At 43.4% G+C, this 144,179-nt stretch overlaps 1 protein-coding gene across 1 annotated transcript; it reads right to left on the reverse strand.

The window, feature by feature from the left end:
- Positions 1-6,200: 6,200 nt before the first annotated feature.
- Positions 6,201-71,445, reverse strand: LOC106567256 (whirlin). Its single transcript, XM_014136347.3, has 10 exons — positions 71,428-71,445; positions 70,806-71,080; positions 69,767-69,797; positions 50,352-50,564; positions 49,577-49,798; positions 22,153-22,227; positions 20,762-21,305; positions 20,405-20,562; positions 19,746-19,868; positions 6,201-6,383 (listed from the first exon to the last, which is right to left on the reverse strand). Exons 1-10 carry the CDS (start codon positions 71,443-71,445, stop codon positions 6,201-6,203), a joined length of 1,842 nt encoding a protein of 613 aa, XP_013991822.3.
- Between the last annotated feature and the right edge of the window lie 72,734 nt (positions 71,446-144,179).

Genomic DNA, 144,179 nt, shown 5'->3' on the forward strand with positions numbered 1-144,179 from the left:
GTAATATTATCCCCTCTTCATGAGCATGGTCAGACCTACACATTTCCCATTTTAATAGCAATAAGGCACCTCAGGGGTTTGTGGTATACCAATATACCACGACTAAGGGCTGTATACTCAGCGTTGCGTTGTGCATAAGAACAGCCCTTAGACGTGGTATATTGGCCATATACCACACCCCCTCCGTCTTTATTGCTTAAATAACTCTGATGATGGAGCTAAACGTGGAATAATGACGTGGAATAATGACGTGGAATAATGGGAACTGTGTAGGTCTAACTATGCTCTTCAAGAGGTGTTGATATTACAACCAAATAGTTATCAAATGTATTCAACAATCCCTTGAAAACAGCACGCAGTTGTCAATGGTTTAAGGGGAGCTGGGGGTCTCCTTGCCCCCCAGCAGCCAAATTGAACGCTATTGTGACGTTTTATTGATAACAATCTGTAAGTAGCACAGGTTCATGTGTTTACTACATGGCCAAAAGTATGTGGACATCCCTTAAAATTAGTGTATTCGGCTAAAATTGAGCACACAGCCATACATTGTCCATAAACAAACATTGGCAGTAGAATGGCCCGTACTGAAGAGCTCAGTGAGATTGAACGTGGAACCGCCATAGGACGCCACCTTTTCAACAAGTCAGTTCGTCAAATTTCTGCCATGCTAGAGCTGCCTGGTCAACTGTAAGTGCTGTTATTGTGATGTGGAAACATCTAGGAGCAACAACGGCTCAGCCGCGAAGTGGTAGGCCACACAAGCTCACAAACCGGGACCGCCAAGTGCTGAAGCGTGTAGCAAGTAAAAATATTCTGTCCTCAGTTGCAACACTCACTACCGAGTTCCAAACTGCCTTTGGACACAACGTCAGCACAAGAACTATTCGTCGGGAGCTTCATGAAATGAGTTTCCATGGCCAAGCAGCCGCACACAAGTCTAAGATCACCATGCGCAATGAGCTGGAGTGGTGTAAAGCTCGCTGTTCTCTGGAGTGATAAATCACACTTCACCATCTGGCAGTCTGATGGACGAATCTGGGTTTTGCGGATGCTAGGTGAACGCTACCTGCCCGAATGTATAGTGCCAACTGTAAAGTTTGGTGGAGGAGGAATAATGGTCTGGGGCTGTTTTTCGTGGTTCGGGTTAGGCCCCTTAGTTCCAGTGAAGGGAAAACCTTAACGCTGCAGCATACAATGACATTCTAAACAATTCTGTGCTTCCAACTTTGTGACAACAGTTTGGGGAAGGCCCTTTCCTGTTTCAGCATGACAATGCCCCATGCACAAAGCAAAGTCCATAGAGAAATGGTTTGTTGAGATTGGTGTGGAAGAACTTGACTGCTATACACAGAACCCTGACCTCAACTCCATCGAACACCTTTGGGATGAATTGGAACGCTGACTGCAGGCCAGGCCTAATCGCCCAACATCAGGGCTTGACCTCACTAATGCTCTTGTGGCTGAAAGGAACCAAGTCCCCGCAGCAATGTTCCAACATCTAGTGGAAAGCCTTCCCAGAAGAGAGGAGGCTGTTATAGCAGCAGACGGGGGACCAATTTCATATTAACCCAATGATTTTGGAATGAGATGTTCATCAAGTAGGTGTCCACATACTTTTGGCCATGTAGTGAATGAGCAGAGGGGAGAGATACATCAGAATGACCAGTCTACGGTTGCATCCAAAATGACAACCTATTCCCTACACAGTGCATTCGGAAAGTATTTAGATCCCTTCCCCTTTTCTACATTTTGTTACGTTACATTCTTATTCTAAAATGGATTAAATACAGTTTTTTCCTCATCCATCTACACACAATACCCCATAATGACAAAGGGAAAACAGGTTTTAAGAAATGTGTGAAAATTTATAAAACCTAAATAACAGAAATACCTTATTTACATAAGTATTCAGACCCTTTGCTATGAGACTCGAAATTCAGCTCAGGTGCATCCGGTTTCCATTGGTCATCCTTGAGATGTTTCTACAACTTGATTGGAGTCCACCTGTGGTAAATTCAATAACATGATTTGGAAAGGCACACACCTGTCCATATAAGGTCCCACAGTGAATATCAGAGCAAAACCAAGTCATGAGATCAAAGGAATTGTCCGTAGAGCTCCGAGACAGGATTGTGTCGAGGAACAGGATCTCTGTGGAGATGGGAGAACCTTCCAGAAGGACAACCATCTCTGCAGCACTCCACCAATCAGGACTTCATGATGGAGTGGACAGATGGAAGTCACTCCTCAGTAAAATGCACATGACAGCCCGCTTGGCGTTTGCCAAAAGGCACCTAAAGGATGGACACTCAGACCATGAGAAACAAGATTCTCTGGTCTGATTGAAACCAATATTGAAGTGTCACGTCTGGAGGAAACCTGGCACCATCCCTACGGTGAGGCATGGTGTTGGCAGCATCATGCTGCATGGATGTATTTCAGCGGCAGAGACTGGGAGACTAGTCCGGATCGAGGGAAAGATGAAAGGAGCAAAGTACAGAGAGATCCTTGATGAAAACCTGCTCCAGAGCGCTCAGGACCTCAGACTTGGGCGAAGGTTCACCTTCCAACAGGACAACGACCCTAAGCACACAGCCAAGACAACGCAGGAGTGGCTTCGGGACAAGTCTCTGAATGTCTTTGTTGACCCAGTCAGAGCCAGGACTAGAACCAGATCGAACATCTCTGGAAAGACCTGAAAATAGCTTGCAGCGACGCTCCTCATCCAACCTGACAGAGCTTGAGAGGATCTGCAGAGAAGAATGGGAGAAACTCCCTAAATACAGGTGTGCCAAGCTTGTAGCATCATACCCAAGAAGACTCAAGGCTGTAATCGCTGCCAAAGGTGCTTCAACAAAGTATTGAGTAAAGGGTCTGAATACTTATATAAATGTAATATTTCCAATTTGCAAAAATGTCTAAAAACCTGTTTTTGTTTTGTCATTATGGGCAATTGTGTGTAGATTGATGAGAGGAAAAAACCATTTAATCAATTTTAGAATAAGGCTGTAGCGTAACAAAATGTGGAAAAAGTCAAGGGGTCTGAATACTTTCCGAATGCGCTGTATATAGTGCACTGATTTTGACCAGCACCTTACAGGCCCTGGTCAGAAGTAGTGCACTATATAGTGAGCAGGGTGCCATTTGGGACAGAGCCCACATCTGTGTTGTTGCCAAGTCCATGCCACAAGACAGGACACCTGCCTCTCCATCATATTACCTGATTAATCACCCTGTCATTGGATTGGACTGATTCCGTTCATCATCTCTTCCCCTCTGAATTACTCTGTAATATGGGTTAAAGAGAAAGCCAGACTGTTATTAACATCAGATCCAGGGTCAGTAATAATAAGAAATCCCAATACTGCCTGATATGACGTGGGGAGACAATTACGTTGGATGCTTGGGCATGGTTGACTATATGTCTATAATATAATCACATTTATGTGGTGTAGTTAATGTGTTACTAAGATTGTTTGGGACATTTCAAGACATGATTATGGGTGTTTGAATGAGTCCCTGTGTGTGGAGTCATGCCTGAGTCAGTGTGTGAAAAAAGAAAGGGCACTGAAGACATTACGTAATGTCTCAGAGCATGTTAGAAGCAGAACGTGGATTGACCAGTGTGTGAGTATTTCTTTTTGTGTAATGTGTGTGTGTGTGTGTGTGTGTGTGTGTGTGCCTTTCCCTCCCTCCTGCATCAGGTCAACCTGTGTAATGTGTGTGTGTGTGTGTGTGTGTGTGTGTGTGTGTGTGTGTGTGTGTGTGTGTGTGTGTGTGTGTGTGTGTGTGTGTGTGTGTGTGTGTGTGTGTGTATGCCTTTCCCTCCCTCCTGCATCAGGTCAACCTGTGTAATGTGTGTGTGTGTGTGTGTGTGTGTGTGTGTGTATGCCTTTCCCTCCCTCCTGCATCAGGTCAACCTCTTTCGCTCTCTGATCCTTGCTCTGCATTCTCTGCCCATCTCCAGTGCAACAACGTAGAAACAACGTTAGACACAGTACACCTTCCTCTCATCCCTCTCTCTGAAGGGCTGTCTGTGTCATATGCACAGTGTAAAGACACGGCTCAGAGAACAAAGCCACCATTTCTGAAACTATGCAATTCCTCCCAGATAGCAGTGTTTACTAATGACTGCCTTGTGGATAGGAGTAGGACACACTCACACACTCCCACACACACGCTGAATGTTAAGCATTTGAGGTGGCATTGGCAGGGAATAGGGCAGTCTTCTCATGATTGTGTCTCATACCCTAAGTATGCATACAGAATATCAATGCATCCCAAATGGCACCCTATTCTCTACACAGTGCACTTCATTTTACCAGAGCCCTATCGGTCCTGGTCAAAAGTAGTGCACTATAGGAAAAGAGTGTCATTTGGGATGCTGCATAAATATACAATGATTGAAATTATGGAAAATCTCTATTATATGAATGGGGTGAACAAAGCACTTGTATGTAAATGGGCATCAAGAGAAACCTGACTTAAACTTGATGGTTATTGTTGCTACATCAATAACTTTTATCCGTCCCTCTCTCTGTCTGTCGTTCTCTCTATCTTTCCCTCTCTCTATCTGTCCCTCTCTCTCTGTCCGCTATAATGCTAAAACTCCCCTGAATGGCATATGTACCGCTTCACTCTCGCTCTCTCTCCTCTCTCCCCCTCCCTAACTCAACCCCTCTCTCCCCCTCCCTCGCACACCCCCTCTCCCTCCCAGAGAGGAAACAAATAATCCTCCACAACAGCTACTGCACTTCTCAGTTCTTTCATTGGTCTCTCTCTCTCTCTCTCTCTCTCTCTCTCTCTCTCTCTCTCTCTCTCTCTCTCTCTCTCTCTCTCTCTCTGTCTGTCTCTCTCTGTCTCTCTCTCTCTCTGTCTGACTCTCTCTGTCTCTCTCTCTCTCTCTCTCTGTCTCTCTCTGTTTCTCTTTTCCTCTTCCTGATTGCCATGACTTGCTTCTCATACCTGTTCAATTATTGGATAAAGTGCTTCTTCAAGTTCTTAGCATCAGCTCTCCATCAATCCGCAGTGACTTCTGCCTGTTTGTGTGCTTGTGTGTTTGTGTGGTAAGATGGCATGCCTGTGTGTGTGTGCTGGGCCACGTGTGTGTTCTGGGAGTGTGTATCGGAGAGAGCTTCTGCTGCAGTTTCTTTTTCCAAATGCCTCATTACTACCTCTTAGACATAGTAATTACTATGTGACACAGGCTCCTGCAAGCCCCTTGTGTAAACACAAATAGCACGGCTGACTAGCACTGCCAGAGAGGGCAATTAAAACACAATCATCTCCATTACTCTTCACTTGGGGACACATTTGCAGAAAAGTGGAGCAATTAAGGGACTTAACAGTACACTTTGAAGAATTCTACTTTTTAAGCATGTAAGATAGTAGGTTTCTATAATTCATAGATTATCTGTATGTATATATTGTATAGTATCTACATTTGTACATTTACAAAAACAAACTCATTGGAAAATGGTGTTTCCTCCTGCCTCTTCCATCTGCTGGATGGAAGGCTGGCTTGCGTCCCACCGTATTCCCTATTTAGTGCACAGCTTTTGACCAGGGCCCTTGGGGTTCTGGTCAAAGGTAGTGTGCTATATTGGAATAGGGTGCTATTTGCGACACAGTCTGTGTCTCTTGCGTGTGCTGTTAGTCTCTCAGACTGACGCAAGTTAGTAGACACTGACCGCTAACTGACCGCTAACTGACCGCTTCAGGAGCATATCTTCTGCCAGAGCTCTAGTGCTGATGGCGTCATTGTCCAAGAATCCATTTGATATCCACAGGATGAAGCCACTAGCCAACACAGATAGAGTGACAGTACATGACATTGCCATAAACATATACAATAAGGTGTCCAGAGAGGTGACTGCTGCAGGGAGTATCCTAAAAACCAAGGTCACAAGGATGGTGGAAGTCCATGAAAATCAGAAATCTCCTGGCAACTTCTCAACTTAGAGTGCAACTGTGTCTGTGTCTTGTTTTGGGGCTAAAGCTGGAGGATGTTGAGGATGGTGAGGCAGAGTGACCAGATAAAGGTTGGTAGATGAACCCATGTACAGAACAGTGTGTAGGACTATGCCGCTTTGCCCCAACAGCTACCCCCTATCCTCTCCAGCTCTGCAGCCCCTGTCCCTCCTCCCTCCTTCCTCCATGATAAGAGTCTCTCTCTCCTTCTCTTCTTCCTTTACTTCCTCCTACAGTGCCACGTTGAACTCTGTGACCAGGAAGTCTACGTGGTCTCTCTCTTTGGTCTTGAAAGCCTCAGCGATGAGGCGCGCTGCGTCCCTGTGCTCCCGGCCACTCAGGGAAACCCCGTTTACCTCCAGGATTACCTGACCCACCTGCAGTTGCCCGCAGTTGTGCGCCGAACCACCCCTCTGAGAGAGAGAGAGAGAGAGAGAGAGAGAGAGAGAGAGAGAGCGAGCAAGACCTAGAACATTTATTTGTGATAAAGAGAGCACAAACAGACAACAAACACTCGTTGGCGCATCGTCACCGTTACAATTACTAATAAACCAGGAAGCAAAAGGACCTTTGTGATCTCATCTCTCACCACTGTTCCAGTCCCTCAGATCAAATCAAATCACATTTTATTTGTCACATGCTTTGTAAACAACAGGTGTAGACTAACAGTGAAATGCTTACTTACGGGTCCTTCCCAACAATGCAGAGAGAAAAATAGAAGAAAAAAACTAGAACAATTATAACACGATGAATAAATACAAAATGAGCAACAATAACTTGGCTATATACATGGTGTATCAGTACTGTGTTGATGTGCAGGGGTACGAAGAAATGGAGGTAAATATACTGCTCAAAAAAATAAAGGGAACACTTAAACAACACATCCTAGATCTGAATGAAAGAAATAATCTTATTAAATACTTTTTTCTTTACATAGTTGAATGTGCTGACAACAAAATCACACAAAAATAATCAATGGAAATCCAATTTATCAACCCATGTAGGTCTGGAATTGGAGTCACACTCAAAATTAAAGTGGAAAACCACACTACAGGCTGATCCAACTTTGATGTAATGTCCTTAAAACAAGTCAAAATGAGGCTCAGTAGTGTGTGTGGCCTCCATGTGCCTGTATGACCTCCCTACAACGCCTGGGCATGCTCCTGATGAGGTGGCGGATGGTCTCCTGAGGGATCTCCTCCCAGACCTGGACTAAAGCACCCGCCAACTCCTGGACAGTCTGTGGTGCAACGTGACGTTTGTGGATGGAGCGAGACATGATGTCCCAGATGTGCTCAATTGGATTCAGGTCTGGGGAACGGGCGGGCCAGTCCATAGCATCAATACCTTCCTCTTGCAGGAACTGCTGACACACTCCAGCCACATGAGGTCTAGCATTGTCTTGCATTAGTAGGAACCCAGGGCCAACCGCACCAGCATATGGTCTCACAAGGGGTCTGAGGATCTCATCTCGGTACCTAATGGCAGTCAGGCTACCTCTGGCGAGCACATGGAGGGCTGTGCGGCCCCCCAAAGAAATGCCACCCCACACCATGACTGACCCACCGCCAAACCGGTCATGCTGGAGGATGTTGCAGGCAGCAGAACGTTCTCCACGGCGTCTCCAGACTCTGTCACGTCTGTCACATGTGCTCAGTGTGAACCTGCTTTCATCTGTGAAGAGCACAGGGCGCCAGTGGCGAATTTGCCAATCTTGGTTTTCTCTGGCAAATGCCAAACGTCCTGCATGGTGTTGGGCTGTAAGCACAACCACCACCTGTGGACGTCGAGCCCTCATACCACCCTCATGGAGTCTGTTTCTGACCGTTTGAGCAGACACATGCACATTTGTGGCCTGCTGGAGGTCATTTTGCAGGGCTCTGGCAGTGCTCCTCCTGCTCCTCCTTGCACAAAGGCGGAGGTAGCGGTCCTGCTGCTGGGTTGTTGCCCTCCTACGGCCTCCTCCACGTCTCCTGATGTACTGACCTGTCTCCTGGTAGCGCCTCCATGCTCTGGACACTACGCTGACAGACACAGCAAACCTTCTTGCCACAGCTCGCATTGATGTGCCATCCTGAATGAGCTGCACTACCTGAGCCACTTGTGTGGGTTGTAGACGCCGTCTCATGCTACCACTAGAGTGAAAGCACTGCCAGCATTCAAAAGTGAACAAAACATCAGCCAGGAAGCATAGGAACTGAGAAGTGGTCTGTGGTCCCAACCTGCAGAACCACTCCTTTATTGGGGGTGTCTTGCTAATTGCCTATAATTTCTACCTGTTGTCTATTCCATTTGCACAACAGCATGTGAAATTTATTGACAATCAGTGTTGCTTCCTAAGTGGACAGTTTGATTTCACAGAAGTGTGATTGACTTGGAGTTACATTGTGTTGTTTAAGTGTTCCCTTTATTTTTTTGAGCAGTGTATATACATATAGGTAGCGGTAAAGGCAACAGGATAGATAATAAACAGTAGCAGAAGCGTATGTGATGAGTCAAAAAGGGTCAACACAGATATTCCAGGTAGCTATTTGGTTAACTATTTAGCAGTTTATGGCTTAGGGGTAGAAGCTGTTCAGGGTCCTGTTGGTTTCAGACTTGGTGCATCGGTACCACTTTCTGTGCGGTAGCAGAGAGAACAGTCTATGACTTGGGTGGTAATTTTTAGGGTCTTCCTCTGATACCACCTGGTATCGAGGTCCTGGATAGCAGGGAGCTTGGCGCCAGTGATGTACTGGGCCGTATGCAGTTGCCATACCAAGCGGTGATGCAGCCAGTTAAGATGCTTTCTATGGAGCGGCTGTAGAACTTTTTGACGATCTGAGGGCCCATGTCAAATCTTTTCAGCCTCCTGAGGGGGAAGAGGTAATGTCATACCTTCTTCACAACTGTTAATTCCACAGAGGAACTTGAAGCTCTCGACCCGCTCCACTACAGCCCTGTCCTGTAGTCCACAATCAGCTCCTTTTTATTGCTGACATTAAGGGAGAGGTTGTTGTCCTGGCACAACACTGACTTCCTTATCTGCAGTTAGAGGGGTTTCAAATGCCACTCAGCCTGCAGTGGAGCACAGCATTACTAGCATAATTATCACTATCAGTTTTTTTTATTTAGTGCATCATCAGTTCTCTAATTTACTGAGCTGGCCACAATTACCCTCAGCCACTGGAGAGACATGGAGATGGCTGTGATCATAGCAGGGAAGTAGGGCTGCTGATGGTGCTGTAGCACTCCCTGAAAAACCTAAATAAATAAATATATATTAACTTAAAAAAATATATATATATATTTTTCCCCAAAAGTAGTGTACTGGGCCTTTACTAGTCCTGTATTAGCGGACCAATATAGCCACCTGTAGCACGGGCAAAAAAAACATTTTTCACCCCCACACATCTTCCCATGGCTATGGCTGTGTTAGGGACAGCAGCAGCAGCTCAGGGAGTGTGATAGGGAGTGATGGTGATAGTGGCCACAGTGGTGCCTTCACTCTAGAGGGCCACTCATTTGGAACGTTCACATGGACTGTGATGACCTGAGAGACTAAAGATACTACAAGAGTCAAACCAAAGATACTGGTAACTATCTCAAGATATATCACCAGCATCGTTTCCAATGGGAGCAAATTAAGCATAGTGGGCAAAACAAGCGAGCAGGTGGGCAAAGCCAAGCACGAGCTAGCAAGATCCTATTGCCTTATTTTAGCATGTATTTGCATATTTCAGTTAGGGAACGCCTTCTCTGTGAAGGCCTTCTCCTTCTTAACAACACCATTTTTTTGCGATTTTGGCAAAGGGTCAAGTCTACAAAAGTTTGACTCTGTTCGTAACAGACTGTAGTTTTGGGAACAGAAAACTGTATTGCGATCGAATGTTTCATCGATGAGAAAATTTGCAGAATGTCAGCCAAGTTTCATCTAGCTCCATCTTCTCCCACTTTAGTTTATTTATTTTTATACCAAAAGTCAAAAGGCCTCCTGCGGGGACGGGGGCTGGGATTAATTTGAATTTTTTACAAAATATATATAAATATAAGACAAAACACACATCACGACAAGAGAGACAATAAAACACTACATAAAGAGAGACCTAAGACAGCAACATAGCAAGGCAGCAACACATGACAACACAGCATGGTAGCAACACAACATAACAACAACATGGTAGCAACACAACATGATAGCAGCACAAAACATGGTACAGACATTATTGGGCACAGACAACAGCACAAAGGGCAAGAAGGTAGAGCCAACAATACATCAGGCAAAGCAGCCACAACTGTCAGTAAGAGTGTCCATGATTGAGTCTTTGAATGAAGAGATTGCGATAAAACTGTCCAGTTTGAGCATTTGTTGCAGCTCATTCCAGTCTCTAGCTGCAGCGAACTGAAAAGAGGAGAGACCCAGGGATGTGTGTGCTTTGGGGACCTTTAACAGAATGTGACTGGCAGAACGGGTGTTGTATGTGGAGGATGAGGGCTGCAGTAGATATCTCAGATAGGGGGGAGTGAGGCCAAAGAGGGTATTTATAAATAAGCATCAACCAGTGGGTCTTGCGAATCAACTCCAATTCCAATGTTAGTCCGTTAGAGTTTGTTAAATAGCTTACTGAAACGTAATAACAAAATGTAGACCTGTCTTTGCTAAATTTGTCGACCCATTTGCAGTCCACATTGTTCTAACTAATTGTATGGCTTTAATAGCATTCACACTGATACAGGGGCAAGGCCTAATGTAAATTGTATTATGGCTAAGCATGGACATGGCAAATATTGTAAATAAGCAAGAATAAATGAATTATTGATAAGGTGTAAAAATAGAACAAATAATTCTAATAAAATACTAAACAAAACTAAACAACTTGTTTTAAATAGGCTATGTCACACTTACTGGGACCATCATATAATATTAAAACAATGTAGACAACGGCGGGTTTTACACACATCCAAACTTTTCACAGTAGCTGGATAAAGATTCACTATAAAGAGAAAGAGAGAATGTCCACTCACTGTTATACCGCTCCCAAATAGGCCTGTGTTTTCTGAACATAATTGGAACCATTTTACAGATCAGATCGTATTCACACATCTCCAGAAGTTGTATTGCAAGCGCACCACAGACGTTGTCACGATAAAACCAGGAAGGTGAATCCTTCTATGTTTGGTTATAATACAATTAAACAAAAAATAAGCAATCTGTTGAACCTGTTAGGGCTAGGGGGCAGTATTGACACGGCCGGATAAAAAACGTACCCGATTTAATCTGGTTACTACTCCTGCCCAGTAACTAGAATATGCATATAATTATTGGCTTTGGATAGAAAACACCCTAAAGTTTCTAAAACTGTTTGAATGGTGTCTGTGAGTATAACAGAACTCAAATGGCAGGCCAAAACCTGAGAAGATTCCATGCAGGAAGTGGCCTGTCTGACAAGTTGTGTTTCATCTTGGCTCTTTTTATTGAAGACTGAGGATCTTTGCTCTAACGTGACACTTCCTACGGCTCCCATAGGCTCTCAGAGCCCGGGAAAAAGCTGAACGATATCGAGGCAGCCTCTGGCTGAAACACATTATCGCTTTTGGCAAGTGGCCGATCAGAGTACTATGGGCTTAGGCGCGTGCCCGAGTCGACCCCATGCTTTATTTTCTTTCGTCTGTTTACCTAAACGCAGATTCCCGGTCGGAATATTATCGCTTTTTCATGAGAAAAATGGCATAAAAATTGATTTTAAACAGCGGTTGACATGCTTCGAAGTACGGTAATGGAATATTTACAATTTTTTTGTCACGAATTGCGCCATGCTCGTCACCCTTATTTACCCTTTCGGATAGTGTCTTGAACGCACGAACAAAACGCCGCTGTTTGGATATAACTATGGATTATTTTGAACCAAACCAACATTTGTTATTGAAGTAGAAGTCCTGGGAGTGCATTCTGACGAAGACAGCAAAGGTAATAACATTTTTCTTATAGTAAATCTGACTTTGGTGAGTGCTAAACTTGCTGGGTGTCTAAATAGCTAGCCCTGTGATGCCGGGCTATCTACTGAGAATATTGCAAAATGTGCTTTCACCGAAAAGCTATTTTAAAATCGGACATATCGCGTGCATAGAGGAGTTCTGTATCTATAATTCTTAAAATAATTGTTATGCTTTTTGTGAACGTTTATCGTGAGTAATTTAGTAAATTCACCGGCAGTGTTCGGTGGGAATGCTAGTCACATGCTAGTCACATGCTAATGTAAAAAGCTGTTTTTTGATATAAATATGAACTTGATTGAACAAAACATGCATGTATTGTATAACATAATGTCCTAGGGTTGTCATCTGATGAAGATCATCAAAGGTTAGTGCTGCATTTAGCTGTGGTTTGTGTTTATGTGACATTATATGCTAGCTTGAAAAATGGGTGTCTGATTATTTCTGGCTGGGTACTCTGCTGACATAATCTAATGTTTTGCTTTCGTTGTAAAGCCTTTTTGAAATCGGACAGTGTGGTTAGATTAACGAGAGTCTTGTCTTTAAAATGGTGTAAAATAGTCATATGTTTGAAAAATTGAAGTTTTAGCATTTTTGAGGTTTTTGAATAACGCGCCACGGGATTACACTGGCTGTTACGTAGGTGGGACGATTTGGTGCCACCTACCCTAGAGAGGTTAAAAAACAACAATAAATAAATGTAAAATGTAATGAATGATATCATAAAATCGGCAAGATAATAAAGACACACATTGCTGTTGAACCAACCTTCATTATAGTAGGCCTAAGGGAAGGCTAAGGTTTTCAACATATGAAACGGAAAACTAGCGAAAACTAGATAAGTTTTAATTACGAGGTTCACCAGTATCTCTCATTTTATGATGGGCATGGACATGTAGCCTACATCATGGCCGGGGTTTAACGTACATCAAAAACGGGACCTGTATGGCTAAAATAATGTGGGCCTGCCTACAATGAATAGTTAAAAAGAGAATGTCAGCTCACTGTGTTACTCCTCTCAAACCTGATATTTTAATAAAGCTTTGGTGATGATATTTTAATAAAGCTTTGGTGATGATATTTTAATAAAGCTTTGGTGATGATATTTTATTAAAGCTTTGGTGATGATATTTTATTAAAGCTTTGGTGATGATATTTTAATAAAGCTTTGGTGATGATATTTTAATAAAGCTTTGGTGATTATGTTTTAATACAGCTTTGGTGATGATATTTTAATAAAGCTTTGGTGATGATATTTTAATAAAGCTTTGGTGATTATATTTTAATAAAGCTTTGGTGATGATATTTTATTAAAGCTTTGGTGATGATATTTTATTAAAGCTTTGGCGATGATATTTTATTAAAGCTTTGGTGATGATATTTTATTAAAGCTTTGGTGATTATATTTTAATAAAGCTTTGGTGATGATATTTGAAAGAATCTTTGGTGATGATATTTTAATACAGCTTTGATGATGATATTTTAATAAAGCTTTGGTGATGATATTTGAAAAAATATTTGGTGATGATATTTTAATACAGCTTTGGTGATGATATTTTAATAAAGCTTTGGTGATTATATTTTAATACAGCTTTGGTGATGATATTTGAAATAAGCTTTGGTGATGATATTTTAATACAGCTTTGAAGATGATATTTTAATAAAGCTTTGGTGAGGATATTTTAATAAAGCTTTGGCGATTATATTTTAATAAAGCTTTGGTGATTATATTTTAATAAAGCTTTGGCGAGGATATTTTATTAAAGCTTTGGTGAGGATATTTTATTAAAGCTTTGGTGATGATATTTTAATAAAGCTTTGGTGATTATGTTTTAATAAAGCTTTGGTGATTATATTTTAATAAAGCTTTGGTGATGATATTTTATTAAAGCTTTGGTGATGATATTTTATTAAAACTTTGGTGATGATATTTTATTAAAGCTTTGGTGATTATATTTTAATAAAGCTTTGGTGATTATGTTTCAATACAGCTTTGAGATGATATTTTAATAAGCTTTGGTGATGATATTTTAATAAAGCTTTGGTGATTATATTTTAATAAAGCTTTGGTGAGGATATTTTATTAAAGCTTTGGTAAGGATATTTTAATAAAGCTTTGGTGATGATATTTGAATAAAGCTTTGGTGATTATATTTTAATAAAGCTTTGGCGAGGATATTTTATTAAAGCTTTGGTGAGGATATTTTATTAAAGCTTTGGTGATGATATTTTAATAAAGCTTTGGTGATTATGTTTTAATAAAGCTTTGGTGATTATATTTTAATAAAGCTTTGGTGATTATATTTTATTAAAGCTTTGGTGATGATATTTTATTAAAACTTTGGTGATGATATTTTATTAAAGCTTTGGTGATTATATTTTAATAAAGCTTTGGTGATTATGTTTCAATACAGCTTTGAGATGATATTTTAATAAAGCTTTGGTGATGATATTTTAATAAAGCTTTGGTGATTATATTTTAATAAAGCTTTGGTGAGGATATTTTATTAAAGCTTTGGTAAGGATATTTTAATAAAGCTTTGGTGATGATATTTTAATAAATCTTTGGTGATGATATTTTAATACAGCTTTGGTGATGATATTTTAATAAAGCTTTGGTGATGATATTTGAAAAAATCTTTGGTGATGATATTTTAATACAGCTTTGGTGATTATATTTGAAATAAGCTTTGGTGATGATATTTTAATACAGCTTTGGTGATGATATTTGAAATAAGCTTTGGTGATGATATTTTAATACAGCTTTGATTATGATATTTTAATAAAGCTTTGGTGAGGATATTTTAATAAAGCTTTGGCGATTATATTTTACTAAAGCTTTGGTGATGATATTTGAAAGAATCTTTGGTGATGATATTTTAATACAGCTTTGGTGATGATATTTTAATAAAGCTTTGGTGATGATATTTGAAAAAGTCTTTGGTGATGATATTTTATTACAGCTTTGGTGATTATATTTGAAATAAGCTTTGGTGATGATATTTTAATACAGCTTTGATGATGATATTTGAAATAAGCTTTGGTGATGATATTTTAATACAGCTTTGCAGATGATATTTTAATAAAGCTTTGGTGAGGATATTTTAATAAAGCTTTGGCGATTATATTTTAATAAAGCTTTGGTGATTATATTTTAATAAAGCTTTGGTGAGGATATTTTATTAAAGCTTTGGTGAGGATATTTTAATAAAGCTTTGGTGATGATATTTTAATAACGCTTTGGTGATTATGTTTTAATAAAGCTTTGGTGATGATATTTGAAAGAATCTTTGGTGATGATATTTTAATACAGCTTTGGTGATGATATTTTAATAAAGCTTTGGTGATTATTTTTTAATAAAGCTTTGGTGATGATATTTTAATAAAGCTTTGGTGATGATATTTTAATAAAGCTTTGGTGATGATATTTATAAACGCTTTGGTGATTATATTTTAATAAAGCTTTGGTGAGGATATTTTAATAAAGCTTTGGTGAGGATATTTTAATAAAGCTTTGGTGAGGATATTTTAATAAAGCTTAGGCGATTAAGATTTACTTCCAAGCGGTCTCAGGAGGCAAACCCTTTATCGACAGTCTTGACTACTTCGCGATTGCATTGGGCATCAAAAGCCTTCCTCTCATGCCTGTCTGTCACTCGCTCGATTGCCTCCCTCTCTCTCTCTTCCTCTCCTACCTCCCCTTTTCTGCAAACTTTCTCAGTCTGAATCCCCTTTATTATTAACACAATGTACCATCTTCTCTTCCATCTCTCTGTATATCTCTCTACCCTCCCTAGCTCCCTGTCTCCCTCCCTCCGTTGCTCTCTTTGATTTTGAATATGCTGATTTCCCGGTCAAAGCCTTTGTCGCTCCCCTCGCAATCAGCGGCTCTTTTATTTTTCATTAGCCTCCCACCAAAGCATCTTTTGAGCGGGAGGGCTTTCAGTGGTTCTCTGAACTCCACAGAACAGCACAGCTCCCTCCCCAGTCCTCCTCTCTCCTCACTCTAGGTTAATCAAAAGAGACACAGACAGACCTGAACAGAGCAGAGCTACAGCCAGGTACGGTGGTATTACCCTCAGTTCTTACTTAGATGTGGCCTTCAGCCAACTCTTTTATTTCACATAACAGTCACTGCTCTCAGTAGATGTACTCTTTCAGGTAAAGGGAGAGAACAGGATCAACTCTTATCCTCTTGATTAAACAAATGAAAGGTGCTTGGAACCCAAAAAACACATTTAATGTACTCTTACAGTTAGACATTCATGTAAAGCACCTGGCAAGGGTAAAGGGCAATATTTACCTGAGCTGGACATGAACTAGCCACACCCACGGACATCTAACATTAGTCACTACATCACAGGATTGAACTTTGACCCTGTTGCTATGGCTACTGTAATATTTAAATGTAAATCCCTACCTCTTTGCAGGGGTTTTCGCAAACATACCATTAAAACACGGAACATGCCGCATATATAATGGCGCCGGAGGAGATGGCTTCCGTTTTATGGGCTCCTAACCAACTGTGCTACTGTGTGTTTTTTTGCATTATTTGTAAATTATTTTGTACATAATGTTGCTGCCACTGTCTCTTTTGACAGAAAAGAGCCTCTGGATATCAGAACAGCGATTGCTCACCTCATACTGGACAAAGATTTTTTATTTAACAAGTCGGACGCGATGTCATTCGCATGAAGAAGAGACGGCGATATAGGGGATCAGTGTGCCTTGTAAGAATCCGACGGTGAGTGGGTAATCCATCTCTAACATCCATCCTATTAGCCAATGTGCAATCATTGGATAATAAAATGGATGAGCTCCGATCAAGACTAATCTACCAATGGGACATTAAAAACTGTAATATCTTACGTTTCACTGAGTCCTGGCTGAACGACGACATGGATAACATACAGCTGGCTGGGTTTTTCGTGCTTCGGCAAGATAGAACGGCTGCCTCCGGTAAGTCTGTGTCTATTTGTTAATAACAGCTGGTGCACGAAATCTAATATTAAGTAAGTCTCAAGGTTTTGTTCGCCTGAGTATGTCATGATAAGCTGTAGACCACATTATTACCAAGAGAGGTTTCATCTATATTTTTCATAGCTGTCTATTTACCACCACAAACTGATGCTGGCATTAAGACAGCACTCAACGAGCTGTATAAAGCCATAAGCAAACAAGAAAATGCTCATCCAGAGGTGGCGCTCCTAGTGGCCGCGGACTTTAATACAAGGAAACTTAAATCTGTTTTACCTCATTTCTACCAGCATGTGCAACCAGAGGAAAAAAAACTCTAGACCACCTTTACTTCATACACAGACACGAGTACAAAGTTCTCCCTCGCTGTCACGCTCTGACCTAGGAGAGCTGTGTTTTTCTGTTTATTTAGGTCAGGGTGTGATATGGGTGGGCAGTCTATGTTTTTTGTTTCTATGTTTTGTTCTTGTTTTAATAGTTCTAGGTTGAGTTTTGATGATCTCCAATTAGAGGCAGCTGGTTCGTGTTGTCTCTAATTGGAGATCATATTTAAGTTGGGGTTTGTCTTTGGGGTTTTGTAGTAGTAGTTGTTTTCCGTTTTGTAAGTATTACCTGACGGAATGTTGGCTGTAGTTTTTGTTGTTTTCTGTTTAGTGTCTTCATTAAAGTAAATATGAGCACTCTACACGCCGCGCCTTGGTCCCCTTTATACGACCCATGTTACACTCGCACTCCATTTGGCAAATCTGAACATAATTATATCCTCCTGATTCCTGCTTACAAGCAAAACTAAAGCAGGAAGTACCAGTGACTCGTTCATTACAGAAGTGGTCAGATGACGCAGATGCTAAGCTACAAGACTGTTTTGCTAGCACAGACTGGAATATGTTCAGGGATTCTTCTGATGGCATTGAGGAGTACACCACATCAGTCACTGGTTTCATCAAAAAGTGCATCGATGATGTCGTCCCCATAGTGACCGTACATACACACCTCAACCAGAAGCCATGGATTACAGGCAACATCCGCACAGAGCTAAATGGTAGAGCTGCCACTTTCAAGGAGCGGGACTCTAATCTGGACGGTTATAAGAAATCCCGCTATGCCCTCAGACGAACCATCAAACAGGCAAAGCATCAATACAGGACTAAGATTGAATCCTACGTTCGCCGGATGTGTCAGGGCTTGCAAACTATTACAGACTACAAAGGGAAGCACAGCCGCGAGCTGCCCAGTGACACAAACCTACCAGATGACCTAAATTACTTCTATGCACACTGCGAGGCAAGCAACACTGAAGCATGCATGAGAGCACCAGCTGTTCAGGATGACTGTGTGATCACGCTCTCCGTAGACAATGTGAGTAAGACCTTTAAACAGGTCAACATTCACAAGGCTGCAGGGCCAGACGGATTACCAGGACATGTTCTCTGGGCATGCGCTGACCAACTGGCAAGTGTCTTCACTGACATTTTCAACATGTCCCTGACCGAGTCTGTAATACCAACATGTTTCAAGCAGGCCACCATAGTCCCTGTGCCCAAGAACACCAAGGTAACCTGCCTAAATGACTACCGACCCGTAGCACTCACGTCTGTAGCCATGAAGTGGTTTGAAAGGCTGGTCATGGCTCACATCAACACCATTATCCCAGAAACCCTAGACTCACTCCAATTTGCTTACCGCCCCAACAGATCCACAGATGACGCAATCTCTATTGCACTCCACACTGCCCTTTTCCACATGGACAAAAGGAACACCTATATGAGAATGCTATTCATTGACTACAGCTCAGCATTCAACACCATAGTGCCCTCAAAGCTCATCACTAAGCTAAGGACCCTGGGACTAAACACCTCCCTCTGCAACTGGATCCTGGACTTCCTGACGGGCCACCCCTGGTGGTAAGGGTAGGTAACAACACATCTGCCACACCGATCCTCAACACGGGGGCCCCTCAGGGGTGCATGCTCAATCCCCTCCTGTACTCCCTGTTCACCCAGGACTGCATTGCCATGCATGACTCCAACACCTTCCTTAAGTTTGCCGACGACACAACAGTGGTGGTCCTGATCACCGGCAATGATGACACAGCCTATAGGGAGGAGGTCAGAGACCTGGCAGTGTGGTGCCAGGCTAACAACCTCTCCCTCAACGTGATCAAGACAAAGGAGATGATTGTGGACTACATCGACGGGGCTGTAGTGGAGCATGTTGAGAGCTTCAAGTTCATTGGTGTCCACATCACCAATTAACTATCATGGTCCAAACACATCAAGACAGTCATGAAGAGGGCACGACAACGCCTATTCCCCCTCAGGAGACTGAAAAGATTTGACACAGCTGCACCATTGAGAGCATCTTAACTGGTTGCATCACCACCTAGTATGGCGCATGTATTCGGCGCATGTGACAAATAAAATGTATAATTGCCTAGCATTGTGTCATTGTCTCAGGCCCTCTGAGCGTCAGAGCCCTGTGATGGAGTCTATTCTAAAGGTTATAATCATCCCTAGAAAATCTGCCAGTCCTCTGGAGTGGAGGAACAATGGCATGGCAGCCAGGGCTCTCAGTTTGAGTTCTCTTCCAGTGTGAAACCACAGACTTATCTGACAGAGGCTGTGTTGTGTAGCCATGTGTGGAAGAGGAGGCGGCACGGGCCAATGACAGCGCAGAGTTGCAGAACACAGAGTACCGTGGCTAGATCAATTCTGACAGGTGCAGGAGATTGTCTGGCAAGCTGTCATTTCGGAGATTACTTGAAAAGGGAGAGGTGAGAGGGGTGATGGGCATGAGGGGTTTATTCTAGGCTGTTTGAGACCCACCTGTATGGTGACGATGCGTGGCAGGGGCTGGCGAGTGTTGGCACCCCCTTCGATGGCGATGCCTAGAGTGCTGGCACTCTTTGCCACCCTCACCAGTGTGGAGGTGGGCTCCAAGAGACCCGGCTGCAGAGAGAGAGAGAGAGAGAGAGAGAGAAGAGAGGGGCATAATATAACTCAACTTTTTACTCAAATATTCACCCTGGAGACCCATGAACACTTTTCTTTTGCACCTTTGTTACACATTGGTCCACCCATAAAGATTGGAACCAATCAACAATTTTCCCACCACCTAACCACTAATCAGCAATAAGCATAAAGGGACAGGCAGAGGAAACAAGAGACCTCTAGCGCAGTATGAGATGAGATGGACAAGTGATTGACTAGATGAGAAATCATTGAAAGGACAAAAATGTATCAATGAGCAAAGAAAGAAAAACTGTGCATAAAGAAAGAATAAAACAGAAAGAAGTTAGGACAGTTAGGATTGAGAACAAGCTTCAAGATAGCGTGAGCAGTGACAGAGGACAACCCAGCTCTGTTGGTCTGTTTCACTTCTTGTCATCCCTCACTTTCAGCTCCATCCATCCATTCATCCACCCATACATCTCCCTCTTTCTCTTTCTGTGTCGTCTTTCTCCCAGCTGGTGTGTCCTCCTCACCGGTTTGGCGGTGCTGTCCCCTCCTGCCCCCTGGGGGTCTCGTGGGGGGCGTGTGTGGGGACTGCTTTCCCTGCTGAGTCGTCCCGACTCGCTAATGTCCACCCCGCTGTCCTCGCTCAGTGTCTGTCCACTGTCTGACAGCTGGGACAGGGTGGCACCTTGGAGGGGATGGGTGCAGAAGGTTAGAGACCGGCACAGGGACACACTCAGGCAGAAATACATACACCCATGATTACACATAAACATGCACTTCCTCTTATTTGTGTAACCAATCCTTTGCTTCCAAATCTGGTCTCATGGTTTTCGGGGTGTCCAACTCTAGCCTTTCCTCCAACCTACTCCCTCCATGCCTCTTACCTCGTGACTGGGGCAGGGACCGCACCTTGTTGACGTCAGACTCTGCATTGGGCCTGTGGACCTCCACCATGACAAAGTGCTGTTTGTTGGAGCCAGAGGAGGCCTTGTCCGGGCTGTGTGGAAGGGGAGGGGGTGTGGATGGGGCAGGGAGTGGAGGGGGAGGGGGTAGATATGGGGAGGGAGCGGCAGGTTTGGTGGTCTTAGTAGGGGACTGGACTCTAGGGAAGGGGCCTATGGCGTGCTTGTTGACCATGGAAAACTTGGCATTTGCCATCTCCTTCTTATGGGGGACGGAGGGGTCCCTCTTATGGGGGACAGAGAAATCCTTTTGGGGGGGGACCTTGGGTGAGGAGGGGGACCCTTGGTCCCCTCTCTGGTCCTTGGGTGGGTTATGGGCAGGGGCGGTGAAGTAGAGTCCAGAATAGGAGGACTCGGAGGAAGGGCGTTTTTTGACCTGGTCTCGTCTGCTGGGATGCCTCTGCAGCCCTGGAGGGGGTGGGGGTTTGAAGGTGGGGGGAGATTCGGATGTGGAATGCACCTCATCCTAAGGTAAGAGGAGAACAAACAGATCACATTCCTTTCATCCCACAAAACACTCATATACTACAGCACATCTCTGGAATCTCATCATTCCACACACACACACACACTACCAATTGTCACGCCTCAGAATTCAACACAACTCAATCAGTTAGGCCATGATTCAGTTGAGCCCCACAGCTAAACATGGTCTTTGTGTAACCTCAGGTTACACCTTCCCAGTCCGCTGTGTCCCCGGCAACAAGCTCTCCCCTCCAACCAAAACCAACTGAGAAATGAACAATGAAAACAGCAACATGAGCGGGGAGAGAATGAATGAAGTGATTCATTGCTTTAAAAAAAGAGAAAGCAATCAAAACCAACACAAATATGTTCTGACTGAATGGAGTTGAGGTGTTTTTAAGACTCTTCAGGTCTTTGCTTTCTGTGTCCCACATTACATCGCCTTGGAACCAACACAACCTCCTGTCGACATCGGTTACTGTTGCTCTGGTAACTGTGGTAGGTATTCTTGTTTGTGTTTGTGTGTTTCTGATTATAGCTTTTACCTCAGGTGTCAGACAGAGAGCAAGTTCCTCCTTAGTAAGGAGGGAGGAGGAGGAAGAGGAAGTGGAGGAAAAAGGTATGCACTAATATCCTCTAACTCTAAACAGACTCCTCCACAGGAAATAAATAAATAAGGGATGAAGGCTATAAGAGTTCAAACTGCATATCCGTTGTTTCCTCTTCTTGTCGCTCTTTCATTTCCAGCCTTGTTGTTTTTTCCCTCTCCCTCCATCCCTCCCTCCCTCCAACCTCTGCTCTGTCCATCTTTATGAGCTTAGGCTTCTGGGTCTGACTGCGGGGCTCACCAGAGAGACGTCAGGCAGTGCATCATCCAGACTCTCTTGAGGCTCCTCCCCATTACTCTCCACCATACTGTCATTCTGAGAGAGAGAGAGAGAGAGAGAGAGAGAGAGAGAGAGAGAGAGAGAGAGAGAGAGAGAGAGAGAGAGAGAGAGAGAGAGAGAGAGAGAGAGAGAGAGAGAGAGAGAGAGAGAGAGAGAGAGAGAGAGAGAGAGAGAGAGAGAGAGGAGGGGGGAAAATAGGGGGGACACGAGGGTAGAAAGAGAAGAGAGAGAGAGGAGGGAGAGAGAAAGAGACAGCGAGAGAGAGGGAGGTTACGTGAACAGCTGCTTATTTATCCTAAAGCAAATGTTGAGTCCAAATTGCATTTCGTAGGAGTTGTTTCATCTCTGAGGGAGGAAAAATAACTCAATATTGTTCTAAATATACTGATCATTCTAAATAAATGTAAATCTACATTCTAATCTCAACGTTTGGAATGCAATACTGCAGGTGGGTACTCGTCACACACACACACACAAGCGCACACGCACCCACACACACTCACAAATATTGCAGTATTCGCATTGTCTCTACGCACACTCACACACACTTTCAATCTCACTCCAACACACACACACAAGCACTCACTCCATAATTTTCTCACCACTCACACATAATATGCACATACATTTATAGTGACTCTACACACCCGCACACCCACTCACATGCAAGCTGCTGTTCTCTGTATTGGAACTGACTTTTTAAATATTTCCTGCATATAGTATGCTTACTTACTTACTTACTTACTTACTTTATTGTGTATTTAATATTTCTTATTCTTATTTCTTGTGAGTTTTTTCTAGTAATACATTGTTATTGATTATTGCATTGCTGCGTTTCGAGTTTGCAAGAAAGGCATTTCACTGTACTTGTGCATTTGACATCAAAGCTTAAAACCTGAAACTTGAACACACACCTCTAGATCTCTATATTACACCTTTCAATCTCAAAGTTTGGAATGCAATACCACACAAGGCACACATCCAAGAGCACAAACACACAGACAGAAACCCAAGATATCTGCATGGTGCAGGATGAACTGTTGTTCACTGTTGATTGTTTAGTGAGTTCAGAGCAGCAATACCCTTCATTAAACTCTGCCTGTACCAAAACAAAAGCCCCATAATTTCAGTCTAATTAAACGCTCACTGCCGGCACCGGGAGTACTTACCGGCTATTAATTTACTGCAATACAGGGGCACAACTTTCACTGGGGACAAGGGGGGACATGACCCCCCATATTCTAAAATTGAATTTTTTATCATTGCACTGGCATACTAAAAGTGGCATCGTGTGCTTTAGGACCATGCGGACGCCTCAGAGCGGTCGGGTAGGCTATTTGGCAATTTCAGCCACCTGGATTTAGGACCGCGTGGATACCACAGAGCGTGCAGACAGGCTGTGTGAAGGCAAAGCTTCTGAAAGGCACAGTGCTGCTGTCTCTGTGTGTGTTGTGCTTTTTCTCAGAGAAGTAAAAACAAGCAGAGCAGAAACTGGACACTCTTTATTTGACTGATGTAGCTGGCAAGGTAACTGCTGTTTTAAATATTTATTCCCAGTGTTGAGCTAGTAGTGTAACTGACATGTAACGTTAGCTACAGTAATAATTCATCCCCCCTCTTCTGTCTGAAGAGAATGAACTAGCTAGCTAGTAGCTACCACAGCCAGTTCAGCTCTAGTCTCTAGCTATCTAACAGCTGTTGTGTGTATGAAATGTTTTATAGACTTTTTGTCCCGTTTCAACAGAAGTAAATTAACTTGGCTAGTTTTCATCAGTTGATGTACCATTACTATTAGAGATTGCCAAAAGTTGGTTAATGTTAGTTAACTCAATAACTTTAGCTATTATTTTGCCTCAATCTGTCACGACTTCCACCGAAGGTGGCTCCTCTCCCTGCTCGGGTGGTGGTCGTCGTCGCCGGTCTACTTGCTGCCACTGATCCTTTTTTCTTTTTCGTTTAGTCTTGTCTGTTTTGGTTGTGCACCTGTTCCTTGTTTGGGTTGATTAGTATGGGTATTTATTTTCTCTCTACCCGCTTTGTGTCACGCGCGTTTATTTTCGTTTCCCTGTTTTATGTTGGGTGACGTTATTTTGTTCATCATTTTTTCATTCAGGTTATGTCCTTTGGATTTCGTTCTTTTGGTTATTTTTGGACTGTGTAATTTTGGTCCGGTGCCTGTGTGTTTTTTGATGGACTTTATTAAACTCTTGTTTTTGGAATTATCTCTCCTGCGCCTGACTCCTACACCCATCTCTCGTAGAGAGACGTTACACAAACACACTAGACCTGAATCAAACGAAGACACCAGCGGCCAAATGATTAAAGTCCGATATTCTGAAGTTTTTTGACAGCACAATGTCAGTCAGTTTAGCAATGTAAGGTTATTGATCTGCCAGTGTCTCTAGCTAATTCTCTACTTTTCACACTGACATGGTAATAAAAGTTAGAACAATACTATGCTCATCATGTCTTAGCAGGATCAGATGGTGACAGGTTCAGACAGCCAAGGAAGACCAGTCTGTGATGGTGCTGAGGTGAACTTTTAAAGATGCAAAACTTTATTCTCTCTGAGCAACAAACACTGGACAAGCTAGAAGCTTCAAAGATTGAAACTATTTTAAGACAGTCTGACATACCTCAAATGGATTTCCAAACGGTATCAAAGGTGGATAAATTGAATCCCAGTAAAATTCCCTGTCTAAGGTCAGTTAGGATCACCACTTTATTTTAAGAATGTGAAATGTCAGAATAATAGTAGAGATAATGATTTATTTCAGCATTTATTTCTTTCATCACATTTCCAGTGGGCCACAAGTTTACATACACTCAATTAGTATTTGGTAGCATTGCCTTTAAATTGTTTAACTTGGGTCAAATGTTTCGGGTAGCCTTCCACAAGCTTCCCACAATTCCTCCTGACAGAGCTGGTGTAACTGAGTCAAGTTTGTAGGCATCCTTGCTCGCACACACTTTTTCAGTTCTGCCCACAACTGTTCTATAGGATTGAGGTCAGGGCTTTGTGATGGCTACTCCAATACCTTGACTTTGTTGTCCTTAAGCCATTTTGCCACAACTTTGGAAGTATTCTTGGGGTCATTGTCCATTTGGAAGACCCATTTGCAACCAAGCTTTACCTTCCTGACTGATGTCTTGAGATGTTGCTTCAATATATCCACATCATTTTCCTCCCTCATCTATTTTGGGAAGTGCACCAGTCCCTCATGCAGCAAAGCATCCTCACAACATGATGCTGCCACCCCTGTGCTTCACGGTTGGGATGGTGTTCTTCGGCTGGTAAGCCTCACCCTATTTCCTCCAAACATAATGATGGTAAATATGGCCAAACAGTTCTATTTTTGTTTCATCAGACCAGAGGACATTTCTCCAATTTGTACGATCTTTGTCCACATGTGCAGTTGCAAACCGTAGTCTGGCTTTTTTATGGCGGTTTTGGAGCAGTGGCTTCAACCTTGCTGAGCGGCCTTTTAGGTTATGTCGATATAGGACTCGTTTTACTGTGGATATAGATACTTTTGTACCTGTGTCCTCCAGCATCTTCACAAGGTCCTTTGCTGTTGTTCTGGGATTGATTTGCAGTTTTTGCACCAAAGTACGTTCATCTCTAGGAGACAGAGCGCGTCCCCTTCCTGAGCGGAATGACGGCTGCGTGGTCCCATGGTGTTTATACTTGCGTACTATCGTTTGTACAGATGAACGTGGTACCTTCAGGCATTTGGAAATTGCTCCCCAGGATGTACCAGACTTGTGGAGGTCTACAATGTTTTTTCTGAGTTGTTGGCAGATTTCTTTTGATTTCCCCATGATTTCAAGCAAAGAGGTACTGAGTTTGAAGGTAGGCCTTGAAATACATCCACAGGTAGGCCTCCAATTGACTCAAATTATGTCTATCAGAAGCTTCTAAAGCCATGACATCATTTTCTGGAATTTTCCAAGCTGTTTAAAGGCACAGTCAACTTATTGTATGTAAACTTCTGACCCACTGGAAATGTGATTCTGTGAATTATAAGTGAAATAATCTGTCTGTAAACAATTGTTGGAAAACGTACTTGTGTCATGCACAAAGTAGATGTCCTAACCGATTTGCCAAAACTATAGTTTGTTAACAAGAAATGTGTGGAGTGGTTGAAAAACAAATTTGAATGACTCCAACCTAAGTGCATGTAAACTTCCGACTTCAACTGTATTTGCATGTTATGATCTTGTGAAGGCTGGCTGAATTCTGTCAGAGTGTGTTATTTTATCTCAGCATGTCTACAGATTCTCTCTTCTCCTTGTTTTTGTTTGCTTGGAAATGTTGATACTGGAGAGCGTTTTCAGAAGAAACTGTGTAACTTAGCAGCTAAGAAATGCATTGCCATTAATTATCCTCCCTCAATGTCTCAATGGATGACAGAAATATCAAGTTATGTATCACTAGATTTTATTTATTTCGAGATTAAAGGTATACTGTGCAACTTTCATGAGGTCTGGGTGCCTTATATGGAATACTGTATGACTAAAGGGGTCTGTATTGAAAACGTTACATTTTTTTTAGTCTTGCAGCCGCAAATATATGGGTTTTTTTCACGGCACACGAGACACCTGTCTGATTTATGCCTGTCTCAGTGGACTAATCCAATAAGGAGGCCGCAGGGATGACATGGTCTAAGAATATGGGGATTGTTGCTCAGATGCACAAGACATGTCTCTCTCCAGAATGTGTTCTCTCCCTCCATTTCCTGGGTATTCATTGTTTCTTTATTGTGTGCATTGTTTTCTATGTCTATTAATTCCCCATTACATACAGTACCAGTTTGGACACACCTACTCATTCAAGGGTTTTTCTTTGTTTTTACTATTTTCTACATTGTAGAATAATAGTGAAGACATCAACACTATGAAATAACACATATGGAATCATGTAGTAACCAAAAAAGTGTTAAACAAATCAAAATATATTGTATATTTGAGATTCTTCAATGTTGCAACCCTTTGCTTTGATGACAGCTTTGCACACTCTTGGCATTCTCTCAAACAGTCTTGAAGGAGTTCCCACATATGCTGAGCACTTGTTGGCTGCTTTTCCTTCACTCTGCGGTCCAACTCATCCCAAACCATCTCAATTGGGTTGAGGTCGGGTGATTGTGGAGGCCAAGTCATCTGATGCAGCACTCCATCACTCTCCTTCTTGGTCAAATAGCCCTTACACAGCCTGGAGGTGTGTTGGGTCATTGTCCTGTTGAAAAATGAATTATAGTCCCACTAAGCACAAACCAGATGGGATGCCGTATCGCTGCAGGATGCTGTGGTAGCCATGCTGGTTAAGTGTGCCTTGAGTTCTAAATAAATCACAGATAATCACGAGTAGTAGCCTAAATTTAACCTGTTGGGGCTAGGGGGTAGTATTTGCACAGCCGGATAAAAAACGTACCTGATTTAATCTGGTTACTACTCCTGCCCAGAAACTATAATATGCATATGATTATTGGCTTTGGATAGAAAACACCCTAAAGTTTCTAAAACTGTTTGAATGGTGTCTGTGAGTATAACAGAACTCATTTGGCAGGCCAAAACCTGAGAAGATTCCTTACAGGAAGTGGCCTGTCTGACCATTTCTTGCCCTCCTTGATCATCTCTAACAAATACAGGGGATCTCTGGCATGACGTGACATTTCCTACGGCTCCCATGGGCTCTCAGAAGGCGGGAAAAAGCTGAACGATGTAATTCCATCCCCAGGCTGAAACACATTAGCATGTTTGGCAAGTGCTCTATCAGAGGGCCATTAGACTGAGGCTCGTGCATGAGGGGATAGCATGCTTTTACTTTACATTTACATTTACATTTAAGTCATTTAGCAGACGCTCTTATCCAGAGCGACTTACAAATTGGTGCATTCACCTTATAATATCCAGTGGAACAACCACTTTACAATAGTGCATCTAAATCTTTTAAGGGGGGGGTTAGAAGGATTACTTTATCCTATCCCAGGTATTCCTTGAAGAGGTGGGGTTTCAGGTGTCTCCGGAAGGTGGTGATTACTTTCACTCTCTTTGTAATAAAAAACGATTTCCCGGTCGGAATATTATCGCTTTTTTACGATAAAAATTGCATAAAAATTGATTTTAAACAGCGGTTGACATGCTTCGAAGTACGGTAATGGAATATTTAGAATTTTTTGTCACGAAATGCGCCGTGCTCGTAACCCTTCTTTACCCTTTCGGATAGTGTCTTGAACGCACGAACAAAACGCCGCTGTTTGGATATAACAATGGATTATTTGGGACCAAACCAACATTTGTTATTGAAGTAGAAGTCATGGGAGTGCATTCTGACGAAGACAGCAAAGGTAATAACATTTTTCTTATAGTAAATCTGACTTTGGTGAATGCTAAACTTGCTGGGTGTCTAAATAGCTAGCCCTGTGATGCCGGGCTATCTACTGAGAATATTGCAAAATGTGCTTTCACCGAAAAGCTATTATAAAATCGGACATAGCGAGTGCATAGAGGAGTTCTGTATCTATAATTCTTAAAATAATTGTTATGTTTTTTGTGAACGTTTATCGTGAGTAATTTAGTAAATTCACCGGCAGTGTTCGGTGGGAATGCTAGTCACATGCTAGTCACATGCTAATGTAAAAAGCTGGTTTTTGATATAAATATGAACTTGATTGAACAAAACATGCATGTATTGTATAACATAATGTCATAGGGTTGTCATCTGATGAAGATCATCAAAGGTTAGTGCTGCATTTAGCTGCAAGCGTCCCACCTAGCCCATAGAGGTTAACATAAACTCACATGATTTCTCATCTGAAATGTTTGTTACTGTAGGTTACGGTATTTTCTGTTAATGCATTCAATATATTATTACAGTTATTTACCATTCTCATTGTCGAATTGGACATCTGTTTAGCAGAACTCACAATCTATGCTACACTTTTGAGAAAGAAGCTTTTGTTTATTTCATTCTATTTATGAGTTTTGTCAATTTATTGGTCGTCTTTTGTTTGAAATGCTCCTGTCAATGTTGAGTAAGGATCCACACCTGATTACGCATTTAGTAGTAGAACTAGTCTACCTGCCCTGCACGCAAATGTAGGCCTATAAATGTGCCCATTTTGGGATGTCTGATAGTATTTCTGATTGTCTTAACTCAAAATCAAATCAAATCAAATTTATTTGTCACATACACATGGTTAGCAGGTGTTAATGCAAGTGTAGCGAAATGCTTGGGCTTCAAGTTCTGACCATGCAGTAATATCTAACAATTAATCTACCAATTCCACAACAACTACCTTGTACACACAAGTGTAAAGGAATGAATACGAATATGTACATAAAAATATATAAATGAGTGATGGCCGAACGGCGTAGGCAAGATGTAATAGATGGTATGGAGTACAGTATATACATATGAGATGAGTATTGTAGGGTATGAAAACATATAAAGCGGCATTGTTTAAGGTGGCTAGTGATACATTACATCAGGATGGCATAGAGTACAGTATATACATATGAGATGAGTAATGTAGGTTATGAAAACATTATATAAAGTGGCATTGTTTAAAGTGGCTAGTGATACATCTAATACATCAAGATGGTAAGATGTAGTAGATGGTATAGCGTGCAGTATATACATATGAGATGAATAATGTAGGTTATGTAAACATTATCTAATATAAATAATATAAAGTGGCAAGTGATAAATTGATTACATCAATTTTCCCATTATTAAAGTGGCTTAAGTTGAGTCATGTATGTTGGCAGCAGCCACTCAATGTTAGTGATGGCTGTTTAACAGTCTGATGGCCTTGAGATAGAAGCTGTTTTTCAGTCTCTCGGTTCCAGCTTTGATGCACCTGTACTGACCTCGCCTTCTGGATGTTAACGGGGTGAACAGGCAGTGGCTCGGGTGGTTGCTGTCCTTGATGATCTTTTTGGCCTTCCTGTGACATCGGGTGGTGTAGGTGTCCTGGAGGGCAGGTAGTTTGCACCCGGTGATGCGTTGTGCAGACCTCACTACCCTCTGGAGAGCTTTCCGGTTGTGGGCGGAGCAGCTGCCGTACCAGGCGGTGATACAACCCGACAGGATGCTCTCGATTGTGCATCTGTAAAAGTTTTTGTGTTTTTGGTGACAAGCCGAATTTCTTCAGCCTCCTGAGGTTGAAGAGGCGCTGCTGCGCCTTCTTCACCATGCTGTCTGTGTGGGTGGACCATTTCAGTTTGTCCGTGTTGTGTACGCCGAGGAACTTAAAACTCTCCACCCTTTCCACTACTGTCCCGTCAATGTAGATAGGGGGTTGCTCCCTCTGCTGTTTCCTGAAGTCCACGATCATCTCTTTTGTTTTGATGACATTGAGTGCGAGGTTATTTTCCTGACACCACACTCCGAGGGCCCTCACCTCCTCCCTGTAGGCCGTCTCGTCGTTGTTGGTAATCAAGCCTACCACTGTAGTGTCGTCTGCAAACTTGATGATTGAGTTGGATAAGTGCATGGCCACGCAGTCGTGGGTGAACAGGGAGTACAGGAGAGGGCTGAGAACGCACCCTTATGGGGACCCAGTGTTGAGGATCAGCGGGGCGGAGATGTTGTTACCTACCCTCAGCACCTGGGGGCGGCCTGTCAGGAAGTCCAGGACCCAGTTGCACAGGGCAGGGTCGAGACCCAGGGTCTCGAGCTTAATGACGAGTTTGGAGGGTACTATGGCGTTAAATGCTGAGCTGTAATCGATGAACAGCATTCTTACATAGGTATTCCTCTTGTCCAGATGGGTTAGGGCAGTGTGCAGTGTGATGGTGATTGCGTCGTCTGTGGACCTATTGGGTCGGTAAGCAAATTGGAGTGGGTCTAGGGTGTCAGGTAGGGTGGTGATATGACCCTTAACTAGTCTCTTAAAGCACTTCATGATGACGGAAGTGAGTGCTACAGGGCGGTAGTCATTTAGCTCAGTTACCTTAGCTTTCTTGGGAACAGGAACAATGGTGGCCCTCTTGAAGCATGTGGGGACAACAGACTGGGATAAGGATTGATTGAATATGTCTGTAAACACACCAGCCAGCTGGTCTGCGCATGCCCTGAGGACGCGGCGGGGGATGCCGTCTGGGCCTGCAGCCTTGCGAGGGTTAACACGTTTAAATGTTTTACTCACGTTGGCTGCAGTGAAGGAGAGCCCGCAGGTTTTGGTAGCGGCCGTGTTAGTGGCACTGTATTGTCCTCAAAGCAAGCAAAAAAGTTGTTTAGTCTGTCTGGGAGCAAGGCATTGTGATCCGCGACAGGGCTGATTTTTCTTTTGTAGTCCGTGATTGACTGTAGACCCTGCCACATACCTCTCGTGTCTGAGCTGTTAAATTGCGACTCCACTTTGTCTCTGTACTGACACTTAGCTTGTTTGATTGCCTTGCGGAGGGAATAGCTACACTGTTTGTATTCGGTCATGTTTCCGGTCACTTTGCCCTGATTAAAAGCAGTGGTTCGCGAGTTCAGTTTTGCGCGAATGGTACCATCAATCCATGGTTTCTGGTTGGGGAATGTTTTAATAGACGCTGTTGGTACGACATCACCGATGCACTTGTTAATGAACTCACACACCGAGTCAGCGTATTCGTCAATGTTGTTGTTCGCAGCAATGCGGAACATATCCCAGTCCACGTGATTGAAGCAATCTTGAAGCGTGGAATCCGATTGGTCGGACCAGCGTTGAACAGCCCTGAGGGCGGGAGCTTCCTGTTTTAGTTTCTGTCTATAGGCTGGGTGCAACAAAATGGAGTCGTGATCAGCTTTTCCAAAGGGAGGGCGGGGGAGGGCCTTATATGCATCGCAGAAGTTAGAATAATAGTGGTCTAGGGTTTTGCCCGCCCTGGTAGCACAACCGATATGCTGATAGAATTTGGGGAGCCTTGTTTTCAGATTAGCCTTGTTAAAATCCCCGGCTACAATAAATGCAGCCTCAGGATATGTGGTTTCCAGTTTACATAGAGTCCAATGAAGTTCTTTCAGGGCCGTCGATGTGTCTGCTTGGCGGGGGATATACACGACTGTGATTATAATTGAAGATAATTGAATATAATTGAAGATAATGCGGTCGGCATTTGATTGTGAGGAATCCTAAGTCAGGTGAACAAAATGACTTGAGTTCCTGTATGTTGTTATGATCACACCACGTCTTGTTAATCATAAAGCATACACCCCCACCCTTCTTCTTACCAGAGAGATGCTTGTTTCTGTCGGCGCGATGCGTGAAGAAACCAGGTGGCTGTACCGACTCAGATAGCGTGTCTCGAGTGAGCTATGTTTCCGTGAAACAAAGAACGTTACAGTCTCGGATGTCTCTCTGGAATGCTACTCTTGCTCGGATTTCATCTACCTTGTTGTCAAGAGACTAGACATTGGCGAGTAGTATGCTCGGGAGTGGTGCGCGATGTGCCAGTCTACGGAGCCTGTCCAGAAGACCGCTCCGTCTGCCCCTTTTTCTATGGCGTCGTTGTTTTTGGTCGCCTGCTGGGATCCGATCCATTGTCCTGGGTGGTGGGCCAAACAGAGGATCCACTTCGGGAAAGTCGTATTTCTGGTCGTAATGTTGGTGAGCTGACGTTGCTCTTATATCCAATAGTTCCTCCCGACTGTATGTAGTAAAACCTAAGATTACCTGGGGTAACAATGTAAGAAATAACACATAAAAAAGCAAAATACTGCATAGTTTCCTAGGAACGCAAAGCGAGGCGGCCATCTTTGTCGGTGCCGGAAGTACCCTTTTTCCACCACTAATGAGCTGTGGAGCTTCTCAAAGTATTTTTTCTTCACCACAAACAACAAGTAAACAAGGTATGCTTTTAGAATCAATTGAGAATGACAATAGTTTCTCAAAGTATTAGTACAATATTTCCAGCTCTCTCCTTTTTGATAACCACTTGGCTTGAAAGGGAAAAATGTAATGCTCTGATCCAATGGAAACGTCATAAAATACCTGATTACTTCTCATCCCTTGTACAAATAGCCTACAGCTGTGTCTGTCCTGAGCTCACTGGTGCGCAAAACTCTGAGGATGCAGAATATTTTATATATTGTTTCAAGTTTGCTAGCCCACGTTCGGGCAACCCAGTTGATAGTTGATACAATGTTTCAAGTTCATTGCAGACAGGCCATGTGATTTATAGAATATTTTCTACCTGCAGACTACAATAAAAGTTACTTTTAGATAGAATGTAGATTAACCACAGACAATGATTTTGAGATACAAAAATGAAACTGTTCCACAAAAATGTGCATATGAAAATCATAACTGGCTAGCAGATTGTTAGAAATGGTAAGATAACTTGGCACTCCAAATAAAAAAGATTGCAGATTACCGGCAACTTCAGGAGCGTAAAGGCAGAATCTGCAAAGGCCAGCAGCAGCATCAGGAACAGGTATTTTTCTTCTGGTCAGGCTATCTTGCTCTCCTCCTCCCTCTTGAGTAATTTGTGTGTCTTGATTATTTAATAAAACAGCATGCTCACAGCATCAGACAAGTTCAGTACATTTACTCAAGATGATTTGATCAAAACACATAGGGTGTGTCTATATATAGAAAACTACAAGTTTTCAAATTTCGACCGATTGATTGTTCGAAAGAAAAGACTACTCTTGGTCGACTAAGATGCAGGAAATTATCTTTAAATGGCCCAAAAAATTCTGAGGGACCCCCAGACCCACCACCAGATTATGTCCCCCCCAGTTCTGAAACCAAAGTTGCGCCCCTGCTGCAATAGTTGTTACTTTGTACGTATGTGTACTGAGAAGAAGCTGTTTATTTGTGTGTGTGTGTGTGTGTGTGTGTGTGTGTGTGTGTGTGTGTGTGTGTGTGTGTGTGTGTGTGTGTGTGTGTGTGTGTGTGTGTGTGTGTGTGCATGGGTGACAGAGAGAGATGTAGAGAGTGAGTGTTTGTGTGTGCATGTGTGACAGAGGTAGAGAGAGCGTGTTTGTGTGTGCCTGTGTGACAGAGAGAGAGAGGTAGAGAGAGTGTTTGTTTGTGCACACATGTAATCAGCTGTAAGTGTGTCTGTGTTTGCATGTGTTTGGGTATGTGACTGTACACCATACTGTGTCTAGTTGATAAATCCACATTTTCTGATCCCCCACTAAAACCATTCCACCTCGCTAATCTCCAAAACAGTGGCATTCAACTGTGACTCCCAAACAACAACAACTATAAGCCCAGAACACACACACACACACACACACACACACACACACACACACACACACACACACACACACGCACACACACGCACACACACACACGCACACACACACACACACACACACACACACACACACACACACACCTGGTCATACCCTCCAGGGGCCATGCTGAGACAGAGAGGTGACTTGTGAGTGTGTGAAGGTCTGGCATGGTCCATCGTGTACTATGGTAAGCCTGCTGCAGCTTTTCTCAACTGTCAGCTTGTTCTCTGAGTCCAGAGAGTATTGAATGTGTGTGTGCATGTGTTTACGTGTGCCTCTGAGTGTGTGTGTTACGTGAACATAAGTGTATGTAAGTCTCCTCCTCCAGGAGGAGGAGAAAACTGCGCCAGTTCCTTTAAGTTGGATGGGTTCTGCTGGTGTACAGCAATCTTTAAGTCATACCACAGATTCTCAATTGGATTGAGGTCTGGGCTTTGACTAGGCCATTCCAAGACATTTATATGTTTCCCCTTAAACCACACGAGTGTTGCTTTAGCAGTATGCTTATGGTCATTGTCCTGCTGGAAGGTGAACCTCCGTTCCAGTCTCAAATCTCTGGAAGATTGAAACAGGTTTCCCTCATGAATTTCCCTGTATTTAGCGCCATCCATCTATCCTTTAATTCTGACCAGTTTCCCAGTCCCAGCCGATGAAAAACATCCCCACAGAATGATGCTGCCACCACCATGCTTCACTGTGGGGATGGTATTCTTGGGGTGATGAGAGGTGTTGGGTTTTCACCAGACATAGTGTTTTCCTTGATGGCCAAAAAGCTAAATTTTTGTCTCATCTGACCAGAGAACTTTCTTCCATATGTTTGGGGAGTCTCCCACATGCCTTTTGTTAAACACCAATCGTGTTTGCTTATTTTTTTCTTTAAGCAATGGCTTTTTTTCTGGACACTCTTCTGTAAAGTCCAGCTCTGTGGAGTGTACGGCTTAAAGTGGTCCTATGGACAGATACTCCCTCAGGGTTATCTTTGGTCTCTTTGTTGCCTCTCAGATTAATGCCCTCCTTGCCTGGTCTGTGAGTTTGGGTGGGTGGCCCTCTCTTGGCAGGTTTGTTGTGGTGCCATATTCTTTCAATTTTTTAATAATGGATTTAATGGTGCTCGTGGGATGTCCAAAAGTTTCAGATATTTTTTTATAACCCAATCCTGATCTGTACTTCTCCAAACTTTGTCCCTGGCCGCTTCCTTGGTGGTGCCCCTTGCTTAGTGGTGTTGCAGACTCTGGGGCCTTTCAGAACAGGTGTATATATACTGAGCTCATGTGACAGATTGCACACAGGTGGACTATATTTAACTAATTATGTGACTTCTGAAGGTAATTGGTTGCACCAGATCTTATTTAGGGGCTTCATAGCAAAGGGGGTGAATACATATGCACGCACAACTTTTCCATTTAAATGTTTTGTTTTTGTTGAAAGAAGTAATTTTTTTCATTTCACTTCACCAATTTGGACAATTTTGTGTATGTCCATTACATGAAATCCAAATAAAAATCCATTAAATTACAGGTTGTAATGCAACAAAATAGGAAAAACGCCAAGGGGGATGAATATTTTTCCAAGACACTGTACCTGAAGGGCGGGCGGGTTTAGTGTCATGATATATTGTGTGGATGAAGGGCGGGTGGGTGGGTGGCTTAACATTCTTGTCCAATTTATAGGCTACGTTGAGGCTTTCCTTTCATTATTTTTAAGCTATCTGGCATTATTAATGCGGAAAATAGTCTACACGCCAATAGCCAAAGGGTTTAGGGAATGGGCAGAAACAATAAGGACAATCTCTTTTTAATTCAATAAGAGAAAAGCTGCAAAATGGAGAGTTGAAAATAAAGAGAAGGTAAGGCCAGAGAAGTAATGTTTGGGAAAGATTTAGTGAAGTGGTAAAAGAAGGTGATGGCAGTGCTGGCTATGTTATTTGTGATTAGGGTAACCACATTTAAAATACCCAATTGTGGGACAACAGGATGATTTTGCATAACATTTGTGGGACAGTGTAGCCTACATGAATAAAATCATTTGGCATAACATTTGGTTATGTTATGTAGAATACTATTTAATCATTATGTGATCTTCCAAGACATTGACTCAGCTTTGATCTAACTTTAGCCTACTAAAGGAGCACCATTGTGAGATGTGGAGGAGCGACTCTCAAAGCGCTCCGGACTTCTGCTGTTTGCTGCACCGAATTGAATCGCATTCAGCATACTCTTTTTGCCTCACACAAAAGTTGGTGATGCAGAAACGAGAGACTTGTGACCGTTTTGTGAAAATCTGGGAATATTCTGTGTGGCCTCAGGGAATGTAAAAACAGCTAGGAAGGGAGACTTTTCAAACGGGATTGAGTGAAGTAGCAGCAAATATGTTAAATGAGCAACTGATGAACATGGAGAGCCCCACAAGTTTGACGAAATTACCTTTAAGTCTGATAAGGCTATTTACTTACTTTTCTAGCTCTTCATCAGAAGCACATTTTTAATTTTTACCCCTTTTTTCACCCCAATTTTGTGATATCCAATTGGAAGCTACAGTCTTGTCCCATCACTGCAACTCCCGTACGGACTTGGGAGAGGCGAAGGTCGAGAGCCATGCGTCCTCCGAAACATGACCCTGCCAAGCCGCACTGCTTTTTGACACACTGCTCGCTTAACCCAAAAGCCAGCTGCACCAATGTGTCGGAAGAAACACCGTACAACTGCTGACCGAAGTCAGCGTGCATGAGTCGCTAGAGCGAGATGGGACATGGACATCCTGCGACTCAGCCTGGGATTGAACCCGGGTCTGTAGTGACGCCACTAGTACTGCGATGCTGTGCCTTAGACTGCTCCGCCACTCGGGGCCACTGTTTGGCCACTGTTAGTACTGCAATGCTGTGCCTTAGACTGCTCCGCCACTCGGGGCCACTGTTTGGCCTACTGTCCTCTTCTAATGTAGCTGGAATTCAGGCCGAAAGTAGCAGGAGACAGAATGACCATAGGGGAAGTAGCAGGTGAGGTAAATGAGATTTGAGGGTGAGTGGGAGGGGGGGCTAGTCTTTCAGTTTTTGCCATGACACTCCAGTACTGCACGTGTCTGAGTGATTGAAGCGGGGAGAACAGGACATGGTTTGGGTGGCTAGGGTCCCTGAGGATCTTCTTGGCCTTCCTGCCACACCCGGCAGACAGTGTGCAACCAATGGTGTGTTCGGCTGCACATATCACACTCTGAAGAGCCTTGCGGTCCGCGGCAGTGGAATTGCCGTACCAGGCTGTGATGCAGCCCGACAATATGCTCTCAATGGTGAGCCTGTAGAACACTGTGAGGGCCCTTGGGGACAGGACGCATTTCTTCAGCCTCCTGAGGTTGAAGAGTCACTGTCATGCCTTCTTCACTACGGTGTCCGTGTGGTTAAACCATTTCAGATTCTTTGAGATGTGTACGCCGAGGAATTTGAAGTTATTGACCATCTCCACGGCGGCCCCATTGATGAGGATGGAGGCTTGTCCAGCCTGGTTCCTCCTGAAGTCCACAATCAGCTCTTTTGTTTTGCTAACGTTGAGGAACAGGTTGTTTACCTGGCATCACGTTCGTCATTGTTGGTGATCAGGCCTACTATTGGCGTGTCGTCAGCGAACTTGATGATGGAGTTGGAACTGTGTGAGGCCACGCAGTCGTGGGTATATAGGGAATACAGGAAAAAACTGAGGCGCACCCTTGTGGGGCCCCTGTGTTGATGATTCGTGTCGAGGAGGTAATGTTGCCTACCTTCACCACCTGGGGTGGCCCATCAGGAAGTCCAGGACCCAGTTGCATAGGGAGGAGTTCTGACCCAGGGCTGTGAGCTTTGTAATTAGCTTGTAGGGCACTATGGTATTGAAGGCCGAGCTGTAGTCAATGAACAGTATCCTCACATATGCATTTCTTTTGTCCAGGTGGGTAAGGGCAGTGTGCAGTGCAATGGCGATTGCGTCATCTGTGGATCTGTCAGGGCGGTAGGTGAATTGGAGAGGGTCTAGTGTGTCGGGGGGGAGGAGGTGATATGGTCTTTGACTAGCCTCTCAAAGTACTTCATGATGACGGAAGTGAGTGCTACTGGTCGGTAGTCATTCAGTTAAATTATTTTCCTTTCTTGGGCACAGGGATGATAGTGGACATCTTGAAGCAGGTGGGTATAGAGGCCTGAGCTAGGGAGAGATTAAAAATGTTAGAGAACACAACAGCCAGCTGGTCTGAACATGCTCTGATGGTACAGCTCAAGATGCCACTTGGGCCGGCAGCCTTGCAAGGGTTAACACGTATGAATGACTTATATACATCCTCAGTGGAGACTGTGAGTGTGTAGCTCACATTGTCACGGGGCTTTCCTCTGCAGCGCAGTGTAATTGTTCTCGAATCTTGAGGAAAAAGGTGTTTAGCTCGTCTGGTAGGGTGGCGTTGGTGACCGTGATGTGGCTGGCTTTCTTTTGTAATCCGTGATTGTTAGGAGCCCCTGCCACACATGCCTTTTGTCCAACCCGCTGAATTGCTCCTCCACTTTGTCTCTATACTTGTGTTTCGACATCTTGATTGATCTGCGTAAGTCATATTTGTACTGTTTAACCAAACTATTGTCCCCGGTCCCTTTGCCCTGTTCATAAGCAGCATCTCTCTCTTTCAGTTTTCCTACAAGGCTGGTATCAATCCACGTTGTTTTGATTTGGGTACGTTTTGAAAGATACTATCTTTATCACATCACCTATGCATTTTATTTCCCGCGAGTTAGACAGTCGATGGGTTGGTAATAATTTGGGAGCACGGTTCTCAAATTACTTTTCTTAAAGTACTTCGCAACATTGAACGCTGCCTCCGGGAATGCGGTCTCCAGTTTGTTCAGCGTCCAATGAAGATCTTTGAGAACCTTTTTGGTGTCGGCTTGGGGTGGGATGTACACAGCGATAATCCCAGTGAACTCTCTCGGAAGGTGAAAAGGATGACATTTTATGACCAAGTATTCCAAGTTCGCGGAGCAGAAACTTGTAAGTTCCTGTACGTTTCCCCCATCGCACCATGTGTTGTTGGTCATAAATCAGAACCCCCCACCCTTGCTCTTGCCAGAGAGATCCCGCTTCCTATCTGCTTGAAAAACTGTAAAACCCACTGGTTGTATATAATCCGTCTGGATGTCGGAGGAAAGCCAAGTCTCAGAAAAACAGAGTATGTTGCAGGATCTGATGTCCCCAGGATCTGATCAAGTTTGTTCATTAATGATTGAACATTAGCAAGTAGTATGCACGGCAATGGAGGGCAGGATGCCCAGTGTCTTATTCTCACTAAGACCCTGCCACGTCTGCCTCTCTGTAAGTATCTTCGGCTCCTCGCCGGAGAAGCTAGTCCATTGTTCTGCTTTCTCAGGGAATTCGAGGTCGGATGGATGGTGAGTACCCAGCGATTCGTAGTCCAAAAGTTCTACCCGGTTGTGTGTAGTAATGCACGAAACAAACTACTTAAGAAAATGAGGGCTTACACAAGTCCGAATTTCTTATAGCCTAATTTTCAAGACATCAATGCACAGCTACATTTTTAGACGACAATGCAGAATACCCGCCATATGTATATGCACACATACTCAGCTGAGTTCTTACAAGACCTGAATTTCATATAATATTCAAGACATCAATGTAGCAGTAGAACAAATATCACAATATCGGAAGATAACTTAAAATAAAATAAATCAATGTAGGCTACAGCAGAACACATATGAGAATATATACAGTGGGGGGGAAAAGTATTTGATCCCCTGCTGATTTTGTATGTTTGCCCACTTACAAAGAAATGATCAGTCTATAATTTTAATGGTAGGTTTTTATGAACAGTGAGAGACAGAATAACAACAAAAAAATCCAGAAAATGCATGTCAAAAATGTTATAAAATGATTTCCATTTTAATGTGGGAAATAAGTATTTGACCCCTCTGCAAAACATGACTTAGTCCTTAGTGGCAAAACCCTTGTTGGCAATCACAGAGGTCAGATGTTTCTTGTAGTTGGCCACCATGTTTTCACACATCTCAGGAGGGATTTTGTCCCACTCCTCTTTGCAGATCTTCTCCAAGTCATTAAGGTTTTGAGGCTGACGTTTGGCAACTCGAACCTTCAGCTCCCTCCACAGATTTTCTATGGGATTAACCTGTTAGGGCTAGGGGGCAGTATTGACACGGCTGGATAAAAAAACGTACCCGATTTAATCTGGTTACTACTCCTGCCCAGTAACTAGAATATGCATATAATTGGATAGAAAACACCCTAAAGTTTCTAAAACTGTTTGAATGGTGTCTGTGAGTATAACAGAACTCATATGGCAGGCCAAAACCTGAGAAGATTCCATGCAGGAAGTGGCCTGTCTGACAAGTTGTGTTTCATCTGGGCTCTTTTTATTGAAGATTTAGGATCTTTGCAATAATGTGACACTTCCTACGGCTCCCATAGGCTCTCAGAGCCCGGGAAAAAGCTGAAGGATATCGAGGCAGGCTCTGGCTGAAACACATTATCGCGTTTGGCAAGTGGCCGCTCAGAGTACTGTGGGCTTAGGCGCGTGCCCGAGTCGACCGAATGCTTTATTTTCTTTCCTCTGTTTACCTAAATGCAGATTCCCGGTCGGAATATAATCGCTTTTTTACGAGAAAAATTGCATAAAAATGGATTTTAAACAGCGGTTGACATGCTTCGAAGTACGGTAATGGAATATTTCGAAATTTTTTGTCACGAATTGCGCCATGCTCGTCACCCTTATTTACCCTTTCGGATAGTGTCTTGAACGCACAAACAAAACGCCGCTGTTTGGATATAACTATGGATTATTTTGAACCAAACCAACATTTGTTATTGAAGTAGAAGTCCTGGGAGGGCATTCTGACGAAGACAGCAAAGGTAATAAAATTTTTCTTATACTAAATGTGACTTTTCTGAGTGCTAAACTTGCTGGGTGTCTAAATAGCTAGCCCTGTGATGCCGGGCTATCTACTGAGAATATTGCAAAATGTGCTTTCACCGAAAAGCTATTTTAAAATCGGACATATTGAGTGCATAGAGGAGTTCTGTATCTATAATTCTTAAAATAATTGTTATGCTTTTTGTGAACGTTTATCGTGAGTAATTTAGTAAATTCACCGGCAGTGTTCGGTGGGAATGCTAGTCACATGCTAGTCACATGCTAATGTAAAAAGCTGGTTTTTGATATAAATATGAACTTGATTGAACAAAACATGCATGTATTGTATAACATAATGTCATAGGGCTGTCATCTGATGAAGATCATCAAAGGTTAGTGCTGCATTTAGCTGTGGTTTGGGTTTATGTGACATTATATGCTAGCTTGAAAAATGGGTGTCTGATTATTTCTGGCTGGGTACTCTGCTGACATAATCTAATGTTTTGCTTTCGTTGTAAAGCCTTTTTTTGAAATCGGACAGTGTGGTTAGATTAACGAGAGTCTTGTCTTTAAAATCGTGTAAAATAGTCATATGTTTGAAAAATTTAAGTTTTTGCATTTCTAAGGTTTTTGAAAAACGCGCCACGGGATTACACTGGCTGTTACGTAGGTGGGACGATTTGGTGCCACCTATCCTAGAGAGGTTAAGGTCTGGAGACTGGCTAGGCCACTCGAGGACCTTAAACCTGTTGGGGCTAGGGGGCAGTATTTTCACGGCCGGATGAAAAACGTACCCAATTTAAACAGGTTACTACTCTGGCCCAGAAAATAGAATATGCATACTATTAGTAGATTTTGATAGAAAACACTCTGAAGTTTCTAAAACTGTTTGAATGGTGTCTGTGAGTATAACAGAACTCATATGGCAGGCAAAAAAACGGAGAAAAATTGAATCAGGAAGTGGGGGAAATTAGAAATGTAGTTTTTCTTTTGAATCCCTTGAAAAACTACAGTGACATAGGATTTACATTGCACCTCCTAACTCTTCCGTTGGCTGTCAACAATCTTTAGGAACTGCTTTCATTCGTCACCTGTTACCGGGCAGAAAATTATGGCTCAGTCAATCACTGGCCAGTCTGAGGACAGGTGTCTTATGACGCGTGTGCACGTGACGTCATTGTTTTTTATTTTTCTTCTGGGATGAATACCTATTGCCCGGTTGTAAAATTATCGCAATTTTACGTAAAAAAATACCCTAAAGGATTGATTGTAAACATCGTTTGACGTGTTTCTACAAATGGTAATGGAACTTTTAACATTTCGTCTATGGATTTGCGTCCACGCCACATGGCATTGTAAAGTGTTCTGGATGGGTCAACAAAACGGATGTATTTGGACATAAATGATGGACTTTGCAGAACAAATGAAAATTTCTTGTGGAAGTGGGTGTCCATCCGAGTGCATTCCGCCGAAGATCAGCAAAGGTAAGTAAATACTTCGAACATATTTTTAGAGATTTGTCGACGTCGTGGTTGTAGGCTAACTGTATAGCTTAGCATTGAAGGCTAAGTTCTGTACTGAGAATACTGAACAATGTGCTTTTTCCGTAAAGTTATTTTGAAATCTGACAAAGTGGTTGCATAAAGGAGTAGATTATCTCTAATTCTTTAAATAATCGTTATAAATTTTGTCAACGTTTATGAGTTCTTCTGTAAATGTATGTGCCTATTCACCGGGGTTATGGGGAAAAAACATTTTCTTAACGTCATGTAAAAATTGGGTTTTTAGATATAAATATAAACTTGATCGAACAAAAAATGCATGTATTGTCTAACATGATGTCCTAGGAGTGTCATCTGATGAAGATTGTCAAAGGTTAGTGCTTAATTTTAGCTGTATATCTGGTTTTGTGACGGCTATCCGTGCTTGGAAAATTGCTTTTTTTTTTTTTGTTAACCTCTCTAGGGTATGTGTGACGAAATCGTCCCACCTACTCAACAGCCAGTGGAATCCCGTGGCGCGTTATTCAAATACCTTAGAAATGCTATTACTTCAATTTCTCAAACATATGACTATTTTACACCATTTTAAAGACAAGACTCTCGTTAATCTAACCACACTGTCCGATTTCAAAAAGGCTTTACAACGAAAGCAAAACATTAGATTATGTCAGCAGAGTACCCAGCCAGAAATAATCAGACACCCATTTTTCAAGCTAGCATATAATGTCACATAAACCCAAACCACAGCTAAATGCAGCACTAACCTTTGATGATCTTCATCAGATGACAATCCTAGGACATTATGTTATACAATACATGCATGTTTTGTTCAATCAAGTTCATATTTATATCAAAAACCAGCTTTTTACATTAGCATGTGACGTTCAGAACTAGCATACTAGCAAACTTTCGGTGAATTTACTAAATTACTCACGATAAACGTTCACAAAAAACATAACAATTATTTTAAGAATTATAGATACAGAAATCCTTTATGCAATCGAGGTGTCCGATTTTAAAATAGCTTTTCGGCAAAAGCACATTTTGCAATATTCTGAGTAGATAGCCCAGCCATCACGGGCTAGCTATTTAGACACCCACCAAGTTTGGCCCTCACCAAACTCCGATTTATTTTTAGAAAAATTTGATTATCTTTGCTGTTCTTCGTCAGAATGCACTCCCAGGACTTCTACTTCAATAACACATGTTGGTTTGGTTCAAAATAATCCATAGTTATGTTCAAATATCCTCTGTTTTGTTCGTATGTTCAAGACACTATCCGAAGGGTGACGAAGGGTGACGCGCCCGACGCGTTTCGTGACAAAAGAATTCTAAATATTCCATTACCGTACTTCGAAGCATGTCAACCGCTGTTTAACCTGTTAGGGCTAGGGGGCAGCATTTGCACGTCTGGATAAAAAAAATGTACCCGATTTAATCTGGTTACTAATCCTACCCAGTAACTAGAATATGCATATACTTATTATATATGGATAGAAAACACTCTAAAGTTTCTAAAACTGTTTGAATGGTGTCTGTGAGTATAACAGAACTCATTTGGCAGGCAAAACCCTGAGACATTTTCTGACAGGAAGTGGATACCTGATGTGTTGTATTGACTTTAAACCTATCCCATTGAAAAACACAGGGGCTGAGGAATATTTTGGAACTTCCTATTGCTTCCACTAGATGTCACCAGCCTTTACAAAGTGTTTTGAGTCTTCTGGAGGGAGATCTGACCGAACAAGAGCCATGGAACGATGATGTCCCATTAGACACCTGGCGCGCGAGTTCATGTTGGGTACCCTCGTTCCAATACGTTATAAAAGAGTATGCATTCGTCCACCTTGAATATTATTCATGTTCTGGTTAAAAAAGGCCCTAATGATTTATGCTATACAACGTTTGACATGTTTGAACGAACGTAAATATATTTTTTCCCCTCGTTCATGACGAGAAGTCCGGCTGGCTTAGATCATGTGCTAACAAGACGGAGATTTTTGGACATAAATGATGAGCTTTTTTGAACAAAACTACATTCGTTATGGACCTGTGATACCTGGAAGTGACATCTGATGAAGAGAATCAAAGGTAATGGATTATTTACATAGTATTTTCGATTTTAGATCTCCCCAACATGACGTCTAGTCTGTATCGCAACGCGTATTTTTCTGGGCGCAGTGCTCAGATTATTGCAAAGTGTGATTTCCCAGTAAGGTTATTTTTAAATCTGGCAAGTTGATTGCGTTCAAGAGATGTAAATCTATAATTCTTTAAATGACAATATAATATTTTACCAATGTTTTCTAATTTTAATTATTTAATTTGTGACGCTGACTTGACTGCCGGTTATTGGAGGGAAACGATTTCCTCAACATCAATGCCATAGTAAAACGCTGTTTTTGGATATAAATATGAACTTGATAGAACTAAAAATGCATGCATTGTCTAACATAATGTCCTAGGAGTGTCATCTGATGGAGATTGTAAAAGGTTAGTGCATCATTTTAGCTGGTTTTATGGTTTTGGTGACCCTGTCTTTGACTTGACAAAACATTACACACAACTCTTGTAAATGTACTGTCCTAACATACTCTAAATTTATGCTTTCGCCGTAAAACCTTTTTGAAATCGTAAAACGTGGTTAGATTAAGGAGATGTTTATCTTTCAAATGGTGTAAAATAGTTGTATTTTTGAAAAATTTGAATTTTGACATTTATTTGGATTCAAATTTGCCGCTCTTGAAATGCACCTGCTGTTGATGGAGTGCACCACGGGTGGCACGCTAGCGTCCCACCTAGCCCATAGAGGTTAAAATCAATATTTAAGCGATTTTTCTCGTAAAAAAGCGATAATATTCCCGACCGGGAAACCCTGTTTTAGTTCAAAGACGAAAAAATAAAAACATGGTGTCGCCTCGTGCACGCGCCTCAGTCTCATTGTTCTCTGATCGACCATTATCCAAATGCGCTACTGTTTTTCAGCCAGGGCCTGCAAAGACATCATTCACTGGTTTGCCGCCTTCTGAGAGCCTATGGGAGCCGTAGGAAGTGTCACGTTACAGCAGAGATCCTCAGTTTTCAATAAAGAGAGTGTAGAATCCCAAGATATGGTAAGACTGGCCACTTCCTGTAAGGAATCTTCTCAGGTTTTTGCCTGCCATATGAGTTCTGTTATACTCACAGACACCATTCAAACAGTTTTAGAAACTTTAGGGTGTTTTCTATCCAAAGCCAATAATTATATGCATATTCTAGTTTCTGGGCAGTAGTAATAACCAGATTAAATCGGGTACGTTTTTTTATCCGGCCGTGCAAATACTGCCCCCTACCCTAGAGAGGCTAATGTGCTATGCTAAAATAATCAAATGTTTTGCTTTCACCGTAAAGCCTTTTTGAAATCGGACAATGTGATTGGATTAACGAGTAGAGTATCTTTAAAATGCCGTATAATACTTTAATTTTAATTTTGAGATTATTATTTTTTTGAATTTCGCGCCGTGCTACCTCACTGGTTGTTGTCCAACCAATCCCTTTAGCGGGATTGTATCCTTTATAGGTTAATGTGCTTCTTCTTGAGTTACTCCTTCGTTGCCTTGGCCGTGCGTTTTGGGTCATTGTCATGCTGGAATACCCATCCACGACCCATTTTCAATGCCCTGGCTGAGGGAAGGAGGTTCTCACCCAAGATTTGACAGTACATGGCCCCGTCAAATGATGCGGTGAAGTTGTCCTGTCCCCTTAGCAGAAAAACACCCCCAAAGCATAATGTTTCCACCTCCATGTTTGACGGTGGGGATGGTGTTCTTGGGGTCATAGGCAGCATTCCTCCTCCTCCAAACACGGCGAGTTGAGTTGATGCCAAAGAGCTCCATTTTGGTCTCATCTGACCACAACACTTTCACCAGTTGTCCTCTGAATCATTCAGATGTTCATTGGCAAACTTCAGACGGGCATGTATATGTGCTTTCTTGAGCAGGGGGACCTTGCGGGCGCTACAGGATTTCAGTCCTTCACGGCATAGTGTTACCAATTGTTTTCTTGGTGACAATGGTCCCAGCTGCCTTGAGATCATTGACAAGATCCTCCCGTGTAGTTCCGGGCTGATTCCTCACCGTTCTCATGATCATTGCAATCCCACGAGGTGAGATCTTGCATGGAGCCTCAGGCCGAGGGATATTGACAGTTCTTTTGTGTTTCTTCCATTTGCGAATAATCACACCAAATGTTGTCACCTTCTCACCAAGCTGCTTGGCGATGGTCTTGTAGCCCATTCCAGCCTTGTGTAGGTCTACAATCTTGTCCCTGACATCCTTGGAGAGCTCTTTGGTCTTGGCCATGGTGGAGAGTTTGGAATCTGATTGATTGATTGCTTCTGTGGACATGTGTCTTTTTTACAGGTTACAAGCTGCGGTTAGGAGCACTCCCTTTAAGAGTGTGCTCTTAATCTCAGCTCGTTACCTGCATAAAAGACACCTGGGAGCCAGAAATCTTTCTGATTGAGAGGGGGTCAAATACTTATTTTCCTCATTAAAATGCAAATCAATTTATAACATTTTTGACATGCGTTTTTCTGGATATTTTTGTTGTTATTCTGTCTCTCACTGTTCAAATAAACCTACCATTACAATTATAGACTGATCCTTTCTTTATCAGTGGGCAAACATACAAAATCAGCAGGGGATCAAATACTTTTTCCCCCCACTGTAGTCCTCCTGCCTATGTGATAATATGAAGCACATATTCAGACTAACTTCACGGTACAAGTTTGTAAAGGAAAAATAAGTTCCTAACTTAGTTTTCAAATCCTCCCACAATGACTCTCCCCATGTCTCGTCCATTTAACTCCTGGCAGTAAATTTCTTGCTCAAAGCCATGAGCAGGCCTGTGGCTGTGATGTTTAGCCTCCTTGAAAAGCTGTCTGAAGACTCTGGCTGCACAGTAGTGTCTATTTTTTCATTTTGAGTGTTAACTATAACCTGGGTGTCCTCTTTAGCCTTGTCTACAATGCTTACTGCCACTAAATATGCTTTGGTTCGGGCATCTTCAAAAACCTTTTTTCAGAGGGCTCTTTGTTGTTGTTGTTTTTTACGTCGGAGGCAGAGGATGTTACTGTACATTCCATCCACTCTTTTGCTAGTTTAATCCATCCAGTCTTTTCTAGACCCAAGCTCCGTGCATTTTTTCATGTTGTACAGCCCAGCTTTGAATTTTGCATGACAAGCCAGGGGTTAATACGTTTGCTTGTTCTTGAACTGAGCCTCCGTCCGGTGGATACAAAAGTACATTTTGCTTCTGAAACAGGAGTGGAGAAATAGGATTAATTTCTTTCAGCATCTTGAGCAAATACGAATGCGCAGTTAGGGACCAGGCTGTAGAGGTTCTATCTTTATCAGCATTATAAAAGCTGATAGTATTTCAACCATATAAAATATGCATCCAAGCTGAACTGAAATCATATCAGAAACATATTGGATCATTTTCACAGCTTTCTATTTCCTTACAACTGGTCAAACATTCTTTCCCTTTTTTTTGGGGGTCCCTAAAGGTCTTTACTCCATGAAGGAAGCAGAGATGACAGAGACAACTTTACAGATGTCAACTATATTGAAGCATTTATTTCATTCTAGCCATTTCTAACATTATTCTGGTGAACAAGGGTTTATTTAGTCTTCCAGGGCAACATATAGCCTAGATGCTTCATGTATCTAATTATAGACAATGTGACTAACAAATTAAGGTCGGGAATAGGGGAGTCACCAGGCCACTAGCACACACACACTGCATGACAATGTGTGTGTATGCACTGTGAATAGGGAAACACACACACATGCATGCAAGCCCACACCCACATGCAGGCTTATGTACACCGAATGCACACACATACACACACGAATACATAAATGTTCAAAAAGACAGTCACACTTGGATATAAGTACAAGACACAAACCAACAGAGGAAATTACTTGCATTGGTTTTATGCAACCTGATAAGGGAATGCAGACTAAAGCACTCCAAACAGTATTTACTTCAAACATAAAGGCAGAACATCACTGCAAACTGATGCAAAAGAAGAGTATTGGCAACAACTCCTACCTCTATCATATCTATCAACCACAGCAGTCTTTCCTGTGGGGTTGAAAAGGGAGGGGGGAGTTGGGGTTAAACGGAAGAAGTTCCTAGATAAATAAGTCTCTTTCATCTGTAGTGGAGGATTTAGGCCCTTTCCAACTCAGCAGGGACACAACGCTCTCATCCCTGGCTACGTCCCAAATGGCACTCTATTCCCTATTTACTGCACTACTTTTGACCAGGATCCTTCGGGCTCTGGTCAAAAGTAGTGCGTTATATAGGGAAGAGAGTGGTATTTGGGATGTAGCCCCTCTGTCCTCCCAATCCCCTGTCCTTGCCCCATGCAGGGCTGATCCTTCTGAGGAACATCATCCTTAACGGCTCTATCCTCTACAACTCATCAAACAGGGACAACTTCCAAGAGGTCTGCTTCGAGGCAGCAGTGACAACTGGGAAAGATGAATGACTCAGACTTTCACAGAAAGTCATACAGACAGGTAGGCAGATGAGACAGACAGACAGACAGACAGACAGACAGACAGACAGACAGACAGACAGACAGACAGACAGACAGACAGACAGACAGACAGACAGACAGACAGACAGACAGACAGACAGACAGACAGACAGACAGACAGACAGACAGACAGACAGACAGACAGACAGAGGGTCCACTCCAACCCAGCCGTCCTACCCGTGCAGAGCTGAGGGTGGTGGAGGTCATGTAGCTGGCTGACGAGGAGGCCAGGGTATCTGGGTAGGAGACCATGGAGATGGAGTCAGAGTGGAGGGCGGCCGCACCGACACCCCCCTGCCGAGCCTCCAAAGCCTGGATCTCGCGGCGCAGCACCATCCCATCGAAACGCTTCAGATCCTGGGGAGTTACCAGGCCACGCACCTCTGATAGCAGGGCGAACTGAGAGGAGGGGTGGGGAAGGGGAGGGAGACAGGGTTCAATAGTTATATGGAGCTATAACAGGCATCAGTCTAAAACATGCATTAGGAGACTATGGGGAATGCAGAATGGAACTGAAGAACACTGTAAAGCACTTTGTGAATTGTATAATTCAATACATTTGATAAATCATTGTTTTATATGAGATGGAGGGCTAGGGCATAGACAGAAAGACAAGCAGCTTTATAATATAATGGGTAAAAACAGAAGTCTGATCATCCACAAAAGCCTTAACATAATCATCGACAGTCTCACAAAACTTGTCATCCAAGTGATGGATGTACAGAGAAAAGGCAAGTAATCACCATGAGCATTACGAAGTGAGAGAACACAAGAACCCAATACATAATGCACCTCACAACAACTAATGCGCACACACACACACACACACACACACACACACACACACACACACACACACACACACACACACACACACACACACACACACACACACACACACACACACACACACACACACACACATCCCCATACACATACTTTCACTCCTCACCTTGGCATGTGTGTTGAGCAGTTCAAACAGGGCCAAGACCAGCTGCTCCACCCCTATGTGTCCGTCTCGGTACTCCTCCATGTAGTAGCCCATGGTCTGCCTCTCAGTCTCTGTCAGCAGGTGGCGGGCCTGTTCCTCCAGCATGGCTCTGCTCTGGTTTACCAGGCTGGACAGGGTCACCTGGGAGCCAGCCATACCCTTATAGAACACCAGCTGGAGGGTGAGGGGGGGGGGGGGGGGGGGGAGAGAAAGAAGGGACAAAGGAAAGGGGGTAAGGAGGAGGGTTGAAAAAGCAAGAGGAAAATGGAAAATATTAGTGTGTGTGTGTGTGTGTGGAAGGAGAAGGGTCAGAAGGTGGTGAGAAGTTGGTGACACAGAGGTGAGGGGGGAGGAGTGTGTCAGGAAATAAATTATAAATGAGAAACAAAGGGACAGAAAAAGAACAGAGAGAGAGAGAGAGAAATCATATGTACATGTACATGCCCATGCATTAGCCATTCCTCATCATTCATCCATCCAACCCACAGCTGGCATTGAGGGGCCAGAGTTCCTCACTCTAACACTGGCCCTAAGGCTCATGGCTCTCATCACAAAAACAGAACCATGGCCCACTGTGTGACAGCCCTTTTCTGTGCCAGCTCAGCAAATCCAAACAATTCACAGAGTGATGGCATCACGGCACTTGAGAAACAGATGACAATTGTACTCTGCTTTCACACACACACACACACACACACACACCACACACACACACACACACACACACACACACACACACGCACATACACACACTCACACATAGCACACACCGTACATGCACGCACACACACACACACAAGTGCTCTCTCCTCCCCTCACTCTTCCTTGCCCTCTCTTTCTCCCGCTCTGCGCTCCTCTCTTTCTTTCTCTCTTTATCTCCTCGCTAGCAGCTTTCCTTGAATTAGCTCCATATTTAAAGACACTTCAAAGTCACCAGCCCCAAGGCTGTTTAAGAGAGAAGGAGAAAAAGAGAGAGAGATAGAGAGAGAGAGGTAAAGAAAGAGAAAGAGACAGAGGCGGTACGGAATGAAAGAGAACGACAGTAAGAAAGAAAGAGAGAGGAGAGAAGGAGAGAGAGAGGGGCACCACAACTCACCTCAGCCTCCTCATCCTAAACTCTTAAACACTCATTAGTCTGTGTTAGCCATCAGGTCTGGGGAACGAGGTGTTGCAGCCTGCGCCAAACATAAGTCTCTACCCCAAGGTGAATCTGCACACTAATCAACTCTATACAGTACCTACAACATGCATTTAGATGAAGAATCCTAAGGACAAGGGCACAAATCTGTATCCCAAATGGCACCCTATTCCCTATAGAGCCTTTGTCAAAAGTAGTGCACTATATAGGGAATAGGGTGTCATTTGAGACACTGTCTGACAGTATAGTTCAAAACTACAAGGTGTAAGAAAAACCAATTCCCATATTGCCAATCCATGTGATAGTCGTTAGGACACTGCTGGTGCCAACGATAATTTAATTACTTAATTCAGATAAAATAATTACAGCACTAAAGTATGCTCTCTAGAGATTAGCTTCTGAGACCTGGGGTCTAGCCTGTAGCTCATGTTAAAATCTCTAAAAGTCTAGATCATTTAGCTATTTGATTTTGAATTTTCGGACCCCTGCAGGTATCCCTATCAAAAAATGTATTATAAGGAATAAGGTTTGGAAGTGTCTGTCGCTGTCCTATATCTAGGAGATTTTTTTGGCACAAGTATTTAACCCCTTTTTTTTTGTTGGCACAAAACTACCGTCTTACCTCCATTCATTTTTTGAACCCGTACCAGGTTACCTTTAGAATAGTCCAATGACACTTGTGGGGGTCGTAGCATGTTTGTGAGAGTCTCATCTTTTCATAGCGTGGTTATATTAGTTAGTAGGCCAAACCGTTCGGACAGTACAAATGTTTTCATGAGAAGACCAATTTTCGGGATGTCTCCTGGTCTGACAAACACCGCTGTAGCTCTGCCACTTTCCTCCGCAAATGCCGAAGGTCGACATAGGCAGATGTGGTGGGTTGAGACGCAGCCCATGCAAAAAGATATCTCTAACTTAAACTGCCATTTTGTTATGAGCATTTTTTTATGATGTTAATTAGATAGACACATTGGCGAGTCAATTGAGTCTTATTTAAACTCAACCATTACAATGGCCAGTGTGCTGTTGGATTCTGTCTGTGCCTGCATCTTAAATGGGACACAGCCTGGGACACAGACTGGGTCTTTGGCAATTCTCAGTGTGCACTCTGCCAGATAAGATGACTGTACACTTTATCAAAGGTACCAACTACAAGCACCACTGACCACATTCCAATCAATACACAGAGAAAGGGATAGGACCAAAACAAAACAAGACAATACAAAGAGATGGACACCACACAAGACAAGAGCGATATGCTCTCATCTCCTCACTGCTTACAGGTCAAATTCACACCACACTGCAATGTCTGGCACTCTGTTGTAAATCAATGTTAAAGATCAATGTAGATCAATCCACTTTGATAGTAGGATCAAAATTCTTATATACTAAAACTTCATGACCCTTCTACTAAAAGTACTGGATGGGGGAAAGCAATATACCGGTAGTGGAGTCCTGTGTCCACCAAATTAATTTGATCTTTTACCTGGCAGATCAGTGAGAACTAAGAAATGGACTTAGAAAAAAGGGTTCCAAACGGGTTCTTCGGCTGTCCCCATAGGAGAATCCTTTTTGGTTCTAGGTACAACCCTTTTTGGATCCTCTGGGCAAAGGGTTCTACATGGAACCCAATAGGGTTCTACCTGGAACCAAAAAGGGTTCTTCAAAGGGTTCGCCTATGGGGACAGCCAAAGAACCCTTTTAGGTTCTAGATTTCACCTTTTTTTCTAAAAGTGTAAGATTAGAACACGGGAATGATGCATCATTAGGAAACCAGTGTGAAGGATGCATCATTAGGAAACCAGTGTGAAGGATGCATCATTAGGAACCAGTGTGAAGGATGCATCATTAGGAAGCAGTGTGAAGGATGCATCATTAGGAAACCAGTGTGAAGGATGCATCATTAGGAACCAGTGTGAAGGATGCATCATTAGGAACCTGTGTGAAGAATGCATCATTAGGAAACCAGTGTGAAGGATGCATCATTAGGAACCAGTGTGAAGGACGCATCATTAGGAACCAGTGTGAAGGATGCATCATTAGAAAACCAGTGTGAAGGATGCATCATTAGGAACCAGTGTGAAGGATGCATCATTAGGAACCAGTGTGAAGGATGCATCATTAGGAACCAGTGTGAAGGATGCATCATTAGGAACCAGTGTGAAGGATGCATCATTAGGAACCAGTGTGAAGGATGCATCATTAGGAAACTAGTGTGAAGGATGCATCATTAGCCGGAAGGTGTCACCTTCCAGAGACACCTGAAACCCCACCTCTTTAAGGAATACCTGGAATACCCCCCCCCCCACCCCCCCCCCCCCCCCCGCCCTCCCCCGCCACCCCCAAAATAGATATAGATGTGCTATTGTAAAGTGGTTGTTCCACTGGATATCATAAGGTGAATGCACCAATTTGTAAGTCGCTCTGGATAAGAGCGTCTGCTAAATGACGTAAATGTAAATGTAAATTAGGAACCAGTGTGAAGGATGCATCATTTGGAAACCAGTGTGCTTGGTGTCTTTTTCTGCCTGTCCTAGCCTAGCCACTAGCCAGTCTGTCACAGTACGAAGTGTGTGAGGGCACACACAGCCACCACCCTACCACCAGTCCCCAGTGACAATTACAAATCTCTCTGTTTCCCCCTCTCTCTCTCTTTCTCTGTTTTTAGAGAAAAGGATAACATTATCTTCCACAGGGGAAAGAAAACAAGACAAGGCCGCAGCTCAGGTACCGCGAAAGACAGAGGTGGAGGATGAGGAGGAAGAGTAGTGGAGTGATTTCACCAGCGTAAGAAAGATGGCTGTGCAAAAAAAAAATCGATTTCACATGAGGTGGGCAAGATTTGTTGTGAGTGACCTTGGAAGACCTATATCCAGGTATTAAACCCATCCCCACAGAGAGTGGGACCCAGCAGACACGTATGTAGTGGAATGGCATCAGGCCCGGGGAAACATATTCCTTGGTCTATCCCCGTTAAACCACGCTATATATTTCCACCTCTTCCAATTTCACCAAATGTCAATGAGAAGCCCAAACAGTTGATGTACAGTAAAAGCCTATGAAAATGTTTTTTTTTTATTGCGGCTGACAGTCTACAGCTAGAGCTAGGCAGTTATCACATTCATAACACCAGGCATTTTAGCTGGTATGAGGCCATTAGTGGATTGATTGACATCCATCTTTCCTACAGCATGTTGCCTGCTGATTGAATCACATTACCAGACCGCAATGCTCCTTAATCAGATGGAGAAATTAATGAACAATAGTTTCATAACAATAACCATCAAGCTAATGTACTGGACTGGAGTGTCTCGGACCGTCTGCTAAACCATGCAGAAGCAAACTCTGTCTGCATCCCAAGTGGCACCCTATTCCTTATGTAGACCACTACTTTTGATCAGGGGCCATAGGGCTCTGGTCAAAAGTAGTGCACTATTTAGTGAATAAGGTGTTATTTGGAACACATTCCGTCTCACTTCCGTCTCACTCTTCATCCACCTACACACATCACTGACCACCACAGACAGCCTGGTCTCTTAGACTAGACGTAACATTGTAAATGTAAATTTGGTATGCTCAAATTAGTATGATATGTAATATTTGGTATGGTTACAAAAGACAGATGGTTACTTATGGCAAAAATGTAGGGTGGTTAGTCGGGGTGGATGGGTAGGCGTATAACGCAAACATCTAGCAGCCCAAAGGTTGCGCATTCAAATCTCATCACGGACAACTTTAGCATTTTAGCTAATTAGTTACTTTGCACCTACTTACTACATTTGAGCTACTTTGCTAAAAAATACAAATTATATTGTCACATACACTGGATGGGTGCAGTGAAAAGGTAGCCATAGTAGTAGAGTGCTCCTGGAGCAAATGAGGGTTAAGTGCCTTGCTCAAGGGCACATCAGCAGATTTTTCACCTTGTTGGCTTGGGTATTCAAAACAGTGACCTTTTGGATACAGGCCAAACGCCCTTCCCCTAACCCTAACCCTAACCTTAACCCTTTAACTTTTACCCTAACCTTAACCTATAACCCTAACCTCTAGCCTAGCTAACATTAGCCACCTAGCTAATGTTAGCCACAACAAATTGAATTCTTAACATACAGTAGCAAATGTATGATGTGGCCAGGATGTACTTTTACTATGTTACGTCTACCCCTGAGTCTGGGTTGCCACAGAAGTAAATCGACCTCCAGCATTCATCAATTAAGCCGTAGATTCAACTTCATCAGAGGGATGAGCTCTTACCTAGCTATATACAGAGGCAACTTATCTGTGTGACTGTCTGTGGAGGAGCAGTGAGGGAAAAAGCCATCAGAGGCTGGAGCCCCTGGAGCCACACAATGTTTACGTCCTGGTACTAAACACACAGGGACTTGTGACAGCTATTGAATCCTGGGGGATGGTTGGGGGGGTTGTGTGTGCGTGTCCCACTATTCCATGAAAATGGAACAATCCATTGAGCCCTCCTCTCCACTGATTGTGTGAGGTTCTCCGATCGATGGAAACGGAGAAAATAGCGTTTAAATGTGTATCCACCTCTATAACCTCATTGTGAAACCAGATTTATTTGTTATTCTTTAGACAAGGTTTCTTTGGGGGGAAAGCTATTAGCCAATAATAGCCCTGTCAAAATCAATTATAGTCTATGCATAGCCACTGATTGGGCTATCTCTTCCATTCACCATTAAAATGAAAGCAATCTTATGCTAGATCCTTTGCTATGAGACGTTTGTTGTGCTGAACACATACATTTTTACTCGATGTCATGGTGCAAGTGGGGTCACGTCACAAACTATTTCATTCTGCCGTGCGACCAACTCTTAATTAATTAGCTTATCGGCCCATTCTGGCCTTTGGCTGTAATTAAAAGAGTATGACTGCTGTGATGGACTAAATCAAAATGAAGGACAGAGAATGGCTAGCAGCGGGGTCTTGTTAAATATCATAATCTGGCCGTATCTTCACAGCTGAAATGAGTTGGGAGCTGAGAACAATTGATACTGTGCGAGTGTTCCTCTCTGTTCATATTGAACATTTTTGAAGTTGTTGCACAGTGTATTAAGCGCGCCTTCCCAGCTGACTCGGCCAACAGCTCTCAGTCTGCAGCTCTATTCTGCCTTGCATCTATTACAGCCAGCTCTGGGGCTTGGCAGCTCACTTGAGTAAACTTTGAAGACTTTTTGAAACTCTTCCTTCGCCAGAATTGCTACTAACTCTCCTTTTTTTTTATCTTTCTCTCCTTCCCTCTCTCTCCCTCTCCCCCCTCTCTCTGTGGAGAGTTCCCTGTTTTTGTTTACTTCAAAAGCTCATTGTGTTTCCTTTTAAGAGAGTCAGCTGATAAGAAGCATATTTTATGACGTATCCACTGGATCAGAGCATTACATTTTTCCCGTTCACGCTGAGTGGTTACCGAAAGCAAGATACATTTTGCAAATGTATAAAATAAAAAAAAATGAAACATCATATTTACATAAGCATTCAGACCCTTTACTCAGTACTTTGTTGAAGCACCTCTGGCAGCCATAACAGGCTTGAGTCTTCTTGGGTATGACGCTACAATCTTGACACACTTGTATTAGGGGAGTTTCTCCCATTCTTCTCTGCAGATCCTCTCAAGCTCTGTTAGGTTGGATGTGGAGTGTCGCTGCACAGCTATCTCCAGACATGTACAATCGGGTTCAAGTCTGGGCTCTGGCTGGGCCACTCAAGGACTTTCAGAGACGTGCCCTTCTCCCCCGATTGCTCAGTTTGGCCAGTCGGCCAGTCTTGGTGGTTCCAAACTTCTTCCATTTAAGAATGATGGAGGCCACTGTGTTCTTGGGGACCTTCAATGCTGCAGAAATGTTTTGGTACCCTTCCCCAGATCTGTGTCTCGACACAATCCTGTCTCAGAGCTCTACAGACAATTCCTTTGACCTCATGGCTTGGTTTTTGCTCTGACATGCACTGTCAACTGTGAGACCTTATATAGACAGGTGTGTGCCTTGGCCATGGAAGCCGCACACACGCCTAAGATCACCATGCATAATAGCAAACTTCAGCTGGAGTGGTGTAAAGCTTGGCGATATTTGAGTCTAGAGCAGTGGAAACGCATTCTCTGGACAGCTGGTGAAGCTGGCAGTCCGACGGACGAATCTGGGTTTGGCGGATGCCTGGAAAATGCTACCTGCCCCAATACATAGTGTCAACTGTAAAGTTTGGTGGAGGAGGAACAATTGTCTGGGGCTTTTTTTCATGGTTCTGGCTAGGCCCCTTATTTCCAGTGAAGGGAAATCTTAATGCTACAGCATACAATGACATTCTAGACGATTCTGTGCTTCCAACTTTGTGGCAACAGTTTGGGGAAGGCCTTTCCTGTTTCAGTATGACAATGCCCCCGTGCACAAAGCGAAGTCCATAAAGAAATGGTTTGTCAAGATCGTTGTGGATGAACTTGACTGGTCTGCACAGAGCCCTGACCTCAACCCCATCGAACACCTTTGAGATGAATTGGAACGTAAAATGTAAGCCAGGCCAAATCGCCCAACATCAGTACTCGACCTCACTAATGCTCTTGTGGCTGAATGGAAGCAAGTCCCCGCATGTTCCAACACCTAGAGTAGTGGAAAGCCTTCACAGAAGAGTGGAGGCTGTTACAGCAGCAAAGGAGGAGACCAACTCCATATTAATGCCCATGATTTTGGAATAAGATGTTCGACGAGCAGGTGTCCACATACTTTTGGTCATGTAGTGTATTTATTCCGGGCCTTGCCAGTTTAAATTCCATCCAACTTTTTTAATAAAATAAATGGATTGCTCTCCAACTTTATTTGGAATGGAAATACCTCAAGAATCTAATTGACTGTTTAACACTTCCCCTATAAAGCTGGAGGTGTTGGACTACCTCATATGAAGATGTATTACTGGGCTGCAAAACTGCATTCACTTTAACATTGGACAGCAGACTATCCTTGTGCATCGAGGAATATCAAAGCCAGAAATGTAACACCTTATGATACCTTATGATCTCAAATATATTTACTACTTCGGGTCCAAGGTGTTGAGTTACAGAACAGACAATCCAATGATTCTCAATTACATTTAATATTTGGGAAAATGTACATCAATTCATGAGGTGGAAAAAAACATTATCGCACACCTATTTGGAATAACCCCATCTTACCTCCAAGTCCTGGTTCCAAAGTGGCAGAAAACTCAGAAATTCAATCATATTCAATCGCTTCAACAGAATCTAGATGAATTAAAGGCATCTAGCATAGAACAAATACTGAGAGTGTCACAAGTGTCGTTGTAGGTAGACCAAAATGCAGCGGTATATTTATCATCTTCTTTTATTGAAGGAAAACCAAAACACTTACACAAAACAAACGACGAAAACAGTCCCGTCAGGTGCTCAGACTAAACAGGAAACAACCACCCACAAACACCAGTGAAAACACACACAACTAAATATGGCCTCCAATCAGAGATAACAACAAACAGCTGCCTCTGATTGGAGGTCATTGACAGAACTAACATAGACATAGAAAAACTAGAAAAACCCCATAGAAATAGAAAACATAGAACATAAACCAAAAACTCCGAAACACACTAAACAAACACCCCCTGCCACGCCCTGACCAAACTACAATAACAAACAAGCCCTTTTACTGGTCAGGACATGACAGTACCCCCCCCAAAGGTGCAGACCCCGGATGCACCGCAACACAAAAAAACCCACAAAAATAACCCCAAACTTAAAGGGAGGGTGGCCACCGTCACCAAAGGCTCCCATGCTACACCCCACCCCCCCCAATCCCCCAACTACGTAGGTGGCTCAGGCTCTGGCCTTAGTCCCCATTCTAATCTGCCCACCCCGCTGAAGGCTCAGGGCTGTAGACCATAGCTGAAGGCTCTGAGCTGAGGTGCGTCGCTGGAGACCTCGGGCTGAGATGCGTCGCTGGAGACCTCGGGCTGAGGAGCGTCGCTGGAGACCTCGGGCTGAGGAGCGTCGCTGGAGACCTCGGGCTGAGGAGCGTCGCTGGAGACCTCGGGCTGAGGAGCGTCGCTGGAGACCTCGGGCTGAGGAGCGTCGCTGGAGACCTCGGGCTGAGGAGCGTCGCTGGAGACCTCGGGCTGAGGAGCGTCGCTGGAGACCTCGGGCTGAGGAGCGTCGCTGGAGACCTCGGGCTGAGGAGCGTCGCTGGAGACTCAGGGCTGAGGAGCGTCTCTGGAGACTCAGGGCTGAGGAGCGTCTCTGGAGACTCAGGGCTGAGGAGCGTCTCTGGAGACTCAGGGCTGAGGAGCGTCTCTGGAGACTCAGGGCTGAGGAACGTCTCTGGAGACTCAGGGCTGAGGAACGTCTCTGGAGACTCAGGGCTGAGGAACGTCTCTGGAGACTCAGGGCTGAGGAACGTCTCTGCAGGCTCCGGGCTGAGGAACATCTCTGCAGGCTCCGGGCTGCAGGCTCCGGGCTGTGGGCCGTCTCTGCAGGCTCCGGACTGTGGGCCGTCTCTGCAGGCTCCGGACTGTGGGCCGTCTCTGCAGGCTCCGGACTGTGGGCCGTCTCTACAGGCTCCGGACTGTGGGCCGTCTCTGCAGGCTCCGGACTGTGGGACGTTGCCGGAAGCACTGGATGGGGAACTGTCGCTGGAAGCTCTGGACGGGGCACTGTCGCCGGAAGCTCTGGACAGGGCACTGTCGCCAGAAGCTCTGGACGAGGCACTGTCGCCAGAAGCTCTGGACGGGGCACTGTCGCCAGAAGCTCTGGACGGGGCACTGTCGCCGGTAGTTCTGGACGGGGCACTGTCGCCGGAAGCTCTGGACGGGGACTGCGCACTGTAGGCCTGATGCGTGGGGCTGGCTTTGGAGGCGCCAGAGTAGTGACACGCACCACAGGGCTAGTGCAAGGAGCAGGAACAGAACGTACTGGACTGGGCAGGCGCACTGGAGGTCTGGAGCGCACAGCCTGCACAACCTGTCCTGGCTGGATTGTCACTGTAGCCCTGCACGGGCGGAGTTCTGGCACAGGGCGAACTGGGCTGTGCTGAGGCATGATGGCTGCCGTGCATAGAGCAGGCGCAGGGTAGCCTGGGCTTAGGAGACGCACTGGTGGCCATATGTACTGAGCAGGCATACTCCTTCCTGGCTGGATGCCCACTCTAGTACGGCATTTGCGGGGTGCTGGTATCGACCGCACCGGACTGTGCGTGCGGATGGGCGAGACCATGTGCACTTCCGCATAGCACGGTGCTGTCCACGCCAAACGCTCCCCATAATAAGCACGGGGAGTTGGCTTAGGGCTCACCCTTGGCCCAGCCAAACTACCCGTGTGCCCCCCCAAAAATGTTTTGTGGCTGCCTCCTCTCCTCCTGAAATGGAGGACATAAGGCCTCATACCTCCATCGCTCTGCCTTTGCTGCCTCCAGCTCCTCCTTTGGGCTCTGGTACTCCCCAGCCTGGCTCCATGGACCCTTACCGTCGAGGATCTCCTCCCATGTCCATGACTCCAAATAGCTCCTCTGTTGCTCCTTCCTCCGCTGCTTGGTCCTTCTTTGGTAGGTGGTTCTGTCACAAGCGTCGTTGTAGGTAGACCAAAATGCAGCGGGTATATTTATCATCTTTTATTGAAGGAAAACCAAAACACTTACACAAAACAAACGACGAAAACAGTCCCGTCAGGTGCTCAGACTAAACAGGAAACAACCACCCACAAACACAAGTGAAAACACACACAACTAAATATGGCCTCCAATCAGAGATAACAACAAACAGCTGCCTCTGATTGGAGGTCATTGACAAAACTAACATAGACATAGAAAAACTAGAAAAAACCCATAGAAATAGAAAACATAGAACATAAACCAAAAACCCCGAAACACACTAAACAAACACCCCCTGCCACGCCCTGACCAAACTACAATAACAAACCCCTTTTACTGGTCAGGACGTGTCAGAAAGAAGCTGCTACACCAAAGAAGTTAATTGCCAAGTTATATCAAGGGTTGATTGAAAGTACCTGATAGTTCAGAACCTATGAGGAAAAGATAGGAAACAGATCTAAAGGAAGAAATTCTTCTCTAAAGGAGAACCATTGGTCACAGATATGTGAAAAATGTTTATACCTGCTCCTACAACCTAAACTACTGCGATTTAAGATAATTCATAGGACTTACTACACTCCTGTCAGAATGCATGTAATACTTATTTGACAGAATTTGGAAACCATACAGTATGTGGACCATCTCAAAGAATGTATACTGTATGATTGTGACCAAGTTCGGGCATGTTATTGTATGTACTGTATAGTATATATGTCTTGTTTCTGTGTTTTATTTTTTCTGTTTGTGAATGTCAGTTTACTTTGGATAATTTTTTTTTTTTAAATGTTAAAGAATTATTGTTTTATAAACCAATCCAGTAATCCTCACAAAATATCCTCAGGTTGATGAGTATTTAGTTTGGATTGTTTATAGGGATCTAGGATATAAAAGGAAATACATCCAGTGATGCCTTTTTCAAGAGATAGTAGGTATCTCCTCTCCTCTCCTCTCCTCTCCTCTCCTCTCCTCCTCTCCTCTCCTCTCCTCTCCTCTCCTCTCCTCTCCTCTCCTCTCCTCTCCTCTCCTCTCCTCTCCTCTCCTCTCCTCTCCTCTGTTCTCCTCTTCTCTTCTGTTCTCCTCTCTTTTCCTTCTTCTAAGCGATTATAAAGGACTGTCCTGTCCCAGTATCTGGCTGCTCATGCAGGGTATCACTTTCATGGAAGGAACTTTTTGTGCATATTAACATAAAGGGATTGCACAGCAGCTCATAAAGCTCATTCATCCGCTAAGTCACCTTGTGAAGGAACGTGTTCGTCCTACAAGATCACTCTGGCACAAGCACTCGCGTGCGCACACACATATACACACACACACCCAATTCAGTCCCATTCAAAATCCTATTTTAGCTAACCCCTAAACCTAACCTGTAACCTTGCCCTAAACCACACACACACACACACACACACACACACACACACACACACACACACACACACACACACACACACACACACACACACACACACACACAATTTGGGGCTAAAGACACATAGTTCTCTACAAAGATAGCTGTACAAGAGCTCTACAAGGTGAGATGACTGACTTTGCACACACAAGGATTGTGTCATGCTTTATCAGTGTCGACACAGTAACACCATTTTGGAAGTCTACCCAATGCCCCGCTCCTCTACATCTCCCTGTGGACCCAAAGACACGACCTAGCTATGTCAATGGCGAGGAGCAGCACTTCAAGAGATGTGTAATCGATGGTGATCTCTACCTGTCTCTTCCTCCCCTCTTCTTTCCTTGCTGTCCTTCTTTTTGGCAGATTTTGTCTCTCCCAACTCTCCACCTGTCTCCTTTCCATCTAAAAAAAACCTTCCACTGCACTGAAGTCAGGGCCAAAGTCAAAACCAAAGACAAAATGAGCATCAGTGAGAGAAGACCTTGTAACTAAAGACTCACTACAGTACAAGCATACTGGGACATCATGTTCAGATAAAGCACTGTGGGCTAGGTCTACATAAGGGTGCTAATTTAAAAAAACTCCCAAGAGCTCTGACCGATACATAAAGCTTATTAAAGAGCAGTAATACTATCAAGAGCAGTGTTTAAAAAAATGTATTTCACCTTTATTTAACCAGGTAGGCCAGTTGAGAACAAGTTCTCATATACAACTGCGACCTGGCCAAGATAAAGCAAAGCAGTTTGACAAATAACAACAACCAGAGTTACACGTGGGATAAACAAAAGTACAGTCAATAACACAAAAGAAAAATCTATATACAGTGTGTGCAAATGGAGTAAGGAGGTAAGGCAATAAATAGGCCATAGTAGCGAAGTAATTACAATTTAGCAAATGAACACTGGGGTGATAGACGTGCAGATGATGATGTGCAAGTAGAAATACTGGTGTGCAAAAGAGCAAAAAAAAGTATATAAAAACAATAGGGGGATGAGGTAGGTAGTTGGATGGGCTATTTACAGATGGGCTGTGTACAGCTGCAGCGATCGGTAAGCTGCTCAGATAGCTGATGCTTAAAGTTAGTGAGGGAGATATAAGTCTCCAACTTCAGTGACTGAGATAAGGCGGAGCTTTACCTAGCAAAGACTTATAGATGACCTGGAGTCAGTGGGTTTGGCGACGAATATGTAGCAAGGGCCAGCCGACGAGAGCATACAGGTCGCAGTGGTGGGTGGTATATGGGGCTTTGGTGACAAAACGTACGGCACTGTGATAGACTGCATCCAGTTTGCTGAGTAGAGTGTTGGAGGGTATTTTGTAAATTACATTGCCGAAGTCGAGGATCGGTAGGATAGTCAGTTTTACGAGGGTATGTTTGGCAGCGTGAGTGAAGGAGGCTTTGTTGCGAAGTAGAAAGCCGATTCTAGATTTAATTTTGGATTGGAGATGCCTAATATGAGTCTGGAAGGACAGTTTACAGTCTAGCCAGACACCTAGGTATTTGTAGTTGTCCACATATTCTAAGTCAGAACCGTCCAGAGTAGTGATGCTGGTCGGGCGGGCAGGTGCGGGCAGCGATCGGTTGAAGAGCATGCATTTAGTTTCACTAGCATTTAAAAGCAGTTGGAGGCCATGGAAGGAGTGTTGTATGGCATTGAAGCTCGTTTGGAGGTTTGTTAACACAGTGTCCAAAGAAGGGTCAGATGTATACAGAATGGTGTCGTCTGCATAGTGGTGGATCAAGGAATCGTCCGCAGCAAGAGCGACTTCATTGATATATACAGAGAAAAGAGTCGGCCCGAGAATTGAACCCTGTGGTACCCCCATAGAGACTGCCAGAGGTCCGGACAACAGGCCCTCCGATTTGACACACTGAACTCTGTCTGAGAAGTTGTTGGTGAACCAGGCAAGGCCGTCATTTCAGTCATTTGAGAAACCAAGGCTGTTGAGTCTGCCGATAAGAATACGGTGATTGACAGAGTCGAAAGCCTTGGCCAGATCGATGAAGACGGCTGCAAAGTACTGTCTTTTATCGATGACGGTTATGATATCGTTTAGTACCTTGGGCATGGCTGAGGTGCACTCGTGACCAGCTCGGAAACCGGATTGCACAGCGAAGAAGGTACGGTGGGATTCGAAATGGTCAGTGATCTTTGTTAACTTGGCTTTCGAAGACTTTAGAAAGGCAGAGCAGGATGGATATAGGTCTGTAACAGTTTGGGTCTAGAGTGTCACCCCCTTTGAAGAGGGAGATGACCGCGGCAGCTTTCCAATCTTTAGGAATCTCAGACAGGATAATATCTATGAGGGTGCCCATGTTTACGGATTTAGGGTTGTACCTGGTGGGTTCCTTGATAATTTGTGTGAGATTGAGGGCATCTAGCTTAGATTGGAGGATGGCCGGGGTGTTAAGCATATCCCAGTTTAGGCCACCTAACAGAACAAACTCTGAAGATAGATGGGGGGCAAACAATTCACATATGGTGTCCAGGGCACAGCTGGGAGCTGAGGGGGGTCTATAAGATGACCGTGGCAGCTTTCCAATCTTTAGGAATCTCAGACCATACGAAAGAGAGGTTGAACAGACTAGTAATAGGGGTTGCAACAATGGCGGCAGATAATTTTAGAAAGAGAGGGTCCAGATTATCTAGCCCAGCTAATTTGTAGGGGTCCAGGTTTTGCAGCTCTTTCAGAACATCAGCTATCTGGATTTGGGTGAAGGAGAAGCTGGGGAGGCTTCAGCAAGTAGCTGCGGGGGGTTGGGGTAGCCAGGAGGAAAGCATAGCCAGCCGTAGAGAAATGCTTATTGAAATTCTCAATTATCGTGGATTTATCGGTGGTGACAGTGTATCCTAGCCTCAGTGCAGTGGGAGGATGTGCTCTTATTCTCCATGGGCTTTACAGTGTCCCAGAAGTTTTTGGAGTTAGAGCTACAGGATGCAAATTTCTGTTTGAAAAAGCTAGCCTTTTCTTTCCTAACTGACAATGTGTATTGGTTCCTGACTTCCCTGAAAAGTCACATATCACGGGGACTATTCGATGCTAGTGCAGTACGCCACAGGATGTTTTTGTGCTGGTCGAGGGCAGTCAGGTCTGGAGTGAACCAAGGGCTATATTTGTTCTTAGTTTAAAAATTGAAAGGGGCATGCTTATTTAAGATAGTGAGGAAATTACTTTTAAAAAACGACCAGGCATCCTCTACTGACGGGATGAGGTCAATATCCTTCCAGGATACCATGGTCGATTAGAAAGGCCTGCTCGCAGAAGTGTTTTAGGGAGTGTTTGACAGTGATGAGGGGTGGTCGTTTGACCGCGGACCCATAACAGATGCAGGCAATGAGGCAGTGATTGCTGAGATCCTGATTGAAAAGAGCAGAGGTGTATTTGGAGGGCAAGTTGGTCAGGATAATATCTATGAGGGTGCCCATGTTTACGGATTTAGGGTTGTACCTGGTGGGTTCCTTGATAATTTGTGTGAGATTGAGGGGATCTAGCTTAGATTGGAGGACGGCCGGGGTGTTAAGCATATCCCAGTTTAGGTCACCTAACAGAACAAACTCTGAAGATAGATGGGGGGCAAACAATTCACATATGGTGTCCAGGGCACAGCTGGGAGCTGAGGGGGGTCTATAAGAGGTGGCAACGGTGAGAGACTTATTTCTGGAGAGATGAATTTTTTTAATTAGAAGCTCGAACTGTTTGGGGATAGATCTGGAAAGTATGACAGAACTTTGCATGCTATCTCTGCAGTAGATTGCAACTCCTCCCCCTTTGGCAGTTCTATCTTCACGGAAAATGTTGTAGTTGGGTATGGAAATCTCAGAATTTTTCGTGGCCTTCCTAAGCAAGGATTCAGACACAGCAAGGACATCAGGGTTGGCAGAGTGTGCTAAAGCAGTGAGTAAAACAAACTTAGGGAGGAGGCTTCTGATGTTAACATGCATGAAACTAAGGCTTTTTCGGTTACAGAAGTCAAGAAATGAGAGTGCCTGGGGACACGCAGGTCCTGGGTTAACCTCTACATCACCCGATGAACAGAGGAGGAGTAGGATGAGGGTACGGCTAAAGGCTATCAGAACTGGTGGTCTAGTGCGATGGGAACAGAGAATAAAAGGAGCAGATTTCTGGGCGTGGTAGGATAGATTCAGGGCATAATGTACAGACAATGGGTATGGTAGGGTGCGGGTACAGTGGAGGTAAACCTTGGCATTGAGTGACGATAAGAGAGGTTGCATCTCTGGAGGACCTAGTTATGCTAGGCGAGGTCACCGCATGTGTGGGAGGTGGGACAAAAGAGCTATCTGAGGCATGGTGAGTGGGACTAGGGGCTCCGCAGTAAAATAAAACAATGATAACTACCCTAAACAACAGTATACAAGGCATATTGACATTAGAGAGAGACATAAAGCGAGGCAGAAAGCAATCACAGGTGTTGATTGGGAGAGCTAGCTAAGACAACAACGGGTAAGACAACAACAGCTAATCAGCTAAGACAACAACAACAGGTAAAATGGCGATGAATGGGCAGAGAGGGTCAGTTAACTACACACAGGGCCTGAGTTCGAGGCTGGGGCCGACAGATAAACAAAATAAACAAAATGGAGTATTGTGATTAATGAATAGTCCAGCAGGCATCAGCTATGTAGCAAAGTGATCATAGGGTCCAGTGAACAGCAATAGATGAAACAGGGAAGCCGTTAGATAGTCGTTACTACACTAGCCGGGAGATGCGCCTGGCTCGAGGGTAACTGGTGCTAGCTTTGGGACAAGGGGGTCACCGTCGGCAGACCAGTCGTGATGGATCGGCGGGGCTCCGTATCGTCAAAGGGTCCAGGCCAAATTGGCAAAAGAGGTATTGTAGCTGGAGTAATTTTGTTTGCTAGCCGGGAGATGTGCCTGACTCGAGGCTAACTGGTGCTAGCTTCGGGACAAGGGCATTAGCCACTATAGCCACTCCGGTGCGTCCAGTGCAAAGGTCCAGAGCTTATGGCAGGAATCCGGTGATGTAGTGGCTTCTAGTCATGTTAGTGAAGAGTCCGGGAGGCATCAGCTGTGTTGCTAAGTGATCATAGGGTCCACTGAACAGGCCGGGAGATGGGCCTGGCTCAAGGCTAGCTTCGAGGCTGGGCCACTCGGTAGCAGCTAGCTAGCTGCGATGATCCGGGGTAATTGTTCAGAGCTTACGGCAGGAATCCGGTGATGTAGTGGAGAAAAGCAGTCCGATATGCTCAGGGTTGATATCGCACTGTGCAGACTGGCAGGTACTATCCAGGCTAAAAGTGGCTGGTGTCTGAGCTAAAGGTAAAGGCGCTAGCAGTGGCTAACAATGACTAAATAGCTAGTAGCTAATTAGCTGGTTAGCTGCTGATGACTAGCTTCTGATGGGGGTTCTAGCTATAAGGTCAAAAAATAGCAGATCCGTATCACATTGGGTGAGGCGGATTGCCGGAAGGTATATTTAATTTAAAAATGGAAAAAGATATTTAAATAAATTTAAATGTATACAAAAAAATACGAAAAAAACGGGACAACAACAAACACGTCCGCACTGCTACACCATCTTGTGCGGGTTCCTTCTTTTTTTCTCAAGTGGGTGAAGTAAAATGCCCTCATTTTTCTTGATGATGACCACTAAATAGGGTATAATATATTATAAAATGGGAGGTTTGGGTCCTGGATACTGATTGGCTGAAAGGTGTGGTATATCAGACATTATTAACTTGTTGGTTCGAGCCCTGAATGCTGATTGGCTGACAGCTGTCGTATATATACTGTTCTAATTACGCTGGTAACCAGTTTATAATAGCAATAAGGCACCTCGGGGGTTTGTGGTATATGGCCGAAATACCACGGCTAAGGCCTGTATCCAGGCACTCCGCGTTGCATCGTGCACCCCCAGGCCTTATTGCTTACATTTAACACAGGTATGACGCAAAAATGCGTGTTTACTGTTCTATTAGTGTTGGTAACCAGTTTATAATGGCAATAAGGCACCTCGGGGGTTTGTGATCTAAGGCCAATATATCACGGCTAAGGGCTGTATCTATGCTGTACTCTGCTTTGCGTTGTGTCTAAGAACAGTCGTTAGCCATCGTATATTGACCAATGTACCGCACCCCCCCAGGCCTTATTGCTTAAATATAAGTTTATATTTCAAGTAAAGGTACAATCTCTGCATGGTCCTGTAAAGTTTAGCTCAGGTCCAGGGCATTGTCTGTGGTTTACTGATGTTGACAAGTATCCACAAGACGCAGTTAAGGCCTTGCACCAGAGCTATGTAAAGTTCAGCTCCCTCTCCTCAGGCCAAGTTCTCTGTAGTTGTCAAAAACAGCAACACAAACAGCATGAGTCCTGTGGGACAGTATTGTGTTCTGGGGGTTCTCCCAGCCTGACCTAAGCCTGGCCTCTCACCCTGCTGATGCCCTCACACCCAATAACACCGGTGCCGACCGCATGACATGGACGAAATGCCAGCGTCCCTCTGCTCCCCTACATGTTGGCATGATGCGGCGCTGTCACAGATGTGGATACAGATGTCGAGAGAGTTGGAGAGAGCAGATATGATCACAGCACATACAAATGCAAATAGACACACACACACACACAGTCTTTTACAGCTAACCTTGTGGGGACACACAATTCAGTCCCATTTAAAATCCTATTTTCCCCAACCCTAACCTAACCCTAACTCTTACTCTAACCTTATCCCAAACGCTAACCTGTTAGGGATCCCAAGTAGCGCAGCGGTCTAAGGCACTGCATCACAGTGCTACAGGCGTCAGTACAGACACGGGTTCGATCCCAGGCTGTATCACAACCAGCCGTGATCGGGAGTCCCATAGGGTGGCACACAATTGGCCCAGCGTCGTCTGGGTTAGGGGAGGGTTTGGCAGGGGTAGGCCGTCATTGTAAATAAGAATTTGTTCTTAACTGACTGGCCTAGTTAAATAAAAGTTAAATAACTTTAACCCAAATACCTAACCTTAACCTGAACCCAAACCCTAAAACTAACCTTAGCTCCTAACCCTGACACTTAACGTAATTCTAACACTAATTCTAACTTTAACCCTAAACCACCTCAAAATAGCATTTTACCTTGTGGTCAAATTTTTTTTCATTTACTATTTTTGTGGGGACTTCTGGTCAGCACAAGAATAGTTAAACATGTCCACTGGCAGGCCAGGGACACACGTATAAGACTGATGATGTCATAGACAGATCTCTGTGTGGAGGTTGGCCTTACCTTTCCTGATGCTCCTTGGTCCATGGACAAGCTGCAGGATACACAGATAAACAGGACACATTATTACACTGTCCTCATGACAGCTCACTCCAGACACACAGGTATCACTGGTAGCATGTTGTCATTCCCTCTCCGCTCTGACAATATGTGGACACGCAGGCAGGCAGGCAGGCAGGCAGGCAGGCAGGCAGGCAGGCAGGCAGGCAGGCAGGCAGGCAGGCAGGCAGGCAGACCGCCAGACGTTAGAGTGATGTACTGCCCTGGTATAAAAACAGCTACCTAGCAGTTATTTTTTTCTGTCCTTGGTGTGTGACCAGCTCTCCAAAGCTCTCTTAATCAGGCGTACTGCATTACAGCTAATGACACTGAGCTGGAGCAGAGCACCACACCCACCCACACACACACACACACACACACACACACACACACACACACACACACACACACACACACACACACACACACACACACACACACACACACACACACACACACACACACACACACATCTCATTGCCCGGAGTGACACTAAATAAATTGGCACGCATGGAAAAGCATTTGAAATGGAAATGTATAGAAACCTTGTATGTGGGTCATTCATCTATTCAACTGCACACATGCATACAGATTACATCTACAGAACAGGCAGAACAGATGAAGAGGTACCTATCCTCACAATGGGGAGAAGGCCAATATCTCTGTCTTTATGAGAGTAATTCTAGCTTCTCGTAGCAATCTAAGCAGCCGACAACATAATTACTGATTCAAAGCATGCCGTTGGGGTCAGTAAAGGGAGAGGTGTGGTAAAATCAAAGATGCCCTCTTGAAATGACACATTAAATCAGGCGCTAATTTAATTAGCGAGCTTTACTTTTAAACACCACCTCCATCACCATCTCCCACCCACCCCTACCCTCACCATCTCTCACCCCTCCCTCATCCTCTCCCACCCCCTCCCTCGTCCCCTCCCTCACCCCAACCCTCACTCTCCCTCACCCTCTCCCACCCCTTCCCTCTCCCTCCCCTCTCTCTCTCTTACCCAGCCACACTGCCGCTGGCGGAGCTCTCTGCGATTTGGGAGCTGGCAATCCACTTGGTCTCCCCCACTACTGTCCTGGCATGTGGCAGGCGCCCCACGTCCTTCACCGTCATCATCAGGTGGCGCGATGACTTGAGCACGCGCACCGCCTCGTCATGGGGGATACCCAGGAAGCTGCACCCGTTCACCTCCAGGATCTGGTCGCCCACCTGGGGTGCGGGGAGGGCACAGAGAGGAAGGAATGGTGGGCGGACTGGCATGGGCATGGGCAGACACTGGGTCACAGTACATAAGTCAGAGGTCACACAGTAGGGGTCATAGAGGTAGAGCCGAGGTAGAGTACAGACGAGAGTGGTAGGTAACAAACACAGTTGGGGTTAGATTGGTAGATTGATCAGTGCTGAGTTCCAGTGGGAGGTAGATCCTGTTTAGATATGAGGTCACAGGGTCAGAGATATTCCTTACTCCTGGTAAGACTGAGAGGTACTCCCCCTATTGAGACGGCTTCTAGATGCTAATGCAGACAACTCTGTCTACGGATGTGTATCTCTATCTGTAGGGCTCCGTAACCATAACCCTAGGTCTTTCTGCACTCCCCTTGTGGACTCTTACAGTATCTTACCTCGAACCTTAGCAACATGGATCACTAGGCTGACCTCTGATCATCTACAATATTATTATATGTTATCTGATATAGCACTGTGAACTGTATAGATAAATCACATATGCAGCAGCTAGTGACAGACTACATTAAACAGAGACCAGACAGACTGGCCTTTCAGGGATGGCTAACACTGACCTTTATAAAGTTAGCTAGCTGCAACAAGACCATGGCCTGTATTCATTAAATGTATCACTAACACAGAGAGGCTGCTGCCTACATACAGACATAAAATCATTGGCAACTCTAATAAATGGATCACTAGTCACTTTATAAATGCCACTTTAATAATTATGTTTACATAGCTTGCATTACTCATCCCATATACTGTATTTTATACCATCTATTGCATCTTGCCTATGACGCTCGGTCACTGCTCATCCATATATTTATGTGTCACACCCTGATCTGTTTCACCTGTCTTTGTGATTGTCTTCACCCCCCTCCAGGTGTCGGCCATTTTCCCCATTATCCCCTGTGTATTTATACCTGTGTTCTCTGTTTGTCTTTTGCCAGTTCGTTTTGTTCATTCAGACCGACCAGTGATTTCCCCCTTGCTCCTGTCCTGTCTATAATGCCTGTTTCCTAGTTTTCCCAGTTTTGACCTTTCTGCCTAACCTGACCCTGAGCCTGCCTACTGTCCTGTACCTTTGCATGCCCGTGTTCGATTTAATAAACTTTTGTTACTTCAACATTGTCTGCACCTGGGTCTTACCTTCAAACCTGATAATATGTACATATTCTTATTCCATCCCTTTACTATTTGTATGTATTAGGTAGTTGTTGTGGAATTGTTAGATTACTTGTTGATATTGCTGCACTGTCAGAACTAGAAGCACAAGCATTTCGCTACACTCGCATTAACATCTGCTAACCATGTGTACGTGACCAATAACATTTTATTTTATTTGAGAAGGAGCGCTGATCTAGGATCAGTTTAGCCTTTTAGATCATAATGCATAAGATTATATGGACAGGGGGACCTGATCCTAGATGGGCACTCCTACTCTGAGATGCTTTATGAATATGGGCCCAGTACTGTTCCTGCCAGAGATTAAGCCAATTTCATCCCTATTCTTTCAAAGCATGCCGTTGGGGTCAGTAAAGGGAGCGGTGTGGTAAAATCAAAGCCTGAAAAATACTGTGATGCCCTCACACATTAAATCAGGCGCTTGTGCACTCCCACACCCCCTCACACCCTCCTTCACCATACATTTTGCATTTAGAGTTTAATTTGGTGTTTAGCAATGAATCATTATTTCTAGATGTCAGCTGTTCTTACATGGGTAGTTGTATTTTATTTCACTCTGCTTAGTCAACCAAATCTCACCAACAACAACTTCAGAAGTCCCTCAAAAGATATTTAGTATATTCAGTGACTGGTATTGAGGTATTATGGGAGTGAGAGTCCCTTGACATTTGTTCTCTCTCTCTCTCTCTCACATACACTCACACGCACACACACCCAGAAGAGTCTCTGATCAGGCTGAGTCACCACAGAGGTGCCAACTGACAGTGATGGAGTGCTGCATCTCCTGCTGTTGTCATCAAGTTGGCACTGACGCCACTCCCCCCCACCCCTCCTCTCCTCCATCCCTCCTTCCTTATTATAATTTCATTAGGGGGCTTAGAGGAGCTGGCACGGAAAGTACTGCTTCCTCATAGCACTTGCGCGCGAGCGCACACACACGCACACACACGGATCAATGCACTGCGTCAAATCAAAGTGTGGGCAAGCCGCCAGGGAGCATCATGGGTAATTAACAAGCAGCGACGCTAGCTGGACCAATGATAATTATATTTACAAATGAGAGGCCAATCAATGTGGAGATGAATAATAAGCGACTGTGTTTTCTGGAAATTCGACTGAGGCTACAGATGAGTACAACTGGATCGATGGCCATGAAACACAGACCATTGTTTTCCCCACAGACCTCTCTATCGCAAGTCTCACATTGCCATTGATTCCTTCCTATGTCTTCATTGTTCTCTTTCTTTCTCTCTGTCTCGCTTTCTCAGCTTGTGTGCCAACACCTCCACAAGAAAGCAACAACTGGAATCACAACTACAGAAACAGACTTGGAAGCCAATCAGATCCCAACCAGATCTACAGTCAGGGGGAATGGAGCCTGTAAAGCTCTTGGGGTACTGCAGTGGTGGCTATTGGGTGGAGATATAGGAGGATGGCTTGAATGGACTGAATAGAAAGGTATCAAACACATACCATTCCTTTATTCCATTGTAGCCAATACAATGAAATGTTCCTCCTATATCTCCACCCACCATCCACCACTAGATAACTGGTATATCACAGTGGCTCTCTGACCAATACACAAACTGTATGAACTAAATCTGGATTTTGATGAAGGCATGGCATGTTAAGTGAATCAGATGGGAGAGAGAGTTGAAAGCTGACCAAAGCTGATCTCATAGCAGTTAGAAATGGTTGAGCTACAATATAAAAAACACACCCAACACAGTGACTCTATGGGGTTAGAAAGCACTTGTCTCAGGTGAGGAGAGCTGAACAGACATCCTATTAGATCCCCTTTGAAGTGTCTTTCTTCCCTGACACTGTGTGTATGTCCCAAAAGGCACCCTATTCCCTACATACTGCACTACTTTTGACCAGGGCTGACCAATAGTGCACTATATAGGCAATAGTGTTGCTTTTGGAGAGCATCCTGTATCTGTTTGATCTGGCCCACTGTCTTGAATCCCATTGACATTACAGTGGTTGGGGTGGGACAGTAATGTACTATGTGGCGTAGGGCAGAGGTATTCAAACATTTTCAGCAGTGACCCCATTTTTTCCGCCAGATCTTCTGGGGACCCCATTTTTTCCCCAAGAATTTCTTGTGACAGCAGCCCACCCCAAATCTAATGACACAACCCTTTTTTTACGTCAACAAATTACCTTAAAATAAATGTATAAAAAAATGTTGGGGTAAAAAAATATATATATATACAGTGAGGGAAAAAAGTATTTGATACCCTGCTGATTTTGTACGTTTGCCCACTGACAAAGAAATGATCAGTCTATAATTTTAATGGTAGGTTTATTTGTACAGTGCGAGACAGAATAACAACAAAATAATCCAGAAAAACGCATGTCAAAAATGTTATAAAATGATTTCCATTTTAATGAGGGAAATAAGTATTTGACCCCTCTGCAAAACATGACTTAGTACTTGGTGGCAAAACCCTTGTTGGCAATCACAGAGGTCAGACGTTTCTTGTAGTTGGCCACCAGGTTTGCACACATCTCAGGAGGGATTTTGTCCCACTCCTCTTTGCAGATCTTCTCCAAGTCATTAAGGTTTCGAGGCTGACGTATGGCAACTCGAACCTTCAGCTCCCTCCACAGATTTTCTATGGGATTAAGGTCTGGAGACTGGCTAGGCCACTCCAGGACCTTAATGTGCTTCTTCTTGAGCCACTCCTTTGTTGCCTTGGCCGTGTGTTTTGGGTCATTGTCATGCTGGAATACCCATCCACGACCCATTTTCAATGCCCTGGCTGAGGGAAGGAGGTTCACACCCAAGATTTGACGGTACATGGCCCCGTCCATCGTCCCTTTGATGGGGTGAAGTTGTCCTGTCCCCTTTGCAGAAAAACACCCCCAAAGCATAATGTTTCCACCTCCATGTTTGAAGTGGGGATGGTGTTCTTGGGATCATAGGCAGCATTCCTCCTCCAATCACGGCGAGTTGAGTTGATGCCAAAGAGCTCCATTTTGGTCTCATCTGACCACAACACTTTCACCCAGTTGTCCTCTGAATCATTCAGATGTTCATTGGCAAACTTCAGACGGGCATGTATATGTGCTTTCTTGAGCAGGGGGACCTTGCGGGCACTGCAGGATTTTAGTCTTTCACGGTGTAGTGTGTTACCAATTGTTTTCTTGGTGACTATGGTCCCAGCTGCCTTGAGATCATTGACAAGATCCTCCCGTGTAGTTCTGGGCTGATTCCTCACCGTTCTCATGATCACTGCAACTCCACGAGGTGAGATCTTGCATGGAGCCTCAGGCCGAGGGAGATTGACAGTTCTTTTGGGTTTCTTCCATTTGCGAATAATCGCACCAAATGTTGTCACCTTCTCACCAAGCTGCTTGGCGATGGTCGTGTAGCCCATTCCAGCCTTGTGTAGGTCTACAATCTTGTCCCTGACATCCTTGGAGAGCTCTTTGGTCTTGGCCATGGTGGAGAGTTTGGAATCTGATTGATTGATTGACAGGTGTCTTTTATACAGGTAACAAACTGAGATTAGGAGCACTCCCTTTAATAAGAGTGTGCTCCTAATCTCAGCTCGTTACCTGTATAAAAGACACCTGGGAGCCAGAAATCTTTCTGATTGAGAGGGGGTCAAATACTTATTTACGTCATTAAAATGCAAATTAATTTATAACATTTTTGACATGCGTTTTTCTGGAAGTCTTTTGATGTTATTCTGTCTCTCACTGTTCAAATAAACCTACCATTAAAATTATAGACTGCTCATTTCTTTGTTAGTGGGAAAATTGTGTTTGTTTGAATTCCAAAAATGATTAAATACATTCTTTTTCTCACCCATCTACACACAATACCCCATAATGACAAAGAGAAAACATGTTTGTAGACATTTTAGCAAATTTATTGAAAATGAAATACAGAAATAACTCATTTACATAAGTATTCACACCCCTGAGTCAATACTTTATAGAAGCACCTTTGACCGCAATTACAGCTTTGAGTCTTTCTGGGTCTCTAAGAACATTCCACACCTGGATTGTGCAACATTTACCAATTATTATTTTCAAAATTCTTCAAGCTCAGTCAAATTGGTTGTTGATCATTGCTAGACAACCATTTTCAGGTCTTGCCATAGATTTTCAAGTAGATTTAAGAAAAAAATGTAACTCGTCACTCAGGAACATTCACTGTCTTCTTGGTAAGCAACTGCAGTGTAGATTTGGCCTTGTGTTTTAGGTTATTGTCCTGCTGAAAAGTGATTTAATCTCCCTGTCTGGTGGAAAGCAGACCGAACCAGGTATTCCTCTAGCAATTTGACTGTGCTTAGCTCGATTCCAGTTTTTTTTAATCCTAGAAAACACCCGTCCTGAACATGATTTTTGAATGACTACACTACCGGTCCAAAGTTTTAGGACACCTACTCATTCAAGAGTTTTTCTTTATATTACTATTTTCTACATTGTAGAATAATAGTGAAGACATCAAAATGATGAAATAACACATATGGAATCATGAAGTAACCAAAAAAGTGTTAAACAAATCAAAATATATTTTATATTTAAGATTTTTCAAATAGCCACCTGTAACGGCTGTCGTTGTAATGAGACCAAGGTGCAGCGGAGGATGTGTGTTCATCTTGAAATTTAATTGAAAAAGAGAACACTTTACAAAAATAAACCAAAGTCGACAGCAAAACAGTCCTGTCAGGAAAAACTCTAAACAGCAAACAATCACCCACAAACCCCAAAGGAAAAACAGGCTGCATATGTATGACTCCCAATCAGCAACAACGAACTACAGCTGTTCCTGATTGGGAGCCACACACGGCCAACCAAAGAAACAAACCAACATAGAAAAATAAACATGGAACGCCCACCCATGTAACACCCTGGCCTAACCAAAATAGAGAACAAAAACCCCTCTCTATGGCCAGGGCGTTACAGTACCCCCCCCCCAAAGGTGCGGACTCCGGCCGCAAAACCTGACACTGAAGAGGAGGGTCTGGGTGGGCCCTCCTACGGCAGCGGCTCTGGTGCGGGACGTGGACGCCGCTCCACCCTTGGCTTAGCCCACTTAGGTGGCACCTCTAGCAGCGCCGGAGGACTGGCGGGCGTCTCTGGCTGTGCCCGGCTGGCGGGCGACTCTGGCTGCGCCCTGCTGGTGGCTCCGGACAGGTGGGCGGCTCTGGCGGCTCCGGACAGGCGGGCGGCTCTGGAGGCTCCGAACAGGCGGGCGGCTCTGGCGGCTCCGGACAGGCGGGCGGCTCAGGCGGCTCCGGACAGGCGGGCGGCTCTGGCGGCTCTGGACTGGCGGGCGGCTCTGGCGGCTCCGGACTAGCGGGCGGCTCTTGCGGCTCTGGACTGGCGGGCGGCTCTGGCGGCTCCAGACTGGCGGGTGGCCCTGGCGGCTCTGGCCCAGGATTCACCAGGCTGGGGAGACCCACAGGAGGCCTGGTCCTGGGAGGAGGCACAGGATAGACCAGGCTGGGGAGACCCACAGGAGGCCTGGTCCTGGGAGGAGGCACAGGATAAACCAGGCTGGAGAGACCCCCTGGAGGCCTGGTCCTGGGAGGAGGCACAGGGTAGACCAGGCTGGAGAGACCCACTGGAGGCCTGGTCCTGGGAGGAGGCACAGGATAGACCAGGCTGGAGAGACCCACTGGAGGCCTGGTCCGAGGAGGAGGCACAGGATAAACCGGGCTGTGGGGGAGCACTGGAGTTCTGGTGCGTAGGCTTGCCACCCAAACTCCAGGCTGAATGCCCACCTTTGCCCGGCACGGGCGGAGCGCAGGCATAGGCTGAACTGAGCCCTCCCAGCGCCCCGGAGACACAGTGCGCAGCGCCGGTGCAGGATAGCCTGGACCGAGACAGCGCACGGGAGACCAGATGCGCTGAGCTGGAACACTCCGACCTGGCTCGATGCCCACTCTCGCATGGCACTTGCGGGGGGCTGGCATGTAGCGCTCCGGGCTATCAACGCATACTGGGGACACCGTGCGCTTTACCGCATAACACGGTGCCTGACCAGTACTGCGCTGCCTCCTGTAAGCATGGGGAGCTGGCTCAGGTCTCCAACCTGACTCTGCCACACTCCCCGTGTGCCCCCCCAAATTTTTTGGGGGGGCTGCCTCTCGTGCCTGTTGCGCTCCCTTGCCTCATACCAGCGCCTCTCAGCTATCGATGCCTCAATCTCCCACTGCGGGCGGCGATACTCCCCAGCTTGAGCCCATGGTACTTTACCGTCCAGTAATTCCTCCCATGTCCACGACTCCCGATAGCTCCTCTCCTGGTGCTTCTCCTTCCTCCACTGCTTGGTCCGTTTCTTGGTGGGTGATTCTGTAACGGCTGTCGTCGTAATGAGACCAAGGTGCAGTGGAGGATGTGTGTTCATCTTGACATTTAATTGAAAAAGAGAACACTTTACAAAAATAAACCAAAGACGACAGCAAAACAGTCCTGTCAGGAAAAACTCTAAACAGCAAACAATCACCCACAAACCCCAAAGGAAAAACAGGCTGCCTATGTATGACTCCTAATCAGCAACAACGAACTACAGCTGTTTCTGATTGGGAGCCACACACGGCCAACCAAAGAAACAAACCAACATAGAAAAATAAACATAGAACGCCCACCCATGTAACACCCTGGCCTAAACAAAATAGAGAAGAAAAAAAAACTCTCTATGGCCAGGGCGTTACACCACCCTTTGCCTTGATGACAGTTTTGTACACTCTTGGCATTCTCTCAACCAGCTTCATGAGGTAATCACCTAGAATGCATTTCAATTAACAGGTGTGCCTTCTTAAAAGACTTCACTTGAAGAAACTTACAAAGTTCTTGAAATGTTCTGTATTTACTGACCTTCATGTCTTGAAGTAATGATGGACTGTCATTTCTCTTTGCTTATTTGAGCTGTTCTTGTCATAATATGGACTTGGTCTTTTAGCAAATAGGGCTATCTTCTGTATACCCCCCTACCTTGTCACAACACAAGTGATTGGCTTCAAGCGCATTAAGAAGGACAGGAATTCCACAAATGAACTTTTAAGAAAGCAAACCTGTTAATTGAAATGCATTCCAGGTGACTACCTCAAGATGCTGGTTGAGAGAATGCCAAGAGTGTGCAAAGCTGTTATCAAGGCAAAGGGTGGCTATTTGAAGAATCTCAAATATAAAATATATTTTGATTTGTTTAACACTTTTTTGGTTAGTACATTATTCCATAAGTGTTATTTCATAGTGTTGATGTCTTTACTATTATTCTACAATGTAGAAAATAGTAAAAATAAAGAAAACCCTTGAATGAGTAGGTGTTCTAAAACTTTTGACCGGTGGTGTACCTCATCTCTGTACCCCACACAAGCAATTATCTGTAAGGTCCCTCAGTCGAGCAGTGAATTTCAACTACAGATTCAACCATAAAGACCAGGGAGGTTTTCCAATACCTTGCAAGGAAGGGCACCTATTCATAGGTGGGTAAAAATGAAATAGAAGACATTGAATATCCTTTTGAGCATGGTGAAGTTATTAATTACACTTTGGATGGTGTATCAATACACTCAGTCACTACAAAGATAAAGTTGCCGGGGAGGAAGGAACATTTCCCCTTGAGGCCAATGGTGGCTTTAAAACAGTTAGAGTTTAATGGCTTTGATAGGGGTAAACTGAGGATGGATCAACAACATTGTAGTTACTCCACAATACTTACCTAAATTACAAAGTGAAAAGAAGGAAGCCTGTACAGAATATAACATATTCCAAAACATGCATTCTGTTTGCAACAAGGCAATAAAGTAATTCTTCAAAAAATGTGGTCAAGCAATTACCTTTTTGTCCTGATTACAAAGTGTTATGTTTGGAGAAAATCCAATCCAATACATTACTGAGTACCACTTTCCATATCTTCAAGCATAGTGGTAGCTGCATCATGTTATGGGTATGTTTGTAATCGTTAAGCAGTATTATTACAAACAGAGTGAGTCCATGCAACTTATTATGTGACACATTTTTACTGCTGAACTTTCTGTTGACTCAAGATATTTCAGCTTTTCATTGTGTATTAATTTATAAATATTTTGAAAAAACTTAATTCCACTTTGACATTATGGGATAGGCCAGTGACAGAAAATCTCAATTTAATCAAGTTTAAATTCAGGCTGTAAATTACAACAAAATGTGGAAAAAGTCAAGGGGTGTGAATACTTTCTGAAGGCACAGTATATTTAACATTTTGGCGAGCCCACTGTAGTTCCGGGTCGTGACCCCGACTTTGAATACCACTGGTGTAAGGGGAAGATTGCTTTACTGTGAGATTGGAGAAGGGGATGAGGAGATGTGAGATGAAATGATCCCAAGACAGTGATTCCTATACAATCAGACACTCTCTATTCCCATCTTGTGGATTGAAGTGTCTTCACTTCGTTGTGCCTCTCTGGGCCTCAGTGTTGCTGTCTTTTTCGGTATCCACTCGCTCTTTTTATGTCTCTCTTACTGTATCTCTCTCTCATTGCCTTCATCTGTCTCTCCTTCTCTTATCCCTCTACAATACAGTAAAAGGGTCCAGGCTGTGACAGAGCAGCGTTTGGCATTTGGCCACCCACCTCTGTTCCTCTACACTCGGGCAGCCGTAACATTTCACTCTCATCTGTTCTCCAGTGAAGGGAAAAGAAGAACAGGGAAAAGATTAGATATAGACTGGCGCCGTGCCCATTTGTCCAACTCTGCTCTATGAAATGCAGCATTTTTCTTTTAAAACAGGATTCCCTAAGTGAAGGAAGGCAGCAGGGGGGTTGGGGAAATAGGGAGGTGTATGTTTGGGGGATGCCTAGATCTTGCCATACTCCTGAGAAAAGACAACTGAGATGTCAGACTTTTACTGGATGGTGTTAAACTTCTATAAAGTCTCTGTCTTCTTTACACCTCTCTCTCTCTCTCTCTCGCTCTCTCGCTGTCTCTCGCCCCCCCCCTCTCTCTCTCTCTCCCGCTCTCTCTCTCTCTCGCTCTCTCTCTCTCTCGCTCTGATCAGAGCTTAGAGAAGAGTCTTCGATCAGCCTGAGTCACCACAGAGATGTCACCTAACTGTGATGGTGTGCTGCATCTCCTGTTGTTGTCATGAAGTTGGCACTGACACCACTCTCCCCCCTCTATCTTCTATCCCTCCCTTCCTCCCTCATTATAATTCCATTTGGGGGCTCAGTAGTGCTGAGCGATTACTGCTTTTTGAAGTCGGTTTGGTTTCGGTTCGATTATTACCAAATAATCACGGTTTTCGATTTCGGTTTTGATAAAATATTTTTACATTAAATGCACTATGCATTATGTGGTTTGAATGCTGTAACAACACAGAATCAAACAATTAATAAAACTTCCATGATAGCAGTGACTGCCCATTACTGCTTATCACTAATTTACCATCATTTATTCACATTACTTTACTTTAATACACTATTTCAGTTATTGTGTGTTACATTTGTTTTACATCTATTGCATGACTATTATTTCATTCCAATTCATCATCTCATCTCTATAGAGCTGCTGCCTAAGCTGTCTGACAAAATCACTATTTTAGTCATTCTTGAAAGTAAATAAGGCATACTTTTGTGGCTGCTGAACACCAATTATCAATCTTAGACCATGCATTTTCAGGTAGAGATACCTCACGAAGCAACTGCTCTCTATCCCTCTCGATCGTGCGTTCTTCTGCCTCTTCTCTCAGTCTCAGAATGTACAAATAGGTGTGCATTGGATTATGGTAATTGTAGTTAATTACTATGTTTTCTGAGCTAAATTATGTAGAATATTGACCTGTTGGAAACTACAACTCCTTACTACATCGCACAGTTCGGGCTTGATCTGATTTATCTGTAGAGATTTATCAGTCAATTAGTTGTTTAAAAAACAGAAAATAACGAACACATTTCTGTTAAGTATTCAGCACTAGGGCTTAGAGAAGCTGGCATGGGAAGTAAGTACTGCTTCGTACACACACACACACACACACACACACACACACACACACACACACACACACACACACACACACACACACACACACACACACACACACACACACACACACACACACACACACACAAAGATCAATGTGCTGCGTTTGATCAGAGCGTGGCCAAGCTGTCAGGGAGCATCCTGAGTAATTAACCAGCAGCGACGCTGGACCAATGACAATGATATTTACAAACGAGAGGCCAAGTTTCAAGTTTCAATGTCACAAGCACAAGTACAGTGAAATGCCTTTCTTGCAAGCTCTAACCTCAACAATGCAGTAATCAATAACAATGTAATACTAAAAATAACAAGGTAGAACAAAATCACACAAGATATAAAAATAAGAACAACACAAAGTAAGTGGGCATACTATATACAGGGTCAGTTTCAGTACCATATATACAATGTGCAGGAATACTGGATCGAAAGAGGTAGATGTACAGGGGTAAGGTGACTAGGCATCAGGATATGATAAACAGAGTAGCAGCAGCGTATCTGATGATTGTATGTGAGTGGGTGTGTGTAGAGTTAGTATACATTTATGTGCATATGTGTGTGTGATAAAGTGATGTGATGGAGTGTTTGTGTGTTGGAGTGTCAGTGTGCGTAATGTGAAGGGCCCTGTAAGTGTGCCTAGAGACAGTGAAAAAATAAGAGTAAAATACAAAGATCAACTCAGATAGTCCTGTAACCATTTTGTTAGCCATTTAGTAGTCTTATGGCATGGAGATATAAGCTGTTCAGGAGCCTGTTGTGGTGTCAGACTTGATGCACTGGTACCACTTGCCGTGCGAAAGCAGAGAGAACATTCAATGGCTTGGGTGGTTGGAGTCTTTAACAATTTTCCGGGCCTTCCTTTCACACCGCTTGATATAGAGGTACTGGATGGCAGGGAGCTCGGCCCCAGTGATGTACTGGGCTGTCCGCCCCACCATCTGTAGCACCATGCGATCGAGGGCAGTGCTATTGCCATACCAAGCAGTGATGCAGCCAGTCAAGATGCTCTCAATGGTACAGCTGTATAACTTTTTGAGGATTTGAAGGCCGATGACAAACCTTTTCAACCTCCTGAGGGGGAAGAGGCACTATCGCGCCTTCTTCACAATTGTGTGGAGGTGTGTGGACCATTTAAATTCTTAGTGATTTGGACACCGAGGAACTTGAAGCTCTCGACCCGCTCCACTGCAGCCCCGTTGATGTGGATGGGGGAGTGTTCGCCCCCCCCCATTTCCTGCAGTCCACGATCAGCTCCTTGGTCTTACTGACGTTGAAGGAAAAGTTGTTGTTCCGCCCCACAATGCCACGTCACTGATCTCCTCCCTGTAGGAGGGGACTAAACACACACCCCTGTGGGGCCCCTGTGTTGAGGGTCAGCATGGCGGAGGTGATGTTGCCTACCCTCACCACCTGTGGTCGGCCCATCAGGAAGTCCAGGATCCAGTTGCAGAGTGAGGTGTTCAGACCAAGGCTTCTAAGCTTGGTGACGAGCTTGGAGGGGACAATGGTGTTGAAAGCTGAGCTGTAGTCAATGAACAGCATTCTTACACAGGTATTCCTCCTATTTGGGTGGGAGAGGGCAGTGTGGAGTGCAATTGAGATTGTGTCGTCTTTGGATCTGTTGTGGCGGTATGCAAATTGGAGTGGGTGTCTGGGATGATGGATTTGATGTGTGCCATAATCAGCCTCTCAAAGCACTTCATGATTACCGCAGATGTGAGTGCTACAGTGTGGTAGTCATTGTGATATGAAGCCATACATGCTGACCATACCACCTGGGTTGTGTGATTGAGCATTGCAAAATACATTTACATACACTATATATACACAAAAGTATGTGGCCACCCCTTCAAATTAGTGGATTCGGCTATTTCAGCCACACCCGTTGCTGACAGGTGTATACAATTGAGCACAAAGCCATGCAATATACATAGACATACATTGGCAGTAGAATGGCTTTATTGAAGAGCTCAGTGACTTCACCGTCATAGGATGCCACCTTTCCAACAAGTCAGTTTGTCAAATTTCTGCCCTGCTAGAGCTATCCCGGTCAACCGTAAGTGCTGTTATTGTGAAGTGGAAACATCTAGGAGCAACAAAGGCTCAGCCGTGAAGTGGTAGAACACAAGCTCACAGAACGGGACTGCCGAGTGCTGAAATCATCTATCCTCGGTTGCAACACTCACTACCGAGTTCCAAACTGCCTCTGGAAGCAACATCAACACAAGAACTGGAGCTTCATGAAATGGGTTTCCATGGCTGAGCAGCCACACACAAGCCTAGATCACCATGCGCAATGCCAAGCGTCAGCTGGAGGGGTGTAAAGCTTGCCGCCATTGGACTCTGGAGCAGTGGAAATGCGTTCTTTGAAGTGATGACTCAAGCTTCGCCAACTGGCAATCTGTGGGACAAATCAGGGTTTGGTGGATGCCAGGGGAACGCTATTTAACCCAATGCATAGTGTCAACTGTAAAGTTTGTTGGAGGAGGAATAATGTCTGAGGCTGTATTTTTTGGTTCGGCCTAGGACCCTTAGCCTTCCCAGAAGAGTGGATGCTGTTATAGCAGCAAAGGAGGGACCAACTCCATATTAATGCCCATGATTTTGGAATGAGATGTTCAACAAGCAGGTGTCCACATACATTTTTTCCAAACTACTCGAGAGTGTCTGCATAGCCAGGCTCTAAAACATAACTTGGTTCTATTTTAGACACGTGACGCGTTGCAAGTGCCTCCTCTCCCATCTCCTCATTGGTTTTTAGGAGCAATTACTGTACCCAGGTGGGTGATTGAAAGATGAACTGAGGTCCACACTCCAGTCCAGGTGGTGGTAATGCACCTTACAGTTGGTTGCCAACAGCCATATAAAGTCCACAGAAGAAGAAGAAGAAGCAGACTGAAGGAGGAGAGATCACTAGAAACAAACAAGGTTTCTCCTTTTATCTGAGGATTAATTGTCAGAGTAGAGAACACATGATTTTGTAAAATGGGTTCTACAAAGATCCAAGAATGAAGGACCTTGTGCATTTCAGGTAAAATAACAACCTAATGTTTATATCCCAGGACAGATTAGCTAGCAACAACAATCTAGCTAACTAAATGTCCATAAATGTGTCAAGTGTGTTTCAACCTGTCCCCAAAATAATATAGTTGGTTCAGAGTTCGTTTTGATATTTCAACCTGTGTGTCCTGATTGCGTCTGGTGGGGATAGACAAACTCAACATGTGCATGATGGCACACATGGACGCACGCGTGGAGCAGGTTTGGTCATCATGTTAGAGTTCTTGGGAACAGGAATGATGGTGGTCATCTTAAAACATGTGGGGATTGCAGACTGGGACAAGGAGAGGTTGAAAATTACCATGAATATACCTGCCAGCTGTTCTGCACATGCTCTGAGAATGCACCCTGAAATACCATTGGGCTCCGCGGCCTTGTGGGTATTGACCTGATTAAAGACTTCACTCATGTCGGCATTGGAGAGCGAGATTGCCAAATCTTCTGGGTCTGCAGCGAACCTCACACCCGGCACAATGTTGTTATTGTCAAAGTGTGCCGAAAATGCATTGATTTCGTCTGGTAGAGAGATATCGTTGGGTCTTTGGCTGGCTCTTCCTTTGTAATCTGTAATGGACTGTAGCCCCTGCCACATGCGCCGGGCATTGGAGCCTGTGTAATATGATTCCACCTTATTCCTATATTGTCATTTGATGAGTCTGGTGAGGTCATAGCGGGACTTATTGTACATGTTCCTAAACTCAAACGTAGCATCAGGATTGCCTGCAATATTCCTGTGTGCGGTAGCCCTGTCCTTTAGTTTAGCGCCAACCTCAGTGTTAATCTAGGGCTTTTGATTGAGGAAGCAGCAAACCTCCCCGATGCGTTTCCTAATGAAGCCGGTGACGGTGGTGGTTAGCTCGTCGGTGTTATCCGCGGAGTCCGGAAACATATTCCAACCAGCGCTAGCAAAGCCGTCCTGTAGCATAATCTCTGATTCTGGAGACCATTTCTCAACAGAGCGAGTCACAGGTAATTCCTGTTTGACCTTCTGCTTGTAAACAGGAAGCAGGCGTACAGAGTCATAATTTGATTTGCCGAATGGAGGATGAGGAAGGGCCTTGTATTCTAATTGGCTCTTTCATCCCATATCCTCCCCCTGTAACTATTCCCTAGGTCGTTGCTGTAATTGAAAATGTGTTCTCGGTCAACTTACCTGGTAAAATGAGGGTTATATAAAAATGTTTATAAATAAAAATGGTATGCTTGCTTGTGGGTAGAATAACAGTGGTCTAGGACTTTATCGGCCCTAGCGGTGAGGGAGACGTGTTGATGGAAGTTGGTCATCACGTGTCTTAATAACATGGAATTAAAATCGCCGGCAACCAGAAAAGCAGCATCTGGATGTAAGTTTTCCTGCTTGGTTATCTTGTACAGTTTGATAAGTGCCAGATTGTTATTTTTCTTGTCCTGGGGTTGACTGTATAGAACACTCACTATAACAGCTGAAAACTCACTCGGGGGGTAAGAGTTGGCATTTAACCATCAGGTATTCTGACACTTCCACCACGCTCAAGTCAGCACACCAGTTATTGTTGATGAAGAGGCAAACCTCTCCCCCCTCTATTTCCTCGACTCCACTGTCGGCACAGTGAATTGAGAATCCATGGAGTTGGATAGCCATGGGGGGTATGTTTCAGAAAAGCAGAGAATATAGCAGTTTCAACAGTCCCATTGGTAGCAAATCTGCTACCAATGGGACATCTTATTATTAACCTGTCTGGGCTAGGTGGGACGTTAGCGTCCCACTCTATTCAACAGCCAGTGGAAGAGCGTGGCGCGAAATACGAAAACCTAAAAAATGCTATAATTTCAATATTTCAAACATACGACTATTTTACACAATATGAAAGATAAGACTCTCGTTAATCTAATCACATTGTCCGATTTCAAAAAGGCTTTACAGCGAAAGCAAAACATTAGATTATGTTAGGAGAGTACATAGACACAAATAACCACACAGCCATTTTTCAAGCAAGCATATATGTCACAAAAACCCAAAGCACAGCTAAATGCAGCACTAACCTTTGATGATCTTCATCAGATGACACTCCTAGGACATTATGTTATACAATACATGCATGTTTGGTTCAATCAAGTTCATATTTATATCAAAAAACAGCTTTCTACATTGGCGTGTGATGTTAAGAAATTGTATTCCCACCGAAAACTGCCGGTGAATTTATTAAATTACTCATGATAAATGTTGACAAAATACATAACAATTATTTTACGAATTATAGATACAGAACTCCTTTATGCAATCGCTATGTCAGATTTTAAAATAGCTTTTCGGCGAAAGCACATTTTGCAATATTCTGAGTACATAGCTCAGCCATCACGGCTAGCTAATTTGACACCCGCCAAGTTCGGGGCTCACTAAACTCAGAATTAGTATTAGAAAAATTGGATTACCTTTGCTGTTCTTCGTCAGAATGCACTCCCAGGACTGCTACTTCCACAACAAATGTTGTTTTTGTTTCAAATAATCCATAGTTATGTGTAAATACCTCCGTTTTGTTCGTGCGTTCAGGTCACTATCCAGGGAACGCGCGAGCGCATTTTGAGACAAAACATTTCAAAATGTTCCATTACTGTACTTAGAAGCATGTCAAACGCTGTTTAAAATCAATTTTTATGGTATTTTTCTCGTAAAATAGTGATAATATTCCAACCGGACAATGCTGTATTCATTCAAAAAGGAAGAGAAAGAATGGCGAGGTCTCGTGACCGTGCATTTCCAATCTCTTAGTCACTAGGCAGACCACTGACAAACTGTGCTCCTGTTATCTGCCCAGAGACAGGAGACGCCTCAATCCACTTTCTGAACGCTTTAGAGAGCCAATGGAAGCCTTGGAAAGTGCTACATAACCCCATGGGCACTGTAGTTTCGATAGAGAAGCAAATGGAGAACTACAAATTCGCAGACAGGCCACTTCCTGCTTGGAATTTTCTCAGGTTTTTGCCTGCCATATGAGTTCTGTTATACTCACAGACACCATTCAAACAGTTTTAGAAACTTCAGAGTGTTTTCTATCCAAATCTAATAATATGCATAGTAGTAACCAGTTTAAATTGGGTAAGTTTTTTATCCGGCCGTGAAAATACTGCCCCCAAGCCCATACAGGTTAAGGGGCCAGTAGAATGGAGGAAAGAGGTGTCCTGTTCTCCCTTCGCCTTAAACTTACCAGGATCTCCTCTCTTGCCTCTGTAATGTCAGTGTTTCCACTTGGGTAGCCCAAAAATTGGGTTGAAATTACAAAAAGAGCCCAGGGCAGATGAGTCGAAGTCGAAGCCGGAATTGAGGTAACTGCCGATCTGATGTTCAAAAGTTCTTGATAGCGGATATATTGAGAAAAAAAGGTAAAATAAACAATAAAAGAATCACAAAATATCCAACCAGTACGGTGCCATCTTTAGGCCAATCAATGCCACTGTGTTTTCTGGAAATATGACTAAGGCTACAGATGAGTACAACTGGATCGATAGCCATGAAACACAGCCCATTGTTTTCCCCACACACCTCTCCATCGCAAGTCTCACATTGCCATCGATTCCTCATCTCTCTCCATGTCTTTCTTGTTCTCTTTCTTTCTCTCTGTCTCACTTTCTCAGCTTGTGTGACAACACAAGCTAGTAAACTCCCAATGCCTTCCATTCCTCTTGCTACCGTGCAATCATTAGAAAATAAAATTGATGACCTACTATTAAGATTATCCTACCAAAGGGACGTTAAAAACTGTAACATCTTCTGTTTCACCGAGACGTGGCTGAACGAAGAAACAGACAATATAGAATATAGAGCTTCCATGCACTGGCAGAACAGAGACGCTGCCTCTGGTAAGACGAGGGGTGGGGGTATGTGTATTTTTGTCAATAACAGCTGGTGTGCTAAGTCTAATATTAAAGAAGTCTTGAGGTATTGCTCGCCTGAGGTAGAGAACCTTACGATAAGCTGTCGTCCACACTATCTACAAAGCAAGTTCTCATCTGTATTATTCGTAGCCATCTATTTACCCCCACAAAGTGAAGCTGACACTAAGACCACTCTCAACCAACTCTATAAGGTTACGCAAAGAAGAAAAGTCTCACCCTGAAGTGGCTCTCCTAGTGGCCAGGGACTTTAATGCAGGCAAACTTAAATCAGTTTTTATCAGCATGTCTACTCGCTATTTGTTTATTACCTACAGTTGAAGTCGGAAGTTTACATACACTTAGGTTGGAGTCATTAAAACTCGTTTTTCAACCGCTCCACAAATTTCTTGATAACAAACTATACTTTTGGCAAGTCGGTTAGGACATCTACTTTGTGCATGACACAATACATTTTTCCAACAATTGTTAACAGACAGATTATTTCACTTATAATTAATTCACTGTATCACAATTCTAGTGGGTCAGACATTTACAGAAACTAAGTTGACTGTGCCTTTAAACAGCTTGGAAAATTCCAGAAAATTATGTCATGGCTTTAGAAGCTTCTGATAGGCTAACTGACATAATTTGAGTCAATTGGAGGTGTACCTATGGATGTATTTCAAGGCCTACCTTCAAACTCAGTGCCTCTTTGCTTGACATCATGGGAAAATCAAAAGAAATCAGCAAAGACCTCATATTTTTTTTTTATCTCCCCAACTCTGGTTGATACTTGAGAGCAATTCCCAAACCCCTGAAGGTACCATGTTTATCTGTACAAACAATAGTACACAAGTATAAACACCATGGGACCACGCAGCCGTCATACCGCTCAGGAAGGAGACGCGTTCTGTCTCCTAGAAATGAAAATACTTTGATGCGGAACGTGCAAATCAATCCCAGAACAACAGCAAAGGACCTTGTGAAGATGCTGGAGGAAACAGGTACAAAAGTATCTATATCCACAGTAAAACGAGTCCTATATCAACATAACCTGGAAGGCTGCTCAGCAAGGTTCAAGCCACTGCTCCAAAACCGCCATAAAAAAGCCAGACTACGGTTTGCAACTGCACATGGGGACAAAGATCGTACTTTTGCAACTGCACATGGGGACAAAGATCGTACTTTTTGGTGAAATTTCGTCTGGTCTGATGAAACAAAAATAGAACTGTTTGGCCATAATGACCATTGATATGTTTGGAGGAAAAAGGGGGAGGCTTGCAAGCTGAAGAACACTATCCAAACCGTGAAGCACGGGAGTGGCAGCATCATGTTGTGCTGGTGCTTTGCTGCAGGAGGGACTGGTGTACATCACAAAATAGATGGCATCACGAGGAACGCAATTATGTGGCTATATTGAAGCAACATCTCAAGACATCAGTCAAGAAGTTAAAGCTTGGTCGCAAATGGGTCTTCCAAATGGACAATGACCCCATGCATACTTCCAAAGTTGTGGCAAAATGGCTTAAGGACAACAAAGTCAAGGTATTGGAGTGGCCATCACAAAGCCCTGACCTCAATCCCATAGAAAATTTGTGGGCAGAACTGAAAAAGCGTGTGCGAGCAAGGAGGCCTACAAACCTGACTCAGTTAATCCAGCTCTGTCAGTCGGAATGGGCCAAAATTCACCCAATTTATTGTGGGAAGCTTGTGGAAGGCTACCCGAAACGTTTGACTCAAGTTAAACAATTTAAAGGCAATGCTACCAAAGACTAATTGAATGTATGTAAACTTGTGACCCACTGGGAATGTGATGAAAGAAATAAAATCTGAAATAAATAATTCTCTACTATTATTCTGACATTTCACATTCTTAAAATAAAGTGGTGATCCTAACTGACCTAAAACATTTTTACTAGGATTAAATGTCGGGAACTGTGAAAAACTGAGTTTAAATGTATTTGGCTAAGGTATATGTAAACTTCCGACTTCAACTGTATGCATAGTCACTTCGCCCCCACCTACATTTACAGAGTATCTCAATTAGCATGTACCCCTGCACGCTGACTCGGTACCGGTGCCCCCTGTATGTAGCCTCGTTATTGTTACTTTTATTGTTACTTTTTATTATTACTTTTTATTTTAGCCTACTTGGTAAGTATTTTGTCCTTCTTGAACTACACTGTTGGTTAAGGGCTTGTAAATAAACATTTCACAGTGGCAGGTAAAGTTTGATTTGACTTTGAACACATCCACAAGAAAGCAACAACTCACCCTCACTGGAATCACAACTACAGAAACCGCCTTGGAAGCCCAATCAGATCTACAGTGAATGGAATGAAGCTTGTAAAGTTCTTGGGCTACTGCAGTGGTGGCTGGTGGGTGAAGATATAGGAGGACAACTCATTTTAATGGCTGGAATGGACTGAATGGAAAGGTATCAAACACATACCATTCCTTTATTCTTTTCCAGCCATTACATTTGATTTTACTTCTATATCTCCACCCACCAGCCACCACTGGATTAATGGTATATCACAGTGGCTCTCTGACCAATACACAAACTGTATGAACTAAATCAGGATATTGATGAAGGCATGGCATGTTTGGTGGGAGTGGGACAGTGATGTACTGTACGGTGTAGGGTTACTCATTGCTTTACTGTGAGAGGGAATGAGGAGATGTGAGATGAAATGATCCAAAGACAGTGATCCCTATACAGTGAGACACTCTCTATTCCCATCTTGTGGATTGAAGTGTCTTCACTTTGTTGTGCCTCTCTGGGCCTCAGTGTTGCTTTCTTTTATGGTATCCACTCGCTCTTTTTATGTCTCTCTTACTGTATCTCTCTCTCACTGCCTTCATCTGTCTCTCCCTCTCTCATCCCTCTACAATACAGTACAAGGGTCCAGGCTGTGACAGAGCAGCGTTTGGCATTTGGCCACCCACCTCTGTTCCTCTACACTCGGGCAGCCGTAACATTTCACTCCCGTCTGTTCTCCAGTGAAGGGAAAAGAATAACAGGGAAAAGATTAGATATAGACTGGTGCCGTGCCCCTTTGTCCAACTCTGCTCTATGAAATGCAGCGTTTTTCTTTTAAAACAGGATTCCCTAAGTGAAGGAAGGCAGCAGGGGGGTTGGGGAAATAGGGAGGTGTATGTTTGTTCCAAAAAGAGAGAGAGAGGGATGCCTAGATCGTGCCAGACTCCTGAGAAAAGACAACTGAGATGTCAGACTTTTACTGGATGGTGTTAAACTGAATTGAACAAATGCACTGCCGAGGAGATCACCACTACTTAACAAATTAGACAAAAGAGATTCAACATGATCAACAAAGGCTGACCCAACACAAACAACTCAATTAAACCTTTCCTTAGATGAATCACACAAACAATGCTATAGACTTCCAAAGAGGCCATTTAAGAGGAACTAGTGTACTAAAACAGAGTGCGGAGTCGGACTGAGAGCCAAGCTGAACACACTAATTTGTTTTCCGACCATTCAGCAGAACGATCTATTATCACGACGGATGGAAAGCCTCCCAACAACCAAATTGAAATTTTGTTCCTTAATCCATCCAAATATAAAGCACTGTGTGCAAGGGAGCAAAAGCCCTGTTAGAACCATTTTAGTTTGTCGACCGCCACTTTATCACTAGCAGTACTCAATCACAACACTTTTGTTCATCTGTGAGTCAACAAGAAAACATACACCTTAAGTCCTTTGTGGTACTTTGTAGCTCAGTTGGTAGAGCATGGCTCTTGTAACATCAGGGTATTGGGTTCGATTCCTAGAACCACCCATATGTAAAATGTATGCACGCATGACTAAGTCGCTTTGAATAAAAATGTATGCTAACTGGCGTATGTTATATGTAAATACAATTTTGCTGATAGTGCCTTCAGAAACAATTCACACCCCTTGACTTTTTCCACATTTTGTTGGGTTACAGCCTGAATTGAAAATGGATTATGTCATGACGTTGGCCTGTGGGTAAGGTTTATGACCCCCCCCCATAAATACCTTTCTCTCTTCCCCTCTCTGAATCTACTGAAGGGCGTGAATAGCCTGTGTTAAATATAGAGAGTCTGGGAACATCAAACAAATGGGGAAAAGGAACCATATTTTGTTAATAAAACCAGTTGGAAATATGCTTGATAACGTAATGAGTATGGATTTCATTTCAGTTGTCATCTGAGACATTATGATTGATGACAGGACGACATAAACTGTACCTGGGAAAGTATCCACCCTCTAGTTATCAGTCACATGGAATTGTTACGCAATTGAAATGTTTGATATTGAAAATGTTTGTTAGGAGATGAAATGTAATTTTAGCTTCCAAACGAGAGAATTGGGTTTTCATAAGGAAAGTGCCCTGCTCGATCAGTGGCCAACCCTGTGAAGAGACAGGGGTTATAAACGATGAAACACCTCCCTCCCCCTCTCCACTATATAATCCTTTGACGAAAAGATAACCAGTTAGTTCCAGTACGGGAGGTCTGCAGCCTCTACGTTAGAAGGACACACATGTCAAGTACAGAACTAAGCCAACCTCGGCGTGAGCTCTGGTATGAACTGGTATGAACTTTGAGCTTATTCACTACAGAAGTGCTACTTCCTAGCCGTTGAGTTAGCAGCGGCCGCTGCTAACGTGGGTTAGGAAAGGACGGACGACGGATCCAGTCTAACAACCAGACGAAGATACCACCACGTATCCAATGGACCACCATTGACATTCTTCCGAAAACAGGGAGATCTGTTGGCCAACCCGGCCAGCATCTACGACCAATCTACCGAAGCGCAGCTCAGAGTAAATATTTATTGCATTTTCCTTTTCCAAATGGGCGGTAATTTAGAATGCATAAGATAATGTATTTACGATAGCATAGCTGCTGTTTCTGTGTTCCTAAATCTTCCCGTTCTTTCATTCAAGCCCAACCCCCTTTCCTTTGTGTAACCAGCCGTCATATCTGTTCCGTCTACCGGGACGTTTTCTGTATGACATCATTGTATTCTGTGTATTTGTAATTCTGTGTGATTAGTTTAGGTATTTAGTAAATAAATAATTAAACCCAATTTTGTATTGCTGATTCAACTTGTTAGCCAGGGTTCGTGAAAAGAATTTTCAACTTTCATTATGAGACTGAAAATAAGAAAAGGGTTACTATTGACTGCTATCGATGTAAAATATTACAAAGTATTTTAAGAGTTTATTCGGAAGATAACGACTCTATAAACGTTCTTCCGTGGTGCCCCGACTTTCTAGTTAATTACATTTACATGATTAGCTTAATCAGGTAATATTAATTACAGAGAAATCATTTTATAAGTTAGCATGTCATATCAATTAATCCGGCATAGCCAAAGACACGACAATTACATGGAGATGTTTTGTCACTGGCCTACACACAATACCCCATAATGTCAGAGTGGAATTATGTTTTTTTTTCTTTTTTCTCCAAATTAATCAAAAATGAAAAGCTGAAATGTCTTGAGTCAATAAGTATTCAACCCCTTTGTTATGGCAAGCCTACTGTAAATATGTTTAGGAGTAAGAATGTGCTTAAAACCTGTTGAGGACAGACGTTCCGCCAGCGGAGCCCCTAGCCAACAGCCAATGGCATCGCACGGCGCGAAATACAAAACCAACTAAAGTACCACAATTTTATTTTCTCAAACAATCAACTATTTTACACCATTTTAAAGATAAGACTCTCGTTAATCTAACCACATTGTCTGATTTCAAAAATACTTTACAGCGAAAGCAAAACATTAGATTCTGTCAGGAGAGTACCCAGCCAAAAATAATCACACAGCCATTTTGAAAGCAAGCATATATGTCACAAAAACCAAAACCACAGCTAAATGCAGCACTAACCTTTGATGATCTTCATCAGATGACACTCCTATGAGATTATGTTAAACAATACATGCATTTTTTGTTCAATCAAGTTCATTTTTATCAAAAAACAGCTTTTTACATTAGCATGTGATGTTCAGAACTAGCATACCCACTGAAAACTGCCAGTGAATTTACTAAATTATCATGATAAACGTTGACAAAATACATAACAATTATTTTAAGAATTATAGATACAGAACTCCTTTATGCAATCGCTATGTCCGATTTTAAAATAGCTTTTCGGCGAAAGCACATTGTGCAATATTCTGAGTACATAGCTCGGCCATCAAGGCTAGCTATTCAGACCCGCCAACATCGGGCAGCCTAAACTCAGAATTACTATTAGAAAAATTGGATTACCTTTGCTGTTCTTTGTCAGAATGCACTCCCAGGACTTCTACTTCAACAACAAATGTTGTTTTGGTTCCAAATAATCCATAATTATATCCAAATACCTCCGTTTTTTTCGTGCGTTCAGGTCACTATCCGAAGGGTAACGCCCGAGCGCATTTCGTGACAAAAAAATTCAAAATATTCCATTAACGTACTTAGAAGCATGTCAAACATTGTTTAAAATACATTTTTATGCTATTTTTCTCGTAAAATAGCGATAATATTCCAACCGGGCAACGTTGTATTCATTCAAAGAGAGAAAGAAAAAAATGGCGAGTTCTCGTGACCGCGCATCTCCAGTCTCACTGTCCCCAGGCTGACCACTTACAAACTCTGCTCCTATACTTTGCCCAGAGACAGCAGACACCCCATTCCACTTTCTGAACGCTTTAGAGAGCCAATGGAAGCCTTAGAAAGTGTCACATAACAGCACAGATGCTGTAATTTCGATAGAGAGGCAACAGAAGGACAACAAATTGTCAGACAGGGCACTTCCTGCATGGAATCTTCTCAGGTTTTGGCCTGCCATATGAGTTCTGTTATACTCACAGACACCATTCAAACAGTTTTAGAAACTTTAGAGTGTTTCCTATCCAAATCTACTAATTATATGCATATTCTAGTTTCTGGGAAGGAGTAGTAACCAGATTAAATTGAGTACGTTTTTTTATCCGGCCGTGAAAATACTGCAACAAGTCACATACTAAGTTGCGTTCTCAGGAATCCCGCTTCCTGAGTCTGTTTCTGCCTGAGCTGACTGTTTTTTGTTTGGAGTGTTGTCTAGGTTCCTGAACGCACCCTGTCTGGTTGCTAGGCAACGATGTTAGGCGGGAGATCTAGTAATTACCCGCACCTGCATCTCATCAACCTTCTGCACACCTGGTCCTGATCATCACCTCTTCTTAAGCCCTGAGCTGACATCCATTCCCTGCCGGATCGTTAGCAACGAACAGTATGTTGTGCCAGCGTATCAGCCTCATGTTTCCTGAGTTTGTTTTGTTATTCTGTACTTGTTGCCGGTTACTCACTCCCGATTACTCTGTCTACAGTCATTCTCCCGGAACATTCAACTCCCTTGCCTGGCCGTCGGTGGATTCAGTGACTTCATTGGATCAACCCATTCACTCTCATCAACTCACCTCCGCTGCCGCTCCGTCTCCTGGATTACTCAATATACACATCAAGACTACCAATAAATACTCACTTTCATTTTACTCACCTTGTCCTGGTCTGCTTCTGGGTTCTGTCTTAGAGAATCGTGACAGAACGATCCGGCCAAAAATGAACCCAGAGGACCTGGACTCTGTTCACCATGCCATTTCCCTTCAGGAGAAGATGTTGGGACAACACAGCATGGCGCTACAGGAGATCACACTTTTGGTGCGGAACTTTTCTTCTAGTCTGACGAGTATCCAGGCTCAGCTCAGTTTGCCGGCAGATCATCCACCACCTACTTCACTTCTCTCACCTGTTGCTTCTGGAGATGTTCCCTTTCGTGAGCCCAAGGTTCCAACGCCAGATAAGTACGAAGGGGATTTGGGAAGATGCCGTTCGTTTCTTATGCAGTGTGGGCTAGTTTTTGATCTGCAGCCCCACTCTTACGCCACAGACAAGGCTAGGATAGCTTTTGTTATTGCACTGCTGCGTGGAAGAGCTCTGGAGTGGGCTTCAGCCATATGGGAACGACAGGACACCTGCATAGTGTCATACCAGGAGTTCACGGCAGAGCTGAGGAAGCTTTTTAACCATCCTGTCCGAGGTAAGGACGCAGCTAAACGTTTGTTCTCTCTTCGCCAAGGAGCTCGCAGTGTGGCAGACTTCGTTATTGAATTCAGGACATTGGCTGTGGAGAGTGAGTGGAATGAGGAAGCACTACAAGCGTTTTTTTTACCAGGGGTTGTCGGAGCAACTCAAGGATGAGTTGATCTCCTATCCTGAGCCTTGTGACCTGGACAGTCTCATAGCATTATCTATTCGGGTGGATAACAGAATCCGAGAGAGAAGGAGGGAGAAGCAATGGGGCACTTCCAATCAATCAGCTACTCGGGGGTCATTTGGGTCAGGAAGTGGACCAGAACGAGTCGCTCATTATTCACCTCACGGGTTAAACAAGGAGGAGCGCCAACGTAGATCTGAGACCAACGGCTGCCTCTATTGTGGTAACTCGGGACATTACATCTCCGCTGGTCCTCAGCGCCCGTTAAACTGCTCGGCTCGCTAAGTTTGGGAGGTATTTTAGCGAGTCAGTTTCAACCTCTCAACAGTCCTGTTAGACCCCTTTTTCCTGCTACACTCATGAACAAGGATCAGAGTTTAGCGATTAACGCTTTGATCGACTCAGGTGCAGATGGCAGCTTTATAGATGCGGACTTATTGGAACAGCTGGGGCTTTCTAAGGAGAAGCTACCGGAAGCCATTGAAGCTACCACTCTGAACGGCAGTAGTCTGGCACGTATCACTATGAGGACTGAACCGGTTAAGATGTTGTTGTCAGGGAATCATTCAGAGGTTATATCCTTCCTCATTTTGCCTTCTCCCCATGTTCCTCTGGTTCTTGGATACCCCTGGCTGAGAGAACACAATCTCACATTCGATTGGGTGACCGGCAAGGTAACTAGTTGGAGCACTGAATGCCATGCTAACTGTCTGAGGACGGCCTGTTCCCATTCGGTTCCCAGTAAGGTCAGTGATTCTAACTCCCCAGATTTGTCCCTGGTTCCTGAAACATATCACGAATTGGGTGAGGTGTTCAGTAAGCAGAAGGCACTGTCACTTCCTCCCCACCGACCGTATGATTGTGACATTACCCTGTTTCCTGGAGCTGTCTATCCCAAGGGACGATTGTACAGCATCTCTCGACCTGAACGGGAAGCTTTGGAGACCTACATAAAGGAGTCTCTAGCTGCTGGTCTCATTCGTCCCTCGTCTTCACCACTGGGGGCAGGATTATTTTTTGTGAGTAAAAAGGATGGTTCTCTTCGACCGTGTATTGATTACCCGGGGTTGAATGATATTACGGTCAAGAACAAGTATCCCCTGCCTTTGATGAACTCTGCTTTCGATTCCTTACAGGGTGCTACGGTGTTCACTAAACTTGACCTACGCAATGCGTATCATCGTCCGTGTCAGAGAGGGGGACGAGTGGTTGACTGGTTTCAATACACCGATGGGTCATTTCGAGTATCTGGTGATGCCGTTTGGATTGACCAATGCTCCTGCAGTGTTCCAGAGCATGGTTAATGACGTATTGCGAGATATGATCGGTCTGTTCGTGTTTGTTTACCTGGATGACATTTAGATTTTTTCTAAGGAGCATTCCAGCCACGTCCAGCATGTCAAGCGGGTTCTGCAGCGATTGCTGGAGAACTGCCTGTTTGTGAAGGCCGAGAAGTGTGACTTTCATGCCCACACTACATCCTTCCTCGGGTACATCATCGCCCGGGGAGAGATTAAGATGGACCAAGAGAAGGTTAGGGCAGTTCTGGATTGGGCCCAGCCTGATACGAGATTGCAGCTCCAGAGGTTTCTGGGGTTTGCGAATTTCTATCGTCGGTTTATCCGAGACTACAGCCGGGTGGCCGCTCCATTAACTGCTCTGACTTCTAGCACCAGGACCTTCAGTTGGAATCCGGAGGCAGATCGAGCGTTTCTGGAATTGAAGTGTCGATTCACCAATGCCCCGATTCTCTCTCAACCTGACGCTGCCCGACAGTTTGTCGTGGAAGTGGACGCATCTGATGTGGGGGTTGGCGCCCTCCTGTCCCAGCGAAGCTCCACTGATGGCAAACTCCATCCCTGCGCTTTCTACTCTCGTCGTCTGTCGTCGGCGGAGAGGAATTACGATGTGGGTAACCGGGAGCTTCTTACGGTGAAACTGGCCTTGGAGGAGTGGCGCCACTGGTTGGAGGGAACGGAGCAACCGTTTATTGTTTGGACTGACCACAAGAATCTAGAGTACGTGCAATCGGCTAGACATCTCAACTCGCGTCAGGCCAGGTGGGCTTTGTATTTTGGACGTTTTAATTTTTCACTGACATTCCAACCTGGATCTAAGAACGGCAAGGCGGACGCCTTGTCTCGGATGTTCTCCAAGACGGAGGAGAGTGGGGCCAAGACCGAGACGATTCTTCCCCAGAACTTCGTCGTGGGAGCTGTCACATGGAGGATTGAGGAGGAGGTTCTGGCAGCCCTTCGGATGCAGCCCGGTCCCGGTAACGGTCCACCCGGTCAGTTGTTTGTGCCTGAGTCTGTCCGGTCTGCTGTCCTCCAATGGTCCCACGCCAGTAAGATGGCTTCTCACCCTGGCGTGGCTCGGACGATGGCATTATTACGCAGACGATTTTGGTGGCCTGCCATGGGAGAAGATACCCGGGGGTTTGTTGCTGCATGCCCAGTATGTGCACAGAATAAGAGTGCCAATCGGGCCAGTTCTGGACTTCTTCACCCCCTACCTATTCCCCGGCGACCATGGTCGCATCTGGCTCTGGACTTTGTTACGGGATTGCCCTCTTCTGAAGGGAACACGGTCATTCTGACTATTGTGGACCGATTCAGCAAGTTCGCCCACTTTGTACCCATCTCCAAGCTTCCCTCTGCCTCTGAGACGTCCGAGATCCTGGTTAGGGAGGTTTTCAGGGTCCACGGGTTGCCCAGTGACATTGTTTCCGACCGTGGTCCTCAGTTTACCTCTGCTGTCTGGAAATCCTTCTGTTTGGCCATTGGAGCTACAGTCAGTCTGACATCTGGATTTCACCCCCAATCTAATGGTCAGGTGGAGAGAGCCAACCAGAAGATTGAATCCACGCTGCGCTGCCTTGTCTCCTCCAACCCCGCCTCTTGGGCCTCTCAGTTGCCATAGGTCGAGTATGCCCATAATACTCTCCTTACATCTGCTACTGGGATGTCTCCTTTCCAGTGCCTGTACGGTTACCAACCTCCCTTGTTTCCTTCTCAGGAGAAGGATCTCGCGGTACCCTCGGTCCAGACTCACATTCGTCGTTGCCACCGGACCTGGCATCGGGCCAGAAAGGCTCTCCTTAGAGTTTCTGACCGTTATCAGCTCCAGGCGAATCGTCGCCGGATTCCAGCTCCAGTTTATGCCATTGGAGATAAGGTATGGTTGGCCACACGGGATCTTCCTCTGCGGACGGAATCAAGGAAACTGTCCCCTAAGTTCATTGGTCCGTTTGTGGTGGAGAAGGTGATTAATCCCGTTGTGGTTCGTCTTAAGTTGCCTAGAACTCTCAGAGTCCACCCCACCTTTCATGTCTCCTGCCTCAAGCCTGTGCACCTCAGTCCTCTGCTACCCCCTCCGCCTCCTGCTCCTCCGCCTCGGATGATCGGAGGTGGTCCAGTCTACACGGTGCGCCGCATTATGGATTCCAGACGGCGGGGTCGGGGTTTTCAGTATCTCGTGGACTGGGAGGGGTATGGTCCTGAGGAGAGGAGTTGGATTCCTCGGCGTCAAATCCTTGACAATACCCTCCTTACTGACTTCTACCGCCTCCATCCTGGCGCTCCGGGTTGTCCGCCCGGTGGCGTTCGTCAGAGGGGGGGGGGGGGGTACTGTCAGGAATCCCGCTTCCTGAGTCTGTTTCTGCCTGAGCTGACTGTTTTTTGTTTGGAGTATTGTCTAGGTTCCTGAACGCACCCTGTCTGGTTGCTAGGCAACGAAGTTAGGCGGGAGATCTAGTAATTACCCGCACCTGCATCTCATCAACCTTCTGCACACCTGGTCCTGATCATCACCTCTTCTTAAGCCCTGAGCTGACATCCATTCCCTGCCGGATCGTTAGCAACGAACAGTATGTTGTGCCAGCATATCAGCCTCATGTTTCCTGAGTTTGTTTTTTGTTATTCTGTACTTGTTGCCGGTTACTCACTCCCGTTTACTCTGTCTACAGTCATTCTCCCGGAACATTCAACTCCCTTGCCTGGCCGTCGGTGGATTCAGTGACTTCATTGGATCAACCCATTCACTCTCATCAACTCACCTCCGCTGCCGCTCCGTCTCCTGGATTACTCAATATACACATCAAGACTACCAATAAATACTCACTTTCATTTTACTCACCTTGTCCTGGTCTGCTTCTGGGTTCTGTCTTAGAGAATCGTGACATGCATGAACTCACTCTGTGTGCAATAAGAGTGTTCAACATGATCTTTTAACAACTACCTCATCTTTTTACCCTACACATATGTACTGCGAGGTCCCTCAGTCGAGCAGTGAATTTCAAACACAGATTCAACCACAAAGACCATGGAGGTTTTCCAATGCCTCGCAAAGAAGGGCACCTATTGGTAGATGGGTAAAAATAAAAAAAGCTAGTTATTCATTACACTTTGGATGGTGTATCAATACACCCAGTCACTACAAAGATACAGTCTTCTTTCCTAACTCAGTTGCTGGAGAGGAAGGAAATCACTCAGGGATTTCACCATGAGGCCAATAGTGACTTTAAAACAGTTACAGAGTTTAAAGGCCTGTAATAGGAGAAAACTGAGGATGGATTAACAACATTGTATTTACTCCACACTATCAACCTAATTGACAGAGTGAATAGAAGGAACCTTGTACAGAATACAAACATTCCAAAACATGCATTCTGTTTGCAAAAAGGCAATAAAGTAATACTGCAAAACATTTGGCAAAGAAATTACCTTTCTGTCCTGAATACAAAGTGTTATGTTTGGGGCAAGTCCAATATAACAAATTACTGAGTACCACTCTCCATATTTTCAAGCATAGTGGTGGCTGCATCATGTTATGGGTATGCCTGTTATCGGTAAGGATTGGAGTGTTTTTCAGGATAAAAAAATAAACATAATGGAGCTAAGCACAGGAAAAATTGGTGCAATCTGCTTTCCACCAGACAGGGAGATTAATTCACCTTTCAGCAGGACAATAACCTAAAACACAAGGCTAAACCTACACTGCAGTTGCTTACCAAGAACACAGCGAATGTTCCTGAATGGCCGAGTTACAGCTTTGACTCAAATCTACTTGAAAATCTATGGCAAGACCTGAAAACAGTTGTCTAGCAATGATCAACACCCAATTTGACTGAGTTTGAAGAATGTTGCAAATGTTGCACAATACAGGTGTGGAAAATCTTAGCAATTTACCCAGAAAGACTCACAGCTGTAATTGCTGCCAAAGGTGCTCGTACAAAGTATTTACTCAGGGGCGTGAATACTTACAGTTCAAGTCGTAAGTCTACATACACCTTAGCCAAATATATTTAAACTCAGTTTTTCACAATTCCTGACATTTAATCCCAGTAAAAATTCCCTGTTTTAGGTCAGTTAGGATCACCACTTTATTTTAAGAATGTGAAATGTCAGAATAATAGCTGATAGAATGAATTATTTCAGCTTTTATTTCTTTCATCACATTCCCAGTGGGTCAGAAGTTTACATACACTCAATTAGTATTTGGTAGCATTGCGTTTAATTTGTTTAATTTGGGTCAAACGTTTCGGGTAGCCTTCCACAATCTTCCCACAATAAGTTGGGTGAATTTTTGCTCATTCCGACTGACAGAGCTGGTGTAACTGAGCCAGGTTTATAGGCCTCCTTGCTCGCACACGCTTTTTCGGTTCTGCCCACAAATTTTCAATAGGATTGAGGTCAGGGCTTTGTGATGGCCACTCCAATACCTTGACTTTGTTGTCCTTAAGCCATTTTGCCACAACTTTGGAAGTATGCTTGGGGTCATTGTCCATTTGGAAGACCCATTTGCGACCAAGCTTTAACTTCCTGACTGATGTCTTGAGATGAGGCGTCAATATATCCACATAATTGTCCTCCCTCATGATGCCATCTATTTTGTGAAGTGCACCATTCCCTCCTGCAGCAAAGCATCCCCACAACATGATGCTGCCACCCCCGTGCTTCACGGTTGGGATGGTGTTCTTCGGCTTGCAAGCCTCCCCCATTTTCCTCCAAACATAACAATGGTAATTATGGCCAAATAGTTCTCTTTTTGTTTCAGCAGACCAGAGGACATTTCTCCAAACAGTACAATCTTTGTCCCCATGTGCAGTTGCAAACCGTAGTCTGGCTTTTTTTATGGCGGTTTTGGAACAGTGGCTTCTTCCTTGCTGAGTGGCCTTTCAGGTGATGTCGATATAGGACTCGTTTTACAGTGGATATAGATACTTTTGTACCTGTTTCCTCCAGCATCTTCACATGGTCCTTTGCTGTTATTCTGGGCTTGATTTGCACTTTTCGCCTCAAAGTACTTTAATTTCTAGGAGACAGAACCCCTCTCCTTCCTGAGAGGTATGACGGCTGCCTGGTCCCATGGTGTTTATACTTGCGTACTATTGTTTGTACAGATGAACGCCATACCTTCAGGGGTTTGGAAATTGCTCCCAAGGATGAACCAGACTTGTGGAGGTCTATAATTGTCTTTCTGAGGTCTTGGTTGATTTCTTTTGATTTTCCCATGATGTCAAGCAAAGAAGCACAGAGTTTGAAGGTAGGCCTTGAAATACATCCACAGGTACACCTCCAATTGACTCAAATGATGTCAATTAGCCTATCAGAAGCTTCTAAAGCCATGACATGATTTTCAGGAATTTTCCAAGCTATTTAAAGGCACAGTCAACTTAGTGAATGTAAACTTCTGACCCACTAGAAGTGTGATACAGTGAATTATAAGTGAAATAATCTGTCTGTACACAATTGTTGGAAAAATTACTTGTGTCATGCACAAAGTAGATGTCCTAACCAACTTGCCAAAACTATAGTTTGTTAAGAAGAAATTTGTGGAGTGGTTGAAAAACGAGTTTTAATGACTCCAACCTAAGTGTATGTAAACTTCTGACTTCAACTGTATGTAAAGGAGATATTTCTGTATTTAATTTCCAAAACATATATATATATATTTTTAAACATGTTTGCATTATTGGGTATTGTGTGTAAATGGGTGAGAATTTTTTTTTTTTAATCCATTTTGAAATCTAACTCAATGTGGAATAAGTCGAGGGTATGAATACTTTCTGAAGGCACTCTAGTCTCCACTCTGGTTGGTGTTAGTAGTCAACTGCACTGAGACATTGTTTAATAGTTTGTCTGCAGATACAGTGTTCATCCGAGGCGCCATGCCCATATGAGGCACAGGGGCACGTGCCCCCTCAGATTTGTCCTGTAAAAATAAAAAATGTATGTTGATGTTGTTTTTCTGTGTTACCTCTAGCCACATAGCAGTTTTATGAAGTTGGCTTTAGCTAGACCAGATAGACAAACTAGCTACTCTGAACCTAACTCCCTTTGCTGGCATGCCTGCTGGCAAGGTTGCTAGATTTTAGAAATGTACGCAAAAACTAAATGTACTGAATAAGACTCACATTCCTTTCAATCTTTTACCCAGATTTTTGCAGAGAAGCATATTTAGTTTCTTAAAATAAATAATCACCAGTCAGGAGGATACAGACAGCTCGAGGTATGCAGACAGCTTAGGTACGCAGAAAAAGCTGTTTCAGGTGTTTGAAAAATGTGACCCACCTCCCAGCCATCCTCACATACTTTATACCTCCTCAGAGTTTTGGGGTGTTTGATGCCCCTGGTGTTCATTATAGGACAACCTTAGTCTCAGCAGGAGTCGTTTCATCCGTAGCTCTGACACTGTGTTATTGTATTGATGCTGGTGTGCTTGGCGTGACCTTTCTCAAGACATTGAATTCAATTAGACTGAAGCAGCCAGGTGTCATGAGAAAGGAAAACGACTGTCAGTACCCTTTTCCACCGTGGAGAAAGCTGTCTCTGGGCAGAGCACTTTACCAGAAAAGACCCATGCTGTGTCCCAAATGGAACCCTATTCACTATTTATTGCACTACTTTAAACCAGAGCCCATGGGGAATCGGGTGCCATTTGGGAAACTAGCTAGCTGTTATAAACACCGCAACACTTTACAACAACACTTTTACAAGGCCTCTGGAGAGTAGAGCCATAAGGCTGGAGAGTAAAGCCATAAGGAAGCTTTTACAAACCACAGTCATTTGGTGTGCAGAGAGAAAAAGAGAGAGAGACAGACAGCCCGAGACAGTGCTGCCACCATGGCTGGTTGGGATGTTTTTATACAAGCCTGGCAGGGATTGAACTGAGCAAATCCATCATCCCAATGCTAGATGAATACCTCCACACAGTAACCGTACAGACATCCCTGGTTAATATGATTACAGTTAGGACTTTCATTCCTGTCGGGGGCTGTGGACACTGTGTACAATAATATTCCAAAGTATATTTTAGAATGTAGAAATAAATGGATTGAAGGCCCCCTCCAGAGTGAATTACAGAGCTATAATCAACATGTCATTCATTTAGAGGGATAACAACAGGAATAAACCCACAAGATGACTTACATACTCAATGATGCAGAGTCACATCCCAACAGGGATTTAAAGACACCTGTGTGTCCCAAATGGCACCCTATTCCCTATTTAGTGCACTACTTTTCACCAGGGCCCATAGCATTGTGAAGGTTAATGTATCATTATTTAAAAGTGCCTCTGTTCACAGTTGACTAGTTCGCCCCATAAGCTTTACAACAAATAACAACCACCATTGCTAGCTGTAAGCATCTCCGACTGACCCCATCTTGGTGAATGAGGTGCTACTACTGTACATGACCAGTGGGTCTTAGCTGTGTGTTACCCTGTTAGTGTTACCCTCTCCTTCCATGCTATCCCACTGTCCTAGGGCTCTATTTTCAGCTGGTGGTAACGAGGCACAAGTGTCAAAGCACGTTCGTTTGCAATTTCATCGTGTGAAAACTGGTGCACTGGCATTTTCTAGCCCTAACGCTAGGTTCGGCAATTTACTTGTCCAACATCAGCTGAGGTTCGAGGGGTGGCTATATTTGAGGCGTGTCCTTAAAAACACGTGCAAAGGTGACAATTTCATGCAGCGCTAATGGTACATTTTAAGACCCACACATCTGTTTTTAAAGGTAACACAGTTGATAATGTCATGGATTTAGAGAGCAGAAGTGTAGCCTATCCAGCCAGTGTCCATGGATGAGAGATGTGCATTTTCTGTTGGTGAATCTCGTATTTTGAAACATAAAAAACGTTGGGTTTTGTCATGGCTGTCGAAAGGAGCAAACCAAAGTGCAGCGTGGTTGTAGTTCCACATTTTATTTTAATCTGTGAAACTTAGCAATACATAAATAACTGAATATGACAAAACAACAAACCGTGACACAGACAGAAACAAACACTACTCAAAATATAATAACCCACAAAACCCAGGAAGAAAAACCCCTACTTAAATATGATCTCCAATTAGAGACAACGAGGACCAGCTGCCTCCAATTGGAGATCAACCCCAAAAAAACAACATAGAAATAGAAAAACTAGAACTTAAACATAGAAATACAAAACATAGAAAAACACAAAACACCCCCTGTCACGCCCTGACCTACTCTACCATAGAAAATAACCTCTTACTATGGTCAGGACGTGACAGGTTTCCCCCCATTTCGTTTAATTTTATTAAAAACCAAGCATAGCTTACCCTCCACTTAATCAATGCTGGTTTAGCATAAAGGGGTTTTAAATGGTCTACTGAGAGTGCTTTGAAATAATTTGGAGGTTTTTGCCCTCATGATTATTTACTCCTGTCTGTCCTGTGAGTGCCCCGGTGGCCCTTAAATTAAATTGAGGAAACCCTGGTGTCCATCGAGTCAACTATCAGTTGGGCCTGTGCTTTGATCTGTGGCCCTCCAGGCTGCAATTAACCATCCATCACAATTCACATACCTACATACTTCATTTCGATTGTTCGAGTAGGCTATCCACACTCTTAGAATTGTTTTCTCCCTTATAGAACCAAAAAGGGTTCTATTGCTTGCTTCATACAGTGGGGCAAAAAAGTATTTAGTCAGCCTCCAATTGTGCAAGTTCTCCCACTTAAAAAGATGAGAGAGGCCTGTAATTTTCATCATAGGTACACGTCAACTATGACAGACAAAATGAGAAAAACAATTCCTGAAAATCACATTGTAGGATTTGTAAAGAATTTATTTGCAAATTATGGTGGAAAATAAGTATTTGGTCACCTACAAACAAGCAAGATTACTGGCTCTCACAGACCTGTAACTTCTTCTTTAAGAGGCTCCTCTGTCCTCCACTCGTTACCTGTATTAATGGCACCTGTTTGAACTTGTTATCAGTATAAAAGACACCTGTCCACAACCTCAAACAGTCATACTCCAAACTCCACTATGGCCAAGACCAAAGAACTGTCAAAGGACACCAGAAACAAAATTGTAGACCTGCACCAGGCTGGGAAGACTGAATCTGCAATAGGTAAGCAGCTTGGTTTGAAGAAATCAACTGTGGGAGCAATTATTAGGAAATGGAAGACATACAAGACCACTGATAATCTCCCTCGATCTGGGGCTCCACGCAAGATCTCACCCCGTGGGGTCAAAATGATCACAAGAACGGTGAGCAAAAATCCCAGAACCACACGGGCGGACCTAGTGAATGACCTGCAGAGAGCTGGGACCAAAGTAACAAAGCCTACCATCAGTAACACACTACGCTGCCAGGGACTCAAATCCTGCAGTGCCAGACGTGTCCCCCTGCTTAAGCCAGTACATGTCCAGGCCCGTCTGAAGTTTGCTAGAGAGCATTTGGATGATCCAGAAGAGGATTGGGAGAATGTCATATGGTCAGATGAAAACAAAATATAACTTTTTGTTAAAAACTCAACTCGTCATGTTTGGAGGACAAAGAATGCTGAGTAGCATCCAAAGAACACCATACCTACTGTGAAGCATGGGGGTGGAAACATCATGCTTTGGGGCTGTTTTTCTGCAAAGGGACCAGGACGACTGATCCGTGTAAAGGAAAGAATGAATGGGGCCATGTATCGTGAGATTTTGAGTGAAAACCTCCTTCCATCAGCAAGGGCATTGAAGATGAAACATGGCTGGGTCTTTCAGCATAACAATGATCCCAAACACACTGCCCGGGCAACGAAGGAGTGGCTTCGTAAGAAGCATTTCAAGGTTCTGGAGTGGCCTAGCCAGTCTCCAGATCTCAACCCCATAGAAAATCTTTGGAGGGAGTTGAAAGTCCGTGTTGCCCAGCGACAGCCCCAAAACATCACTGCTCTAGAGGAGATCTGCATGGAGGAATGGGCCAAAATACCAGCAACAGTGTGTGAAAACCTTGTGAAGACTTACAGAAAACGTTTGACCTGTGTCATTGCCAACAAACGGTATATAACAAAGTATTGAGATAAACTTTTGTTATTGACCAAATACTTATTTTCCACCATAATTTGCAAATAAATTCATAAAAAGTCCTACAATGTGATTTTCTGGATTCTTTTTTCTCATTTTGTCTGGCATAGTTGAAGTGTACCTATGATGAAAATTACAGGCCTCTCTCATCTTTTTAAGTGGGAGAACTTGCACAATTGGTGGCTGACTAAATACTTTTTTGCCCCACTGTATATGGTACCCCAAAAAGTTATATGCAGAACCCTTTTATAGGAGTTGAACAGAACCCATGAGGTTCTTCTTCACTGAACCAAAATGGTTCCATATAGAACTCTGCATGGTGCCATTTCTGAATTATTTAATAAACAGTAAAATTATGGACAAAAGAATACCAGCATAGTTTTTAGAAAGTGTCATTATATGCATAGTTTGGAAATATGCACTGGTAGCCAGAGAGGCATCTCTTTGTTTGAATGACATACCCAAATGACTATCACCCCGTCGCACTCACTTCGGTCATCATGAAGTGCTTTGAGAGGCTGATCATGGCCCACATCAAGGCCGGCATGCCAGGCACACTGGACCCACTCCAATGTGCTTACTGCTCCAACACAACAGATTCATGGAAGATGCCATTTCCATCGCTATTCACACGGCCGTAACACATCTGGACAAGAGGATTACCTATGTGAGAATGCTGTTCATTGACTACAGTTTTGCACCACCCTCTGCAAAGGGATCTTGGACTTCCTGACGGGCAGACACCTCCTCCACACTGACTCTTAACACAGGGCACCCCAGTCCTCTGCTGTACTCCCTGTTTACGCACGACTGCATGGCTTTGCAGGACACCAACTCTATCATCATGTTTGCTGTCGACACCACGGTTGTAGGCCTGATAACCAACAACGACAAGTCAGCTTATAGGGAAGAAGTGAACTGGAATTGTGGTGTCATGACAACAACAAATCATTAAAATCCAGACGGAAAATATTTACACAAGAAGCAACCTAATATCACACAGTCAAACTCTCAGTCATTTAGTAAGTTCACCATTCTGCCATTCTCACTGTTAAACATCGCACAGTGTTCAACACAAAGGCTCTTTATGTCATCATGCCATCTGCCGTGCTGTTGTTTTTCTACCGGATGTTGATTTTCACTGATTGTTTACTGAAATCACCATAGCAATTCATACCGCCATACTGGCTTGCTTTTGCCATCACCCTCTTTCTTGCTTTCTTGTCCCGCTATGGCGACTGATATGATGTTTTTTTAGTCCTGCTTCAGAAGTGGCATTACTTTACAGACAAGTTAAATGCCAGTTCAGTGGAGCTTCAAAACTATCTTTAGAGAAGGTGTTGTGGTGCCATTTAAAAAGCCGTAGTGTACCCTTTCAGACAAACAAACATGCCGTAGCCGAGGCGCTTTCGAGGCGCCACTTTCCATATATATGAAAGGGGTATAAGAGTCTGTGGAGCTCCTCCTTTTCCTCACCACTCTATAGAGCGCTAACACACAGCTAGAAAAATGATATATTTCACCGGATGTATAAATGTGAAGCATCCGGTTGGCGTTTCCACTCATACCAAATATGGTGATGAGAAGAAGACCAGTGGGAGAAGATGGTGCGAGATGGATTTTGGCCGACATTCTGCAAATTTTCTTATCAATGAAACATTTTATTTCCATACAGTTTTCTGTTTCCAAAACTACATAGAATCTGTAACAAACCGATTGAACTGTGTTTTGTTGACTTTACCTTTTGCAAAAGTCTGTAAGTTGTTGTTTCGTTTGTATTCAGATTTGATTAGAATTATACACTGTCTTTTAACTTTTTAGGGGGCAGTATTCGGAAATTCGGATGAATGATGTGCCCAAATTAAACTGCCTACTACTCTGGCTCAGAACGTAGGATATGCATATGATTAGTAGATTTGGATAGAAAACACTCTGAAGTTTCTAAAACTGTTTGAATGATGTCTGTGAGTATAACAGAACTCATATGGCAGGCAAAAACCTGAGAAGAAAATCCAACCAGGAAGTGATTTGTAGTTCTTCTATCTAATCGCTATTCAAACTACAGTGTCTGTGGGGTCATTTTGCACTTCCTAAGGCTTCCATTGGCTGTCAACAGCTTTTAGAAACTTGTTTCATCCGTCTACTGTTACTGGGCAGAGAATAGGAGCTCAGTCAATCAGTGGACTGTCTGGGACCAGTGAGTTGTTTACTGCGCAGGCACGTTGGCGCGCCTCTCCCTCTTTTTCCTCTGTAATGAATACACTATTGTCCGGTTGGAATATTATCGACGTTTTATGTTAAAAAGACCCTAAGGATTGATTGTAAACATCGTTTGACATGTTTCTATGAACGGTAATGGAACTATTTGACTTTTCGTCTCTGGTTCTGCACTCTCGCGTTATGCCTTTGGATTAGTGACCTGAGCAGCGAGCAAAACGGAGGTATTTGGACATAAATATGGAGTATTTCGAACAAAAATAACATTTCTTGTGGGAATCCTCGGAGTGCATTACGACGAAGATCTGCAAAGGTAATGGAAGATTTATAATACTAATTCTGAGTTTAGTTAAGGAGTAGTATATCTATAATTCTTTCAATAACTGTTGTAAAGTTTATCAACGTTTATGATGAGTATTTTTGTAAATTGATGTGCTCATTCACCGGAATGTTGGTGGGAATACATTTTCTGAACATCGCGCGCCAATGTAAAATGGGGTTTATGGATATAAATATGAACTTTATCGAACAAAACATACATGTATTTTGTAACATTGAGTCTTGCGAGTGTCATCTGATGAAGATCATCAGAGGTTAGTGATTCATTTTAGCTGTCTTTCTGGTTTTTGTGACGCCTCTCCTTGCTTGGAAAATGGCTGTGTTTTTTCTTGTCAAGGTGATGTCCTAACATAATCTAATGTTTTGCTTTAGCCGTAAAGCCTTTTTGAAATCAGACACTGTGGTTAGATTAAGGAGAATCTTAACTTTAAAATGGTGTATAATACTTGTATGTTTGAGAAATTTGAATTATGAGATTTTTGTTGTTTTGAATTTGCCGCCCTGCTATTTCACTGGCTGTACCGTGGGTGGGACGCTAGCGTCCCACATAGCCCATACTAGTTAAGACCTTATCAATAGCCTACTAAATTGTATCTTGCTTATTAACTATGTTTGGCATGTCCATGTCTGTCCCTAGCCTCTATATCAATGTGAATGCCGTAGTTTAACTATGTATTTCCATATTGAAGCAATGCAATTAGAACAATATGGACTGCTAACATGTTCAACATATTTTGCAAACGGGGCAGGCTAATTAACAGACTCGGCTATAATGGACTAACATTCTAATTGGAGTTGATGACAACGCAATACATAAAATGCCTTAAATACACAACTTGAAGCAACCACATATTTAACCATGGAGCACATTCTGATTGGCCAGTGAGGGACAAGCCTCGACACACCCACAACTTGTTTATTCAGAAAAACCCAGCCCTTTCACGCCACCACCAGCAACTGCAAACCATAATTGTGGTAGTAAAAATATTTTTGACACACCCCCAAACCTACAGAGCAACCGTTATTCCGTTAGATTTGTTAAAATAGAGCCCCTAGTCTGCATCCCACATGGCACCCTTTTCCCTATGTAGTACACTACCTTTACCAGGGCCCATAGGGCTCTCATCAAAGGTAGTGTGCTACTGTGTATATATAAGGGGTGTCAAACTCATTTTACCCCGGGAGCTGCAAAAAGGTCTTCAACGAGGTCCGGAGGGCCAGGTCCGTTCCATAGAGGGGCAAGGGAGGAGATGGATGGCCCCCTGGCCTGCCTGCTACGCCTGTAATAACCCCATCAGTCAAAGTGTCAGCCCAGCTGGCTCCAGCAGGTTTCTAGACATTGCCCCCCCCCCCCCCCCCCAGAGAGCTGGTTCTCCCGCCCCACTGGCCCTCATAACAGTACACAGGGGGCCATTACAGAGCACAGGTCTGGAACATTACTGAAAAACACCACAATTCACAAAACTATACACCGGAATAGACTATTGTAAAACTTAAATTAATAGCATGGGATTTTATTTGCTGAAATGTGTGCCATTGGCCAGCTATTAAAAGGGACAGGCGGCTATTTGAGACTCAGCGTTTAATTGAAGTTTTACGGTAATAACGCACATTAAAGTTGCAGCATACTGTATGGATGCATGTTGAATCCATTGTGTGTGGGAGTGTGTGCGTGTCCGTGTTTTGACTCATGCTCCCTGAAAGTCGTCAAAAGCGTGTGTCTCGGCACCAGGATACCAGGTGTCCATTGAAGCGTTGTTCATTCTCCCCCCTGTCAAAAAAAGGTATGGGCCCAACACATCAGAGACTGGGCTATATTTAGATCCCGCTCCAATGCCTCCCCTTTCTTTTTCCTCATGGCCTAAAGTGAAATGTCTACATGCTGCTCACTAGAACAGAGGACAAAACTGGTCCATAGCCATGTCCCCATTTCAATACATTCAGATGACAACATTGCCTTCCCTATCAAATCACATCAAACCACCATGCATCAAAACTCAGAGATGTAAAAAACCATTACTTGTTGAAGATTTCTGAAAAGACAGAACCAAAACTATCCCCTCCACTCAACAAGCACACACAGGCATATTGTCTTTAAGATGACAATGAAGCATAAGGAGAAAGCAAGAGAGAGATGGAGTGAGGCAGACGGAGAGAGGCAAAAAGACAAGAGTCTGGAACACAGCAAAGAGAGGTGAATGGAGAGAAAGAAACAGACATCTTTTCCCTTGAAGCCCCTCTCGAATGTAATGATGATGTTGAGCCTTTGAGCCTCCTTCTCCCTCTCCATCTTTGTCTACCTCTGTCTCTCTCTCTCGCCCTCCCTCCTGCTCTCTCTCTCTCCTGCTTTCTCTCACCCTAAATTTCCCTTGGGAGGTCTTGTCAGTCGCTACTAACACGGAGGATCAATATCCTGCCATGAGTGTGAGCCATTGATGGGAGTCTGATCCTTCAGCAGTGCCCGCACTCCAACTGTCTTTCCTGTCCCTTAATGACCTAATGTGTGATAAACTGCAGAGGGGAGAGAGAGAGAGAGAGAGAGAGAGAGAGAGAGAGAGAGAGAGAGAGAGAGAGAGAGAGGAGGAGAACTGCCCCAGATGATATTCAGCATTATGGACAGTTCTGGTGACTTCCTTAACATGCCTGTCTTATCAGACCTATTGTGAATGTTTGTATGTGTGTGTGAGTGCTAGCTGGGTTGGTGGTATTCTCAGAAGCTCACGCTAGCTATGGAAATATGTCACAAGAGGTTCAAAGGAAGTGCACTATGTAGGGAAAAGGTGCCATTTGGGACGCAGGCCATGTCGGTGGTTACCTTAAGTCCACCACACTCTGCGGCAGAACCCCGGTCCACTCCGGTGATGTAGATCCCCAAGGCATACTCTGCCCCACCCCGGATCATCAGACCTAGTGAACGGCCATCGTCCAATACCAGGTTCACCTGACAGAGAAGTGGGGGGGGGGGGGGGGAGAAAAAAAATCCAGCATTGTCTAAGATTCTGAATGCCGTGTCTTTTTGACAACAAATTGAGCAGCTATTTGTAAGTGAGTTATTGTTGGCTAAGAAGAGTGAAGTGGACTAATTTGTCGAGACAATAAAACATTATGATTCATGTGAAATCCCTGAACAGCTAACATCTGGAAACGCCCAACACTAAATTACACTCTTAAATGCTAAACTAAGCCATGTCAGAGGCCAGTGGTAATGTGAATGCTCAGTCTGAGTGGGCACCTGTGTGTGTGTTCAGTGACCTGTCACCCTAACAACCAACCAACTGTAGGATCAAACCATGCACGTCACAGCAGACCCTACAGATCTAGAGAGCTGGTATATGTGTATTTGTGTGTGTGCGCGTGTGTGTCTACATATGTTTGTAAACAGGCTCACCTTCTTCTCATCTCCCTCCTGCAGTATCTGCATGGTGCTGCGTCGTTGGCTGTCGGTGCGTCTCAGGGTGGCACTGCGGTGCTCTGGGAGGTCAGGGGGAGGGGGGACACTGTGACCCTGAGGGTCCACCCAGGTGTACACATGGTTAGTGACATAACCCCCCGGGATACGCCCCACCGACTGCACCGACAGGGACATCTTCTTACTGCCCTTCAACACCTAGAGAGAGGAGAGGAGGGTTGGAGGGGAGAGGAGATGAGAGGGTAGATGAGGGGGAGTAGGGGAGGAGAAGAGAGCAGGGGAAAGAGATGAGTCAATATTTCACAAATCATCCAAATCATCTATTCATACATGAGCAAGCACTTCAAAGCACGGAGTACATACAGATCATTCTGGCAATCAATCATACATTCACACATGCAAGCATGCACCTGTACACACACACACACACACACACACACACACACACACACACACACACACACACACACACACACACACACACACACACACACACACACACACACACACACACACACACACACACACACACACACACTTGATATGCTGAGACAAAACACTCTGGGTTGTGCCTCATTGATTTCTGATAGTCTGCTGTACCTGCAATCATGTTTGTGCAATGTGTTGCGTTGAATGCATCAGTGTGTGAAAAAATCATACTATTCCTTTGTTGTACTGTCAAACAGTCAGATTCTAAAAAAGCCTGTCTTCCAGACTGTTCTCCTAGGGCTGTATGTATCAAGCATCTCAGAGTAGGAGTGCTGATCTAGGATCAGGTCCCCACTGTCCATGTAATCTTATTCATTGTGATCTAAAAGGCATTCCTACTCTGAGACGCTTTATGAATACAGCCCCTACTTTACAGAGAATCAATTGGGAGTTGGAGTACAAGTAGTGCTGGAGTACATAGCTCCTAATGCACTGAGTTATGCAGATTGGCTTCTGTTCTCTGAAAAATACTTTGACAAAAACAACATCTACAGAGTCCACTTAGTTGATCCTGTGCTTCCCCCTGAGCACCTGGTAAAGAAACAGTCGCTGGCTCACTCTTCAACTAAGGAACATGAATTCAGACGCAAACTGAAGTATTGAGGAAATTCAGAAACTCTTGTAGGATAGTGGGGGTTGATAAAAATGCTTCTCTATACCCTTTAACTGGAACAGAATATGGAAAAATATGACCTTGGCATCCTGTAATCTGAACCTTCAACTTAGACATTTTAAATTTGTTCACAGACTGTATTTAACACTAAGGAAATGTTTTACGATGAAATTAGCCCCAACTCCCAACTGTTCACTGTGTACCATAAATCAGGTATGCACATTTCTTCATATGATGTTGTATTGCCCTGCAGTTAAATGCTTCTGGGACAAAATTACAAAATGAATTTAGTGCATGCATGTAAATATTCAATGCTTTGCATCTACTATGTTACTTAACGATGATGGCTCCTTGAATCGCTCAATCAGTCAGTCACTAATAGAAGCTCTAACATCAGAATTAATGGTGAGAATGAATGGTGCTAGTCCAGAAACAACTGAGGCCTGGACAAATATACTTGACTGTGTAAAGAATAATCTCAGCTAAAGCCCAACACATACAAATAATATAAACAACTTATAAAGCGCAACACATACTGTACAAATAATATAAACTACTTATAAAGCGCAACACATACTGTACAAATAATATAAACTACTTACAAAGCCCAACACATACAGTACAAATAATATAAACTACTTATAAAGCCCAACACATACAAATAATATAAACTACTTATAAAGCCCAACACATACTGTACAAATAATATAAACAACTTATAAAGCGCAACACATACTGTACAAATAATATAAACTACTTATAAAGCCCAACACATACTGTACAAATAATATAAACAACTTATAAAGCCCAACACATAGTGTACAAATAATATAAACTACTTATAAAGCCCAACACATACTGTACAAATAATATAAACTACTTATAAAGCCCAACACATACTGTACAAATAATATAAACTACTTATAAAGCCCAACACATACTGTACAAATAATATAAACTACTTATAAAGCCCAACACATACTGTACAATTAATATAAACTACTTATAAAGCCCAACACATACTGTACAATTAATATAAACTACTTATAAAGCCCAACACGTACAAATAATATAAACTACTTATAAAGCCCAACACATACTGTACAATTAATATAAACTACTTATAAAGCCCAACACATACTGTACAAATAATATAAACTACTTATAAAGCCCAACACATACTGTACAAATAATATAAACTACTTATAAAGCCCAACACGTACGACAATAATATAAACTACTTATAAAGCCCAACACGTACAAATTATATAAACTACTTATAAAGCCCAACACATACTGTACAAATAATATAAACTACTTATAAAGCCCAACACATACTGTACAAATAATATAAACAACTTATAAAGCTTAACACACGTACAATTAATATAAACAACTTATAAAGCTTAACACATACAATTAATATAAACAACTTATAAAGCCTAACACATACTGTACAAATCATCTAAGCCTATGGGGAAAGCGTGGTGTGGGGAGGTTTTTCTCTGGTTGCCGAGAGGCAGGGAAGGAGGGTGCATGTAAAAGCATCTCACTTGTTTGGGGGGGGGGGGGGCTAAGGGGATAAGTGGTGGGGGTGGGCAGATAGAGATATGGGGGGACTAACAACGACCTGTGTTGATAGGTGGGGTGGGAAGGGGTGGAAAACATTTGTTTATTTTTCTTTAAATAACAATTTTATTATTGCAAAATCCTGTGTGATCAATATGATCATTTCTTTGTATGTATTTCTTTTGTTTTTCTTTTGAGTGTCAGCCCACGGGTACATGTCATGTAAACTGAATATATGAATTTAAATGAATACTGGGTTACCCACCCCAACAAAAAAAATGCCATAACAAATAAAAGCTTCTTTATTGTTAAAACCAACACATTTCAGACACAGCCTTTATCAGGGTTTGGCATCTGGCTCAGAGCACTAGTTACACTAGTTACACTAGTTATAGTTACAGTTCACATTACAATCACAGATGCATTATGAAAGTGCCATTACAAACACTTCTAAACTGATCAATCTCACCTAATAATCTTGGGACCCAAATATTGTGTCAGCTAGCTGGCTACCTCAATTCTGTCACTGGAGATTACACCTGAAAAGCCTATTGTGGCACTAACATCATCAGTATTCTAGAGGAAGAGATGCAGATAAAGGAACAGACTTCATATTCTAGTGAGTCTGACAGTAAGGGAGTAGATGTGCGTCTTTGCCAAGCAGCCTCTGAGTCTGTACTGCTGTGATTTATGTGATCCAACAGGCTCTCTCTCTCTCTGGTACGTGCCGCCTTGCTGGGCCCAGAAATGTTCCTTTCCATTTAGGGGAAAGAGAATAGGAAGTCGGAAAATTAACTGTTTAGATTAAATGGAAACTGAAAGGGCAGATACAGTTTGGTAGAGTAGCAATTAGGAAGGGGGGATGTGAGGGGAGGCAGAAGGGGGGGAAGGTCCAAGAAGGGAAGGGAGAGAGAGGAAAGAGGGAAAAGGAGAAGATGGGGGTAAAAACAGTAATTTAGAGCAGGGCTTCTCTACAGTGGCAGCAGCAGCGGTCCTAATGTGGTGTGTCCCAGCAGGAAAGTACGGACTGGGACGGTGCCTGATGGAGTGCATCGGTAAGGCCCACACCAACAACACATAATGGGTGGTAATGGGAAATAAAGGGAAATAAGAAGAAATGGTAAAGCCAAGTTATATACAGTGGCAATCAGGCAAGACCGTAAAAAACAAGTTCCCTAATGAAAATCCAGACACAACCATATATGCTACAGGACCAGTACTATGCGTGTGTGTGTGTGCGTTCGTGTGCATATCATAGCTACTGTACACCTATTCTTTTAAAATAATGTAATCAGGGGAAGTAACAGTGTGCATGCCCGTGTGTGTGTGTGTGTGTGTGTGTGTGTGTGTGTGTGTGTGTGTGTGTGTGTGTGTGTGTGTGTGTGTGTGTGTGTGTGTGTGTGTGTGTGTGTGTGTGTGTGTGTGTGTGTGTGTGTGTGTGTGTCTCAGATAAAAGGGTTGTGGTAGTGACAGTTGAAGACCCACATTGAGCCTCTAGAAGGTCCAATGGATTTATGCCACCCAGAGAAAAGGCTCTTCCCTTGTATCCTGGTAAAACTGCTTTTTAGGGGGCTACGGGTACGTCTTGGCTCCTATTGTGGAAACACTCAAGGCTAATTATTCCCGGTACTTGGCGGCGCTTGGCAGGTTCGTTTAACCGGCATGCACACATGAATGCACACACATTGACACACGTGCACACACACACATGCACACACACGCACACACTGTCACTCCCTGTGTATTTACCACTGTGTCCGAAGGGACTTATAAACCATCTGAGAGATGAACAGGAATGGGGGAAACAGCTCAGTGCTCCGTGAGAAAGAGGAATGTGTGTGTGGTGTGTGTGTGTGGTGTGTGTGTGTGGTAACGTTAGCATCGACAGGGGAACAGAAACACAGACGTACTAAACAGAGCATGTGTAAACATTAGCTTAACAATTAGAGGATCATAAGAAGTAATTGTGTCTTTGCTGGCAGCGGTGTGTGTTTAGAATGTTCAGAATGTGATTATATGATTACAAAGTCAACACATGAGGGGGGGAATACAGTTGGGGCAGAAAGGACATCTGCATTGGTTTGATATGTTGTATTTATTTAAAAGCAGCAGCTACTCTTCCTGGGGTCCACATGAAACATGACATAACGCATAGTACAGAACATTATTAGTCAAGGACTGAACTACATACATTTAAAATGTCCCACATAGCCTACATATCAGTACATACACATTATATTTAGGTCTAATACATAGCACAGTGCAAATTACAATACAAGATGTATAAAATGGCAGTAAGGTGTTCTTTTATATGTTTTTTTTAAATCTGGTTTTATTGCTAACTTGAGTTACCTGGGGTGGCAGAGAGTTCCATGTAGTCATGGCTCTATTTAATACTGTGCATTTTTCAGCCTCTGTTCTGGACCTGGGGAGTGAAGACAACTCTGGTTGCATGTCTTTGCATACCGATGAGTGTCCGAACTGTGCCAGCTGCTTGATCAGACAGTTCGGTACCTACAACACATCAATACCTCACACAAAGACCAACAGTGATGCAATCAATCCTCCTCAACTCTGAGCCAGGAGAGATTGACATGGTATTGACACTTTCCTTCCGTGTACATCTAAGTGCGATACGTGCTGCTTTGTTCTAGGCCAACTGTCCTTCTTTGCCGCACATGACCACACAGCTGGGCAGTAGTCCAGGTGTGACAAAACTAGGGCCTGTAGGACCTGTCTGGTCGACTGAGATGTCAAGAAGGCAGAGCAACGCCCTATCATGGACAGACCTCTTCCCATTTCATTAACCATTGAGCCTATATATGTTTTGACCATGAAAGCTTGCTATCTAGGGTTACACCGAGCAGTTTAGTCTCCTCAACTTGCTCAATAGCCACATAATTCAATAATAGATCTAAATGAGGTTTAGCATTGAGAGGGATTTGCCAGAAAAATTATGCTTTTAAGTTGAGATATTTAGCACCAGCCTATTGATAGTTACTATTGATTGTTTCTTGATGGGCGCATGCCTATCAGTAACCGGAAGAAGCAGTTTCATAAATGCTTCAAGTGCAGTGTCCGGATGTTCCTCATTACACACATCAGACCAACAAATATATTTCACATCTTCAACATAGGAATCATTACAAAACCTCTTGTATGAGCATTTATACACAATTTTAGGTGCAATTTTGGGAACTATTAAATTATGATCACTACATCCGATGGGTGTGGATACTGCTTTAGAGCAGATTTTTCCAACATTAGCAAAGTTTTGATCAATAAACGTGGATGATTTATTTCCAGTTCTGTTTGTAAATACCCTGGTAGGTTAACTAATGACTTGAACCAGATCGAAGTCACTGGTTACAGCTTGGAGCTTCTTTTTCAGTGGGCAGTTTGATGACAACCAGTCAATATTTGGGTCACCCAGAAAATATACCTCTCTATTGATATCGCATACATTTTCCAACATTTCACACATATAGTCCAAATACTGACTTTTAGCACTTGGTGGTCTATAGCAACTTCCTACGAGAATAGGCAACAGGTGAGGCATATGAACCTGTAGCCATATTAGTTCCACATCATCTGACATGAGATCCTCTCTCAGCTTAACAGGAATATGACTCTGGAGATGCATGGCAACACCTCCTCCATTTGCATTTCTATATTTCCTATATATTCTATAACCTTGTATAGTTACTATTGCATCAAATTATCTACAACGCCTTCGGAAAGTATTCAGACCCCTAGACTTTTTCCACATTTTGTTAAGTTAAAGCCTTACAATCTACACACAATACCCCATAATGACAAAGCGAAAACAGTATCCGCTCCGAGACAGGATTGTGTCGAGGCACAGATCTGGCGAAGGGTACCAAAGAATTTCTGCAGCATTGAAGGTCCCTAAGAACACACATCATTCTTAAATGGAATAAGTTTGGAACCACCAAGACTCTTCCGAGAGCCAGCCGCCTGGCCAAACTGAGCAATCGAGTGAGAAGGGCCTTGGTCAGGAAGTTGACCAAGAACCCGATGGTCACTCTGACAGAGCTCCAGAGTTCCTCTGTGGAGATGGGAGAACCTTCCAGAAGGACAACCATCTCTGCAGCACTCCACCAATCAGGCCTTTCTGGTAGAGTTTCCAGACGGAAGCTACTCCTCAGTAAAAGGCACATGAAAGCCCGCTTGGAGTTTGACAAAAGGAACCTAAATACTCTCAGACCATGAGAAACAAGATTCGCTGGTCTGATGAAACCAAGATTTAACTCTTTGGCCTGAATGCCAGAGTGACACGTATGGAGGAAACCTGGCACCATCCTTAAGGTGAAGCATGGTGGTGGCAGCATCATGCTGTGGGGATGTTTTTCAGCAGCAGGGACAGGGAAACTAGTCGGGATCGAGGCAAAGATGAATGGATCAACATGAACCCGACCAAACATCTCTGGAGAGACCTAAAAATAGCTGTGCAGCAATGCACCCCATCCAACCTGAGAGAACTTGAGACGATCTGCAGAGAAGAATGGGAGAAACTCCCAAAATAGAGGTGTGCCAAGCTTGTAGCGTCATACCCAAGAAGACTAAAGGCTGTAATAGTTGCCAAAGGTGCTGAGTAGAGGGTCTGAATACATACAGTTGAAGTCAGGAGTTTACATACACTTAGGTTGGAGTCATTAAAACTCGGTTTTTCAACCACTCCACAAATTTCTTGTTAATTAACAAACTATAATTTTGGCATGTTGGTTAGGACATCTACTTTGTGCATGACACAAGTCATTTTTCCAACAATTGTTTACAGACAGATTATTTCACTTATAATTCACTGTATCACAATTCCAGTGGGTCAGAAGTTTACATACACTAAGTTGACTGTGCCTTTAAACAGCTTAGAAAATTCCAGAAAATGATGTCATGACTTTAGAAGCTTCTGATAGGCTAATTGACATCATTTGAGTCAAATGGAGGTGTACCTGTGGATGTATTTCAAGGCCTACCTTCAAACTCAGTGCCTCTTTGCTTGACATCATGGGAAAATCAAAAGAAACCAGCCAAGACCTCAGAAAAAAATGTGTAGACCTCCACAAGTCTGGTTCATCCTTGGAAGAAATTTCCAAACCCCTGAAGGTACCATGTTCATCTTTACATTCAATAGTACGCAAGTATAAACACCATGGGACCAGGCAGCCATCATACCGCTCAGGAAGGAGACGCATTCTGCCTCCTAGAGATGAACGTACTTTGGTGCGAAAAGTGCAAATCAATCCCAGTACAACGGCAAAGGACTTGAAGATTTTGGTGGAAACAGTTACAAAAGTATCTATATCCACAGTAAAACGAGTCCTATATCGACATCACCTGAAAGGCCACTCAGCAAGGAAGAAGCCACTGTTCCAAAACCGCCATAAAAAAAAGCCAGACTGCGGTTTGCAACTGCACATGGGGACAAAGATTGTACTTTTTGGAGAAATGTCCTCTGGTCTGATGAAACAAAAATATAACTATTTGGCCATAATTACTATTGTTATGTTTGGAGGAAAAAGGGGGAGGCTTGCAAACCTAAGAACACCATCCCAACTGTGAAGCATGGGGGTGGCAGCATCATGTTGTGGGGGTGCTTTGCTTCAGGAGGGACTGGTGCACTTCACAAAATAGATGGCATCAAGCTTGTTCACAAATGGGTCTTCACAATGGACAATGACCCCAAGCATACTTCCAAATTTGTGGCAAAATGGCTTAAGGACAACAAAGTCAAGGTATTGGAGTGGCCCTGACCTCAATCCCATAGACATTTTGTGGGCAGAACTGAAAAAGCGTGTGCGAGCAAGGAGGCCTACAAACCTGATTCAGTTACACCAGCTCTGTCAGGACGAATGGGCCAAAATTCCCCCAACTGTCACGTCCTGACCATTGTAAGATGTTATTTTCTAAGGTAGAGTAGGTCAGGGCGTGTTTTGTGTTTTGTTCTATGTTTTCTATATCTATGTATAATTCTAGTTTTCTATTTCTATGTTTTTTTGGGTGGGGGGTTGATCTCCAATTGGAGGCAGCTGGTCCTCGTTGTCTCTAATTGGAGATCATATTTAAGTAGGGGTTTTTCTTCCTGGGTTTTGTGGGTTATTATATTTTGAGTAGTGTTTGTTTCTCTCTGCGTCACGGTTTGTTGTTTTGACAAGTCAGTTATTTATGTATTGCAAAGTTTCATGGAATAAATCAAATGTGGAACTACATCCACGCTACACTTTGGTCTGCTCCTTTCTACAGCCGTGAAACCAATTTATTGTGGGAAGCTTGTGGAAGGCTACCTGAAACGTTTGACCCAAGTTAAACAATGTATAGGCAATGCTACCAAATACTAATTGAGAGTATGTAAACTTCTGAGCCACTGGGAATGTGAATTAAGAAATAAAAGCTGAAGTAAATCATTCTCTCTACTATTATTCTGACATTTCACATTCTTAAAATAAAGTGGTGATCTTAACTGACCAAAGACAGGGAATTTTTATTAGGATTAAATGTCAGGAATTGTGAAAAACTGTATTCGGCTAAGGTGTATGTAAACTTCCGACTTCAACTGTATGTAAATGTGATATCATTTTTTTTTTTTTTTATTAGCAAAAAATTCTGAAAACTGTTTTTTGCTTTGTCCTTGGGGTGTTGTGTGTAGATTGATGACGGAAAAAACTATGTCATCTATTTTAGAATAAGGTTGTAACCTAACAAAATGTGGAACGACTCAAGGGGTTTGAATTCTTTCCGAATGCACTGTAAGTGTGTTTCAGAGATGGCCGGAATATGAATGGCTTCTGATGTTAAGTTGTTTTCCTGGGTTGCTTGTTTGTTTTTAGTGCTATTCTGAGAGGCTGATCCGAGGTAGACATGTCAGAGACCTTTACATTTGAGTCAATGGTACTAAGTGGGCTGCCCATAGTGGGATTCTTCCTAAGGCAGACAGTGCAGTGCAAACAGTGGAATGAAATTCTATGTGCATATGATTTATTGCAGACAATACTTCCGGAGCTGACAGTTAAAGGAACATAGATGAGGTTACTTACATTCACTACACTTCTATTTCTCTGGGATATAATCTGATTTCCATGTCCTCTGTTGCTTAATATGACCGGGAGGACTGGAGCCCTACCAAACCCAGACCGTCAGTCTCTTAAACAGTTTACTATATTGATGGAGATAATCCTGGAACCCCTGCGGTTAGGGTGAATCCAATCTCTTTTAAAGAGTGTTGGTTGGAGACGTTCCTGTCTTTCTTCAGGAACTAATTTAGGACAGTGTGGCTTCTGTAACGTTCCGAACCCCTTCTATAGCATGGCAGGGGCAGAGATAACTGTCCTCTTCCCTTTGAATTAGTTCAAGTGCAGGTTGGTAGGCAGTTGATCTGCCATCTACATGGATCAATCAAGCGCTGGCATGATGACCAAAGCTACAGTATGTGTACCCATGTTAGCAAATTTGGCAAAGAAAAATAAAAGTCACATACAACATATAAACATATTACAACTGGAGTAGGCCAACCCTGCTGGGTGTGCAGGCTTCTGTTCCAGCCTAGCACTAACACACCTGATTCAACTTATAAAACCTAATTAGTTGATAATCAAGTGTGCTATCGCTGGGCTGGAACAGAAGTCTGCTCCCCCAGTAGATCAGAGATCAGTGGAGAGGTTAGACACCTCTGGTATTGACTTTGTTTTGTTCACCTGAAATTATGCTTTATTATTAATAGCCTACGTGTTACTAATATGTCTAACCTTCACATATGAGTTAGCTTATTGTACACTTATATGAAATTGTTTTGATTCTTTCAAGTGAAGTGTTTAAACTTGTTTTCATTGTTAACTTAGAACTTTTATTCAAGATGAACTAGGGTCAATGTTGATTAATCACAGATCACAATCCTGCAATAAAGAGGGGAAAATAATCTGTCTCTAATTTGTCTGTGTTTCTGTGTTCTATTCTCAAATGAACATTACCTTTTTGTTCAGATTTAAACTCAAATTAGTTTTATTTGATTGTTACTCTTCTTTCAGCATATCAGCCACGTGAAACCATTTTGCAGCTGAAATTGACCGTGGTGATGAATCAACTACAGTAGTTGTAGGCACTGTTATCATGCAGCTTGTGGTAGCCACTAAGCTATTGTCGAAAGAATGGATGCTGTGATCTTCCAACATGGCCGCCAGAAGGTGACATATGTCAACTGGCAGCCCTCTATAGTAGAGGTGCATCTGAGTGAGTCAATCAAGCACGTTCTTTTTTGCATGTGGCTATGAGCACACATGAATAAAATGTTTTTGACAGTATACAACGCCAGCTTTTCCCCACGAGTCTGTGCACATTCTAGTACAATGTGTAGATGTATTTGATGTGTGTGTGTGTGCCTGTGTGTGCTTGCTTGTGCCTGTGTGTGCTTGCACATGTGTGTGCACATATTTAGTGTATACAGGAGCTGTTTGTTTCATGCTAATGCTAGATGGACTGATGTAAACACTTAGATGGATGAATGATTAATTGACAAGGCCATTCACAGACTTAATAGACTGGAGGCATCAATCACAAGGAGATATCTACAATGCAACTAGCTTCCAGCCTCCCCTGCTCCCATCACCCTCTCAGCCAATCCATCCATCCCCCAATCAATCTCTCTCTCTCTCTGCCACTCCCTCTTATCTCTTAACTTCCCATTCCAGTGATTCTCTTATTCTACAATTGATGTAGGCCTACAACGCATTTGGCACACATCGGTTGTGATACAACGTAGAGTTTTTCTCCAGAAACATTATTACACACAAGCGTTGTGGAGACAGAACACAATGGTTGTGTCAACATCTTTGCAAAGACAAACTCTTTGTTGTAACAAAAAACTATTAGTTGTATCACAATCGTTGTGTCAAATGCACTGTACATCAGTTGTACAACCTGAGTGTGTACTGGGCCTCCTTCAGACTCACAATAGCGACATTTCCATTTGATTAACTGTTTGATATTTGGGGAATGAGTCTGAGTCACATGGACCCATATGTGAGAGATTTAAGGGGCCTGGGATAGATTGATCTGGCCCCTGAGTGGCAGGACAGAGGGGCCCCGTTAGCCCCTTCCACGAATCCTTCCCTCATTAATCAACCTCTCCTCCAATACCTCTACTCCTCCTTCGCTCCATCTCTCCTCTATCAAGAGTCGCATCTCTCAGCTGCGGTTATTTACAATGCATACTAGAAGTCACATATATTTACTCAGAGAGAGAGAGAGAGAGAGAGAGAGAGAGAGAGAGAGAGAAATGTCTCTGTCTGGATCTACAGATTCCTTCACTATTGGCCCTTTTGTACTCTTATCTTAACATGAACACAACAGCTGATAGCAAGATCCCACCTCTGAAGCTACATTTATTGATAAACCCCTTTAACCTCTTATGGCTAGGGGCAGTATTTTCACGGACGGATAAAAAACGTACCCGATTTAATCTGATTATTACTCCTGCCCAGAAACTAGAATATGCATATAATTATTAGCTTTGGATAGAAAACACTCCAATGTTTCTAAAACTGTTTGAATGGTGTCTGTGAGTATAACAGAACTCATTTGGCAGGCCAAAACCTGAGAAGATTCTGTACAGGAAGTACCCTGTCTGACCATTTCTTGGCCTTCTTGATGATCTCTATCCAAAACAGGGGATCTCTGCTGTTACGTGACACTTCCTACGGCTCCCATGGGCTCTCAGAAGGCGGCAAAAAGCTGAATCGTGGCTTTGCAGGCCCTGGTTGAAAAACAGTAGCGCGTTTGGATAGTGGCCGGTCACAGTACTATGAGACTCAGGCTCGTGCACGAGGGGATCCCATGCTTTTATTTTCTCTCTCTTTGTATGTAAACACGTTTTCCCGGTCGGAATATTATCACTTTTTTACGAGAAAAATGGCATAAAAATTGATTTTAAACAGCGGTTGACATGCTTCGAAGTACGTTAATGGAATATTTAGAAATATTTTGTCACGAAATGCGTCGTGCTCGTGACCCTTATTTACACTTCGGATAGTGTCTTGAACGCACGAACAAAACGCCGCTATTTGGATATAACTATGGATTATTTTGAACCAAACCAACATTTGTTATTGAAGTAGCAGTCCTGGGAGTGCATTCTGACGAAGAACACCAAAGGTAATCAAACTTTTCTAATAGTAAATCGGAGTTTGGTCAGGGCTAAACTTGGTGGGTGTCAAAATAGCTAGCCGTGATGGCTGGGCTATCTACTCAGAATATTGCAAAATGTGCTTTCACCGAAAAGCTATTTTAAAATCGGACATATCGAGTGCATAGAGGAGTTCTGTATCTATAATTCTTAAAATAATTGTTATGTTTTTTGTGAACGTTTATCGTGAGTAATTTAGTAAATTCACCGGCAGTGTTCGGTGGGAATGCTAGTCACATGCTAGTCACATGCTAATGTAAAAAGCTGGTTTTTGATATAAATATGAACTTGATTGAACAAAACATGCATGTATTGTATAACATAATGTCCTAGGGTTGTCATCTGATGAAGATCATCAAAGGTTAGTGCTGCATTTAGCTGTGGTTTGGGTTTATTTGACATTATATGCTAGCTTGAAAAACGGGTGTCTGATTATTTCTGGCTGGGTACTCTGCTGACATAATCTAATGTTTTGCTTTCATTGTAAAGCCTTTTTGAAATCGGACAGTGTGGTTAGATTAACGAGAGTCTTGTCTTTAAAATGGTGTAAAATAGTCATATGTTTGAAAAATTGAAGTTTTTGCATTTTTGAGGTATTTGAATAACGCGCCACGGGATTACACTGGCTGTTGACTAGCCCATAGAGGTTAAGTAGCACTTTAAAGGCCAATGAGACAGAATGTAGTGAACTAAAGGAGAACTGCTGGGCTGCGTCCCACATAGTATATAGTGCACTACTTTTGGCCAGGGCCCGATAGTGAATAGGCTGCCATTTGGGAGGCACCCCTGAAGTGATATGAATCCCCTTCACTGCTGCATCAAATCTACCACAGCAATCTGTTTTTCCATGGATCCCAAAAACTATTAACTAAACACTAGCCAAATGGATGAGCTCCTTTTCTTAGAAATGTGAGTGCAGATTTGGGGCCTCAAGTGGCCCCGGTGCCTGGCGGTTTCTCCTATCATCAGCAACAGCGGATCAATTACAGTCCATATGCTCACAGACACATTCATGTACTGCCACACTTTAACACTGCGCTCTCCACCTCCCCCCGCCGGCATTGGAAAGGCGTCTGAAATATAAAATGCAATGCTTTCTGAGTAATTAGCAGCGGTTTGCTCCAAACGCAGGAAAGTAACAACAATTTGATTCATACTGCCATTGGTTCCACCCTATAACTGTCTCATTCCAGGAAATGCAGATCTACAGTTTTTACAAATAAGCTGCATATGAGGTGAAATGTTGATGAGGGCCAGTCTATTCTCTCATTAGACATAGAGTACATACTTAACCTGGACACTATCATGTATTTCTCATTTCTCCTCCCTCATTGCAAGAATTGGCATTTCTGGAAAAGACAGAATATTATATGATCCATTGCTGGTGTTTAACTTACCATGTATGAATGGTACAGTATATGAATGACGTATCAAAGGTATATGAATGGTATATTAATGGTGTGTGAATGGTAAAATACATGGCATTTTCATTAAGTGCTAAATGCTGTCATGACTTGCCCTCCTGGATGGAGATCAAAGGTGCCGGCTAACCAAAGGTTTCAAGACCCCCCCACTCCTGGGGGATTTGGCCAGTTTTATTACGGTCATAAATACCTTGCAGGAACTCTCTCCCACTCTGCAGAAATGGAAGTAAAAAATCCCTTTGTTACAAGAGAGAGAGATTTTGCAGTACTGTAACATCAAAAGGTTGGACATTGAAACAATATTTATAAACTAAATAATGTGGGAAATGGTTGGTGGGACTTAACCTCTATGGGCTAGGTGGGACGCTAGCGTCCCCCCTGTGGTGCACTCCATCAACAGCAGGTGCATTTCAAGAGCGGCAAATTTGAAACCAAATAAATGTCAAAATTCAAATTTTTCAAACATACAACTATCTTACACCCTTTGAAAGATAAACATCTCCTTAATCTAACCACGTTGTCCGATTTCAAAAAGGTTTTACGGCGAAAGCATAAAGTTAGATTATGTTAGGAGAGTACATTGACAATAGCTGTGTGTAATGTTTTGTCAATTCAAAGACAGGGTCACCAAAACCATAAAACCAGCTAAAATGATGCACTAACCTTTTACAATCTCCATCAGATGACACTCCTAGGACATTATGTTAGACAATGCATGCATTTTTAGTTCTATCAAGTTCATATTTATATCCAAAAACAGCGTTTTACTATGGCATTGATGTTGAGGAAATCGTTTCCCTCCAATAACCGGCAGTCAAGTCAGCACCACAAATTAAATAATTAAAATTAGAAAACATTGGTAAAATATTATATTGTCATTTAAAGAATTATAGATTTACATCTCTTGAACGCAATCAACTTGCCAGATTTAAAAATAACCTTACTGGGAAATCACACTTTGCAATAATCTGAGCACTGCGCCCAGAAAAATACGCGTTGCGATACAGACTAGCCGCCATGTTGGGGAGATCTAAAATCGAAAATACTATGTAAATAATCCATTACCTTTGATTCTCTTCATCAGATGTCACTTCCAGGTATCACAGGTCCATAACGAATGTAGTTTTGTTCAAAAAAGCTCATCATTTATGTCCAAAAATCTCCGTCTTGTTAGCACATGATCTAAGCCCGCCGGACTTCACTTCATGAACGAGGGGAAAAAATATATTTACGTTCGTTCAAACATGTCAAACGTTGTATAGCATAAATCATTAGGGCCTTTTTTAACCAGAACATGAATAATATTCAAGGTGGACGAATGCATTCTCTTTTATAACGTATTGGAACGAGGGTACCCAACATGAACTCGCGCGCCAGAGTCTAATCGGCCATCACCGTTCCATGGCTCTTGTTCGGTCAGATCTCACAGTAAAAGACTCAAAACACTTTGTAAAGGCTGGTGACATCTAGTGGAAGCAATAGGAAGTGCCAAAATATTCCTCAGCCCCTGTGTTTTTCAATGGCATAGGTTTAAAGGTAATACAACACATCAGATATCCACTTCCTGTCAGAATCTGTCTCAGGGTTTTGCCTGCCAAATTAGTTCTGTTATACTCACAGACACCATTCAAACAGTTTTAGAAACTTTAGGGTGTTTTCTATCCATATATAATAAGTATATGCATATTCTAGTTACTGGGTAGGATTAGTAACCAGATTAAATCGGGTACGTTTTTTTATCCAGCCGTGAAAATACTGCCCCCTAGCCCCAACAGGTTAAACAATAATCATATCAAATCAGTTGCTGTTATGTGATAACTAAATAACTGTATCTCTGAAAGTGAACACATTCAAGGGGTCAGGTTTACATCTAAATGTTGTAAAACTTATATGAGTGAATACTAAACTATTTGTGAGAAGATTAAATGTGATTTTAGCCTTCTAAATTAGATTATGGTTTTTCATATAGAATTTTGCCAAGTCAGTAACCACGTCCACGTGAGCACAGACATTGTGGCAATGGGATGGAACCGCCCTCCAAGGCAAAGGCTTAAAGGACTTGCTGATGAATTAACATATTAGACCAGAGAATGTGAGGATCATCCACATGTTGAAATGGTTGGAATCTCTACAGACCAGACAGCGTGGAGCGGTGGCTACACAGCTGAGAAATGGTTTAACGTGTTGAGGACAGACATTCCGCTAGCGGTTCCGCCTGCGGAACCCCTAGCCAACAGCCAATGGCATCGCACGGTGCGAAATACAAAACCAACTAAAATACCACAATTCAATTTTCTCAAACAATCAACTATTTTACATCATTTTAAAGATAAGACTCTCGTTAATCTAACCACATTGTCTGATTTCAAAAAGGCTTTACAGCGAAAGCAAAACATTAGATTATGTCAGGAGAGTACATTGACACAAATAATCACACACCCATTTTCCAAGCAAGCATATATGTCACATACACCCAAACCACAGCTAAATGCAGCACTAACCTTTGAGGATCTTCATCAGATGACACTCCTAGGACATTATGTTATACAATACATGCATGTTTTGTTATATCAAGTTCATATTTATATCAAAAAACAGCTTTTTACATTAGCATGTGATGTTCAGAACTAGCATACCCACTGAAAACTTCCGGTGAATTTACTAAATTACTCATGATAAACGTTCACAAAATACATAACAATTCTTTTTAGAATTATAGATACAGAACTCCTTTATGCAATCGCTATGTCCGATTTTAAAATAGCTTTTCGGCGAAAGCACATTTTGCAATATTCTGAGTACATAGCTCGGCCATCACAGGCTAGCTAATTTGACACCCACCAAGTTTGTTGCTCACTAAACTCAGAATTACTATTAGAAAAATTGGATTACCTTTGCTGTTCTTCGTCAGAATGCACTCCCAGGACTTCTACTTCAACAACAAATGTTGTTTTGGTTCCAAATAATCCATTGTTATATCCAAATACCGCCGTTTTGTTCGTGCGTTCAGGTCACTATCTGAAGGGTGACGCGCGAGCGCATTTTTTGACCAAAAAATTCTAAATATTCCATTACCGTACTTAGAAGCATGTCAAACGCTGTTTAAAATCAATTTTTATGCTATTTTTCTCGTAAAATAGCGATAATATTCCAACCGGGCAACGTTGGATTAACGAGAGTCTTATCTTTCAAATGGTGTAAAATAGTCATATGTTTGAGAAATTGAAGTTATAGCATTTTTTAGGTATTTGTATTTCGTGCCACGCGATTCCACTGGCTGTTGAATAGAGTGGGACGCTAACGTCCCCCCTAGCCCATAGAAGTTAACACAGGTGTGAGTGTTGACGAGGACAAGGCTGGAGATCACTCTGTCATGCTGATTGAGTTCGAATAACAGACTGGAAGCTTCAAAAGGAGGGTGGTGCTTGGAATCATTGTTCTTCCTCTGTCAACCATGTTTACCTGCAAGGAAACATGTGTCGTCATCATTGCTTTGCACAAAAAGGGCTTCACAGGCAAGGATATTGCTGCCAGTAAGATTGCACCTAAATCAACCATTTATCGGCTCATCAAGAACTTCAAGGAGAGCGGTTCAATTGTTGTTAAAAAGGCTTCAGGGTGCCCAAGAAAGTCCAGCAAGTGGCAGGACCGTCTCCTAAAGTTGATTCAGCTGTGGGATCGGGGCACCACCAGTACAGAGCTTGCTCAGGAATGGAAGCAGGCAGGTGTGAGTGCATCTGCATGCACAGTGAGGCGAAGACTTTTGGAGGATGGCCTGGTGTCAAGAAGGGCAGCAAAGAAGCCACTTCTCTCCAGGAAAAACATCAGGGACAGACTGATATTCTGCAAAAGGTACAGGGATTGGACTGCTGAGGACTGGGGTAATTTTCTCTGATGATTCCCCTTTCCGATTGTTTGGGGCATATGAAAAAAAGCTTGTCCGAAGAAGACAAGGTGAGCGCTACCATCAGTCCTGTGTCATGCCAACAGTAAAGCATCCTGAGACCATTCATATGTGGGGTTGCTTCTCAGCCAAGGGAGTGGGCTCACTCACAATTTTGCCTAAGAACACAGCGATGAATAAAGAATGGTACCAACACATCCTCCGAGAGCATCTTCTCCCAACCATCCAGGAACAGTTTGGTGGTGAACAAGGCCTTTTCAAGCATGATGGATTACCTTGCCACAAGGCAAAAGTGATAACTAAGCGGCTCAGGGAACAAAACATCGATATTTTGGGTCCATGGCCAGGAAACTCCCCAGACCTTACTCCCATTGAGAACATGTGGTCAATCATCAAAAGGCGGGTGGACAAACAAACAACCCACAAATTCTGACAAACTCCAAGCATTGCTTATGAAAGAATGGCCCAGAAGTTAATTGACAGCATGCCAGGGCGGATTGCAGAGGTCTTGAAAAAGAAGGGTCAACACTGCAGATAATGACTCTTTGCATCAACTTCATGTAATTGTCAATAAAAGCCATTGACACTTATGAAATGCTTGTAATTATACTTCAGTATTCCATAGTAACATCTGACAAAAATATCTAAAGACACTGAAGCAGCAAACTTTGTGGAAATTAATATTTGTGTCAATCTCAAAACTTTTGGTCACAACTGTAGGTATCTCTATCTATTCTAAACAAACAGAGCGGCGGACAAGGGCGACTGAACACCGCGTGGTACACCTCTGGAAGATCTGTTCTAACAGACACTCCGAGACCAAGAAGCTACGACTACTAAGGACATGGTGACCTCTGGTGGACAACCAGAGACTTACACAACCAGAGACTTTCTGTGGAACTATTCCACAGACTGATCGAGTAATTTCAACAGAGCGAGACGACAAAGACATACAAGCGTAAATATGTACTTTGCGTTTCAAAATCAGAATGAGCGGTTGTTAGGGTGCTAAATATCCACATTTACGATGAGCGTATTAGTCCACTGTATGTACGATAATTTAATTCCTTTGTCTCTCCTCCTCCCTCTCTTCCCCCCCTTTCATTGTGTAACCTGCCGTCATATCGGGTTAGTCCACTCGGGACTTTCATTGCATTATGTAGTAATCAATGTATAATCTATCCTTTGTGTGTGTTTACGTATTTCTGTGTGATTATTTAGTTGGTTAGTAAATAAATAATTAAGACAATTGGTGTAAGCGGATTCATCATTGAGACTAGGGTTTGTGCAGATTTATAGGATATTACAACATTCAGAATGAGACTGAAATAGGAGCAAATGATTGATGGATGACGGATAGTATCTCGAGATATTCAGATTTTTTTTGTTAATTCGGGAAACGGTAACTCATTATATAAACTTTTCCCGTGGTGCCCCAGATTACTACTTAATTAATTGTTATATGTTTAATTTAATTGCGTAATAATTGAACGTGGTATGTAATTATTAGATAAATAGCATTCATCGCATTAATGCTAGCAACTTCACGATAATGCTAATGTGTGGATATCTTAGAATAGACAGTTGAAAATGCTGTTCAGAAAGTAAAGTGCTTCCAACAGGTAAAGTCAGTGTGATGTTGATATTGTGTAGCTGCCTGCCTGCCTGCCTGCCAGTCATACAAAGAGACATAGGAAACACACCCTCTGCTTGTTTAGCAATCTGCTAACCATCAACCATCTATTCAGGCCGAACATAACCTGTAGGGCTTCCCCGGATCCAAACGCACTGAAAGATAACAATACAACACACACACACACACACACACACACACACACACACACACACACACACACACACACACACACACACACACACACACACACACACACTTTTCCCAAGATCACTTTGAGCTGAACTGTAATACTGTCTTAATCACGTGATACACATATTCAACAACAAACAATTTCCAATATGGCCTAATCCAAGCCGCTGAACAATTAAATAACCAAATACCTATTAGAATATCTCTATATTTACACATGCTGGTAAAGCACTACTTAATCTGTACGATAATGGAAATGTCTGTAACGCCCTGGCCATAGAGAGGGGTTTTTGTTCTTTATTTTGGTTAGGCCAGGCTGTTACATTGGGTGGGCATTCTATGTTCATTTTTCTATGTTTTTGTATTTCTTTGTTTTGGGCCGTGTGTGGCTCCCAATCAGGCACAGCTGTAGTTCGTTGTTGCTGATTGGGAGTCACACATAAGGAGCCTGTTTTTCCTTTGGGTTTTGTGGGGGATTGTTTCTGTTTAGTGTTTTGCACCTGACAGGACTGTTTGGCTGTCGGTTTTCTTGTTTTGTGTGTATCGTGTTCGTTCGTATATTAAAACCAAAGATGAACACTAACTCCGCTGCACCTTGGTCTACTCTCTCTTCAGAAAGCCGTTACAATGTCATACGGGTGTCATTGCATTCAGATAATGTTGCACTAGGGATGCAGGGAGGGAGGAGGTTGGATAGGGAGGGAAGGAAAGATATTAAGTGATGATGATTGCTTATTCTCTTTAATCAGGACAGTGCTATCGGTACAAAATCTATGTGACAAGCTGTGTTTTACACAAATGCTCTTTCTATTGATGGGAAAAGACTTGTTTCTCATACTGGGGAACTGCATTTGCTTGAGGATATGAGGATGTAAGAACTTCCTTAGTTTCCTTCATGTTAGTCCTTACTTATAGCCTATATACTAACAGCAGACGGTTTAATCCAAAGCCATTTACAGTAGCGTGTGCATACATTTTCACATGGACGGTCCCAGTGGGAATTGAACACATGACTGCAAGCACCATGCTCTACCAACTGAGCCACACAAAACCAGACGTCTTACATTTATGAGTTGCAGCAATTCATTGTCTTGTACCAAGTCCAATAAAATTATTTCACTGAGGCCCACATACACTTGATATTTACCAGGACAGACAGACAGACAGACAGACAGACAGACGTATACCAAAGGCCACATAATAAGTGAATCCACACGGTTGACTGACGGGATACTGAAAGCCTCGGCCTCATCCCCAGACTCATCCATCCTTTCCCACATATCTATCCTCTGTCCCCCCCCCCCTCCCGACGGACTCCCAGAGAATGGAAAGTGCTTTTGTGATTAAAGAGTGAGCGTTCAGTGTTCAGTCCAAACCACATCCCTGCAGGGAGAAGAGGAGATGAGAGGCAGGTGAACGTTGGCTTGACATGCAGGTAATGAACAACAGATAACATTCCACAGAAAACCATGGCAAAATGACAAACAAGTCAAATTGAGGACTTAGATGATACTCTCCGCTGAGCAAACTATTACACAGGAGAAAGGGCTGAGGCTACGGACATAGCTCTGAGTCTTACATATAGAATAAAGTGTGATGTGAACTGTGCTATAGGGAACTCTTAAAAGGCATACACTTTATGGGCTCTATATCGCCCCTCCACCCAGCCAGTTAAAAGCCATTTAAGGCTTTTATTTCCTGTCCGTTTATGAATATATTGAAGATATTGATGGGGTTTTCATGGGCTTGCTGGCCCAGCAGTGCTGCACTCAGAATTCTGCAGTCAGCAATTAAATAAATCACAGCATCTCAGAACAGAACTGAAGTTACTGTAGTACTGGAGAAGGATAGGACTCTTACTCTCTCAAACTAGACAGGCCGGTCTGTGATGAGACACTCTTTGGCCTGACCTCTGAACTATAGCCTGAAGATGATTGGTTTCGATGGTTTGCTGCTGTATGTTACAGTGTTTCCATTTGGCCCATCAGGCTGGTGTTGCATCAGAGTCTTGTGGGCTGCCACGGTGCTGTCAGACAGTGCTGCTGGAGCACTGAGATGATGCATTGTCTCATGAGTGGCTCTTCGCTGCCACAAGCGACTGTTTTTCATAGTTTCAGTGCTCAGTTATGCGGGAAATGTACTCCCAAGAGCCAGGGTGAGTCCACTTCAAAGGGGGAAGTATCAACACACACTCATTCATACATTCACTGACATTGCTTCAAATACACACACTTTTAGCCAAACAAACAAACAAGCCCCCACACACACACACACACACACACACACACAGACGGCCATAGGCTACACATATTCCTACACCATCAAACACACAACCTGATATACATCTGACAGTACATCTGATCTCACATCAGCAGTGAACCTGAACTGAGCAGCTTTTCATTACATACAACAACCTTATGACATCGTATGTACCTCTTCATATAACAGTGTATCAATTCCAATAGTCTCTATCATTACTTCACTGGCACAGCATTCAAGAAGGGTTGTGTCAAGATCTGATTCCTGTGCCAGACATTGTGTGTCAGTGATAAGGGTGTGACAGAGGTGGACAGACAGTACCCTGATGCTGTCACCAGACACTCCTCCACCCACCAGGTCAGAACCAGGAACAGGGGAGACAGGCACATCTGGGGCTGCCAGTGCCAGCAGTCCTTTGGCAAGGAGGGGATGAGGAGAATACAGAAACATCTTACCTGCTAAATAGAGGCACAGAAGAAGAGATTTTACGCTAAAACCAAACTGGTTCATTGTTATGTACTACGAACACCAGCGACCATGTAGCAAGCATCTCAGAGTAGGATTGCTGATCTAGGATCAGGTTTCCCCTGTCCACAAAATGTTATTCATTGTGATTGAAAAGACAACTGATTCTAAATCAGCACTCCTACTCTGAGATGCTTGATACATACAGCCCATGTAGTTGGTATACACTCTACACTACATCCCTGTGGGTTGGTATACACTCTACACTGTACATCCCTGTGGGTTGGTATACACTCTACACTGTACATCCCTGTAGTTGGTATACTCTACACTGTACATCCCTGTAGTTGGTATACACTCTACACTGTACATCCCTGTTGTTGGTATACACTCTACACTGTACATCCCTGTGGGTTGGTATACACTCTACACTGTACATCCCTGTAGTGGTATACATTCTACACTGTACATCCCTGTAGTTGGTATACACTCTACACTGTACATCCCTGTAGTTGGTATACACTCTACACTGTACATCCCTGTAGTTGGTATACTCTACACTGTACATCCCTGTAGTTGGTATACACTCTACACTGTACATCCCTGTAGTTGGTATATACTCTACACTGTACATCCCTGTAGTTGGTATACACTACACTGTACATCCCTGTAGTTGGTATACACTACACTGTACATCCCTGTAGTTGGTATACACTCTACACTGTACATCCCTGTAGTTGGTATACACTACACCGTACATCCCTGTAGTTGGTATACACTACACTGTACATCCCTGTAGTTGGTATACACTACACTCTGCATCCCTGTAGTTGGTATACACTACACCGTACATCCCTGTAGTTGGTATACACTACACTCTGCATCCCTGTAGTTGGTATACACTACACCGTACATCCCTGTAGTTTGTATACACTCTGCATCCCTGTAGTTGGTATACACTACACCGTAAATCCCTGTAGTTGGTATACACTCTACATCCCTGTAGTTGGTATACACTCTACACCATACATCCCTGTAGAGAGAAGGCTAATAAACAACGATTTCACTTAGGAGTGGAGCACACTCAGAAAACATTTCATACATTGATTCTGTCAGTAGCTAGACCATAATGACCATGAAGAGTCCAAGTCATTCATTATTCTCAGGTAGCATACGCTAATAGTCTTCATTAAACTTCATTAATAGGTCTGTTGAATCAAACCATTTTGTAGACGTTGGGATTGCCACAAGCTATTTCTTCCAATGTACTAACGACATACGTCAAATGCATATATAATCTATAATTGAAATACAATTAATTGTGTATGCGATAGTTATTCATGATAATGTGCTTGCATGACTGAGTGTGCAAAATAATGTGTTCTATTATTATACATTGCGGTGCACTTTTGAGTCCAGACTGCCTCATATAATGAGACATTGCAGAACCCAAACATCCCCTGTCTACACCAACTCATAGCACTAGGAAACAGACTAGTTATGTCCCAAATTGCACCCTATTCCCTACATAGAGCACTAATTCTGGTCAAAAGTACTGCACTATTAGGGAATAGATTGCCATCTGGGACGTACCAATACACACTTCTATACAAAGACCATTCATTAAAACCTGTTTAGGATAGGGGGCAGTATTTTCACGGCCGGATAAAAAACGTACCCGATTTAATCTGGTTATTACTCCTGCTCAGAAACTAGAATATGCATATAATTATTTTATTTGGATAGAAAACACCCTAAAGTTTCTAAAACTGTTTGAATGGTGTCTGTGAGTATAACAGAACTCATATGGCAGGCAAAAACCTGAGAAGATTCTGTACAGGAAGTGCCCTCTCTGACCATTTCTTGGCCTTCTACACTCTCTTTATTGAAAACTGAGGATCTCTGCTGTAACGTGACACTTCCTACGGCTCCCATAGGCTCTCAGAGGGCGCCAGAACGTTGAATGATGACTTTGCAGCCCATGGCTGAAAAACAGTAGCGCATTTGGTAAGTGGTCGATCTGAGAACAATGAGACCGGTGCGCGCGTGCACGTGAAGAGTCCATTTTAGATTTTGAGTCTTTGAACGAAAACAGGGTTTCCTGGTCGGAATATTATCGCTTTTTTACGAGAAAAATCGCATAAAAATTGATTTTAAACAGCGTTTGACATGCTTCGAAGTACGGTAATGGAATAATTAGAATTTTTTTGTCGCGATACGCGCCGGGCGCGTCACCCTTCGTTACCCTTCGAATAGTGTCTTGAACGCACGAACAAAACAGAGGATATTTGAACATAACTATGGATTATTTTGAACCAAACCAACATTTGTTATTGAAGTAGAAGTCCTGGGAGTGCATTCTGACGAAGAACATCCAAGGTAATCCAATTTTTCTAATAGTAAATCTGAGTTTGGTGAGTGCCAAACTTGGTGGGTGTCAAAATAGCTAGCCCGTGATGGCGAGCTATCTACTCAGAATATTGCAAAATGTGCTTTTGCCGAAAAGCAATTTTAAAATCGGACATAGCGATTGCATAAAGGAGTTCTGTATCTATAATTCTTAAAATAATTGTTATGTTTTTTGTGAACGTTTATCGTGAGTAATTTAGTAAATTCACCGGAAGTTTTCGGTGGGTATGCTAGTTCTGAACATCACATGCTAATGTAAAAAGCTGGTTTTTGATATAAATATGAACTTGATTGAACAAAACATGCATGTATTGTATAACATAAAGTCCTAGGAGTGTCATCTGATGAAGATCATCAAAGGTTAGTGCTGCATTTAGCTGTGGTTTTGGTTTTTGTGACTTATATGCTAGCTTGAAAAATGGGTGTGTGATTATTTCTGGCTGGGTACTCTCCTGACATAATCTAACGTTTTGCTTTCGTTGTAAAGCCTTTTTGAAATCGGACAATGTGGTTAGATAAAGGAGAGTCTTGTCTTTAAAATGGTGTAAAATAGTCATATGTTTGAAAAATTGAAGTTTTGGGATTTTTGAGGAGTTTGTAATCTGAGCCACGCTCTACCATTGGATATTGGCGAGGCGTTCCGCTAGCGGAACATCTAGATGTAAGACAGGCCTCACTGTCACTGGTGGCCTTTGTAAAAAAGATTAGATCCGGTGTACTTGGTGACCAGCCTGGTGACGAGACCCAAACAGACACGTGAACATGTCACCCTGTGTGTCACAATATCCCCACGTCACACCCAACCAAATCACTGATACTGTCTGCAACATCAGCGCAACTCAATTACACTGCAAGTAATCTGCTAAAGTTAAGTCTGAACACACACACACACACCCACACACACACATAAAGAAACACATACTTGGACATGTACTCATATACAAAAACAACCCCAAAAACCAATACACACACTACAATCCACTTTCCTCCGAAGCTTAATCAGTAGCATTTTAACATCTACATTCAGTTACACAAGGTAATCTCTTAAAGTTGTGTTTAACACTCTCACCCACACACATACACCCCCCCCACCCCCACCCCCAGACGCACACACACACACAAAATACACACACACCCCACAAGCTACTCCCAGCATCCAAAAGCTACTTGAGGTGAGTCACCTCTAGATCAATCCAGCTCTCAACATGTTCCTCTTAGTCCTCACAGAAGAGGGGTTTAAAAAACTGTCGTCTTAGCCCCACTATTACACCTCTCCTTCCCTTGGCAGGCAGACAGGCAGTACTGGCTGTTTTCTGTATTGAAGCCTCTGGTCCTGAGACAAGCATCATACTGGCCTTCATGATAGGTATAATAGCTACAGAGGCACTGCCCTTACCTGCTTAGCCATCATATACACATCATGCTTGTCACATGCACACCGGAAGCTCATCTGCACACATGCACACACGCACACACGCACACAGGCTCATGCACAGTTTTCCTGTATATCTGAAGCTCATTTTAAATACACAACATACACACACCCACATGCACAAAACAACAGCAAGCAAACAAATGCACTACCCTTTCCTACACTGCCAAAACATTTATATTCTAAATTGAATTTCACAGCAGTATATTTGTTATTGCTTCAAATAGACTGCTGTTTACAAAACAATACCGGAGAAAAATCTCAAATGGGAGATGGTATTTCTCCTCCTGTGAGCCCTGCTACAGACATCGCATCTCAACAGCCAGAACACAAACTAACATGACAACCCAGATGAAGCAGGCTGCTCTGTTTGATCACAGTCTATCAGCAGAGTTGCTGCAGTATTTCTCATTGCCTTCTCTCTCTGCATTGTTAAATTGAAACAAATTACATTTCCTCTTTCACGCAGCTGTAGGCTTTCTCTCTTTCTGGTCCCAGAGTGCAGTGATTAGCTGGTCTGTTCTGTTCTGGTGCACTGGGCTGTATATGGACCTGCTGTTACTGTACAGGGCACTGAATGGAGTGTGGCTGCTAGCTACCAGACATGGATTGGAAGAGGAATAGTTGGAGATAGAGGAGTGAGCGCAAGAAACAGACGGGCAGACGAACGAACGAACAGACAGGTTTATGGTGTGTGTGATGGGAGGTCTGGGAGACGAGGCAGCCGTCTGCTGCATTTAAAGGAGCGTTGATCTGGGTTAAACTGCCTTTCTAGGGTGATGAGAAAGCAGAGGAAAGAAAACACACACAGCTGCACATCAGAGGACTACAAAATGTTAGATCCCTGGGATCTAACAAGGATTTTTCATCCCTTCCAACATTTGTCTCTTTTCTATTAATGCGTTTCAAAAGAAGGATACACTCATGGCCTCCCGAGTGGCTCAGTGGTCTAAGGCACTGCATCACAGCTGCTCGCTGTGCCACTAGAGATCCTGGTTCGAGTCCAGGTCTCTGTTGCAGCCGGCCATTACCGGGAGATCCATGAGGCGGCGCACAATTGGCCCAGCATCGTCTGGATGAAGGGAGGGTTTGGCCGGTAGGGTTGTCCTTGTCCCATTGTGCTCTAGCAACTCCTGTGGTGGGCCGGGGCAGTGCACGCTGACACGGTCGCCAGGTGTACAGTGTTTCCTCCGACACATTGGTGCAGCTGGCTTCTGGGTTAAGCAAGCAGTGTGGCTTGGTTGGGTTGTGTTTTTGGAGGACACATGGCTCTCGACCTTCACCTCTCCCGAGTCCATACGGGAGTTGCAGCGATGAGACAAGACTAACTACCAATTGGGTAGAAAAAAGAAAAAGAAGGATACGCTCAGGTTATTCTCTTTGATGACTTCTCACTTTCACTTTCCATTTAGCCATTTAGCAGACGTTTTTTTTAAAAGCAGCAAATTCTTCATATGGGTGGCCCCAGCGGGAATCGAACTCCTGACCTGCAAGCACCAACTCAGTCACACATTATTTCTATTTCTCATGTTTTTTGTTCTACTTGACTTTAACATTTTTTTTTATGGTACTACAGATATTGATTACTGCATTGTTGGGAAAGAGCAAGAAAGGCATTTCACTGTACTTGTGCACGTGACAATAAAAACTTGAAACTTGAGATCACCTGACAGTCACAGAGCCACTTCACCAACAGCCACTAGAGAGGAACTCTGCTCACTTCCGCTGAACCTCAACATTACTAGAAGACTACTTCGTTGCTATAACTACAAAGTACAAATGTGGAGACCACTGGCCCTTTCAGTAAGTAAATCAATATCAGTTTAGAGGCCATTCTCTCTCTCTCTCTCTCTCTCTCTCTCTCTCTCTCTCTCTCTCTCTCTCTCTCTCTCTCTCTCTCTCTGTCTCTCCTCTCTCTCTGCTGTTTTGCTGACACATGGACTCAGTGAGAGTTGAGGCGGTGCCATTACTCAAGACCTCCCAGCTTAGCCCCTCTTCAGCTGAATGGAGGAAAATGGAGGCAGATTGTGGAGGCACGACACAGTGTTTTATAGAGAGGGAAAGGAAACGCTATGGTTGTGTTCCAAATTGCAGCCTATTCTCTATAGAGTGCACTACTTTTGACCAGGGCCCATTGGGAATAGGGTGCCATTTGGGACTCAGGTATTGATCTAACATGCAAAGTGTGTAAAAAACAAATGCTGGTATCATCATGCCACAGACAATGCTCCACATGATGTTTGATTGACTATATGACAGCGAGGCCTCTGTGTGTGTGCCTACTACCAGTGACCTGCAATTAATGATGTGTTTACCATGCTCCAGTGACTGGTGCCTGTAGAGGAACCAATAAAAAGCCTTGTTAGGTTGTGAGCCCTACAGGGACTACAGGGGCTCAGTGTTGGGTTATTTAGAGAGCAGGGTTGAGAGGAGAGGGGGAGGGAGGATTTTATAGCCCCTATCGCCCCTCCTTATTCATTACCTAAATGCCTACTACTATACCTTTTGTCAAAATCTCGTCGGATACACACATTACTCAAATGTAAACTTGCGTACTTGCTAGGTCTCGACCGCTGCCTCTGGAGCGTAGACATTAACCTTTTACTGCAGTGGGCTAAATCAGGATCACACAGAGTGTTTCTTGGTAGTCTTAAACAAATCTACTTTGAAACAAAATAATAAACCTCAAACACATGGTTATGGGCTTAAAAATAAGAAGACACCTGTACCATATCAGAGTTGAAATTTATAACATTTTGAGTTCGCATCACAATATTACACTTTATATACTTCACAGATGACTGAAACACCTGATCTTTTGTGTTAAAAAACCCATGTGGCCACTACCTCATTTGACTGCAGGAAAGGGCTACAACCAGTAGATAGAGAGAGCGCTGACATTCCTATGGAATGTCACGTATTCCTACGGAATGTCACGTATTCCTACGGAATGTCACGT

Source organism: Salmo salar, chromosome 01 (assembly GCF_965601325.2).
Source record: "Salmo salar chromosome 01, fSalSal1, whole genome shotgun sequence".
In the NCBI taxonomy this organism is placed as follows: Eukaryota; Metazoa; Chordata; class Actinopteri; order Salmoniformes; family Salmonidae; genus Salmo; species Salmo salar.

Excerpts from the sequence above, each read along its gene's own strand:
- LOC106567256 (XM_014136347.3), bottom strand. Across the intron at positions 21,306-22,152 it reads CACTGCCTGACGTCTCTCTG|GATGAGGTGCATTCCACATC; the intron begins GTGAGCCCCGCA and ends CTCTTACCTTAG. Across the intron at positions 19,869-20,404 it reads GGGACAGCACCGCCAAACCG|CCGGGTCTCTTGGAGCCCAC; the intron begins GTGAGGAGGACA and ends CTCTCTCTGCAG.